At 49.8% G+C, this 104,985-nt stretch overlaps 2 protein-coding genes across 10 annotated transcripts; both read right to left on the minus strand.

Annotated features, from left to right (window-relative positions):
• Positions 1 to 846: 846 nt before the first annotated feature.
• ST14 (ST14 transmembrane serine protease matriptase) lies at positions 847 to 32,981 on the minus strand. 6 transcript variants are annotated; one of them, XM_072953722.1, is made up of 19 exons: positions 32,776 to 32,981; positions 13,285 to 13,444; positions 12,996 to 13,123; positions 12,678 to 12,748; positions 12,007 to 12,164; positions 11,761 to 11,796; positions 11,256 to 11,496; positions 10,286 to 10,425; positions 9,994 to 10,091; positions 9,266 to 9,375; positions 9,052 to 9,182; positions 7,721 to 7,825; positions 7,297 to 7,407; positions 7,101 to 7,214; positions 6,771 to 6,893; positions 5,855 to 6,041; positions 2,321 to 2,595; positions 1,580 to 1,716; positions 847 to 1,503 (listed from the first exon to the last, which is right to left on the minus strand). In XM_072953722.1, exons 1-19 carry the CDS (start codon positions 32,854 to 32,856, stop codon positions 1,342 to 1,344), a joined length of 2,568 nt encoding a protein of 855 aa, XP_072809823.1. In that variant the 5' UTR covers positions 32,857 to 32,981; the 3' UTR covers positions 847 to 1,341. The 6 variants fall into 6 exon arrangements, with proteins under 6 accessions (XP_072809823.1, XP_072809824.1, XP_072809827.1 ...); XM_072953723.1 differs by lacking the exon at positions 32,776 to 32,981 and adding an exon at positions 30,137 to 30,572; XM_072953726.1 differs by lacking the exon at positions 32,776 to 32,981 and adding an exon at positions 26,272 to 26,485.
• Positions 32,982 to 44,181: 11,200 nt separating this feature from the next.
• On the minus strand, positions 44,182 to 102,528 carry APLP2 (amyloid beta precursor like protein 2). 4 transcript variants are annotated; one of them, XM_072954119.1, is made up of 18 exons: positions 102,318 to 102,528; positions 73,497 to 73,670; positions 72,558 to 72,681; positions 65,496 to 65,608; positions 64,537 to 64,727; positions 63,965 to 64,185; positions 62,704 to 62,871; positions 59,586 to 59,716; positions 58,820 to 58,894; positions 57,456 to 57,614; positions 56,535 to 56,663; positions 53,692 to 53,791; positions 52,155 to 52,307; positions 50,654 to 50,689; positions 47,898 to 47,983; positions 47,138 to 47,212; positions 46,685 to 46,840; positions 44,182 to 45,609 (listed from the first exon to the last, which is right to left on the minus strand). In XM_072954119.1, exons 1-18 carry the CDS (start codon positions 102,420 to 102,422, stop codon positions 45,508 to 45,510), a joined length of 2,298 nt encoding a protein of 765 aa, XP_072810220.1. In that variant the 5' UTR covers positions 102,423 to 102,528; the 3' UTR covers positions 44,182 to 45,507. The 4 variants fall into 4 exon arrangements, with proteins under 4 accessions (XP_072810220.1, XP_072810222.1, XP_072810221.1 ...); XM_072954121.1 differs by lacking the exon at positions 62,704 to 62,871; XM_072954120.1 differs by lacking the exon at positions 50,654 to 50,689.
• Positions 102,529 to 104,985: the final 2,457 nt, after the last annotated feature.

Consider the following 104,985-nt stretch of genomic DNA (forward strand, 5'->3'; position numbering starts at 1 on the left):
GACAACACTTACTCCCTCCAGAGGCTAAAACACTCAGGCTAAAATGAAAGCAGCAGCTCACCTCCACCAGGAAGCCTGCCCGGACTGTCCCTTCGGTTTCCAAAATCATGGAAGGCAAAGGCCATTCACTTAACAAATACGCATCAGCATCTCTAGCAGCAAGGCCCGACTGGGGACACAGCTGGCGATAAGCGCAGACCACCCTGTCTTCCCTCTCAACACTGGCATCTGCTGTCTCTTCCCAGGTCTGCCCCCTCCACCCACCCCAGCCCCCACTCACGTGGACCCTTGGCATACAGGAGGCCTGCACGTGCCTTTTCAAGATCTCCCTAAGTCCTCCCCAGATCCTCCCACTGTCTCTGGGTCATTCCAAGCAAGGAGATAGAGAATATTCTAAATAAGTGAAAATTGAAGGAGGATGGCACCAGACGTGTGAGAAGCCTCAAGCAAGGCAGCGTCACTCCCCCAAGGCCGCAGCCCACACTGGACAGGCACGGACTGACGCACACCCCCTGTCCGAGTGGTTCAGACACACACACACACACACACACCACCCGTGTGATCATCTCCCCACCTGATGGAAAATCCTGGGACAAGCTCCTCCCCCGCCGGGTGCCCAGACTGGACAGGTGCCGCAGCCCCTCCCGCCCCTTCTCAGGGCACCAGGCCCTGGTGTCCGAAGCTTCAGGTAAGAGCAGGAACACAGCCCTTGCTGGCCCGGAGGAGGCCACAGAGCACTCTGGTTCCCATTCAGCCTGCCTCCAGGATCTGTGTGGAGAGGAATTTAAGCCCGGCTTCTTGTATCTGTGGCTAGAGGAACCCATCAACTCCAGTAAGAAAACAAAATTACCAAAATCAAAGTGTTTTACTCACAAATACACACACTGAACCCCTTTCTGGGAGCTGGTAAAACATTCAAATCTTGGACCCGTCTGACTTCCCTGGTCCTTCAGACCTGGGTTTCCTGAAAAGTGTGACCCTAGGAGCCCACAGGGCCCCACTTGCCCCACCCGAAGCGTCCCAGAGTCAAGACAGCAGCTCCGGGATCAGCGCAGAAGCAGCAAACCTTCGGGAAAGAGCCTTCGCCCAGCTTGGGGCCAAAGGGGAGACGCTGTGTCGTCAAACCTCCCAAACCTCTGTCGCCTGGGCACCGCCAGTGTCCTCCCCTCCGCTCCCCAACCTCACTTCCAGGCTGAGGAAGTGCGAGGACTCGAGGGGGTTCTCCATCTCCAGAGCCTGGGGGTTCAGTTCACAGTCTGGGTTCTGGGGGGCAAGCCGGGGGTGCAGAGAGCCATCCAGTCCTCAGCCCGCGCTGTGCACGCCGGCGGGTAGGCCTCGCGTCTACACCCCAGTCTGCTCTTTAATCCAGTCCCGAAACACGGGGAGCCTTGTGTACACTCCCGGCTTGTTCCTCTGCGCGCAGCCATCACCCCAGCTCACCACGCCGGCCTGGAACATCCGCCCATCGGCCTCGGCGCTGGACAGGGGGCCCCCGGAGTCGCCCTGTGGGGAGACGAGGCCTTCGGCATGGAGCCCCGCGGCGCGCCCCCTCCCGCCCCGCGCGCGCCCGCGGCCCCACCTGGCAGGCGTCCACGCCGCCACTGAGGTAGCCCACGCACATCATGCGCGCGGTGATCTGATGCGGCAGCAGGCGCTCGCACGTGGTCTGGTTGATGACGCGGATCTCGCCCTTCTGCAGGATGAGCGCCCCGGTGCCTGGGGGACACGGTGGCCGGCAGTCAGCGCCCAGGGGCCGAGCTGCGGGCGTGGGGAGGGTCCCCGGCGCGGCGCCCCGACGGGAGGGACGACGAGCAAACCCTGGAAATAGCTGGGATGCCTGTGGCCGGCACAGGGCCGAAAACAGAGGGCGCGTCTCGGGGTAGGACCCGTGCAGACCGACGGGGTGATCCGGGCGGCGACCCTCGGTCAGGGCACGAATCCAACACACACCCTGGGAAGGGTCTGAGAAAGGGAGCCGGCCACAAAGCCCCAAGCCCCAGGTGATCCCTCTTTCCCGCTGCACGAGCTCCACAGCTGATTCCGGGCATCACATTTATCGACCAGGGCCTTCAGGTGGAGGCAAGACAGGGGGCCGGGCTCCCACCGCCCACCCTGGCAGGGACGGCGGGACAGGCCCTTCCAAATCGCCGTCTCCCTGACAGGGTCCTCACGCGCAGGGAGCGCCCGCCGTGGGAAGGTGCTTTACTCTGCTTTTCACTGAAGAAGCAGGACCAGAGTGAAGCGACTGGCCGAGGTCGCGCAGGCTTTTCATCCAGGGCACCCCCCACCCCCACCCCCACGCCACAGCCGCCCTCCTCACCTCCCTCCTGCGTGTGGCCCCAGCCGGTGACCCAGATGGCCTTGCCGGCGGGGAAGGCATGCGTGGCGTCGGGCAGGCAGATGGGCCGCACGGTGGGGCTGTACTCGACTGGCCGCTCGAGCTGCAGCAGCGCGATGTCGTAGTCGAAGGTGAAGTCGTTGAAGTAGGGGTGGGAGATGATGCGCTGCAGCCGGAGCTCCTGCACCCCCGGGGCGCTACGCTGGCTCTGGTCGTGCAGGCCCAGGTAGGCGGTCCACATGCTGTGGTCTGAGTACCTGCAGGGGCGGGGAGGGGCGGGGAAGGGGCGGAGGAGGGAGGAGCTGAGACCCGCCCCCAGTCCCCGCCCCCAGGAATGGGGCAGGGTCGGGGCGGAATCCCGTACGCGGGCAGTGCAGCTCCCACCCCCTTACCTCTGCTTTCCTTTCTCAGTACATTCTTATTTTGTTACCAAAACGACCTCCTATCTTATTAACCTTTTCTTCCTCAGAAGGAGTAACACAGAAATCAACCCAAAGACTTCTAGGTTGAGCCAAGAGAGCGGAGCAGAGACTCACAGCTCACCCTCTCCTGCAAATACACCAAGGATTACATCTGCAAACCCACTGAATCGCACAGAACACTTATTGAACTCGCAGAGTGTCTCCCGCTTCGAAATACGGGAGGATTCTCACAAAATCCAAAGGAAAAAGAAAAAAATCGGTGCAGGACCAGCCCTGCAGGGAGGGGGCAGCACAGGAAGAAAGGCACTCTCATGCTGGGACGCCCCCTCTCCAGCTGGGAGGTCAGCAGGGAAAAGCAGAGCTTCCGAGGCTCCAAGCAGAAAGTAGCAACCACTTGACAGACAGAACTAAGGGAAACTGACACGGAGGGTCTCTGTGATCCCCAGCCCTAGACACAAGCCAGCAGGGACAAGCCAGGACTGGCTGCCGGAGATCGGTGAGGAGCCCAGGCCGAGAGCTGGGGCCCACTGCACAGAGGCAGCCCCAGGGGACTGGAGGGCGGTGTGGGCTCTGGCTAGGGGTGTGTGCGGAACAGAACAGCCTGGGACCCCCCATAAAAAAACACCACTTTGGTGGGGGCGGCGCGACGCAGACACGCCACAGCCACTTTGCCCACTAGGCTCCAATGTTGGTGTGGTCTCGCGAGAAGAGGGGACTGGCTCGGTCATAGCCATCACTGCTGCACGGAGGCAGGGCTGAAGACTGAATCTACACCCAGTGGCCCTGCAACTTCACAGGCGGAACTGAGATTTGTTTACAGCCCCAGACGGAGAGGGCGGATTTGCTCTTTCTGGACCCTCTGGGACGGACAGGCAGTGAATGGAGTCCTGATGCATGGTGGGGCCGGGGTACCGGACCATACCATACATACAATGGGTGTTAATGCATTAACTGGCAGAAGTACAACTGATGAGAAGGAAAAGGAAACAAAAAATAAAAAGACGAAACAAGGGAAAGAGAAGAAGCAGGGGAGGACACCGGGCAGATGCCCCAGGAAGTCCACGTACATGCACATCCTAGCGCCCCCTGATGGCAGGGCTAGAAACAGGGGGACTGCAGGAACCACGAGGACCCAAGTGCCCGGGTTTTGGTTTCTCCTCAGGGAAGGACTAGTTCTAGGGCCGGACCAGGAAAATTCAAGAAGAGCCTAGACCAGCTGGTAGTGCCAGAAAGCAAGGAAGTGGCTCAGAAAAACAGAAGCATGCGTGCAGGTCAAAGGGAGCCAGGAGCCAGCCTCGGAGAGCCCCCGGCGGTCAGCTGTGGAGCAATCTAGCAGCAAACGACACAGTTTTGGATTTTACAGCCTACAGCACAGACATACGCGCAAGTCCCCACACACACGAACAGATGATTAAATAAACGGGAGAGAGGAGACAATTCCAAATTTACTCAATGCCAAAGACCAGAGTAAGAGGGAAAACGTTTCAGAGTGGAGCGAGCTGGCCAACACCGTCTTAACCAGACGACAGAGATGAAATCACCAGCAACCAGCCAGGATGACATCATTTACCTGCCAATGTGACATGACTCTTCCAGACACTCACACCCCAGTCAAACCATGAGCGCAGCACCAGACACCCACATGGGGGCGCCCCACGGGTCCCGGCCTCCAGACTGCCGAGGCCACGATAAACACAAAGAAAAGACAGAACGCGTCACAGACCAGGGGAGACTGGGGAGACGGGACAACAGATGCAAAGGGCGGACCTGGACTGACTCCTGCAGCAGAAGGGAGGCGAGTGTACAATGGCGGCCCGGAGCCCAGGGGGAGCCTGGAGGCATTTGCAGGAAGGGACTGGGGGAGTTCCTCCTGCTGGCATGAACAAGGGAAACTGGGCGAGGGGACGGGAGTGTCATCCTCTCTTTGCAACTTGTCCGCATTCCAAAATAAAAGGTTATTTAAAATATTCTTAAGTAAGCTCCCATCACCCCAAAAAGAAAGCAAGTCCCTTTCACCCAGAGTGGCGTGGAGTGTGACCAAATGAGAAGAGGGACAACAGTCAGGCTGGACAAGGCTGTCCTTGGCCAGCCCAGCAAGGCCCGGGGACCAGTACTGACCCCACTCCCCCAGACCTGTGTCACCTCCAGCATGTGCACCTGTCTGACCAGACCCAACATCTGGCCTTAGGCCTACTCCGTGCTGAGGACCCTATCTCTCCTGAACGCCCGCAGCGGTCCTTCTCTCTCCTTTGCAAAGGGGTGAACGAGGCAGCCTGGGGCCCCTTCTCACAGCTGCCCACAGCAGAAGGGACAATGCCCAGCAGGAAGGCCCCAGACAACCCCCTGGAAGGTCCGCTACCCTCTGCCTCCTCTCCAGGAGCAAGCTGTCCCCTTGGACCCCTCCTGCAGCCAATGGACAGAGGGCCTGGGCAGGCTGGACCTACATCACCAAGAGCCCCAGCCCCAGATCGCCCACCTGCTCCTGCTCACCGTGGACCTGCCCACTCCATCCTGAGGCTCCAGCATGCCATCTTTAGTGACCTTCCCTGTGCGCCAGGCTCAAGTCTGCTGTGGACCCGAGGCTACAATGGACTGAAAACCTACTGTGTGCAGGTAGAGAGCTCAACGCTTCAAGCACGTCTCCCTTTTACTTCTCACAACTCTCAGGATAAGACTCAGAGAGCCACCATCACCAATGAGGAACCTGAGGCCAGGAAGCGGGTCACCTGGCGAGCCAGAGCTGGGACAGGAGTCCCTGTGGTGCAGAGACCAACAGCACAGGCTCTAGAATCCACACACCTGGGCTCGAGGCTGGCTCTGCCACTAGACAGCTGTACAACTTCGAGCAAATGTACTTACCTTCTGAGCCTCCATTTCTGTTTAACAGGGACGTAATCAGACCTGCCTGCCTGGGTTGTCAGGAGAGGCACTGAGATCCCGCCTGACAAGAAGGCACCCACCAAACACTCCTTTTCATTATTTCTGCCACCCCTCCAGTCCCTGCCCTGGCCCACTTGAGCACGGCTCGCAGGCACAGGGCCTTTCCACTCCAGGAAGCACAGAGGAGGCCTCCCTGCTCCCCGCTGAGGCCCACCTGAATCCTCGGTAGTCGACGAAGCAGTGGGCGGCCGACACCATCCAGTCGGGAGAGATGAGCGACGCCCCACACACGTGGCCCTGGCCCAGGGCGTGGAGGCTCACCTGCCAGGGCCACTCGCCTTCGTCCGCATTCTCGCCCCCGACGACCCGAGATTGTCTGGTGAAGGACCGCAACCCGCAGTCTAGGGGGCAGAGGCGGGAGTCAAGGGGGGGCCAGGCTCCACGAGAGCCCGTGTGGGCACCAGCACTGCTGGAGCAGCCGTGGCAGCCGCCTGGCCCCTCTCCCTGCCCCAAATTCAAACCCCTGACCTCCACCTCCCCACTCCTGCACAGGTGCTGTCAGGAGCCTCCAAACATCTGCTGGTTTGCTTAGATTTGGGTGTCATCTGCGTAAATTTGCTGGTCGAAAGATGAAGGACATGCTCCCAGAGAGGGGAGCAATGGGTGACGTGAACTCACAGAACAGCTGCAGCTCGGCTCACATTTAACCTGGGGCCAGTGCTTCTGAAATACACAAGGGGCTGCAGACTGAAGTACGAGTCGGGTGGGGACAAAACCCTGCCAAGGGCTCCAGGAACCGTGCCTTCTCTCCTCCAGGCAGGGTGGGGAAGCCAGGACTTGCCTCTATGGCCAGGTCTACAAACCAGGGTCAGCCCAGCACCGCAGCCAGGACTCCAGCCCTGCCACAGAGGCCTTGATGTGCTGGCTGCCCTGGACCTTGCTTCCAGGACCAGAGCAAGCCCATGGGGCAGTGCCTTGGTGCAAATCAGAAAAGTCATCCTTTGCTCCAGGCAGACACACCCTGTCACCAAGGCAGAGCTGGGTGGCTGAGGTGCTGGCATGATTTCTGCCTCTGTATGTGCCTTGCACAGTGGACAACCTACACAACCGTATGCAGCAGCCCTGCTCACCACAATTCTTCTCATCCGAGCCATCAGTACAGTCCTTCTTCCCGTCACACTCGGGGTTGCCCTTGCTGATACAGAGCCCGTTGAGGCAGCGGTAGGTCTGTTTGGTGCACGTGATAGTGCTCACTGCTCAAGACGGAGGACACAGCGGAAGGGAGGCAATTTCATTACAGCCCCAAACTGCAGATCCCTCCACCCCACACCCCTCTCAGGCCTGCCCACCCATCCACACCATGCCCTGTCTTCTTCCAGCCCTGCCAATGTGCTCCACCTCCCGGAAGATTTACTGAACTCTGGACCCCTGGGAGGAAAGTAGGCCAGGCCGGGCCTCACCTCTGTCGCAGGTGGCCTCATCGGACCCGTCGCCACAGTCATTCTTGCCATCGCAGCGATGGCTCTGCGGCAGACACTTCCCGTTGCCACACTTGAAGGTGTCAGCGGGACAGCCTGTGGAAGCAGGGAGACTCAGCGGAGGCCCGGCGCCCCAGCCCAGAAGAGCAGGGAGCCGGCCGCCCCCCAGGGCACTCACTGCACCCCTTCTCGTCACTGCCGTCCTCGCAGTCGTTCACGGAGTCACACACCCAGAAGAGGGGCTTGCAGAAGCTGTCCCCGCACGTGAACTGGTGGGTGGCGTTGCATTCTGGGGGGTAGGGGGGCAGCAGTTGCACACCGAGGCTCAGCAGGGATAGGGCCTCCCCGGGCATCACTCACTGCAGCTCCCCCAGAGCTGGGGCCACTGCATGCTCCTGGGGACCGCCTCCCACCTGGAGGGTGGGGCTGGCGCCCCTAGGGACCGGCTGTGGAGGCAGCTCCGCCTGCTCCACCAGGAGCCCCAGGGAAGGCGGACATGGGGGTGGGGGGCACCGCCTCCTCCCACCTCAGGCCGCCCTGCAGCGGGGTCCAGCCAGCACAGCGAGGGCGGGGGGACTCCCGGGCCTCGCAACCCCACTCACTGCAGTCACGCTCGTCGCTGTAGTCGGTGCAGTCGGCCCAGCCGTCGCAGCGCAGCTCCTTCGCGACACACCGCCCCGTGTTACACATGAACTTGCCCGGGCACGCTGCGGGGGGAGGGCAGGCCTGAAGTCCAAGGCCACCACCCCTGCCTCCCCAGCTGGCTCCCCGCCTCGCCCCGACCCCGGGAGCCAACCTCACAGCCACAGTGAGCACTAGGGAAAACTGCCCAGCCCAGCCCCCAGCACAGGGAGGGGCAAGGCTGCAGCCACGGTCTCCCAGGGGCTTCCCAGGGGTCTCCCAGGCCAGCCGAGCTGCGGCAAGTGGAGGGTCCTACAGCTGGCGGGGGTGGGCTGGCCAAGGTCCCCCCTGACCGCTAGTTACCAAACCCCGGGGAAGCCGGGGCAGAGTGGAGAGAGGCTGGCGGGTGTGCACTCTGGTCCACTGTCCTTGGCCACCATGTCCCCAAGCACTGGGCTCCCCATTAGCCACTCGGAGCAACAGCAGCTCGGCAGTGGATGACGTCCGTGCCCTACGCTCATGTCAAATTGCGTCACCAAATTTCCTTAATTCTAAGAGATCCTCCCCATTTCAGTGTTTCTGAGACTGGAATGCGTCTGACAGCTGATGTCATCAGGCAGATGACAAAACTGAGAAGCAGCCGTGGTCACTTTCTCTGCACAGGTGGCTTAGTCACTTATCAAAGGGGTTTGCTCATCCAATTACACTTTTGGTGGTGAGCCCTGCCATTGAATTTTAACTTAAATCTGGATGCCTGTGCACAGTTAAAGTGTCTTCCAAAAGGTTATTCTATGATGTGGGCTTGAAACAAAAATTCACTGTGGACAGACTAGAACTGATATCCACAGCAGACGGTGAGACGCAAAGCCGTCTTTACAGTACAGACCACAGGATTTTCAGCACTAGGAGACGTGAGTCTGAGAACTCATGCCCTAGTACATTATTCTAATATGTCTCAAAACCATCCTCTTAATCCTACAGGTGCTAAAAGGCCACAGAGACAAGCACAGATTCTCAAAGTTGTAGTGACGCTGAACCAAAGAGACAATGGCCCAAAGGAGCTCGAGGTCCTCAGCCCGAGGTGCCTGGCCCAGGGCTTGGTGTCTGCCAGTGTTCACTGCCAGCCCTTTTTCACAAGTGCATCTAAGGCAGCCCCTTCTCCCCTCAAAAAGCGACTAGAGTGATAGGCATCCTGCAATCCTGGGCAGCTTAGAATCCGAGAGCACGATGCCAGTAAGATGCGGGGCAGAGAGTGCATCCCCAGCCGAGCACCCCACAGGGCCAGGCTCCCCCGCAAAGGGCGTCCACTCACGGTCACTGGAGTCATAGGAGAGGTACTCGGCCAGGAAGCCCGTGTCGGTGTAGGACTGGTCGGAGTGGAAGTGGACAGTGATCTTGCTGCTCCTGCTGCTCACGACAAACTGGGACCTCTCTCCACAAAACCTGGGGGCGGCAGGCAGCGGTAGGAAGAGGATCCGCCCGGGGAGGGGGCTCAGGGCACACCTCCCCGACCCCCAGACACTCACCTCTCCCCATTGATCTCCACGTAGTCCTTGGAGCAGGAGCCCAGGGGGACGTTGGGCTCCAACAAGTAGAAGGCCTTGAAGCGCACCTTCACGTTCTGGTTGTTGGGCACCTGAAGAGAGAGACGCTGCTGGCCCTCTGCTCTGCCCTCTCCCTCCTGCACCCGCAGCGTCACGGGCGGCCTCGGGGGCCGGGGAGCAGCGGCGTGGGGCCCAGATGCCCGGTTCTTCCCTCCAGCCCACACGGGCAGTAAGGACACGGCCGGACGGATTCGGGCTCCGTGCACAGAAGACTTTCTGGGCTTCCCAGCAGTGAGACACACGGTTATATTTCTACAGGAGGCTGGAAGTTCTCCCAGCACTAGGGACCGGATGGCCTGAGGGGTAGTCCCATCTCCAGCCACCCAGCAAGTGCGTCCTCTGTGCCTCACACATTCTGATTCCATCCGGACAGCACCTCCGGAGGCCGGTGCCCGGAGCAGGTACAGCACTGAGAGGCGGTCCCTGCCCGAGGGCCCTCAGTCAGGCACTGACTGGGAGCTGGGATTTGAGTCTGAGTCTGCTGGTCACTGCAGATCAGCGCTGCCCAAACCTGCTCCGCCCGAGGCCTCTGATACCCGCACCTTAGGAGGCGCCGAAGGCACTCCTGGCCGTGTATTCTGCCCTCCTTCCTGCCACCCTGGACGGTCCCTCCCTGCCACCCCCTTCTCGCCACCATCCACAGCTCCTACCTCGATGTGCCAGGTGCAGTTGACGTTGGGCGGGTAGTGGCCTGGGTAGTAGGGGCTGCTAAACGTCCCCTGGGCTCCACGTAAGTAGCCTCCACAGCCTGAAAGGAAAGGCCCGAGAGAGCGCATGAGGATCAAGGATCCAAGCGGCCAAGGGGCCCCGCAGAGTCAGCTTGGCCTCCCTCGAGAGCACGCCTAGGCACCGGACGCTCTCCACGGCCGGGAGGGCCCTGAGCTCCAAACCCCTGGGCCGCCTGGAGGCTTGTCCCCTCCTGCCTTCTGGGCACCCCCTTACTGCTCATCCGGGGCAGCTGGAAGAACATGGCCTCGAAGCCGGGGTGCCGCCTCTCTGTGCTGGTCACCAGCGTGACGAGCAGGACGTTCTGGGAGGAGAGGAAGGTCAGGTTGTAGGAGGGAGGGTACGTGCCACACAGCCTGCAGGGGCAGAAGGGTGGTGTCATCAGAGCGGACAGGACCCCTCCCCAACCCTCGTCCCACCACACAGGGCCAAGGGTGGGGTCCAAAGCCCGTCCCCACACAGGCAACCAGCCATCTGAGTAAGGACCTACTCATAATACAGTTTTTGTTTAAAACAGCAAAAACTCAGAAACACTGAATGTCCAGCAGTTGAGGCCACACTAAATAAACTACGGCCCAAATACTAACAGTAACTACTGACTTGCGTAAGCACACGCCAGGCACCGCTCTGAGCGCTTCTGTATCTGTTAACGCCGGTATTCGTCACAACACCCTCATTTTACAGTCCTGAGCCTGCTACCCTGCCCGCCTTTCCTGCACAACCACAACAAAGGCCCTGCCCGGTCTTCCTCCAGCCTCCTCTGCCTCCTGACAGCCCGACTCTGCTGCTTCCGCGGGCAGCCCTGCACGGCCCTCCTCTCGGGAACTGTGAGTAACAGTCATTCCAACAGCAGCCCCTCCTGGTCTGTTGGCCTCACCATCCCTGAGTAACAGTAAAACCTTGATTTACAACAGCAGGAGGCACCTTCACTCTGGCTGGTAAAAGCACGCTCACCAGCATCTGGGGACCCGTGGGCCTCCGGCATCCTTGCCAAGGCTGACAAAGTCACCCTGAGCTGCTGCCCTGCAGCTCACACTGAGGACAACGCCACGGCTGCTCTCTGCTGCCTGGAAGCTGGCAGCAGCCTGAACCTCCAACATGCACTGCGGTTCATTCCAGAGGCCCCACCCAGCACAGGCAGCCGCCAGCCTCCCAGTGCCCACCTCCGCTGGCCCAGGACACTCACTGCACCACGGCCCGGGGCTCCACGGGGCTCAGGGTGTCATACACCGTGACCAGGTCACTGCCGTGTTCGTCGCAGGTGGAGACGTCGAAGCTGCGGAAGGTCAGGCTCAGTGCGGAGTCGGCATCCCCCCGCAGGGTCCACTGGCAGCGGGCATGAGACGGGTAGGGGCTGTTGGGGAAGCCAGGCGTGGAGAAGCGGATGGGCTCACTGCCGCGGGCGTGCAGGGCGAAGCTGCAGCTGTCTGTGTGGACAAGAGGGCGCGGGGCAGAGCTGGTGGGGGAGCAGCCCAAACGCCCACTGGGGGGCACCCAGATCTGGCCTCTGTGAGGTGTCCCAGGCTGCCCTGGACCCGGGAGAGACCGAGAAGAAGGCTTCTCATGGCCTGGGAGAGGCACAGGGACGTGCTGGCCGTCACTACCGTGTGACTTTTGGGGACCCCTTTGACTGAAGGGGCATCCGGCCACAGCCCTCCTCTTTCCCTCTGGGAGGAGGGCAGGATACTTACTGTCCTGGGCATTCTGTACTGTCCTGGGGTCGGTGGCTGAAAAAGAAGAGGGAAAATAAAACATTTACTGATCTGGTCTGTTTCCTTATTCCTGCTTTCTTATCCCCTTAAAGGGAGGTGCCCGGCCAGCAGGCCGTCTCCTCTTCCGGGCACTGGCTCTGGGAGTGCTGGCCCCCCCCCACAACAGTCCAGGGTTTGGTCCTGCTCCAGGCCGGGCAAATGCCCACACCACTGCCCCTGACTCACGGAAGGCCACCACCGAGGTCAGCACGAAGGAGCTGAGGGTGCGGGCGCGGGGCGGCAGGGTGACCACGCGCTCCTCCGCCATGGCACGCTCCACCTCCTCCACCAGGTTCTTGGGGACGCTGAACTCCGCCCAGTAGTAGGCGATGACACTGCCCTCGCTGGGGAGAGATGGGCCAGCCTGAGACGCCGGTGCCCACACCCTCCCAGATGCCAGGTGCAGACGGGGCAACTTGGCCCCCCAGGGGGGCTCACCAAGAGGCCATCCACTCCAAGGGTCCTGGATGCTCACCCACATGCTGACCCCTAAGCCAGGGACCTGGGCCCCTCCCTCTCTGCTCTCACAGCCTCACACCCAAACAGGCGTGCAGTGGGGCCACTTAGGCTCAGGGGTGAGGTTCTACCACTAGCCTGGGCTCACTGAGCGGTAGCTTCTCAGCCTGTTCCTGAACCCTGAAAGGGGCTGAGAACGCTACCGGCCACACGACATCCGTAAAGGCTAAATCAGACTAGCAAACGCAGAAGTACTTCCGAGATAAAGTCAGAACAAGGACTGTGGCACCCTGCCTCTCCACGCAGGACCTCGCAGCTTCATCACGCACAGGCTGCGAGGCCCTCAGCCCCACACACCACACCGCAGCGGTCCCCCTCCCCCCGGCCTCCCCGGCACCCACCTGAAGGCAGTCACGGCCGACTTCTTGTGATAGGGGCCCAGGACCGGGATCCCACTGTACAGCAGCTTCAGCTGAGGAAAGGAGAGGAGGTGACAGCGGGGAGGTGACGGCAGGCCCAAGAGCAGGAACGACCCCCAGCCCCCAGCCCAGGCCACTCCCTCCCTCCTGGGGCCTGGCACCTTCCCAGGCGCCTGGAAGCCCACATTACACACCAGCCCAGGGGTCTGGAAGCCAAGGGGAGCATCCTTTTCCTCTGGATGAGGAGGTGGGTGCCAGAGTGGACAGGGGGCCTGGGCTCCATCCCGGGACTGGACTCACCGCCTCCTTCACCTTCTTGGCCAGGTTTGCAAACTCTGTGGAGTTGGGGTTCTCATAAGCATCCAGAAAGTTCTCATTCGAGATCCTCAGGTAGCCATTGAAGACCTTCTGGACCCGCACGTTCTGGTCTGTGAGAGACCAGGGGAGGACGGCTGTCAGAGGAAGGGACACACCCACTCCCATCCCCACACCGTCCACAGCTGCCCTGAGCCCTCCCCTTCCCCCCCACAATCTGCACCCCCATCTCTCTCATCTCCCAGGTCGGCCCATGGAGGGAGGAGCTACTCACACTGGAAGTGCCAGACCAGCAGACCAGTCATGAGGGACAGCATGAGGATCCCAGCCAGCACGGCTGCCAGCACCACCCCGTGCCGCGGGCCGCCCTTCTCCACCATCCTGGTGTTGTTGGCCGGCAAGAACTCCACACCTTCCTCAAATCCGTTCATGTTCTGAACAGAGAGATCAATGCACTGCCGTTCAGTGCAGGAGCCCTCCCGCCTCAGCAGCAGCCCAGCCCCGCTCAGGAGCACATGTACAGCTGGAGAGGAAAGGCAGGAGGCACGAGCCTTCCCTGCCCTGCAACCCCATGTCCGGGCAGCACCAGGCACATGCTGATGAAGAATTGCAAGTTTAAATAAAAATGAAACGAACAGCCCATCTGAACCAGTCACTGGGGCTGTCCACCTGCCTGAACCATGCTAGCTGCAGGAGGCCGCCCAGGTGTGGGGAGAGCAGGCCCAGCCCAGGGCCGGGACTGGCCACTGTGGTGCCTCTGGGCAAGCTTCGCTGGACACCCCACCAATGCTCAGCCAGCCAAGAGTAAAGAGGCAGTGAACTGGGCAGCTCGGCCATGCCCCTGCAGGACAAGTCACTCTGCCGTAAGCCTAACGTGTCCCAGGCCAGGATCCCAAGGTGAGGTGACATGGCCAGGTATCCACTGGAATCCACACCCAAGAGCTTGAAAAGCAAACAAAACTTCCAACAAATGGGATGGCAGCTTCCCCAGCTCCTCCCCATTAAGGGGTATCCAGGAAGCAGGGGCATGAGTATGGATGGGGCAGGTGGGGTGCCTGCAGCACTCAATGACAGGTGGGTGAGCAAACTGTTAGGCCAGACAGCACATGATCCATCTGCCTGCCCTAAATCCTGGAGAGGAGCTGCGCCCTTTTAGAGTTAATGGCCTCACACCCACTCCAACAGGGTTTGCAGTAAAAGCAACAGCCCCACCCCCAAGTTCCACAGATGTGGCCATTTTTAAGTTTCCAGATGTGGTCCACCAGGTATTCACCTCATGACTCTAAATGATGGGCCTGAACTGACATTTCTTGAGTCGTCACATTCAAGCATTATCTACTCACTGCTATGAAAAAGTCTCCCCGCTCCAGCCACATTCAGATACTTGTATCTCTACCTTTAGTTTTCTAATTGGTCATATTTGTGACTTAGTCTAATATCGAACACAGAAATATATCCCATACTCAACCCTACCCTGGTAATCATATTGCAACGTATAAATGTATCACTTCAACACTACTGGGTCAATTACATCTCAAAAAGAAATAAAACTTTTAAAGGAAAAAACCTACCCCAGAGGCAACCACTTAAAATGCATTTGAGCTGCTTGCTCTGGAATTTGCCTCCATATTTCTAAATAATATGCCAATATAACTATCTCTTGGTTCATCGATCTAAGATATAATCCTATTACGAAAACGTGGACTTCAATGTCCTTCCTTCTCTGTCTCTCACCCATCCTCCCAGGAGTTACAGAGCTAAAGTTTTGAAAAAATTACATCCATACTTTATGTTTTCATTATTAGTCTTTGAAAATATTGTTCACTGTTGTATCCTTCCCACTACAACTAATTTGCTTTTCTTGCCACAAATATTCATTCGCTTGGGTTTCTTTTTAACATGCACCTGTCTTTCCACACGATCTAAGAGCTCTGTAGTGTTCTTCTGAGCCTCCAAGTGTAGCGTCCGTCAAATAACCTCTCCTTTCACTTCCCTTCTGAGGGACCCCTGCCAGACCTCCCCTAGCTGTCAACTGTAACTTCCTCCACCATCACCCCAGGAAGCTCCTTCATCTCCCTCTTGTGCTAAAACCCTTATTTTCTGGATCCCACACCTCCATCTCTCTTGACTTACTTCATTTTGGTGGAACACATACTTCAGGAGTTTCCAGAGAGGGGAATTTTTTTAGACTTCGTATGTTTCAGGAGGATCTTAATTCTGCACTCGCACCTGTTTGATGGTTTGGCTGGTTCGAGGACTATACGTTTTCGCTTAGAATTCTGAAGGCTCCACTGTTTCCCAGAGCTTCTAATTTTGCTTTGGAGAAATACGTTATTAGTACAAATCCATTATTTTTTATTCATGATTTATGGTCTTTCTCTGAGGAAATGCTTTGATTTGGGTCTTTAAATTTCACTACACTGAGCTTTCTGCCTGTCCTTGATTTTGGAAACTCGGATCTTTCAGTCTGGGAAACTTTCTTGCGCTATTTCTTAGATTATGTTCTCCCCTTCATTTTCTCCTTTCTCTTTCTTTAAGTTCTATTATACTGACCCTCTACTTTCCTTATCCTTTCTCTGCTTTATCCATCTTGTTTTTTAATCTTTCTCTTGAGGTTTTCATTTCTGCTATCAAAACTTTCACTTTCAAGAGTTCTTTCTTATTCTCTGAATTTTGGATGCAAAATCTTCTCATCCTTATGTTTCTATTGAGTAAGTTTACTGTGTTGAAGACTTTCCTCAAATGCCTGAGGATGTGAGGCTGTTTACTCGTATCTAGGAATGAGGTCCTAGTCCTCTGGAAGCTCTGGGCATGGCTGGCCACAGCGGCTTCACTTCAGGCCACAATTCAATGGCTAGCCAGATATTCTACCAGGCTCTCCTCACTGTTCTACGGGATAGTTTAGTTACTGCAGGAGTTCTAATCTCCTGGATGGGGTAATTTAAACCCAGTCACTAACATGGAAGAGAAAAGACCCGTGACTGTGTTCCCCTCACTTCATCTCTCCTGGCATCTGGTGTCAAGTCTGGAGAAATCAGTTTCCCGCCCTCGTGGGGGACTGGTGGGTGGGGGTATTTTTGTTTGGGATGGAGGTGGGGCTCTGGCGGTTTCTGACAATGCTCACATCCTTCTTCTATAATTCCTGAGCCTGGCAGAGGATGTGACCAGAGAAATACCAGAAGAGTATTTCTAAGCACTAAACAGCAGCATGTATCTTCAAAGTCAAAGGGGTCACTGAATGGTGAGAAAGACAAATGAAAAAGCACACATAACAAAAATCTATCGTGTGAAATTTCAGAACACCAGGGTGTAAGAGTACATCCTCTATGTGCCTATCTGGCTTTCCCCTCCCCCTCCACCTAATATTTTACATTTCTTCATCATTTGGCTCTATTCTGGGATCTTTTTAAACTTACTCTTATAAACCTTCTATGGAATTTTAAAAATAGCTTCACTGAAGAACTGACATAAATTGTGCATATTTAAAGTATACAATTTTTTGGCACACACACACACACACCACCATCACCACAATCAAGATAATGAACATATCTATCACCTTCAACAGTTTCCACCTGGTCCTCCCCTCCTTTCCTCCCTGATTCCCTTTCCCATCCCCAAGCAACCTCCTATCTGCTTCCCAGCAGTAAAGGTTAGTTTCCTTTCTCTAGAACTTTATATAAATAGAATTATACACCAGAAACCCTTTATTGCCTGGCTTCTTTTACTCAGCATAGCATCTGAGATTTACCCATGTCACTACGTTTATTATTCCTTTCCACTGTTGAGCAGTAGCCCACTGTACGGATAGACAGCAGTTTGTCTACCCAGCCACCAGTTAATGGATGCTTGGGTTGCTTCCAGTTTGGGGCAATCACACATAAAGCTGCTATGAACATTTCTGTTTGGGTCTTTGTATTGGTATATGCTTTCATTGCTGTTGGGTAAATACCTTGAGTAAATTAGCAAGTCTGTATGATAGCTGTAAGTTTAACTCTTTAAGAAACTGTCAAACTGTTGTCCAAAGTGACTGTGCCTTTGTACAGTTCCCATCAGCAGTGTGTCATGTCCACATCCTATCCAACACTTGATGTGGTCAGACTTCCTCATTTCAGCCGTTCTAACAGATGTGTGGTGGTCTCTCACTGAGGTTTTAAGTTGCTTTTCCCTAATGACTAAGGACGTTGAGCATCTTCTCATGTACTTAATTGCTATCTGTTTATCTTCTTTGGTGGTCTCTTCAAATCATTTGCCTAGTTTTTAAAGTTGGTTTGCTTAGTTTCCTGTTGTTGAGTTCAGAGAGTTCTTTACATATACTCTGGTTATAAGCCCTTTATCAGATAATATACTTTGCAAAGATTTTCTCCTAGTCTGTAGCTTGTATTTACATTCCCTTAACAGTGTCTTTTGAAGAAGAGAAGTTTTTCATTTTGATGAAGTCTCAGTTTGTCAAGTTTTTCTTTATGGATTCTGATTTTGTGGCTGTACCTGAAAAATCGTCTGACCCAAGGCAACAAGGATTTTCTGCTTTGTTTTCTTCCAATAGTTTTATAATTTTGGAGTCTATATTTGGGCTTATAATCCATTTTGAGTTTTTTTAATGATGTGAGGCACAAATCAAAGTCCTTTCTTTTTTTGTAGGGGGGGAGTAATTAGGTTTATTTATTTATTTTTAAAGAAGGTACTGAGGACTGAACCCAGGACCTCATGCATGCTAAGCATGCGCTCTACCACCTGAGCTATACCCTCCCCATGTATTCTCAGTGGCCACTCCAGATTAGATACTGGTTTTCTGCCTCCCTGTGGTCAGCTTCCAGAATTGAGAGAGTAAGTACTCTGGGAAATGAGAACACAAGCCCCTTGGCAAGGGGAAGGTGGCCGATGGCATGGATAGCAGACCCCAGGGCCACCCTAGACTGGCCACAGAGCAAGGCAGTCAGTGGTGGGACTGGTTCAAAGGCATTATGAATTCTGGGCTCCATGCAGCCCAGAAACGCTGTTTAATCAGTAACTAGACCAATTCCTTTTATAACCCTACTCTTGGCTCCATTTGCAGGATATTAGAGATCATCTTGCCTAACCCAGTCATTTCACTGATAAAGAAACTGAGTCTGAGAGAAAGGGAGTGATCTGTCCAAAGTCACAAAGGTACTAAGCCAGTAATGCAGCCAAGTGGGACAAGAGCCACGCCTTCCAACCCTGGCCGGGGTTTGACCGATGCACGCGGTTGTCAGCTCCCATCCACTCCAGCTTAATCGTGTACACAACCTTCTCTCTACATATAATCACCTCTCTACAGACCACAGAGCCAATGGAGGAGGGTGTATGCCAACGCCTCCCTCTGCCTCTCCTCTCTCGAGAAAGTAAACACATTTGCAGGTGCACGTACAAAACCCAAAGCTGTGAAGCAGGAGCTTGCTAACCACAAACAGAGGCCATGCAACTCTCAGGGCCTCTTCCGCCCGGGCAGCTTGAGTTAGATCCTGGCCAGAGTCTCCAGAAACACAGCGTGGCTCAAGGCCAGCTCAGACAAGAGAGCAAGGAGCGACTTCTTGGAGGACAGATGGGCCTCAGGGCTACATGCAGAGTGAAGCCCCTGGAGAGACAAAGGGGGAGAACCCAAGGGGAAGGTTGCAGGGGCCAGATCAGATCACCATCCCCACCCAGCTTCCTGGAGCAATAGAGGGGGTGCTGTCCAAAACTTCAGGAGGGGAGAAGACCATATTTCTGCTGTTGTAAGCACACTAGTGCAAATGATGTGTATCTTCCCCGAGTGGTCCAGCCCCAGTGGTTGGGCAAAAAAATCACTTCCAGAAGGTAAAAAGAAAAAGGTACATTTTATTTGATGCTACGGGAAAGATCCTCGTAGTCACCTTACTCCCATTAAGAAACTCGCCAGGGCTGAAAGCCCAATGCTAAGCAGACAAACTCAGTGTCCAAGTCAACCACTGAACCTCCCGTGGGAGAAGACCCTTCTTCGCCTGCTCCTCAAGAACACACTGATGACCTGGCACCTGCTGTGTGCTCATCAGGACCTGCTCTCCCCCGGCTCCAGGCACCAGTGGATCCGAAGCCGGAACGCACCACTGGCAGCTCAGTGTGGTCCTCAAAGGAGAAAAGCTACTGGTAAGTGTTCACATTCATAAATAACAGAAATAATACTAACGACCCAAAAATCCACACAAGACTCCAGTCAAAGCAGATGGGGAGAAAAGAAGTCTTCACGCTGGACTCTTTTTTTTTTTTTTTAAAGATTGTTCCTCATTTGGCCAAGTTTGGATGTGATCTGCCAGGAAGGCAGGAGGTGAACCTGAAGACTAAAGAGGTCGCCAGGAGCCCAGGAAGGGGCCGTAAGAGGCCCTCCCAGAACACCTGGTGATGTGCTTCTGGTGCTGAAGATCAAGGTCAAAGGGCAGAGGTGATGTCACTGGCAGGAGGACAGGGGTGGCTGGCTTCAGGTGCCACTGCCAACCCCCCAGCTGACTTGCAGCAGGCACGCTTCACTCACAGGTCTGGTGACGCCGTGTACCCACCACCAGATGGGACGGATTTCAATTCCATGATGTCACCCCCGCAGCCACAGTCATGAGAACCATAAAATATCCTTGAGATGGTTCAGGCAAGAAACAGTCTGAGCATCAGCAATGGCTTTCCAAGTGAGGACACATTCCTTGGCACCTTGAAGATGCCTTCATTCTCCAAGGGAAAGACAAAGCCAGGATTAACTCTCCTGGCTGCTCCCTGATGTCAGTTTGAGTTAGATCCTGGCCAGAGTCCCCAGAAACTCAGCATGGCTCAAGGCCACCAGAGACAACAGAGCAAGGAGTGAATTCCAAAACTTAACACAGCTTTCGCCATCCTGGGCGATGCTGAGCACAGTACAACGCGTGGCCCAGGGACACGAGGGATGAAACTGGAGAAAGGCCCCTGCTTCAAGTTGCTGGTTAGGAAGGGACTCTGTCTCCAGGCAGGAGGGGCCCTACTTAGATGGCTCTTTTCAGTTAATCAGCACCCACAAAAACACTCAGGCAGCTGTGAGGACTCCCAGCTCCCAAGGGCGGGGACTTCCTGCAGCCACTGCAGTCCCCGCCCAGCACAATGACCAGCACCGAGAGGACACCTGATTTGCTCATCCCAGGATGACCAAAGCGACAAAGGAAAAGGGAAGAGAAAGCCACATCAGAATCCACCCACTCACCAGGCTGGGCCAACTGATCCCACAAGAAGCCAGATTCTCAAGAAACAGGAGGCTCCGGTTCCCACTGACCGCACCACCCTAGCATTTCCCATGAAAAATAATGATTAAAAAATACAATAAAAGAAGCACAGTGCTTGCTCAGCACCCAGATTTCCAAGCCCCTCTCCCTGGAGATTCTGATGCAGCAGGGCAGGGGCAGGGTCTGGAAGTTTAACCGGTGTCCCAGGTCATTCGCAGGAACTTGACCGTGAGAGAACACTGCCGCCTGCCATTTCTAGGAGGCTGCCGGCCTGGCTCACCTGCTTCCCATCACTGTGAGAGGAGCCGGCGGGGTCATGTCAGTTTCAGTCAGCCTATTTTAAGCAACCACCTGGGATACAAGGTACATGTTGTAAGAGGCTGGACTTGCTTTCACGCCCAGGACCCTCCCACGATAGGTTATAAGCACCACCCAGAAGTCCCTGAGGCTGCCACCAGATTACTGCCGACATATGCTATCAGCCAAGATTGGTCAGCGGGTGGCAGGCTTCCTAAACCCTCTGCCTTTTTGTTACTCGACCCTCTCACCCTTGCCCTTCGACCCCGTCACTGTCCCCCACAAGAATTAGGAGCTGCTGGGAAACAGGTGAGCTGTGGGGCCCTACGGAGGATCCGGAATTACCTGCAGATCTGTGACCCCAAGGCCTCTAGGGGAACAGAAGCTGACCCAGAGCCAACAGCTCCCACTGCAGGAAATCAATCAAAACTCTGCACACCTGGTCAGAGCAGGCTGGAAAGTCCCAGGGGCCTGACTCAGCCGAGCGTGGGCATCGTCAGCACAGGACCCAGTGGTTCTCTGCCAGCCAGTGTCCGGCTCCTGCAGGTTTCATGCCCGTGTCCCCTCCCTACTCCCAGCCCTGCCCACAGCCCCGCCCACACCACCATGGGAATGGGACCACACATGCCTGCAACCAGACCCCTCGGACACAAGCCTCGTCTTTCTTTTATGAGAGTCAAGGGCAAGAACCCTGAGCCACTGGGGCAAGTATTTCTCCCTGAGCCTCAGTTTTCTCCTCTTAAAAGTGGGTTAATAACCTCTTACAGCCTCCTCCGTAGAGGTGTTGTAAAACATAATTAGCTGCTAACGACAGGCCTACCTACTGTTTCCCTTCGATTTTGCTTCCTCCACCCACTGTCCACCCATCTGCCCAAAGCCAGGCAGGCCCCATTCCTCCTTGGGGTCTGGCGGAGCAGGTGGAGTTCAAACATTAGAATGAAACAAACAGAAAGCCTTAACAGCCCACGTGTACAAAGCAGGCCTCCAAGAGCCAGGAAGGCCCGTGTCCACCGCCCTCTGGTCACGCTGCCCTGACAGGGGGCACTGGGAAGGCCTCCCGCTCCCTGCCCGGCCCGCTCCTCCCCTGCCTCCACTGGGGAGGCAGTGCCTGGCCTGGGGGGTGGGGTGTTGGGGGAGAAAGCCCAGAGGCGATTATCCCGCAAAGCCAGTGAGTCTGACAGACCACTTCCAGACTCCGAGTTTCTGTTTACACACAAGAGTTCCGGCCACTTCCAGAACATTTTTTTTAAAACTTTAAAATCTTACTTCAACTGCAATTTTTGCAGCACCTCAAAATGATAAACAATAAATGGACTGGTTGAAGGGGAAGTAGGACCAAGGGCTCTGGTCTGTGTTCCTGGAGACATTGTCCTAAAAGGTGAAAGAGTTTCAAACCACCGACTTAGACGGTGAGGAAGCCGAGGCCCCGGGCGGCCGTGGGGAAGGGGCCTGCACATGGACGGAAGCCACGGAGGCTCCAGGCTGCCACGACCACTCCCGAGGGGCCAGCATACTCACTGCCTCTGTGACTCTGCAAAGGCCAGGCCAAGCATAATCAGTATTTTTGTGCATCTCTGTGCCACGATGGGCACTTTTCAAATATCTCATCTCTAATTCTTACACTTTTAGAAGAGGAAATGGGTTAAAAGAGGGTAACTTATCTAAAACCCAGAAAGCTACAAAGCGGCAGGGCTGAATTTCAGACCCAGATTTGACTCCAAAGTCAGCATTCTCAGGACACTCTGTTTCTCAGGGGGAAAGCTGATCGCTCCCCACAGCTCTGCAGACGAGAAACTGAAGCTCGGAGGTGACCGGTCTTGGAGAACACTCAGCAAAACTATCTACCTCAAAACCGCTTCTTGGGCCCGAAAGACTGGCATGCTGTGCCCACCACTGCACGTGGACTTCCACCCCTTCAACACTGGGCTGGGGGTGCAAACCCCGTCCCAGCTGGAGGCTCCCAGACCTGTGAGGAAGAGGGAGGCTGGTCCCATCCTGCCACTCAGAAAGGTTTGGCTCCTCACCACCTACCAAGCACAGCCTGCCCCTGAGAACACAGACCAAGGCCAAGATCTTCCAGGAGACCTCCGAGGACCATCTCAGACCACAGGCTTTCTCCCCGGGACCTCCCCTGCCTTAGAGCTGCATGCCCCACTTGGCATCAGGTCCCCTCACTGCCACAGGGGGTGGACAGGTGGTCCTAGGGGGCCCTCCGGGTATTGTTTCTTCTCCAGCCCTCCTCCTACCCTTGACCTTGCCCAGAGTTAGCACTTTATCCTTTTTTTTTTTTTTTTTTTGATTGACTGAAGGACTTCTCTCTCCATAGCCAGACTCTTAAGTCGCCTACCCAAAGGAGATACCAGGCCCTAGGGAACTTTCCAGACTTGTGTCCACCCCTGGAAGGGGAGAGAATGCTCAGTCAACACCCAAAGGTCCTGCTGACAGCCCCCCTCCCCAAGCTCTCTAGTGTCAGCCGGCCCGGTTACCTGCTATTCCCAAGACACCTAAGTTTCGACTCTCCCAGTCTTCAGTTAAATGCTTCCCCCAGGACACAGCCTCTTGTAATTCCAACCAGAGAATTCCATCTCAGATGGGCTCCAAGATCACAGATGAGAGACTCCCCAGCCAGGCTCTTTGATCACCCTGTCCTTTTTGGCCAGAGATCCTCATCCTGGTCCAGCCACTCCCTCCTTTCTCCTGCCCCAGTCACCTGACTGGGAGCAGAAGCATCTGCCCACAGGGGCACAACCAGGCAGATTCCCCCAGAAACCAAGCAAGAAAGCTAAGAGGATGCCCCTTCGCCTCAGGAAAAGAAGGTGAAACTTCTTTCCATTCTTTTTCTTGACTTTTCACTGAGCCCACGTGCTGATTTCAAAGGCTACTGCTTTCTTAGTTAGTTACTGGCTTTTGTGTTGAGATCATTGTAAACTCAGGTGCAGTTGTAAGAAACAGTATCGAGAGCCCTCGTACACTTGGCCCAGTTTCCGCCAATGATAACATCCCGTAGGACTGTATTATAATGCCACGACACTGATGTGACCCACGGACCTCACTCAGAGTTCCCCTTTCACTTGTACCCACTTGTGTGTAAATATTAAATTTCACACAATTTTACTACTGGTGTCGGCTTCTGTATCTACCAACAGTCAAGATTCTGAACGATTCCAACTTAAGGATCCTTCCTGCTGCCCTTTAGCAACCATACCCACCTCCCTTCTGCCCCCCCACCCACCAGCCAGCTCTAAAATTGTCATTTCAAAAATGATAGCTATAATGGAAAAGAATCTGAAAATATATATACATGTAATATATATGTATAACTGAATGGCTTTGCTGTACACTTGAAACTAACATTGTAAACCAACCGCACTTCAGTAAAAAAGTAAGAATTAAAAAAGTAAAGTACTTGGAAATTTCAATTTAAAAAACTGCTGTATAAATGGACCATCCAGTGTAGAATCTTTGGGGATGGCTGGCTCTTCTCGCTCAGCAAAATTCCCCGGAGCATCAGTACAGCCACTGCATTCGCTCCTTTTCACTTCTGAGTAGTACTCCACGGCACCATTCAGCCTTTTTTAACAGCTGCCTTGGTAGTCTCTCCAGAAGTCAGGGGAAACACCCCAAGCGCACTGGCCTCCTGGAACTGACTACATTCAGAAACACCCCTTCCACCTCTTCAGTAGCTCCCAGGCCGGTTAATCAAGGTACAAATCTTGACACGACATTGTAAAATAACTGTAGCTCAATAAAAAAAAATGTTAAAAAAAAAAAATCAAGCTACAAATCTAGCTGTCTGGAAGAAAGGCCTAAATATGCAAACACAGGATGGCGCCCGGAGGCCCCGGTCCACAACTGCAGCCAGAATCCTGTGGAGGAAGTAGAAGGACAGGAGAGAGAACCGCGGAACCGCGTTCTGGGAATCAGATTCTTAGAGCACAAACAGTTCAGACGTCATCCCATCTCCCATCTTCCCAGGCCACCCTTGCTGGGGGACAGAGTATTTTCAGGAGTGCCCACATTACTAAGTTCTTCCTCCCCTGCCAGCAATCAGCATCACAACAGCCCTGCACATTAGCACCGCAATAGATCCAGCCTAATTCCTCCGGGTCAGAGCAGCTCCTGAAATCCTCCTCAGAGTCTGCTCTTTCTCTGGCTAAAATGCTCAACTCAGTGGTTCACAGTGTTTTCTAAACCTCTGGCTATCTCAGGCAACCATGAAGTAGCAATATTTCCATTAAGACAAGGAACCCAGAATTGAACAACATAATCCGAATGGGATCTGACCAGCGTTGCCCCGTAAGGGCTGTTCTTCAATTCCCTTTGTTTCCATTAATCGTCCAAAAATACAGTCAATTAGCAAACACAAATAATAAAAATATAGTAACACAGACTGACATATCCACTTGATGAGCATTGACACAGCAACCAAGAACGGTTTTTCAGGAAAAAAAGGACACTGTGAACTCATCTACAAGACCGAAACAGACTCGGACTTAGCAAACAATCTTACAGTTACCAGGAAAAGGGGGTGGGAAGGGAAAATATGGGAATTTGAGACTTACAAATGTTAGCCACCATATATAAAAATAGATTTTTTTAAAGATTCTGCTGTATAGTACAGGGAACTATGTCCAGTATCCTGTAATAACCTTTAATAAAAAATATGAAAACGAATGTATGTATGTATATTCATGACTGGGACGTTGTGCTGTACACCAGAAATTGACACATTGTAACTGATGGTACTTCAATTAAAAAAAAAAAAAAAGAATGGTTTTTCAAAGAGGTGGTGGTAACATGGAAAAAAATCTCTAAACTATAATGTTAAATGAAAAAAAAGTCAAAGTATCTGGGCACTTCCCACTCTTCTGAACTCAGCTCAGGCACCTCCTCTGCGAAGCTGCCAAGGAAAGTCTGTCCCCCACTGTTTTAGGTGACAGGTGACGTCCTCTGGTTTCCTATCCCCCAAGCCTCCATCCAAGTCACTCAGTGTCTCAAAGTCAACCACCTGCTCCTTAAGGATGAGGGAGAGGAGTGGGGGCTGTGTCTTGCTCCACAATTCTAGCATGGGTTAAGACACGTAATAAATGTGTGATGAATTAATTCATGACAACCATGTCCTCAGCTGTAGAACAGGAATGACGTTATGATTCCATTTTGGGGAGAATACACGTACACACACATATACATTAATATCCACATAAATATTAGTATACGCATGGAAGACTGTTGGAGACGAGAAACCAAACTATTCCAAGGTTTTATAACCTGGGGGAAAGAATTTCAGAGAAATTTCACTGTGTACATTTGTGTATTGCTCAACTTTAAAAAAAAAAAAGTCCTTTCCTAATTTGTTTTTTGACCCTAAATTTCTGAAGTTTAATTTTGGGGCAAACATGTTTAAATCTCTTCAAAATCAAATACATCTCTAGTCAACACTAACCTTGGCAGCTATTGAGAAGTCAGACTTCTCACATCAGTGAGGTACCCTTGAACAGTTTATTTAAATGTGGAGATTCCCAGGCTCTATTTGACCATAAGATCCTAACTTTCATAATCAGAAAAAAAAGCAGGTTTTTTTTAGAAAATATTAAAATGCCTCTCTAGGGTACTTTCCCCATTTTTAAAATTCTTTCTACTTATCTCAGTCAGCCAAATGCTCTTTAAAGATGTACATATTAGCCTTTTTAATCATAATTTTAAAAGGTACAACCAAATAAAAACTTCATGGGAAGGGGGATACTTACTCTGCATTTTAGGGAGCCACATTACATGCCTGGCTTTCAACTGGAAATTCAGGATCTGCTGTGGTGTCCCGCTTACTCCAGGGCCTCCCTTACTCCAGGACCTCCCGGGGCTCCTCAGGTCCCAGCCCTGGGAGGGTGGGGGTTTTGTGTCCACAGTCAGAGCGGTGCACGTCCTCCCAGTGCAGACGGACACAGTGCAGTTCTCGGCAACCTCTCATGCAGGCTGCCCTTCTTCTGACTCACAACTGTGTCATCCAAGGTATTCACCTTTCCCTCCCAGTAAGGTGTCATATACAAAGCTGATAAGCAAACAAAGACCTCATCAGAGCTGTTACTAAATAAGAAAGGATACAGGACTCAGGAGGGAGTCGGGGACAGCCCCAGGCCACCACCCAGAGTGACTTGGAGGCATGAGGGGACTCTCTTAGGCACAGCTGCTCAGACACAACCCCCGGACCTCACTCTCCTCCATCCCCCAGTCTTCCACCGCACCACCCAGCAGACAGGAGACGGATACACCTCCCAGAGCATCAGTACGTGAACAGCCACAAACTAGGTAAAACCTATGCGTGTGGCAAAGACTGGAAGAGTCCCCAAAAATGTAAACAACCTGATACGTTGGCTTGGGTAGGTGGCTTCTTTTTGATCATGTGTGTAACAAATAAAGCTACCATTTGTTCAAAGCCTTGTTGAAGCCCATTTCTAGCCAGTCTCCTGGTCTACCAGGTGAGTAACCTCATCAAACAAGAAACCAGACAAGCTTGGTGTGAGAGGTCTGGAGCGGACCTGTGCTGGCACCTGGTGTCAGTTCTCCACTTAAAGATGTGTTCTCACTAAACAAGCAACTCTCCAAGGAAGAAATGCAAATGATCAACAGCCACATGAAAAAATGCTCATATCACTAATTATCAGAGAAATGCAAATCAAAACTGCAATGAGGTATCACCTCACACCAGTCAGAATGGCCATCATTCAAAAGTCCACAAATGACAAATGCTGGAAAGGCTGTGGAGAAAAGGGAACCCTCCTACACTGCTGGTGGGAATGCAGTTTGGTGCAGCCACTGTGGAAAACAGTGTGGAGATTCCTCAACAGACTAAGAATAGATTTACCGTATGACCCAGAAATCCTGCTCCTGGGCATTTACCCAGAAGAAACCCTACTTCAAAATGACACCTGCACCCCAATGTTCATAGCAGCACTATTTACAATAGCCAAGACATGGAAACAGCCTAAAGGTCCATCAACAGATGACTGGATAAAGAAGATGTGGTATATTTATACAATGGAATACCATTCGGCCATAAAAAATGACAACATAACACCATTTGCAGCAACATGAATGTTCCCGGAGAATGTCATTCTAAGTGAAGTAAGACACAAAGAGAAAGAAAAATACCATACGAGATCGCTCGTATGTAGAATCTGAAAAAAAAAAGAACATAAATACAAAACAGAAACAGACTCACAGACATAGAATACAAACTCGTGGTTGCCAAGGGAGTGGGGGATGGGAAGGGACAGACTGGGATTTCAAAATGTAGAGTAGATAAACAAGATTATACTATATAGCACAGGGAAATATATACAAGCTCTTGTGGTAGCTCACAGTGAAAAAAAATGTGACGATGAATATAAGTATGTTCATGTAAAACTGAAAAATGGTGCTCTACACTGGAATTTGACACAACATTGGAAAATGACTATAACTCAAAAAAAAGTTTAAAAATAAATAAATAAAGATGTGTTCTCGGATTTTGCTGGGGGTGAGTTTCAACCTCCACGTCTTTGGAACACAGCTGTATATAATGGCTTTGCTGTTAAGACTCCAGGCTTTGAAGTCGCTCAGATCTAGGTTTGAACCTTTGCTCCACTTCTAACTGCCTTGGGGCTATTATGCAAACCCTTTGAGCCTCAGTCATCTCATCCATAAACTAGGCATTGCTCTCATACGGATGCTGTGAGAACACAGATGGTGAACAGAAGTGCACATATTTAGTGCCGGGGAGCAACGACTGTCATCAAATTCCTCACCTTTTCACCACCGTCACCACCAACTCGGAGAGACAAGGACCCAAGACTCTGACCCGTTTGTTAGCCAACTATCACAAGGATCTTAAGGTTTCTGTTGCTAATTCTGATGATACGAGATTCCAAGACAGAATTTTCAGTAGGGATCTGCTTCTAGAAAAGTTCTTAGCAAAGAAAAAGGGCAATTACTGCCCATGAGCTCTGAGCAAATTCCAAACACCCTTCTCACCCCCACCAGCCAGAGTGAGCATTTCCTGAGACGCTCAGAAGTTCCTATTTCCCACTCCTACAATCAAATGGTTATCGGAATTTTGCTAAGCCCCAGGCATCTCAGAAAAATCCTAAGAAGAGAAATCCAGTTTCTTACCCAAATCAAACCAAGTCTTACTCTTAGACGTAAATCCCTCCTAGAGCCCTCTGGGCGGAGAGCGCCACCCTGCACCGCAGCAGCCCAGGGAGAACACAGCACAGCCGCACTGCCTGGGTGCAAACCCCAACCCCACTGCTGTTTTGCGCTGCGCCCTTAGGCAAGTCACTCAGCCTCTCTGTGCTCCCCCTTCCCCGCCTGTAAAAAGGTCTAAGAGGTACAACACATGCTATATGCTCAGTAAGCACCAGCAACGACTATCAGAGCTCTGAACGCTCCCGTCGTATGTGCACAAGGCCAGAAGCCACATCTCTGGGACCTGGGTTCCTCAGGGGCTGGTCACACCCTCGCTCTTCTTCTAAGAACAGACTTCCTCTCTTAGGAGAGACATGAGCCAACCACCTGGGCAGAACCACTGCCAGAGAAGGAACTGATACCAGAGGAACTCCAGGACCACGGCGGCCACTGGCCACAGCTGACAGTGAGAGGCCAGGCAGGCGCGACGGGGCCCCACAGAGGAGCCGGCTCTGGGCAGACCCGCCCCAGGACAATCTGCAGGGGTCGCAGGAGACTTCGGCTTCCTACCTGAGCAGCTGTCAAGCTAGTGCTGCCTTCTCTCACCCTCAGTTTCCCGTCTCCTGAATGAGGGCCAGGAATGTCCAGGTCTCCCAGGACCAGCGGAGGGCAGGCTAGTTCCCATGCTTACCACCTCCCCTGCTCTCCTCTCACCCCTGCACACACCTTCCAGCACAGGGCCTGCCCCTTCCGGAGAGGCCAGCACATGCTCGGAGAACCGAGAAAGAAGGAAGTGTTTTGTTTCACGTGACGGGAGGAGAAAGGGATGAGCAGCCAGTTACAGTAGGTCTCAGCTCCCCCTTCCCTTTCACAGGAGGACCTTTCTCTAGAAGCCACGTAAAGGGAGGGAGATGAAACCTGGGACCACAGGAAGAGGGTCTCCGTCGCTGGGATGCTGATTCCCTGACACTCCTCGAAGTGATCGCGTGTGTTCAGCAGGCTGCGCGGTCAGCACAACCCCACCCCCACCCCCACCCCCACCCCCCCGCTTCTCAGCCTCTTCCCGAGCATCCTGCTGATACGACATCACCTTCCTGCTTGTCTCGAGGCTTTTCCAACTCAGAAACTGAAACACTGCGATTCGTAGACCACGCTGCAACTTACAAAGGGCTTTCATGTTAAGTAGCCCTTTCAATCTTCGCAACAAACCTGTAACACATATGTCATCCCCGTTTCACAGCCACAGACACTGAGGCTTAGAGGGACGAGGTAACACCGCTGAGATCACCCGGGAGGACAGTGGTGGCCCAGGTCTTGGCTCCACGTCGGACACTCCTGCCACCATGTCACAGATGGCCTCTGGCCACGAGTCACCCACCCTGGCCCGTCAAGCCTGGGTTAGGCGCCCACCCTAAGTGGCTCCCTTTGGCTTCTCCAGAACCCAGTACTTACCACACAGAATTTAATTCCCTGCATCCCACACGACTCTGGGCGTTCCCTGAAGGCAGGGACTGTGTGGGGTCTTTCTCGGGGCCGCTGCCCAGTAGCTGGCACATGCTCCGTCTGTGGTCACCTGATAGGTATTTGTCCTGAAGATGAGTGAATGTCTGACTGACTTACAAAGAGCTGGCACTCCCGACAGCCCCCACAGCATCTGATTTTGATCTCATCACACCCCATTTTGCAGGCCTGGCCTCCGCCTGCTGAAGGGTGCTGAGTCCTACCGGGGCAATACTGACTTAGGAAGGAGGCGGCTTCCGAGCCACCAGCAAGGGTTCCACGAGGGCCAAGACAATCAGTGAGCAGGCGTCCCCGCCCTTGTTCATAGGCATGACAACTGGCACCGGTGTGCTTGCTCTCATGCAGGCAGGGTGTGCACAGTCCCCAGAAACAAGGTGTCACCAGGGCTCCGGAGACAGTGGGGAACACAGAGGCAGCCACTTCTCACTTAGGAATAGGTGGAGGTAGGGCAGGGGCCAGAGTCATCAGCCTTGGGAAGGAGGCAGCCAGAAACAAGCACCATCAAACAGAGCCCCTCTCCATCCACGCAGGGAGGGAAGTGACCAGGAACAAGGAACGCAAAAGCAACAGTGCTTCTGTGGGGCCCAGCATGACCCAGCCAGAGCTGCCAGCTCAGCTGACGTGGCGGCTGCACCTCCTGGTCAGAAACTAAGTCAAGGCCGCCTCCGCAGACCCTGACGGCAGGCACTGCAAGGCGATCCAGGGAGTGAGAGTTCTGGGCATGCGTGGAGTGGAGGACTAGCTGAAGACTTCCTGGAGAAACAAAGTGAGCTTTGGGCGCCGCAGGCGACTTCCTTCAGGACACTGAGTCACATCTCATTTTTGCACACACCTCTCAGCATGGCTCTCAAGAGTGTAAGCTCCTTAAAGGAAACAATCATATCTTATTTGTCTTTGAGAGCCTCCCCTCCAACCGTGCCTAGCCCAGGACAAGGTAGGGAGTTGGTTCAATGGGGCTTGGCAAGAGAAAAGACAGAGTGATCCACGTAGGGAAATGGCAGACTCGGAGTGGAAGGAAGAGCCCAGTGGAGCGGAGAATGGATGAGTGTCATGGAAAGTGAGAAATGAACAGAGGCCACAGGGGAAAGTAAGCGAGGGCTTATGGGGGGCTGTGGAAGCTCAGAGGGGCTGTGGAGCACGGGTGGTGAGGTGTCTCCAGGAGACCCAGCTCTCCCAGTGTCAGCAGGAGAGAGTCTCAGAAAGGGAATTCAGGAGGAACCAAAGACTTGGAGGAGGGAAGAAAAACAGCCCTGAAATAACAAACACCAAAGAAAAAACCCTCTGCTGAGGAGGCAGGAGTCTAGAACCCCAACAGGCAATTATCAGTGATTCACAAACATGGCAATTACAGAGAGGAAAACAGAAGGTGTCCGCCCGGTGCATCTGCCTCCAGCAGGGCAGAGACCCAGCGGGAACACAGACCCAAGCCCCCAGGCTGCCGGGGAGCATGGGCTTCCAAACACCTACACAGCGGGTGGAAAAGTGGAGAAAACAAAAGTGCCCAGCCGGAACCTTGGCAGCCCCGAATCGGGTCTTCTGCAAGCTCCCTCAATCAGGATGCCACCTGGGGAAAGCAACTGATTTGAGAGACCATCAAAATCTGGCCTGACACAGGAGAGACGGCCGCAGCGCAGGGCAGGATCGCAGGAGAAAGTACGAGGCCGGCCATTGTTCGCAAAGCAGCAAAGCTCCTTCCCCAAATAGCGCCCGCCTCTCGGCACCCACTCAGTGCCAGCAACCTGGTGTGCACTGGTCTTCCAGCACACGTAGGGTCCCCGCTGGCAGAGAGGTGGTGGCCTGGCTGCTAGGCCTACCTGGCCACTGCCACCTAGGTGTGTCCGTCTACAAAGCAGCTAAGACCCACCTCCAGATCTCTACGTGAAGATTTAATGTCTTTAAGGTCTTTTAAGATCTCACTGTTCTTTCTGCCAAACAAGAGTTTCCTGCCTCAGTGTCTTCCAAAAGGCTCAAGACACAGGCTCCCACATCCTTTTCCGTAAAGTCACCTTCCCCAAGGGCTCCCTCCTCTCTTGGAGAAGCCCAGGCCGAGTCCACCCTGAGTCCTAAGCGTCATGCTCCATGGCCAGCGAAGCTCTGGTCTCCCAGTTGCCGTCGGCAAAGGTCCCCAAAATGCCTTCTGACCAGCAAGACAAAAGCAAATTCGCGCGGAGGCCAAGGACGCTCGGGCTCCAAAGCGCCCTGAAACTTTCCTTCCCCGGCCCAAGTCGCCCACTCCGAGCCGGCGCCGCTGCTTCCTTCCAGACGTGCACGCACAGCGCGGCGTTCGTGAGCGGCCCCAGACGAGCCCCTTCCAGGCGGCGAGAGGCCCGAGGGGCCGCGGGGCCGCCGGCCCCGGGCGGGCGCGGCAGGGCTGGAACCCAAGGTCCGGCCGGCGCCCGCCGAGCAGGAAATTCCACCTGTCGGGCCGGCGCCGCGGCCACAAACGCCGGCGGAGCGGCTCCCGCGGCCGAGGGACGCGCGGCGCTGCCCGGCCCCCGGCGCCCCGGCGCCCCGGCCCTCGCCCCCGGCCCCCCGCGCTCCCCGCCCCGACGCCGCCCGCGCTCGCCCACCTCAGGTCGCGAGCTGTACTTGAGTCCCGCGCCGAGACCCCCGGAGCCGCCTGAGCCCCTGTGCGCGCGGTCGCTCCTCATGGTCCCGCAGGCCGTGGGGCTCAGGCCATCGCCGCGGGGCTGGGGCCGGGGCGCGGGGCGGGCCTGGTTCCGGTCTCCGGCGCAGCGCGCCGGCCGCCGAGGCTCTGCCCGGCCCTTCCTGTCGCGCGCAGGTAGTTTCAGGGTGTGGCCTCCCCGCCGCCCCGCCCGCCGCGCCGCCGCACCTTCCCCCCCGCACCTCGCCCTCCCCCACCCCACCCACCTCCCCCCGCCCGCAGGGCTCCGGGGCCACCTCCCCCCATCGGGACCCGGGGAGCCAGGCCACCGCCTCAGGTGGTGTGGCAGCCGGGTGGCGACCTGCCTGGTGGTGGCCCTCAGCCCGCACTGTGCCCCGCACAAAACGGGCCCGCAGGAAGTTTGGAACAACAGCGAAACTTAATTCCCCCGCCCTGCTCCTAGCCTGGAAGTGGTCCTTTCCCTGGAGGACAGCTTCCCCCCACGCCGGCCATGGTTTCCTAACTCACTCCATCTTCCACCTCCGCCTCCCTGCCTTGCTCCACGTCTAGGCTGTTAGGACCCCTCCGAACCCAAGCAAAAACCAGGGCGGCCGCTTGGCGCGGCCTCCCCCTCCAGCCACTGCCCCGACTCTCCTTTCTGGCCAGTAGCTGCTCTTCACTGCTAGGAGGGCCTTGCTGCGGTCGTGTCCAGCTTTCCCAGAGCCGCTCAGTCCCGTGCCCCCTTCTCCTGCCCCAGCCTCCTTCACCCATTGGCAGCAACTGACTGATCCTAGTGCTCACCTGCCCACCTTCTCTGGATTCTGGTCCTACTTTCTGACCCCTAAATGTCAGGGTCCCCAAAGCTCTCTCTTCAACCTTCCCCCCTTTTCCTCTCCACTTTCTTGGCAACTCATCACATGGCTTCAAGTAGGTGTATCTGCCTTCCTAGCAGACATCGTGAAGGAGGCCGACTGCATTAACAACTGCTTGGGAACTTCTCCACTTGCGTTCTACTGGTGTTACCTAGTCAACAAATATTATTGAAAAAAAAACAAATATTATTGAGCACATTTATATGCTAAGCACTGTTCTAGGTGCTGGGACACAAGAGTCAACAAAATAAAACCCCCTGCTTTACAATCAGCAGGCCTAGAGCTTCCTTCCCAGACTCAGCCGTCTTGCACCGTTTCTCTGGTTGTAATATTGTCATCCATTCTCCTGGGCTCAAAACCTTGGAATCATCTTTGATTCCCTACCCCCTTACATCTCATAGCTAATTAGTTCCAAACCTGCAAGTCTCTCTCTTAAGTAGCTAATGTGTAGAGCCCTCTCTTTCCTCCCCATTCAGAAGACCCCACTTCAAGCCCTTGTCACCCTTTGCCTGGATTAGCGTAAAAAGCAAAAGTACCTCCTGTCTCTAGTTTATGGACCTAGATCTCTCCTACACACAGCAATCAGTCTACCCTTCCTAAACCACGGCTTCTTTAAAACCCTCAGTGTTTCCTGGATGGACTTCAACCTCCTTGCCTGGCTTTCATAGCGTGACCTGTCTTCCTCTACAAACTTGCCTCCCAGCCTTCTTATTAAGTCTCCTTCTCTGTAGCCAGACTGTCCCACATTTGCACCTTTCCTAATGCTTCCCATCTCCTGGGAAGACCTTCTCCTTCACACTCATTTCTGTGTACTGGGGCAAAGTCACCTGTGCAACACTAGTCATTAGAGTTTTTCACCAAGTGTTTCTAGCTCTCTGCCTTTTGGACACAGGCTCGGATTTGAAGTTAGGCATAGCCATATGGGTCGCTGTGGGCAAGGAAATGTAAAACATCAAATGATACACACCTCTTCCAAGTAGGAGCACAAGGAGACAATGCAGAATCCCCGTGCCCTCTTCCCCTGGCAAGGGGATCCTGGAAGAACATGTTGAGATAGGGTCTCCATCCCCCTGCGGCCCTAGGTGCTGCAATGAGCAGAGACTCCTGCTGTAAGCAGACAAACCCAAGAGCAGACAGCCAGAAGGATAAAGCCAGGTTCTCACACTCCTAAGGGGTAAATCCAGGTTCAAACCCAGATGTCAGCCCAAGGTCTGTGTCATTTGCCATGATGACCAGCTCGCATGCCTCCACCCTCATCTCTCTCCTTGCCCCAAAGCTGCCATCTCTTGCGTAAGTCCTCTTCCTGACCCGGACTCTGTCTGCTGGGGAAGTCAGGTTTGGGGCCCTGGGGCCCCCTCTGAAGGCCACTCCCTCCAGCTACCCCCAGAGCACTTGGGGCCGGAGCCACTTAGAGGGTGTACACGTGTGGACTACAGCACAAGCCAAAAGATACTGGCTTCACCTGGTGATGACATGAGAGGGAGTAGGGCCACGTCAGGTCGACTCAGCCCAAGGTTAAAATCCCCGAGCTCTGTTCCTGTTAGAGATGGTGAGAACCAGGGACAAACCCAGGTGACACAGATCATGCCAGGCTGGCGGGCAAACCCCACTCCGGCAAGGACCAGTCTGCAGACAGCTGGTGTGGGAGAGGTTTAGGGAGAGCAGAATGAACCAGTTAGAGGGCCGTCATCCGTGAATGTATCTTAATCTTCTAGAGCAAGCTATGTGTATCTGACACCTACTGGCACTTTCCTGTGGAAGGTAAACACGTGCTTTCTAAATACCAGTTTAGGAGCCACGAGGAAACTCTGCCCTCCCTCCACACGCCGCCCCGGCCTTGACAGCGATACTCCATCAGCCTGGCGTCTTTCCCACATCACCCCGCCCACTTGTGCTCCTTCTCCAGGCAAAATCCAAGTTCAGCCCGAATGTCACTTCTGTGGGACTTTCACAGGCACAGTTAACGTCTCCTTCCTCCCAGACTGACTCACCCTCAGCTGGAGCTTGCACCGCAGGGCGTTTTGATTTTCCTGGTCCACGTAAGAGCTCTCTGAACGGGGTGGCAGGGAAGAGGGAGGCCACAAAGCTGATGAGTGTGTCGGCGTATTAAGGAGCTCCAGCTTCTGCTTTTGGGTTTGTCTGCTAACAGTTTAGGAATAAAAGCACCAGCCTCATATCAGGGCTTTAATGTAAGAACGGGCAGTTACACGTCTTCCTCCGTCCCGTGTGACGTGCACTCAGTAAGCTGACAGGACACGGTGTCGGGAGCGGTCTCCGCCTGCATCGCTTCCTCTTGGTCTGGAGTCGCAGTAAACGCACGGCATCTGCATTGGGTTCAGATGGCGACACCAAGTGCCTTCTCCGTGCAGGGCACCCACAGCTCCGTGAGACAAAGGACGATGCTCTGGGAACCTGGGAGGCGATAGGAGACCCTCCTTTGTGGCAGAGCAGCGGGTTTAAGTGCTATGCTTGCCATCCCCTTTACGTTACTTCGGATCCGACCATCTCAGTAAATGGCTCCTAAATCCATTTAGTGAAACAGTTCTAAAGACATCACTGGCTTCTTTTTCCTCGTCCCACCTACCCACAAACAACAAACAAATCACGTCTGTCAGTTCTACCTCTGAAATACATTTAGACTCCGCCTACGCCTCTCTTTCGTACCATGTCTCCCTGTTCTAAGCCACCACATCTCCTGCCTGGACTACACATCACATCTTACTGGCCGCCTTGGTCCACTCCGGCCATCTGTTGTGATTACCACGCGGGATCCCTGGCGCTGCATCGCCCGCCTCACAAAACACAGAGCTCCTACGGCAAGGATCAGTATCCGCTAGTTTCCCAGCTCACACACAACACGTGTTTGTTAAATTATTTAAAAAAAACTAAATGAATAAGTGGAAATGTTTTCTGGTTTTCCATTAGCACTTAAAACTTTTTATTGTTAAATGCAACACAAATACAGAAAACAGCATGGAACATACAGCTTACTGAATTATTCTGACACATCACCTTGTCATCACCACTCAAACCTGCCAGCGCAGCCCACCACGGAGCCCTCCCCGTGCTTGTTCCCAAAACAACCCTACTTCCCCTGTGACTAGCCACGCTCTTGGCTTCTGCAGGGAAGGAAGGGTAAAAGCCTGAGTCTCTCCCTCCGTTTTGCAGTTTTCAGAGTAGTCAGTTCTCTAGCATTTGCCAAAGGGACCAATTGGTGTGCATTTACTTGTTTTTGTGTTATTAAGAATTCTTCTATTTAAACATACTTGAAGAGTTACCATGTGACCCAGTGATCCCACTCCTGGACATATATCCAGAGAAAACTCTAATTTGAAAAGATAATGCACGCCAATGTTCATAGCAGCACTATTTACAACAGCCAAGACATGGAAGCAAACTAAAATTTGTCCATTGACAAATGATTGGATAAAGAAGATGTTATGTATTTATAAATATCCTCAGCCATAAAAAGAATGAAATAATCCCATTTGCAGCAACATGGATGGACATAGAGTTTATCATAGTAAGTGAAGCAAATCAAAGACAAATATCATATGATATCACTCATATGTGGAATCTTAAAAAAAATGACACAAATGAACTTATTTACAAAACAGAAACAGACTCACAGATATAGAAAACAAATTTATGGTTACCAAAGGGGGAAGGGTGGGGAGGGATAAATTAGGAGCTTGGGATTTGCAGATACAAACCACGATTTTTAAAATAGACATACATTAAGTTTCTACTGTATAGCACAGGGAACTGCATTCAATATCTTGTAATAACCTATAGTGAAAAAGAATATGAAAAAGAAAATATTCATCTGTGTAACTGAATCGCTCTGCTGAGCACTAGGAACTAACACAACATTGTAAATCAAGTATACTACAATAAAAAAATAAACGTAGTTGTTATGTTTTGGTTCGTTGCCGTTTTTATGCTATTGATGTTCAAACTGTCCCCTCTTTGACCAGCAGGAATGTCTTCATTGGTTCTGACTCTTTTTTGACTCAGTCTTGCTCATGTTTGATCATTCTTTGCTTTCTGGTAAGAGCCACCTTGTGCTCCACCTGCCCACACGTGCCATCAGCCATTTCTTTAAGACATCCTAGTGTCTTCTGATGAGAAATGCCGTTTCGAGACAATCAACTGGACACAAGTAGTGTTCGTTACACTGAGTTGGTCATTGTGTCTGGGGCTTTTGGTGGACAAAGCTAGGAAGTTTTTTTAAAGAGATAAAATATCCAACAAATTCACACTCATATTTACTTCTGATTCCAATTTGGGACCACAGGGTAGCATCGTCTGTGATGTCTTGTCTCTGTATTTTTCTTTTCCCGCACGGAGAGTCCTTGTTCTCACGTCACTTTTTCTTTTTTAAAGCCCTACCCCCTTTATTAAATGAAGGCAACACTACAATTTTTCATTAGAGTTCAATGAGCTTGCCCTTAGTGGAGTTTTTGTTAACCTGCCAGCTCACAAGCAACAGAATGCTCCAGCTAATTTGGGTAAAAAAAAAACAACAAAAAAGAGGAAGTTATTAAAAGATTCTTAGGAAGCTCCTAGAATCTCTGGGAGGGCTAGAGAGACAAGAAGTGAGAAGGCACAGCCAGGAACAAGGCCAGCCTCACCAGCGGCTGCCTGTGGACGCCCCCGGCTCCCATCCCGGGGAGATACCACTGCAGCTCTGCCCCGGGCGAGACTGACCCTGGTGGCCAGGAGTGCTGCCCGGAAGCTGCGTGCCTCTGCTGTCACTACAACCAGACAGTGGGCTACATGCTCTTTGTCCTCTCTTGAGTAGGTCTCCTGAGAGTGCACCTCACTGGGGACCCTAGGAGACACCCCGCACGCTGGCTGAGAAGGCTAGTTCTGTTCTTGCTGTGCGTAGATAGGAGGCATGATACGGAAACCCTCCCAGCGTCGGAGGGCGGCTCCAAAGCCAGCCTGGCGTCTGAGGGCAGGGCGGATGCAGATGATCTGAGCTGGCGGTCTGGAGGGCCTCCTTGGAGCCTTCTGGATGTGCATTTGATTAGCCAGGCCTACGTACCTGCTGCCCTTTGGAGCATCGTTGAGAATTTCTGCCCTGTCCATATCATCAGCTCGTCTGAGCTCATCCCTTCTTCCATCTGATATTTGTAGCTACTCCCTGACCCGCGGACCCAAAGGGATCTACATGGGCTTTTTAAGAAAGCAAAGTACCTGATGCATTTCCTTATGTTCTGAGTCCATTGCTCATGCATCAGATTAAAGGAACTGACATTCTAATCAAATAATGTAAATAAACGTCTATGTGGCTTTAAAAGATTCTTCCAATGTATTCTTGTGACTATAAGCACAGAACAAGAAAATGACAACATTGACGTTTCTACTCCCAGTAGAAACGCTTCAACTGCCACGTTATCAGGTTAAAACAACTGTCATCTGATAAGAAGTTGGTAAAAAAAAAAAGTTATAAATTATCAGGACCATGGATTTACATCGCAAATCAATATTGGATATTTACAACGTCTGTTAATAATGACGTTCCTTACTCTACGTGTACATTGGGTCTGGAGGCATTAACAAGTATTATGAGGCCAACAGGATTAATGAGACTTAAAACTTACATGTCCAGTGTGTGGAGACAAGCCACTGTAATTTTTCCAGTGCTGGAAGTCATGCAACACTCACTTTCGTAATTTACATAATTTCATTAAGGGGTGATAAATATTCGGCTTGAAGTTCTTAATTAAAAGCCAAAGACGGAAAGCCGTAAAGCAGTGTAGAATCACTATGTCCTGCCGAAGTGGAAAGGACTGAAGTGATACAGAGAATTCTGCGACGTGGCAGCAGTATAATCCGTATTTCCACCAGCGAGGGCTGTGGGAAAACGGCCACTTTGAAGAAACGAGCAAAAAGTACTGTCAGAGTACGGGAGGCTTGGATGAAAGTCCAGGTGTTTCTATCAGAGCCCAGTTGATGCTATAATACTTGCATTTGCTTTAATCAGGACATACACAAATGCTATTTTTTTTGTTGTTGAGCAAATAGTAAAACCACTTCATGCTCATCAAGCACTTGCTGTGCACTGGGCAACGGTGTAGGTTTAGAATCGGTACCTGTCACTCACTCCTAACCCAACGTGGTGAGTACTATCACCACCCCCACGTTTTCAGGTGGAGGAACTAAGGCACAGGGCAGTTAGACATCTTCCTCAAGGTCATCAGCCAGGAGGCGGCCGGATTAGAAGAATCAGGCAGTTTGGCTTCAGGGTTCCCCCTTGGAACACTCTGGCTGCTTCTTAAACTTTATTTGTATTTTATGGGAAAGACAAGTTTGAAAAATCCGGGAAAACGTAATACTGATGGATTGGCTGCTTTGACTGGAGTAATGAAATACTTCCAGATAACATTTGATGCTGGAAATCATAAGTGCATGGATTGCCACAAAATGTCTCCAACCAAGTAGATATTTTGATAAGACTCAGGAACATTTAAATATGATAGATTGCTTGCAATATTTTAAAATAAGATTGGGAGTGACCAAGGAAACATTTTGTACCTCACAGAGAGATTCGTCTTGTGACAAAGTGTTTAGAGTTGTTGAACTTAATGATGTTATACTGTTTTTTGTTTTGTTTGTTAAGCTAAAAACATCTCCAATTTGCTTTTTCTAAGAAACTCATGCTATGGAGAACCTTGAAAACCAAGATTTGGAAAGATTTCCATTAGTAGATAATTCTACTGTCAACAGGGACCTGAAAGACCTATTTGTATACTTAAACTTGGAAATAGAATTGGTAGATAGGATTGGATTATTTTATTTTATTTTCAGGTACTGGGAGTTGAACCCAGGACCTCATGCATGCTAAGCATGTGCTCTACCACTGAGTTATCACCACCCCAGGATTGGAATTTGAGTTTTGTGCTGTTAACAGGCACAGTCAAGAATGACTTCTCCCACTTCCAGCCTGCTTTTGCGAGGCGTCTCTTCTGGCTTTGAAAAAAAAAAAACCAGGTTTATTGAGGTGTAATTGACATACAATAAACTGCACATATTAGAGGTGGACAATCTGATAAGTTTGACATACGTCAGACTTATACACCCCTGAAACCACCCCATAGTCAAGAACTCTTCGAGCTTTGATAGCCATGAAATACAGAATACGACAAAGAAACAAATGGGCCTTAGAACCAGACTTCCTAGTGGCTCCGTTTTGCGGGCTAGAACACGCAAAAGCAATTAAGGTATGGGGAAGTGTAACTCCACTCCTGAAGCTCAGGCGGGTGACAGGGGCATCCTTCCAGAGAGGGAGGACAGAGGAGAGAGACTTCACAGGGGGGAAACCGAGACACCTCAGCCAGCGTGTCAAGGCCAGGGTGAGCGGGGATACGGCGCGGCGGTGCGCGCCCGGACGTGGGCTGATGGGCGTGGCACCCGGCTGCAGTCTTCCTCCCCAGTAACACACAACCCCAGGGGCTTTTGCGAGAAAAACATCCAACCAGCCCCGCAGAGGGGGCATCCTACAGGAGGCCTGACCAGCACTCCTCAAAACTTTCAAAATCATCAAAAACAAGGAAATTCTGAGAAACTGCCTCAGTCGAGAGGAGCTTAAAGAGACAACTAAATATGTGATATCCTGGGACAGGAAAATGTCATCTGCAAAAACTAATGAAATCTGAATAAATTTTACTGGGCCCAAAAGGCTTTGTACCCTTATGAAATAAAATTTGGGGAAAAAAATTCCATCTTTTTGATGCTTTCAGAGTTACTATCTATGATAATCTATGTACATAATTTTAAAGTAACTCTCTGTGGGGGACACATATGAGAAAGCTTTTATTGATGGATGTTACTGCTCTCAGGAAAAAGAGACACGGACTCCATCCAGCCTTTTAAGTTCCGTCAGACGTGGGTCAACTTGGCCAGAGAGCTCTTCAAGATTCCTCAAGAAATCATGCCCCATGCTTTTCAAGGATTCTAGAAAAATATTTTTTCATTGGTTAGGTCTCTTGTGCCCCTTCCCTGGACGCCTGGGCCACCCGCACCTGCAATTGTCAAGGCCTCTAGACCTCATGCACACAGAGGACAGGGCAGACACCGTGTCCCCTTGTTCACGCTGGGTGACAAGGCAAGGTGCTGGTTCTCCATCTTACAAGGACCACTTCACCCTTTGTCCCAGAAAAGAGCTTACTGCACGCTCTACGCTTTGGCTGCGTGCTGAGTAGCATATGAGCTGGTGGCTGTGCCACCTGTGAAATGAGGGGGACGCCACAGGGCCTTCCGGCTCCTTCCTGCCACTTTGCCTGTCCCACCACTTCTAACGAGTAGTGTAAGACAGTGTGCTCCTTTCGAGGGGACCCCGGGACCTCCTCAAATCTTAGTGACTCATTGCATCCCAATCTGTCTCCTAAATCACAGCCATAGAAACCAGAGATTTCCAGGGCACCTGGCTCAGACCTCAGCTGACAGGTTCCGGTTTGTAACTGAGAGCAGACGGGGAAGTAGGAGGGCCTGGCACCAAAGTCCACTGGGAGCTGTCGGCACCTGAGGTGCCAGCAAGATGGGCAGGGCCACATTCCCCAGAGGGCAAGGCTGAGTCACCGACCAGAAACCAGGAGAGGGCAGGTTTCTCTCAGGACCTGGTGAGGGGACGGTGCCACCAGGGAGCAGAGAGGAGCTGGTCCAGGGGGAGCCGGCCGGGCAGTCCCGGTCTCACATGCATCTCCATGGGCGTTTCCTTTCGGAATTAAAAACCTTGCATCTCCACAGAGTTTCTATCCATCTAGATACACAGAGCTCTCCGTCAATCCAGGAGGAGGGTGCTACGTGAACCCAGCTGCCAGGACGCTCCAATCTACCTCAGCACCCTCCGCACTGACCCCATTCAGGGAATGAGTTGTACTTAAAAGAACCCACTGCTATGTCACCAGCCCACCGTCGACAGCAGCGTGGGTAGCAGACACCAGCCCTGAGCTGGCCTGTGGGATGGGTCCTGATTGGCAAGCACCAGCTTGTGCGTTGACTCCCAGGGCCTACTGTCTTCCAGGACTGACGGACACTGGACAAGGGGACAACAGTGACAGCCGGGCTTGGATCTCTGTTTCATCCCTCCCTAGTCGGAGGACCTCAGCTTGCTATAAAATAAAAACTGTGCTATAAAATGAAGACAATTAATTGAGGCACTGCACGCAGAGCAGCTGGCAGCTGGCAGACACTCACGTGAGGCTGGTCTGTTAGAATTGGAACCGAATCATGAGTGTAGATCCCCACTTTGACCTGGTATTACAGAGGGTCAGGTGAAAACACTCTTCAGGGCACTCTGGCAGAAACTGAGTTCAAAAAATAAAGTCTCGTCTTTTTCACGACCTTCCTGGCAGCAGGTTGTGAGGTCAGCGCGGGAGGGAGGGGCAGGTGGGGGAGTGTGATCGCTGAGAACCAGCTCGTCCAACTGGTTTGTCCCAAGGTGCTTTCTGGCCAGAGGCTTGTAAAATGCACTCCCTAATCCAGTATCGTATACACCGCACACGCACACAGGTGTACTTTTATACCCAGATACGCGTGTGTACACCATGGAATCTTAACTGCACCAAATATGTAGACTGGCGTTTCACTCAACTACGGTGAGGACTCTGACCTGAGCCCCTGAACTGACTCATACAGTAACTGGACGTTAAGAAGACTTGGGTCACCAGTGAAAACCACCCCAGGCACAAAGTGCTGAAAGCAGGTGTGGGGTAAACAAACCGCCTCCAGTGAGAACAGTGCCTCCTAGTGGCAGGTTATTTGAAAAACTCAGAAACTGCAAAGCTTCCTGACAATTCAGCCACAGGCTCCACTCAGTTTCCAGGATCAAGGAAAGTCTCATATTAATAAACATTAATTACATTTTGCTGCACCGAACTCTTGACTTTTTTATATTATTCCTTTTAGCTAATCATGTATTTTATTCCTACATTTGGTCAAATGAATGATCCCTACACATTTACAGGAATTTATAGGATATCAATAGCTCAAAAGGAAACAGGTCACATAGAAGAAATCCTTAAAAATCCTGATGCAGAAACTCAGGTGGATTTGTCATCACAAAAAGAAGAAATTTTACAAGAAATATTAAGATAAAGCAAGCTGCTCTAATGAATTTTAAAAAATACAAAGCAATCGCCCAGATTATAGACTAAAACTAAAGAAAAAGGAGCAATCAGGGAGGTCCAAAGTTTAATCAGAATTTTAGGAACCGTAAAATACAGTGGAGGAAATCATTAAAGAAACAATAAAAGACTATTCCTCTGAGATCAATGAAAGGCACCAGCCTTGAGGCTGAAGGCACTTTCCTCCTTCTATCTTAAAGTAAAAGCAGAATTCAAACCCAGGAGTCCAGCCTGCTTGAGTGGACCAGCTCCCGCCCCTGCCACAGCCGGTCACCCCCAGGTCAGGAAGCTGCCCGCCGTCCCGGGGCAGGAGGGTTAAAGTCATCGCCACGATTAACTCTAGGCCAATAAAACAAGGAGTCTTGGTGAAGTTAAAGTATTTATTGATGTGTTTAAACTGTACATTCTCCACAGATCAGATTAAGGAGTTTGTGGGTGAAGTTTCTCTGTGCATAGTGGGAAGAGACATGGACAGGGTAGAGGGGAGGAAGAAAAAAGACTGCCACAGGGAAATAGAAAAAAATACACCACAGGTTACCAGAACCTTCAGAATTTAAAAAAAAAAAAAAGAGGAAAAGCAGCAGCTGTGAGCATCGACATCAACTACACAAGCATCACAAAGACTCAAGTGGAGAAAACAAAACCTTCAGAGCTTTCCACGGGGTCTACAGATCACTGCATGTGCAACCCAGAACACCCACCTTCCAGGGGGAGGCAATCCCCCACGTTCTCCCCGGGCCGCCGGCCGCCTCCTACCGCATCGCCTCGGAGGACCACGGGGGGCTCGGGGTCAATGCCTTTGTGGGGGCGAAATGCCCTGCGAGGGAGGGGGCACCCCAGGACACGACTCGGGAGGGGAGTGAGCAGTGGGAAGCCACGGTGAGTCAACGGCAGACAGTGGCAGAAAATCACGTACAAACTACAGGCTACTTTCTGTGGGAGAACTGGGTTCAGGAGGAAGGCGGCAGGGGCCCTAACCTGCACACACCAGGCTGGCCGAAGGACGCTGGAACTCAAATGCTTGCCTTTGGCGCCTCCGTGGTGACAGGCCTTGTGCGGAGACACCAAGGTACCCGGCGGTGGGAGCACCGGACTTTCAAGGAACTGGCCCTTCACAGTGGCTCTGAGACGGGGTCCCGATGTACTTCAGTTACGGCTCCTAGCTCAGCTGGTTTCTCAGCAACTTTCTGAAGCTCATTTAAAAGGGAATACTGCCTCTTCTTCTTTTTTTTTTTTTAATAAAAACCAGGACAGGACAGTGAGCCTTAAAGAGCTGGTTTACACAATGCAGCTGGAACAAACGGCCTGCATACAGCATGTACAGTCTATCGCTGAGAATCAACATTTACCGTTTCTATAGCGAGTACGTGTGAGACAATACAATGGAAGTGGGATTCCTGATTAATTTAAAAAAAAAAAAAGGAAAACTACATCAGTCAAATATCTGCAATAGATCATTTTTTCACTTCATTTAAGGTTTATGTATCATATACTTATATTAACATTTGTTCACCCATTTGAAAGCATGGAACTCGTGATTCTACAGCAGCGCTTTACAGTCTCAGTGACCCAGGAGGTCCGAGTGAAGATGAAACCCTCTGGGAGTAACTGCTGCTCAGTAGTCGATCCAGGCGCCTGGAGCCCCGCCGCCCGCCGCGCCCCCACTCCAGCCGGGCGCAGCGCTCCTGCCGCTTAAATCTGCATCTGCTCCAGGTACTTGTAGGTTGGGTTTTCGTAACCATGGTTCTGCATCTTGTTCAGGTGACGCTCTTCTGGGGTGAGCATTGGGTCGACCTGGAAGAACAGAGATGGGGGTGGGGTGGGGGCGGGGTCACTGCATGACCCTAGGAGGACTTCCCAGGGCGTCAGGAGACCTGAGCTGCACGTGTGATTCCCCGGGGACCAAAGTCAGCCCAGAGCCCTGTTTCCACCAGGCGAACCAAACAAGAGCTGGTGAGGACCCCGGAGGAGGAGAGAGGAAAGAAGAGGGTCAGAGAGGCCAGGCTTCTGAAAGCTGGAGTCCTAAACGCCTGCTCCGAGTTGGATAGAACGGTGAGCTGAGTCTCTCAGCATCATAATGACAGCAAGGCTCAGCTCTGCTGCTCTGGTGCGGGGCGGCCTCAGTGAGCCACGCCTGTAACCTAAGGAGTGGTGCCAGACAACCAACCCCCCGGGGCTCCTCCAGCCTGGAATTCTGTAATGAGGTCAGCGTCCAGCAGGAGGTGAAACCTCGTAACTTAAGACACAGGCATCTGAACTAGTTTCCACAGCATAGGCTTTCCCTCCTCTCGAATCCAGACTCTCTGGGCGTTCCCACCACCCACCAACACAAGCGTAATAAAGCAGCTCTAATTACAAGTGCGCAGACAATGGAACAGAAACAGTCTGCTTTGCCTCTTTCTGAACTTCCTGTCGCTTTTTTCCCCACCAAAAAAGAAGAATATTATTCCTACTTCATATTTTAAAGACGCGGTTCACCCATGTGGCCATTGCTGCCTGAGCCGTCAAACACCTGCTTTGTTCCTTATAAAACAGATTAAAAACATTAAACTAACAATAAATAAACAGTATCAGCAGTCCTTCATTCGCAAACATCTAACACACCTGGAAAACGAAACGCTAAGGAAACACTCAGAACAGGTTTCACCCTCTGCAGCCCTTGCGACTTCCTCACACTCACAAAGCCCACATCAACGCGCCAAGTTGGCTGTGGCCCCCGGTCGAGGATCACCATCCTTCCGCGGGGCTCACTTCCAACAAGTGGCCTAATGACCCGGCGAGGATGCGAGGTCCCCAGCGAGACGTCTGAATCCTGAGAGCTGCTGGCGGCTCAGGGCAGAGCTCGCGCTGAGGGGCGCCCAGCGCTCACCTCCACGATGCCGTGGCTGATGGAGCCGTACTGCCGCTTCCTCAGCATCACCAGGCTGACGACGATGACCGTGGCGATGGCCACTGCGATGACCAGCAGGCCGATGAGGGCGCTGCTGCTCAGACCAAAGTCCTCCCGCAGTGGCCCCAGGGACTCCTGAAATGGAGCAGGTGGAGGTGAGAGAGACGGGCTGGGGAAGCCGTGAGCCCTCCATCGGGTCTCCCTCGCGGCCCGGTGACCGCCCAGATGCGCAGAGCCCTCCCTTCCCAATCTCCACGGAGATTCTAGTTTGAGCTTTCTTGTCCAGAAGTATGGAAAATGGGGTGATGAGGGACGTTTAGTAACTAAAGAGAGAAGGCACTGCTCCCAGTTTCCGCCTGAGCTGAGAAGACGGGACAGAACAGAACAGACTGATGTGGGACCTGAAAGCAGGTTCCAGACACAAACACATACCGGCTCCTCCTCGAGGCCCCCGACCCTCTCAGCATTGAAAATCATCTCCTTCACATCCAGGGTCTCGTCAATGACCTGAAACAGCAGGGAAATGTCACCAACTGGGTGGGGGGGGGACACTGAGCAGAAACATAACTGCTTCTCTTCTGCTGTTTACCCTTTGGTGGAGGGAAGCAGACACCTGATGGACACCCACTGACCCGTCAGTCCTGCCGCATTCACCAAAGTCCCCTCGCTGAACCCCTAAATGAAGGAGCAAGTGTGGGTGCCAGATAACTGCACAGCAGCTGCTCTTCCAAGGGCTGTCACCTGCATTTTCCCTTGGGTAACTGTCGTTGGGGTGTTTCAGGACAGATCACCAAGAAGCCCTGATTAAATACCAAACCCAGTTAAGGACGATCCAGAAGTGTAAGCGACAAAAATGCTACAGGAATCATTAACAGGAGGTATAAACCTCAGGCAGTGTGAGAACCAAGTCCAAGTCCATTCCTTTTTCAGTTATTAAATCTCTACTCACTTGACATGGCCTCTCATATTTTATTCATACCTTTAGGTGCAAATATATTTTCCAGCGCAGAGCAAGAGATGGGCTGCTGCTGAAAAATAATTCTCTGTTCCTTCTCACGCCCAGATGCTAAACGACACAGCACGTTTGTGGGAGTGTCGGAGCCCACCCGTCTGTAAGGCAGCTAGAACAAGGCCACTCGCTCCAGCTGTTCTCAAAGTTAACATGGCAGGGCAGCAGAGAGAGATGGCTCACCATGTTTTCATCCACTTTATTCTTACTGTTAATCACTTTCTCCTCGGCACCAATCAGTCCTCCGTCCTGCTCTCCCAGCGCAGACCCTGGGTGGAGAGAGCACAGCTGGGTTTCCCAGGATGGGCTGACCCCACGCCAACCTCACAGATGCGGGCCAGGGAGCCCTCACCGAACGCCTCCCCCCGCACTCGACAGGCTACTCGCACACGTTTCGAGGATGCAACTGTGCTCCCGAGGGATGAGCGACACGGGACCGATGGTATCGTGGAGGAGGAGAGAGTGCTCGCTGGTTTGCGTCCAACTTGGAAAATGGAACGCAAGCTTTCAGGAGAGACGCTTTTTGTAAGAGACATAGAAGCTGAATCCAAAGGCATGCCAGCCCGGGTGAACACGTAACCCCTGTGGCTGTTACTAAGCACCTACCACCCCTCAACCTGCCCCTTCAACAGCCGGGGCTCCCTCTGAACGGAAGCACGGCCACACCACACGGTTCGCCTTGAGCATCGTCTTTTATTCCACAGGCCACTCTTTCTGCCTGAAAGACCATCCCCAGCCTTAAACCCTTCCTTTTTGTCCTTCAAGCTGCAGATCCTCCAGGGACACATCCCAGGTTGCAGCACTTAAAGTCACCGTGATCCCTGATTTTCTCCTGCACCTCCCGCTAGGCCGTAACCCTCTCGGGGCCTAGATCACACATGGTCACCGCCTCGATGGTCATGAGAGAGGGAACAGGAAGGAAGCATTCCATACACAGTGAGAATTCCAACCCCAGGGTGGCAGGCACCCTGCCATGAACAGAGCAAGAACAGAAACACTGCTCTCGTCAAGGCCGGTATCACCTGAGCCCACGTCACCTGTGCTTGGCACTCCAAGGTACAACGCCCAGACGCAGCAGAAACCCAGGGAGAGGAGAAGTGAGGAACAATCCTTGTTATTTTTAGCTCCAGAGCACGTGGCTTCTAGCTCTCCCACGAGTTTCCTATTAATAATAATATATCTAGTCCTGTACAGACCCCTACGAGTCAATGAACCTTTTACAAACAGATCGATCTGACAGCATACTCGGCATTCTAAGGTGACCACCGGCAAGTGAGTAAGATTCCGGCAAGACAATGTGCATAGCATTGCTGTCCCCGAGAAGGGTGGTGACACGACACCCGGCAGAGCTGTCCAGCTCACAGCCAGACCCGCGCTGGACCCGAGTCACTGCGAACTGGGCTGCAGTCGCTGCACCTCCAGGTCAGCTCACGCTTAACTCGTGAGAAGGCAGCCAAAGACGACACAGCTTTGTTCCAAAGCTTTCATTTTAAGGAAGTTTCACAACTTGATTCCAGGGTAAAACCAGGGCTGGCTTTTGTAGTCTCAAAATATCAGTGAAACAGCAACACTGCATTTCAGCTATTTGAGAAAGAGGAATCTCTCTCAGTGGGAAGTTCATGACCGAGTCTAACAAATTCTAACTGTGCTCCTTCCCCCACCGCAGAGTTTACAGGTCACAAGGGCAGGATCCCATCTGAAAAATAATGTGGCACAGACCCAGCTAATTCAGTCCTACCACCAGTGCAGTCTGTCCCAAGGCTTGTTTGGTGCTACGACCCACGTGCTTCTTAAACACTGATCGAAACCACTTTGGTTTTACAGAACGCGTAAACAAGGAACTCAGGAGACCGAAAGTTAATGTTTAAACTATACCCACTAATGACAGTTAAACTGTAAGGGTGAAAGCCAGTTAAACTTTTAGAAAATTGTCTTTAAGCATATCCAAGATACGTTGTTCAGGGGAATGTCCACACAGTGACCCAGAGGCACATCCAAGGAGAATAAAACAAAGCAGGTACACGCGGGTGGTTCTGAAGAGTCAGCTGGTGCACACACACCACCGCCACCCCTCAGCCAGGGCCCAGCGCTGGCAGCACAAGCAGTCTGTGAACGTGGGACCTCGTTCGCGATGACCCCGGAGGCTGGGCCGCCCGTCCACCCGGGAGACGCTGCAGCCGACACCACGTTCTACCAAACAGAAACACTTCAGTCTTTGAAGACGGAGTTCAAACTGACTCCACCGCTTCTTAAACTCCTAACTTTAACTCAGAGCTTCTTCAAATGCCTCACCTAGAAAAGGGCTGAAACCCTACCCACACCTGTGCTCAGTGGGTTAAACGAGATGAAGAATGCAAGTGCTCAGCACATCCGGCCAACTTCATCTGAAACCTGGACTCGCTACGCAGGAGTTCCCTTGCCTCAACCTGCTTCATCCGTCAGCTTCTACTGAGTTTGGAGGAGCAGGGCTCCATCTCCAGGGACATGAGACAGCGGGCAAGAGACAGGTGGGCAGAGATGGAGGGAAGGGGCAGCTGAAAGGAAGGGGGAAGATGCAAAGTGGCAGCAGCAGAGGAAAAGGGGAGGGAAAATAAAACGACTCTCTGCCCCACGCTAAGCCTCTTTGTGTGTCTCCCGACAGTTCGCAACCAACCTGGTTAAACTGGACACATTTTTAAAAGTCTACCCAGGTTGAAAGGATTTATGAAAAATCGACTTTGGTTATCCTGTCTTCTCTGGACATCCAGAAGGACAGCTCAGCGTGGCCACCTGGTGAGCAGACCCACCGACGCTGGGAGCCGGGGCTGCCGTCCCTGCACCCACAGCCACGCCTGAAGGATGAGGTGGAAAAGCTCAGGAGATGGAATGAAACAGAATGTGAAACTTCCGGGGATGGGAAAGGAATGAAGGTCTTACAGGGAACATCTTTGACAACCAACCTTTTTTCATTGGGTGGAACAACTCCGGCTGGGTGTCTAGCGGGAAGGAAAACGACAGAAACAAACAGCATAAAAGAAGATTAAGGAAAAAAAAAGTTTCTCTCAAAATTCCTACCTTAGAATTTCTGTACAATGTGAACAAAAGCGCTCTCCCTTACAACCACGCCCGCGCCACACCCCGAAAGCACAAGGCGGGAAGATCTACAGCTAAGGGCTAGAGGGCAGGAGAGAGAAGCCGGTCGGTTTGGGTCTTTTGGGGGAACTTCTGTGAGATTCCAGAATTACTGAGCTTAGCCCCAAGTTACTTTTCTTAGAAAATAAGAAAAACACAAGTTAGTACGGACTGTGGTTTTCTGAGAAGGAGAAAAGGGCCGAGTTCACAGACGTCCGAGACGCCCCCACCGACAGCCCGTGGAGGCAGGTCTGTGAGCGCGGGTGTAGGGTGCGGCGGCACCACTCTGTTCGCCCGGCTCCTTCCTCGGATCCCAGTTTAGTATCAGAGAGTCAAATGGGCTGAGCCGGTACCTCTGACATAACAGAATTAGGGGCATTTCTGTGATGGTCTGGAGGCTAACCCGGATGCCCCCTGCCTGGGCCTCTGCTGCAGAGCCACCGTACCTGGTCAGGGTGGCACTGGACCTAGGACAGTAGGACCGTGTCGGCTTGGGTTCAAATCCTTACCCTCTACCTACAAGCTACATGATGCCAGGCAGACACTTAACCCCTTGAAACCCTGGAATCCCCAAACGGGGCCAACACTCCCAGGCCCTACCTTAGAGGATTATTTTGAGGATAAAAATATAAATGAGAGCGTCCACGCACAGCGCTAGCCAAGGCTGGTTGTATGGTATGGGAAGCACTCTGTAGCTGTAGTCACTATTTTTATCACCAGCAGCAGCAGCAAATAAATAGAAATGGATTCCACACCCTGATCTCGGTGCGCCAGAGTCGGCAGCTTGCTTTTTTCTGGCGCAGACCCACAGCTTTGAGAGGCGCCTTTAGACATCGAGAACCAGCAGGGGACAGAAGAGAGCAGCACGCCTCTTCTCACCGCTGGGGTCAGAGGGACAGCTTGTCACCAGCCTCAGACTCGAGCAAGTCACGTCGCCGCTGCAGCCTCCCCAAACCGCCAGGAAAAGACCACGGCCGCAGAGAACACGAAAGTGCTACCTAAGCGGCAGAGTGACCTCCACATGGAAGGAAAAGTGACTCCACACTGGAGGCAGTGGACAGGACCAGGAAAACTGGCAGGCTTTAAGCAACCCGTGTGCAACATGGCAGGCATTTTACTAACCTGCCGATGAGGCTGAAGGCCCCCACAGGCGCCCGCACGTAGCAGGTGCGCAGAGTGAACCTCGTCTCCCGTCCCTCCGTCCAACCTGCACCAGGAACATAGCCTCCCCAGCACAACCCTGGCCCCAAAATCTGACTTCAGTTTTCTAATTGCATTCTTCCTGCCAGGCCCCCAGTGCCAAGAAGGTGCGCTGTTTATCATACCCACCTTCATTCTCAGGTAAGGACGGGAAGGGATGGAGGGGATGGAATGGCGGGATCTCGTCACTCTCTTCCGAGCTCACCCGGACGTCCACGGGGGTCTCTGAGATGGAGGCGGTGAACTGGTCCATGTCTGCTCTCTGTTCCTGAAGCAGCTCATCTGACAAAGACAGATATGGCAGGAGCCCAGTTTTCAGAAGGGTCTGGCTTCTAGGCACGGGACCGACAGCCTGAACTGGGCTAGTTCGTGTCCTTATGGGTGGACCACGCGAGCTCCTACACTGTCCTCTTCTCCTTCCCTTCTACCCGAGGTGGCATCCCGACACTGTAGCACTGGGGACCCCAGGGCTCCGTCCTGGGTACTCCTCTACCAACACACTCTGGTCAAGTGGTCTCATCTGGTAGCACAGGTTTAAATACCATCCAAACACCCTGACTCCCAAACCTGCATCCTGCGCCTCCCGCCCCGACCTCTGCTCCTCCCACTGGTGGCCCACCTCACACCTCCGCTTAACGTCCAAGGGCAACTTCTGTTTTAACAAGTACAAAGAACACTCAACCTCAGTAAAATGCAGCACCACCCCCCACTCAGCCGCCCAGGACGGAAACCTGGGTGTCATCCGAGGCCATCTTTGCCTCAGCCCCCTCCCCCATCCACCCGTCAGCGCCCCCTCTGACATACATCCTCCCGACCACCCACACCCCCGTCTCCCCCGATCCCCCCTCTCTGCGCACAACTGTCCTCTGTCTCCTGGATTTGTGCAATTGCTTCCTGGGTGGTTTTCAGTTTTAATCAACTGGCTACACGGCAGTCAAGAGATTTTTTAAAAATTCACATTCTTTTTAACAGCGTAATCCAGATCTAGTCACTTGCTAGTTTAAAACTATCCAACAGCTTTCTGTTATCCTAGAACGCAATACAAACTCCTTGATTTTGCTAATGTCGCTTCAGTCGGCCTCTGAGGTGACTATCACTTCCTGCGCTCAGGGCCCCTCTGTGTGGCCTCTGCGTGGACGGCTCCTCCGCATCGTTCGGATCTCAGGCTTCCCTCCTGGGGCAGCCTCTCCCCGTCCCACACAGATCCCCACCCCACACCCGTTTTCCCATCTGTTCTCTCCTCCTATAGTGTGAGCTCCAGGAGGTCTGTCTACTGGAGCACATTTCCCTCTGGGACACACAGTAGACACGACAAACATTTGCTGAATAAATGAAGAAGAGAAAGACCAGAGGAGGGAGAGGAAGTGAGAACGTGTGCAAACACGTGCCCTGAAGCACATCAGCAGTTGAGGAGGAAAAGGTAACAGGAGACTTGCCCAGTCCCTTGGGACTTCACACCCTAGATTTTCCTTCCGGTAACCGGGTGAAGGTCAGTGAAACCCGAGGCTCTGCGGCTCCCAGCCAGGACCTGACCTTGAGTCCAGGAGCCCTGGCGCGCTAATGCCCGGCTTCACGGCCCTGCTCATCCGGTTTCCCTCTCCCACCGCCGCCGGCGAGCCTTAGACAGAAGTCCCGCCTGACCTCCCTGCAAACAGTGGACACTCACCAATTTCCTCTTGGATTTCTTGGGCCACGTAAGGTACTTTGTAGAGCAGAGAGAGGCTCTGGTTCCTCCTTTCTTCAATCACATGCAGATGTGTCATCACCTGTAAGCACAGGACGGGGGACACCTTGTCAGCGAGCAGCAGGGCCAGCCGGGACATCCACCTGCCTCTGCAAAGGGACATGTTCTCCACAGAGTCCAGCAGAGCCGCTGATCAGAGGGACAGTACAAACCCCTCGTATTTACTGACCACTCCAGTGCAAGAATGAGTGCAGTGCCTCTCGGGGACCTAAGGATTTATGCACAGAGAGTGCTCCCAGTTCAGGGAAAATGTCACAACTTTCACTGGCCAGTTATTGATCTGGTTCACATGAGGCACTTGCTAACTGTCCTGTAAAAGAAGAATCCAAATCTGTACCACGCCAGACACGCAAGCAGGTTTTTCCTGAGTGAAAGAAGAAAAGAGTTGGTCTTTTTTTTTTTTTTTTAAAACCACTGGTCAGACTAGGTGAGGTGAGGAGAGTGATCTGGGGGCAGGGCTTTTGCTCAGTGAAGTAACGGCCTAAAGTGATCATCACAGTGAGCATCAGAACTAGTTTATTCCTGTTTAATTAAATCAGCCACTCTTTCAACACTGCTGAGGATAAATGAACCTGATTTTAAGGAGTGATAAAGGAAGATTTATCTACCATCCTGTCTGCCAAAGCTCACTGCCTTTTCTGACTGCAGAAGTTCCAAGGTTGGTTGTCCCAGAAAAAAAAAAAAAAGCCATTAAAAGTGGTCATTGACTTTTAAGCTTTCCAGGGTGGAACTGAGGGGCGCTCTGGGCCACATCCACCCCAGTGCGCAGTAAGGAAGTGGCTGCAGGTCACACAAGCTACTCAGGAAGGCCGCCCTGCCTGGTCACACCTGCAGCCACCGGCCCCTTTCTGAAGAGGGCGCACTGAGCCCACGGATTAATCATGTGGGCTCGAAGCCATTAACATGAAGGGTCGAAATGAAAAAAAAGTTCAGGGGAAAGACCCTTTCATTGTAGATGGATGTCTCGCTGACCTTTACAAGGGAGGATGAAAGCAATTTAATTTTGCATTTGCCATTGTTTTAATCACGTAAAGTGATGGCAAAGCACCAGAGTGACTGCCTCAGAGAAAAAATGGAAATGCAATGGAAACCAAACCACGTACTCCCGAGACCCAGCACGTGCTGACCCGCCACACGTCAGGCGGATCACGGAGCCGGGAGAGGGCGGTCCCACACCCGGAGGACAAGCCCACCCGGCGGAGGGCCGGGCGCCAGGGTCCTCGGAGGGGCCCCGGGGCTGCCGCCCCACATCGCTCGTCCCCAGGTCGGACGCGCACACGTTGTAAGGGGCTGAGCACATCCAGGGTCTTCTACAACAGCACAGGGAACAGGCAAAAGGCTGATGTTACCCAGAAGCCGAGCTTCCCCAGAATTAAGGGCCTTGAACACCACACAGCAGAGATGTTCTAAGAAGCGCGGGTCCTGCCCCCCAGGTCACTCCAGTGGCACCTTGGCCCTGGCTCACATGTTAATTCAACACACTGATCGCACCTTCTACCTTCACCACACAAAACAGGCCTTTTCTATAAAATACTACACCACAGTGTAGATTTTCTACCAAAAAATTGAAGAAAATACTGCTTTTTTTTTTTTTTTCAACTGGGTAGACCTAAACAAATCTAACAGGTCAGGATGCAGGCTTCACCCCGAAGCTTCCTGCAAGCTACTCCGGCAAGGTCTGCTGGCCCTTCCTCCTCCTCTCCTACTCCATCAGCTCAGAACAGAGCCTCAGCTCCAGGCCCCCAACAGAGCCCTGGGGGTCTGCAGATCCATGCCCCACCCCCCACACCCTTCACACTCTAGAGGGGCCTCAGTCCTTTCATTCTCCAAACACCCAGCTGCCTTTGTGGACTCTGTACGTTTAAGGATGATTCTTCATCTACAGTTAACGTAATTAATCCTACATGACTGTGCGCGGTCAGATGCCGGAGCAGAGCCGGGCAGCAGACAGGACGGGAGGACCTCAGCAGCACCCCTCCCAGGGGTCTCTGGTGGGTCCCCCCACGATCACACCGCGCGAGCAACAGCAGGCAGGAGGGGTTGTGGGTCCCCAGCCTGTGCACACCGGGTCCCCACAACCAGCTCAGCACTGCGTTAAAAACAGGGTAGGAAACAGAGTAGGAGCAGTTACGTCGTCACACAGCTCTCTAGGAAAACTCGTAGGCCGAACTATTTCAAAGGAAGCCAGCAGTCTTGCGGGCAAGTTCACATTCTCTGAGTACAAGAGAGTAAAACAGGTTAATATGTGGACAATACAGAAACGAGAAAGTAGGTCCAGAAGCAAACCTCTGCAGACGACTGCAAAGGCCAGCTGGCCACAGCATGGGACAAACCAGGGACGTCAAAGCCTCTAAACAAAAACTGTACAAAACGAAAGAGACCAGTTTTTAAGATGTGCTTGATCAATCCACCTAGAAGGAGATTTCAAATACAAATTCTGGCGGTACCCTCCCTTAATCAGAAATAAACTGATACAGAAATGACTCAGAAACTGACTTACCTCTCCAATAGGATGCATTCCTGGACTTACAGAAACGGTGTAAGTAGAATGTATTTAACGTTAAAAAGTATGGAAAAGACATTTTTATAACAGTACCTTTGCAAAAACCAACTCTTGTACCTAGTATCTTTGGAAATCAAAACTCTTAGTTTCTAAGAACAAACAACAAGAAACACCACTGCCAGTGCTGTCCAGCCATCAGTCACAGCAGTCCCTTCCCACCAGACACGCTCTCCCGCGGCAGTTCCTGCGCTGCCCGGTGTACCTGGGACTTCATCTGGGCTGCCTTTTCTGGGTCAACAGCCAGCACGTGCTGGTAATGACGGATGGTGTGCAGACGGTCTTTGTTCTCAGCACGCACGTAGCGCCGCAAGGCTTGAAGGATGCGATGAGGCTGTAAGAGAAAACAGTTTTCATGTCCTGAGACTAGAGAACTGAAAAGAGGCGGGAAAACAAAGCTTAAAAACTCACTTAAGAACGGAAACCTCAACGAGGCACGAGAATGAACGCTGTACCTTTAAGAGCGTCTAGTTACCAAATAACCAGAAACGTCCTTTCTATGTGAAGTGCCAAAAGCCCACAGTTACACTGGCTCCTTAACCCCACATTTCAGAATCTCCAGCCCACTGTCTTCCTCCAGTCTGTCCTCTTTTGTGAGCTCAGCATCTGACACCTTAATTACAAGCCAGGCCGTCCCCGTGTCATCCAGAAAAGACTTCACCTGCTGAAGGTAAAGGTACAAACATCCTCCTTTTCAATACTTTCCATCCCCCCAAAGCAAGGCAAGTTAGAGTTAAGGGATAAAGCAGGGCACCACTAGCAGAAAAGGGCTTCAATATAAATTTACTCATAATCTTAGATTCAAAAGCCTCTGCCCACGGAAGGCGTGCTTTTTTATTCTTTGGAAGTGAGGTTACTATAAAAGTTCACCACTTGGGGAACTGCCAACCGACAGCCCGAGGTTCTGCTTTCTCAGCGTAAGCCGCGTCCACACAACAGGCGGCAGGGGGGCCTCAGGTGTGATGTGAGCTTACCTGGCAGACACTGGAACATAATAATCCATTTCACACGTGCGCACACACACACGCACGCGCACCCTCTTCCAGGCAGGCACACGAGGGATGTGATTCGCCCGCAGCTCGGAGCCGCCCACACCCGCCACTGGAGGGCCCGACCACGCACTCACCCGCGGAGGGTCGGACTGCAGGGCTGCCAGGTAGTTCTCCAGCGCCACCCGGCGGCGGTCGTTCAGCATGGCCTCCACCCGCGCCAGGTGGGTCTCCACCAGCTGCTGCTTCTCGCTGGCTGCTTCCTTCTCCAGAGCTTTCACCATGGCTTGGAAGTGCTAACCAAGAAAGCAGGAACCACATGTAACTCATGACACCAGCACGCGTCTGCGCCAACGACATGAGACCCACTGACGCACTTCTCCTGGCCCAGCGCCCCTGCACCAGCAGCAGACCCGCGTGGGGCAAGGCTGAGGTCCAAGTCCATCCAGCCGACTTGTCAGCACAGTCACAGGGGCGCCTACCCTCCCCACAGTCGAAAATAAGTGTAACTGACTTATGTCGACCGCCCGTGTACGTGGTTCTGCACCCGCAGACTCAACCAGCCACGGACCGTGTGGGACTCGTGCAGTACTCACACGTACTTCCTCATCTCATGCAGGCATGCAAATCTGGGCGTCAGAGGGGCTGAAATTCCCTGCACAGGAGCCTGGGCCCGGCGCCCGGAGAAGAGGAAGGCTGCCCTTCCCACATCACAGCCCGGCACCAAAGTCCAAACCCCAAAACCACAGACATGCTTTGACACACATTTCAGTCCTGAGGTAAGTGACACGAGCCACTCACACCAAGTCTACAGGGCAAGCTCCCTGCGAGGTGCTGGCCAGGTCTGAAGGCAGAGCTCGAGGCTGCCCAACTAAACTGGCTGCATGGAAATGAAATGTTTGTGAACTTTCTAGGTTATCAGGGGAAAAAAAAAGATGAAAGGTGATCCAACAAAGTATCAACATCACGAGAAGAGGGATCTCAGTCCAACACGAACTGATTTCAGAAGCAGCCAGTTTCATGAATCCCAGATCATCCTGTGAATTCCTACCACGCCCCCTAGTCCAGGGGGCGGCGGCTGCCCCGATTCCGAGCTCACACTCCGAACTGCTATGGGGGAGCTTAATGTTCTGCCTTTTGACTTTGCAGTAAATCTGCAAAAACAAGAACTCAGCACTGCTGAGAAACAAGGCACAGCCTAAGAAGGCAGATGACTGTGGACTTTTGTCAGGAAAACAGAACAAACACAGCCGAGCTAAGGACTCCCCCAGCACGAATGAGGTGTGCTCGGGTCCGGGCTCCGGTCCCTGCCACTGCAGGTGAGCAATTCTAGAGCAACCCCAGCTGGCAGGTGAATAAAAAAGCAGGCCAGTGAAAACTTCCTTATAACGTAAGCCCTCAGCTAAAAGGGGGTGTCAAGACTCTAACTTGCGGGGCGTCTGGCTCCGACCGTATTTCAAAGGGTCCGCCTGGGAGCCTGTCCCTGGAGGACATGTCTCACCTGAATGAGAGTCTGCCTCTCTGCTTTGGGGAGGTTCTTGGCTTGAAGTTCAGCCTCTTCCCATTCCTTCTTCACCTAGACCAAAGGTCAAAGCAGTTATAAGCAGAATCATCTCTGAAACAACTCCCCCAGATCTAAAAACACTGGCAGGTGCTGGACGTGATGTGGGAAAGTGCAGAAGGAAACGGCCCCTTCACCCCCGCTATGGTGCCCCAGGCCACGCCTGCCTCGGTCATGACCTTGGGCAGCCCAGCCCTTCTGAGCAAGTGCAGCACAAAGTGGGACCCTGGTGCTGGTGCTGCTCTAACACTTGTAACTCCTTTCATTAAAAGAAAGCATCCCTGAGATGCAGGACCTTCAGCAGGTAACAGGATCTAGCCAGAACGTATTAACACGATTTGCTTGCACCATTTTTATAGTTACCTGTTCTAATGACAAATGATACTGGCTTTCCACTCATAATATTGATATAAAGTGTCCCACTTAAAAATAAAAAAAAATTTAAGCAGTTGGTTAATGGCAAAGAAAAATGACAAGAACGTAATGTTTACAGGAAGCGCTGGGCAGTCTGGAGCAGATAAGCACTCGAGGGTAATTCCATTATCACGGAGATGGGCGGGTGGGTGAGGACAGTCCCGGCCAGAAGGCAGCCGGACTTATCCTCTCCCCGCACCTGTCCTGACACAGCCAGCTCGACCACCCGGGGCGGGGAGGGTTGGGGGGTGTCCCTAGCCGGACTCCGCGAAGGCAGGGGCGCCCGGCTTACCCTGTCCATGCGGTTGCGGTGCCGGATCTCCAGCTGCTCCTTGGCCTTCTGGAAGCGCGCATGCTCGTTGTCATCAGCCGAGGTCTCGAAATACACATCGACGTCGTTGGTTGGCAGGGGAGTTGGGGGAACTGAAATGAAAACACAAGACAGTTCTCTCTGGGGGTCGGGAACGACGCTGTGGCCACACTGGGCCCCCGGGAGGAAGCCCAGCCCGGCCTGCAGGATGGACTACTGTGTCCGGCACCCAGCTCGAGGGCAGGGTGCGCCTGTCTGCCGGGACCCACTCCACCAGCCCCCAGCGGGCCGTCCTCCTCACCTAACCTCGGCCACCGGGCCCGGCCAGCCCCCTGCCTCCGTCAGCACCAGTGAGGCGGCTACACGGGCCTTCGGGGCAGAAAAGACAACCACCTCTTCCACACCTTCCCTCAGTTCTTAATCCTTAACACCTAGAAAATCACTATTGTGCTGCTGTCACTGAGCCCGTCTGGCCAGAGACACATGCTCAGGTCTCCTCCTCGTTGTTGCTGTTTTTAGGCCACAACTCACCTCGGGGAGCTGATCCAGCTGAGAGTTCCCTGCACACAGACTGGAAAGAGGAAGCCAAGCCCCTCAGCCACAGCTGGTCGGTTCTCAGCTCCACCGGAGGGCCCCTACCCCCTCCCCCAACGGCAGGGACAGCATGTGTGACAAGGGCTTCTCACAAGTGTGAAGAGACTCTGGGCTTTTCAACTCAAGACACTCACTGGCCTTCCAGGCCGCCAGCCAGGGAACAAACCCATCAGAACCGACACCCCGCACTGTGGTCCAGCCTAAGTTCCTACTGGCCCCAGGCAGGCAACTCTCTCCGCACAAAGGAGCTTAACCTGCTCCAGGAAGGACGGGGATGACAAGGGTACTTCGTCACCCCCTTGGAAACCCTTATTACCCCAATTCACTCGGCATTTCCCAAGCCAGGGAGGAGTGACAGGTAACCTGCTTGCACAACTTGCTCTATCGGGACCCAATGTTAGAGCAAAGTGGAGAGCAAACGCCAGATTCAACAAATTCTAATTCAGAAACAAATTCACCCAATTCCCAGAATTGCATAACTTTGACACATGAGAACAACCGTGTAACTGATGAATGTAACCACGAGTCAGCCAGCCACTCCGCAGCCGTCCCGTCAGAGCACCTTCCACTCTCCTTTCATTTAGTTTTAGTTTTAAACCTAAAAGCTACAGCTAAAGTCTTGTCAAGAATATTTGGCCCCTACATGAAGTTTAAATAGGATCTCAACAGTCAATTTTCAGATTAGCTGAATCAGAATATACGGCTTCACAAACCACATTCCCCCGATACTCAGAAGTTCAGCTGGAAGCATTTCAAAGCACGTAAGTCCATCCGTGCCAACGATCACGTCGCCACCAGCAACGCACGTCTGCAGCTTAAAGGCTTATGGGCTGGAAAGAGTCTTTGGTTCGTATCCCCGGGCCAGATAAAGATAATACAGATGCAAGCTGCCTCCACCCCACTGGGAGCAAAAGGGCAAAGGGGCAGCAGGCCTGGAGGTCTGGTTCTGAAGCCATGATGGGCTCGGACCTGGAACCGCATTCCTCTGTGTGCCAACGACCGGCTCACGAAGCCGGCACGTTCACAGGCCTCAGTCCCCTTCAAAGAGGGACACAAACTTGACCCCTGGAACAGTGATGCTTCTAGGTTCCAAAGCACTCCCGCCACAGGCCCCACAAGTGCATGGACACACTGCTTCTCCGTGGCAGGTCTGCCTCGCATAGTAACAGGGAACTACTATTTCGCCAACTTCAAAACCATCCGTGCTCTAAAATCTACCGTTCTGTAGTGTCTCCCAGCACCATCTAGCTGGTCCTCTGGGTAAAAGACTGCCACCCCAACACCGGGCGAGGTCTTCAATGACCCTCATTCCTCAGGCTTTGACCCCAAACAACGTTTTGTTACTCCTATGTTTAGACAGTTTTACAAAGTAGGAAACATCACAGTAAGTTTTGTCTTTCCTGAGTAAAAACTTTGCTGTCACCTAAAGGCTCATAATTTTTTTCACTTTTCAATCATTTCAAATAAAAGTCATCTTTCCACAGAGCAGGAGCTGGAGTGGAAGCACTGAAAGTAAACTGTGCCACAGTAAGACTTTTTAAAAATTCTGGATGGGGGAAAAGAAAGAGGGAACATAAAGGTATTTGAATGAAAAACTGTCAGAAGCTACAGCCAGAAGCCTTTCGAGCAAACACCAGGAAACAGGCAGCAGTTCATTATTCTAATGAATTCCAGAATCAGAAGGAAGAAGGGAGCCTCGCCAGAGGGTTTCCCACATCCGGGTCAGGGCTGCGCCGTATGGAAAGGAGGGTCTTACACAGGAATACGAGTAACCGTGCAGAAAAGCAACCTGCTGATGTCTGAGCAAACCGACTCAACTGAGCATGGAATTTCCTTTGTGAACAAAGAAGCCATAAACGCAAACTCCTTTGCTCCCTAAAGCTCTCGTGATCCAGCCCTGCCAAGGCGCTGGAGAAACGGAGTCACCACCTCTTGGCTGCAGAAGGCTCTCCCTGGAGTGCGTGAAGCAGGACACTCCAACATCCCGGGCTCCTGAGGTGTCCTTATCGTCACCCCTTTGGAGAGCGGGTGTCCCCTTAGTCAGCATGCCTCAGGGGGATCGGCAACAGGGCAGTTCAAAGAGGCGAGTGACAGGCAAAGCCCGCACAGACCCCAGGCCCGCCTGCCCGCCCTACACACCGGTCAGCTGCAGACAGCGGAGGGCAGGCCGCCTACCCACCCAGCATGGAGGGGGCCGAGGCGGGAGGAGGAAAGACAGGACCCAGGCTCTCCCGCCGCGGCCGGAAGGGCGCGCCACCACCTCCTCCGCCACCATCACCTCCACCACCGCCAGGCCCATGGCGAGCACGGGACACAGGAAACCGAGCTGGCAGCTGCCGACAGGAAAGCAAAGCTGAGCTCTGGAAAGCACAGAGAGGAGAGGAGACGACCGACAGCAAACAGCGAGTGGGCAGGGAGCTCCACACAGACGCGGCCACGAGGACGGTGGGGAGGACAGCACGCTGGACGGGACGGGGCTGCGCACGGCCAGCGTGGCGGGACTTACTCATCGCTTTACACACAGCCATACAATAATCCTCAGACTCAAAATTGTTCCTGTTGCCTCCGCAGCCGCCATATATAAAGCGCACGCACTTCCCCTTGGAGAGGTCGAAGTACCACCGAGGCATCACGGCCCGGCAGGGCCCCGTCAGTGCCTCCTGGGAGCAGACAGCTGTGTGGAAATGGTCAGAACGTCAGCGGGGCAGAGGCAGCAGCTCCCACGGCTCAGAGCTACAGACCGGCAAGGGGAGGGACGGGGACGAGCAGGCGACACCGGACAGCGAAGGCCGAGACTGGCAGGACCGGGGTGCCTCGGTTAACGCAGGCGCCACTCAAGCCAGTCACTGTGAGGATGTGCTCGCCCTCCTCTCTGACGCGGTGCAGACCCTCAGCACCTGCCGCTGTGCGCGCTGCCTGGGGTCTAGAGCAGGGCCCGGGCTGACGTGGAGGAACCCCACCCCTCAACAGCGCTGTGAGCCCCACTCTTCTCATCTGTCAAGTGGGCGTGTTTGCTCGATTAGCCTGTCTTGGGGTGCCACGGGCAGAAAGAGACCCTGCGGGCACAGAGGCTGTTGCAGTGGTGAGAACCGCGGGAAACACCTGCAAAGGCCGCGTGTGTGTTTTGTGTTCTCCAAGGTGAAATCACAAACTTCGAGACTCATTACGTAACTTTCTCCTGGTTGAATCATAAATAATTCTTCAGATCTTAACTGGCTTCAAACACATAATCAGCAGGAGGCTGCACCTAAGCGGTCTAGGACTGTCTCAACTTTCTCCCCATGTGGCAAGATGAAAAACACTGCTGACCCAGACCCCCTACCAGCAGGTCATCAAACTCCACCCTCCCAGCTACAAGCCTCTTTCTGATGGACACGCAGGGCAGCCTACCGACTGGAACACGTTCAGGAAGAGAACCACGGAGGTGCTGTCCACTCTGGGAGGCGGGCGCTTCGGCACTGCCGCTGAGAGAACATTTCAGGCCGAGTGTGGAGGGCTCCTGCCCGAGAGCAGGCCACACTGTCTCTCAGCCTCCAGTTACGTTCCCACCAGGCAGTTCTGACTCATTTCAGCTCTCCCTGGACAGGTCAACCATTGGGCCCTGCAAGCCCCCAGAGCTGACCTCGCCTTCAGGGCACAGGAGTCGCCCATCCTGTGACTTACCCGTGAGGAAAGCAGTCTCTAAGTAAATTAAAGAACACTAATAAAAATTCTAGTAAATAACTACACATGGATGTTCAGGCCACGGCCCTAGGCGGGCTCATTACCTTTGATGTCGTGAGCAATCTCCTTCTCTGAGACGGTCCGGTCGCTGCCGGGCTCGGTTGGGCCCTCCTCGGCATAGTCGTCCCCTTTAAAGGTGTCGTAGTAGTAGTCTCGGTCTTCCACCACCTCCTCTCCTTCCTCCTCATCCTCGTCCTCGTCCTCGTCCTCCTCATCCACGGCTGCCTCTGTGAAGTCTTCCAAGTCGGCTTCGGTGGGAAACTCACTACAGGTCACAATAAAACAGGGAGGTTCATCCCAACTGCCACGCACCGAGCAGCGCAACCACTCCTGCCCGGTTGTGAAGCAGAAACCCAGAGGCAGGGAGCAAGCTCTGCTCACGGCCAACAGGGCCGCGAGGGCCCTCAGCCCGGCTAGTGCAGTAATGGGGGGCGTCAGGGGGCAGGGCTGCACTGACCCGCGGGGAAGAGGGCGCCCAGGACGACAGACAGACCGAGGCCCCGGCTCGCCTGCCCTCAGCCTCGGCCCAGCTCTGGCAGGACCAGGGGAGACAGACCCGCTTCACCAGAGCCAGGGCCCAGCAGCCAGAGCCATGGGCAGGCTCAGGGCGTCTTACCTTTTATAGATGTCGTAGTCTTCCTCATCCTCCTCCTCGTCATCGTCGTCCTCCTCCTCCTCCTTTGACACGGCGGTCTCCATCACCTTAGTCTGAGGGCAGCACACATACTCGGTGCCATGGAACTGGTCCACCCCACAGGGCAGCAGCATGCCGTAGCTGTACAAGGTCAGCCCCTGAGTCAGACAGGCCTGGGGACCCACAGACCAACGTCAGAACACAGCCCACAGCGGCTGTCCAGCCCCCCGGCCCCAGCTTCATCCGAAAGAAACTCAATCAGATCACAACGCGAGGCTTTCTCTCGAGGACACATATTCGTCAAAAAGTTGTGATGCTGCTGTTTGAAGATCTACAAATTTTGCTTAACTTGCAACGGGGAAACACCGTCTGGGCCAAAAGAACAACAGCCCGAAGTTGGAATGAGTGAAGGAAAAGGGAGTTTCCTCTTAGCAATTACCAACGCCGGTCAAGCGTGGTCCGTGGTAACGTACGTTCCTGGTCGGTGAGGAGCCCAGAATTACACCAAAGAAAGGCAACTGACTGGAAAACCAACCTAACTCAGAGGACAAGCGTAAGAAAGGGCAGTTCCCCCCACAGGAAGAATGAAATGGCATCTAATCCTGTCAGCAGACACGTCCAGACACGGACTTTCTGTAACCATCTCCACGCCGGCCTCAGGGTCCGGGGTGGCCTCCGTGGGGGCCCTGCCGACAGTGCCCCCACTTAGCCCTCTCAACGCCCCTGCCTTCGGGGCTGGACTGTCAGCACTGCACTCCCTCCAGAAAGTCTGCTCTGCTCCCAAGTGTGTTTCACTTAGGAGATGCAGGTAGCTGTAAACGTTGAAGAGTTACAGGGAAAAGAAAGAAAACTGATTTGAAATCAAGGTAAGGTTTGGAGGAAAACTCTGTTTTCTCTTCCAACACAAAAGCCAGCACCCGACTTGCCCCGCCCCCCTTTACCTCTTTGACCACCGTGTGCCAGTGCTGGTGGTTCTCACACACTTCCATCCGCTCCTTGTGGAAAAACTGGCACTTTTCTGGAACCAGCAGAACATCACTTACAAATTCACCCACTGGAAAAGAGAAGCTGTGTCAGAAGCAAGTCTGACCGTGACTCAAGGTGAAGACGCCCCTCGCTGCAGCCCGCCGTGACAGGCACGCGGCCACGTGCAGACGGGGCGGCCTCCAGGCAATACGCGCTGCGCCGCTCATCTGCAGACGCCGCGAGCACGGCCGTCCCAGCCACAACGCCCGGGCCTCCTCGCTCCCTCACGTCCGTGCAGGGCCTTGGCGCCCTGGCAGAGAAACGGGACGAGGGACCCCCCCCACCCGTGACCTCACACACATGCACAGCTGCTCCCTACCACCTCTGACTTCACATCAACACCGTTCCTGGCCTCTCACTTCCCTGTCTCTGCCCACGTCGGTTCTAATAACAAAACGCCCAGGAAATGAAGATGGGTGTTCCCCTAAAGGACAGTGACTCTTACCTAGGCCTCGGTGGACCCAGAGACACCCAGCTCCAAGACAAACCACACTGTAGTAACTGATGCAGGTACAAGCCACCAGTGGAGGGTTAATTACAAGGGGGGACAGGTGTCCTCGTAGTGGGACAGTCTGGCAGATGCTACCTCAACCAGGTGACCACTAAGGGACAGCTGACATAAGTGACATTCTAAGGACATGTCACCAACATGGTCTTCCTGCCAAACCATGTCATCTGAATCTAATCTGATAAAACAACATGACAATTTTAAGGGGGAGGGTATAGAGTGGTAGAGTGCATGTGTGGCCTGCACGAGGTCCTGGGTTCAATCCCCAGCACCTCTGTAAACAAACAAACCAAATACTTCCCCTCTCAAAAAAAATTTTTAATTAAAAAACTATGACAATTTCAAACTCAGAGATGCTGTGTTAAACAGACAGCCTAGACTCTGAAAAAATATCACTGTCATAAAAGACTGGAAAGGAAAACACGGAGGAACTGTCTAGGTTAGATACAACGTATGATCTTTTTTAAAAAGAAGCTGTAAAGCACGATAGTTGGACGCTGAGGAAAATCGTCCCCAGCAGTCACACAGGAGAATGCGCTTGCGCTGAAGGAAAGCAAGCTGAAAAATATTTAGGGTAAACTATCATGACATCCCAACTTACTTTCAACAACAACAACAGTGACAACGAGAAAGTGCATAAGACACACACACAGTGTGAGATGAGGCAGAACCGGGAAATCCAGGTGATGGGTCTAGAGGGTCCACTGCTGCTTTTTTTTTTAAACAGGTCTGAAAGTTTTCAAAACTAAAAAGCTAGGGGAAAAATACACAGAGTTGCTTAGAAAATAGAACCCTTCTTTCCTAGAAACATATGCTGAAGTAGTTACAGGGGAAAAAACTGGTAGCTATGATTTGTTCCCAAATAATCAGGGGTGGTTGGGAGCCGGCTGTAGACGAGGTAAGCGCGACCACGAACGGATGGGTGCTATGCAGCCGGGGAACGGGCCCACCAGGGTTAATGTCATTTTCTCTGTGTCTGGATATGTTTGTAACTCCGACAATAAAAAGCTACCAACATGGTCGCTGGGTGATCATCCAGAGACTCGGATTCAGTAGGTCTGAGGTGGGACTCAGTGATTTGCTCTGAACAAACATCGCGGGTGAGTCTGATGCACCGTCCACGTGCCCCACACAGGGCTGGGGAGCAGGACTGTGTGCTGAGCTCAAGAGAGACCAATAAGTAGGGGGGGAAAGAAGCAGAGGAAGGTGTAATCAGAAAGCAATCTGGCCAGAGAGAGGCCAGAGGGCCTGGACAAGGGGGAAGTGCCCGTGGACCCGCTCCCAGCTGCAGCCAGTCTCTGGGCTGGAGCAGTCAGTCCTGGGGGGTGTGCAGCAGGCGGGCGGGGGCGAGCTCCTGCCGCCACAAGCAGACACCCACATCAAAACAGCCTTCCACAGGGGGTGAGGTTTCACACCGCCATTAGCACAGGGACTTCGGGCCAAACTGCTCAATCTGACACTAACGCAGGAACCCCAAGGTGAGTTAGACACGGCGCTGCTCGCAAGGGCCCCGGAGGTAGAGACAAACGTCACCATCAACCAGGCTTACAATCAACGCTCAAGAAGCAAAGCCCAGGGTAAGCGAGGATTCGCCTCCAGCAGGAGAGGCACCCCTGACCTTCAATCTGCGTGGAAGTCACTTAAACTCTGACACCCAGCCACGAGCTCGCAGTTTACTGTGACTGCTCTGTGTCAGCTAGGCACTATTTACACCTGTTAATTTATGATAAAAAGCAACAAAAGAGTATACCCAAGAGGCAGAGTGTACAGGGCTCAACGCCAGGGCTTCATCTCAGCACCGTCACTACTAGCAGAGCGCTCTTAGGCAAGCTACTTAACCTTCTGTGCCTCAGTTTCCCTACCTTGCTGCTGCTGCGAGGCTGAATGATGTAATGTGGACAGCACGAGAAAAGCCTGGAGCAGAACCCGGTACACCGTAAGCACTGAGCACAATAAAAGTGTCAGCCCGGACTACTGATGTTAACGCTGTGCTGGTCCTGAGGAACGAGTTTTATACACGCTGCACAACCACAGTTACCAAAAGCGATCTGTACTTAGGCAACAGTTAATACGCTCTAGTTTGTAAAACCTCAGTTTTACATGCCCAGTTGCAACAACAGAGGAAAAGTTCAGACAGCAACTTCATGACTACATATACATTCTACAGAAACAACCACCAAACTGGGTTTTCAAAATACAGCGGAATACTACGAAGCAGGGTAAAAACGAGTTAATTAAATCTATGCATGTGACACGCCTTAGACAAACCCCAAAACGATGTAAAGTAAAAAGCAAGTTGTAAAAGCTCAAGTTCAGTATGATACCATGAATTCAGGTTTTAAAACAAAAAAAATTGTTTATAGATACACTTGCATGTAGCAAAAGCCTAAAATCTGCCTGAAAATGATACCTCCCGAGGGAGAGAAGGAGGGAAGGGATGTGAGGATGGGGCTTTGGGACATCTAATCCCTTTATTAAAAACAGAGCAAATGTGACAAAACAGGGAAGAACTGACATCAGGACAGTGAGTACATGAGTGACCATCGCATTACGTTTTCTCTTTTCAGTATGCTTGAGATATTTCAAAACAAAAATGTTTAAAATAAAGAAACTTCCAGGCCAGAAATGTAATAACTAACTCCACATAACCGTAAGACTAAACGCCACCAACCGTCAGCTATTCCATGCCTGAACTGATCTGTCTGACCTCTGAAAACCAAAAGAGAATTCACACCATCGACTGAAAATAAACTAAAAAATATAAATGAAAAGAACCTAACTGTGCTCTTTGATTCAACAATTCCAATTCAAAAAATATTTTTAGGAAGTAATTAAGAAAGTCAACAAGGATACTCATTACAGAGTTGCTAATATCAAAATCAAACAAACAAACAAAAAACAACCAATCTAAATGTTCACCAATAGGGAATTAGTTAAATAATGGTAGCTATATATAATTAAACTATGTGGGGTTGTAAGAAATACAGTTTATGTCTGTATATAACATGGAAAAAGTTTCATGATGGTTTAATAATTTTAAAAATTATTAAGCAAATAAACTGGAAATGATCGCTTTTGCTTCACCTCTCCCCAGCTTCTTTTATTAAAAAATGAACTCTTTTTTAACATGTAAATAAAAAGAGGAACACATTTCAATCCCAGCATCAGTGCAGTCATTCTCCTGTGACTTTTTGCCTTGGATACAAGGACTTAACAGAAGCTTCTAGGAAAAAACTGACCTACGCAGATCAGTCTCACTCTGTTTTACAGAAGATGATTGGGTCTCACTTTAAAAGTTTATCCAAGTTTGTAACAATCCTCCATGTAACCTGCTGGAGTACAATGGACAGTGTCCACAATTTCCAAAGTCACTGGGCAAATAGGAACCTATATTGTTTTGCTGGTCAATCAATATGCAAATTTAGCAAAATTTAGCCTGGAGGATTTCATTTAATCTGCATTCACGATTTATCTCCAATCTCTACTCACTCCCTGGGATTCTGTTTTTCTTTCATGCCACCTCCCCCAACCAGAGCCGTGGCAGCCATCAGGTCTCAGAGCCTTTTCAGAGTTGCTAAAATTCCTTTCAAAGCAACAATGACTGTTCACATATTTGGGGAAGTCCCCAACAATAACACACATGTGTATAAATAAACCCACTGCAAAGGGACTCTGCGGCTGCAAACAGGACAACCATGCCATTTTTGGGGCCACTGGAAGCTAAAACCAGCTGGGAAAAAGCCTTCTGTAATGAGAATAAACCAAGAAAATCAACCTGACCTCCCAGTGCACGTGAGGTCTGGGAGCCATCCCTAGCAGGTGTCTTGGTGGTAAACATCTGAGCAGTTAGAGCTGGAACAACGCTCAGGAGCAGGAACATACGGCTTGTACAGGGTCCACACTGGGACAGGGTGAACTGCTGATGGGCTGGCCAGAGCGCAAAGGTAGGCCACTTGCAGACGGACACCTGCAGTGGACAAGTCGGAACCAAGCTCACTCCAGGCCCCACCTCAAAGCCCTGAGAACAAGACCCTTCTTGGGAGTCTTCACATCACAGCAGCATTCCCCATCCAGATCTCCTTCCAGAAATAACCGAAAACAAAAACAGACTCACAAAGCGCCCTTCTTCTGGTGCAGGAGCCAGTCTATATATAAACGTCAGAGATGACTAAGTCCTTCCCCAAAAACGCCAGCAGCTCTGCTTCCTCACCAACTCTGTCCCACTTAGATCATCCTATCTATCTATCTATCTATCTATCTATCTATCTAGAGAAAACCTTATGGATAAACAGGTAATCAGTAATAACTTTCATTCTGAGGAGAGGGAAGGTTGAAGTGTAACTTCTCATCCCAAGATACTAAGTCGCAGTGCAGAGGGTCACGCTGGCGGGCAGCCAGCACACTCTCAGAAGAGGGCAGAACTCAGGGCCCTCTGTGCAAAGAAGGTATTGAATGGTTTACAGTCAGACTGTCACTTATGCATTTAGTTAATGACGATATTTCATCGTCTGGCTCTCTCGCACTGAAAAGTTCTAACTCTAGAATTTGGAAAATAACACTTTCGTTGTATACCAACCACAGCTGTGGTCCTGTCCTGTAATGAGCAGAGCATCCTAGTTCCAGGTCATCAGGACTGAGGGGCCAACGAAGACCACAGCTGGTCCCCCCCTGAGGTGCTCGCCGTGGAGCTGGAGAAACAGACCTTCGTGCAGTGAGAGAGGAACGCTGGCAGCAACAAAGAGGGGCTGAGAAACCTGGATCCTCAGACAGAAAACAAGACCGGGAGGAAAGGCTTCCTTTAGAGGAGGCCACAAACTTAGCAAAAACCCTAGTGCCTGACACCTCTGCGCTTGCTGGGCACCGCACAGCCCCTGAGCTGCGACTGACAGCACTGTCACCTCTGTTTCTTCCGCGGTGATCCGCTGTGATGCTGGCTTTCATCACAGGAACCACTAAGAAACAGCTCCACAAAGACATGAGGTCATCGAAAAGGAGTGAGACGGGCTGATGCTGGGACGGTGAACGCCTCCAGCTGGTAGTTCAACCATGGATCTAAGTCATGCTTAGGAGGTGAGAATCAGGCTGGCCTGAAAACCGACGGGTGTGGGGAGATAAAGGTCTCCCAGACCTCAAGCAGGTGGTGGAGCCAGCAAGTGACAAAGCAGACAGGAGGCGGAGACCAGGCCTTCAGGGACAACGATATAAAAGGAAGAAAGGATTGCTGGTACTACCTAGCTGATGCCTACAAATATTCACAAATGCTCTCTTGCTTCACCCAGTTTGAGAATTTTACAGAGAATGCAGGAAACCTCATACCTGGAGGCATAGCCAAATGGAAAAAAGAGCATCTTTAAAGCACATCACACAAAACTGCACAATCCTCACGCTCCTTCCTCACTGCATCATGCTCAGTTTTAAGCAAATGGTGTCAAGCCAACAGTGGTGCCCCCCTCCCACCCCTGCCGAATACTTTCTAAACAAAGTAATTGCTACCGACTTTAAACACTGTTATTCGGGTGCTGACGCTTTCTGTAACTTTGCTACATGTGAGAATGGGAAAAATAACATGTTCCATTTTAGGAAAGGTTTTAATGGAGGGAGGGAAGGGAACAGATTACATTAATGGCTAAAATTAAAGACACTTACAGAACTCCCCGGGCTGACCACGCTAATGCTCCGTCCATGCTAATCCTATCACATGATCATCTAAAATGGATTGTTTCGTCCTTTTAAGCTTCTAGGACCAAACCTGTTCCTGAATCGCCCAGGCTGCAGACGTGTGAGTGTCATTCAGACGCGTCCGTGATGACTGGTTAGGATGCACAAGCGTTTAAAGCAGCAACTCTACCTCTCGGTAATAAAATGTTAGTTTTACTCAAGTTAGCCCTGACTGTTAACAGCAACTACACTGAGTCATCAACACCCGTATGGGCCCTGAGCCTTCAGAAAGGCAGGCGGCACAGGGCCCAGGCGAGGCATCCCTGATTGTCTCCAGGCAGCAAAGAGTCACTTCTTCTGTGCCTGAAAACTACCTAACAGGTAGCTTGGTCTGGCTAACAATACGAGACTTCAGACACGGGTGAAGTAAGGGGAACCGCAGACCACCCCTAGGCTGCCTTGGGACCACTCCTCCCGGGACCGTGAACAGGAATTTCAGCTCTCAGCAGGAGCAAAGCTGGCCTGCTCTGAGGGCAGCGCTCTGATTACTCAGTGCCATGGAAAAGGCTCATCCTTGGAAGAGAGTGGATGCCCCCAACAGGAGGCAGTCACTGACCATCAAAGACAAGGCAACAGTCGGCTAGACTAGAAAGCAGTAAATATTCAAGCGAGGAAGTCCCCCAGCAAATTCCTGCAGCCCTTGGCTTCTTTACAGACTAAGATACTTCACTGTGAGTCGAGAGGAAATGAAACTGAAAGCTGGGGACCCCTGATCCTGAGACGTAACCTAGGATCGCCGAAGGTGGCTCACCCAGACACTTGAAAGGGATCACAATGTGACTCTGGCACTGCTTCTTATCCCTCCGGCACCAGTTGTCAACACTGACCGGCTGGTTCGCTTCCATCACATTCGTGATCTGTAGCTCTGGATACATCTGCCAGGGACAAGGAAACACACATAGTGAACCGGCTTCGTCCACAGTAGGTGATGTTCACTCATGGAGACGGATGTGCGCCTGCGCACTCAGCTCCCGTGCTCCCCTACGAATCTGAAGCTGCACTCCGCGGCCCGCTTCCAACGGAACGCGTCCAGTAAAAAGCTTGCTTTTGACAGGCAGATTTCAGACCAGTTCTCACCCATTCTCTTCTAAAAAGGACACACAAAAACAGCAGGCTTTCAGCCCCAAACAAGTCTGTTAGGTATCCACCCCACTTGCGGGAAGGGGTCAGGGGAACAGCTGAGGTCACAAACTCACACATTTAAGAGGCAGGTCTACGGAAGTGCCTGTTAATGAAATTATAGGGTAATAGTTCAACCCTGGCCCCGTAGGCTAGTTTCTCACATCCTTCTCTACGTCCAGCGTTGACCCCAAAGATGAGTTGAATCAGATCTGAGATAATCGCTTATGATACTGATGGCTTCTACCAACAAGAGCAAGACCCCGGCACACACGTGACCCTGGGCTTGCTCCCCACCTTCCCGCGACACGTGGGAAGCCATGAGAACCAGGCTGCACCTCCACGCCCTTGCCAGGCTTCTGGAGGAGTCCTTCTGGAAAGGACTGACTTCACAGCACTTCCAGGCCAAGCAGACACGCAGAAACAAAGCTGGGTGCCCCCGTCTTCACTGACTCAGTCTCAGGACAACACAGAAGAATGACAGAATATCTGTTTCTAAGGTAAACAGGTTCACACATGACCCAGAAAAAAAGAAAAAAAAGCATTTTTAATTTCCGGGCAGCACGCTTACCTCCTGGCAGTACTGGAGAACTTCTTCTTTTGTTCCGAAGCAGCTCTTCGTGCCGGTTGGGTCAGGTTCCCATCTCCCAGTCTGAATGTTCACGTGCATATTTAACTTCCCACAGAACATTGCGACCTGAGGCTCGGCGACAGCAAATCCTGTCCCAGCGTTGGCTGCAAGAGCCTGAGGAGAAAACCACGTTCCAGGGTCACTTCCAAAAGGCTGGCACACAGGCAGTCACCCAGCGGTTTGTGACAGTAGAGCTGATCTTTTCAAAATCTAAATTCTTTACTTCATAAACAAGTCCTTTTCCCAGGAGCTAATGCAGAATTAAAAATGACCTTTGGACACATATGATCAAAGAGAGAGAGGGGGGTGGGAAACCAAATCCCCACTCCCCCCCATGACACTTCTGACTTGGGAGCAGACAATCAACTGCGGTCCTAACACAGCACATCCACCTCCCGCTCCTCAATGCACAAAACCACGAGCACAGAACGCGCTGAAGTTCCAGCAACTTGACTCAATTTACTTGCACAACAGAATGTAACTGAGCAGCTACTATTATTTTGCACAGCAACGTGCTAAACGCTCAGGACACAAGCCCTCAGGGGGCTTACGGTCCAGACCAAGAGTCAATGCTCACACAAGAGTGTGATCCCATCCCCAGACGTCCTCAGGAGGACACAGAGCTCAAGGACATCAGAGGGGAACGTGGCGCAGGCTTGGGTGGTGCTGATCGGGAAGCTTGGTGAAGAGTGACCCTGGAGCAGCTCTGAGCACCCCGCGCGGGGAGAATGCAGACTGAGTCTGTGGAGGGTTAAGAGAAGGTGGGAGGCACGGGGGTCGAGACTGGACGGTCTGCAGACCAAGAAAGGATGGACCACCGAGGGCCCTATGCACAGAACTAGTATTTTCCAAGTGCAGCTCCGACACTCCCTCTGGTCGCCGGGGAGGGGCCGGGGAGCTGGAGTCGCCAAGCCCAAGAGAGAGGTAACAGAAGCTTGGGCGAAGGCAGCGTGGGGAGACGGCAAAGCAGGTGAGACCCAGTGACAATGGCTGGGGGGTGACCAAGAGGGAGACAGCAAGTCTGGCTTGTATGACCTGGCGTCATGCGTGGAATGAGGACACTAAAAGGGATTCCACAAACAACTGTCTCTCGTGTTAGGAAAAAAATCAACTGTTCGTAGCCATTACCAGGTCACAAATTACAGGTGGGAAATAACATCTCAGTGTTACGACAGTAAGGCTCCCGCAAAGTCTCACGCACTAGAAAAACCACAGGCATCCCTGGATCTAGAAATAAACCAACGCTGATGCTTACATCCACAATAGAGTTTTGTGGTGTCTCCTAAAGTCAAAGGCTTTCCAAACAAAAATTAAACATCTTGTGAAAACGTTAAAACTTGAGAGGTCAGGTCAGATTATACGGTCTATTTACGAGCTTTTGAAATAAAAAGAGCAAACAGCAGTAATACAGAATGGTTTTCCTGTTAGCAAGAAAAAGCACATTTGACTTTTAAAATAAATGGAAAACCGTGTGCTTTTCAGGGGGGTCCCATTTATCTGTGCTGACGGGCTGACCACACAGCCACGAGCGGTCCTTCCAACCAGGAGCCTACGTCTGACTCTGATATACATGCTGCTCTTTTTCCAGGACAAATCCACCAACCCACACGTTTTGCTCTGGAGATGAAAATTAGCCTGCTTTCCACCAGCATGAGAGAAGGAAGCATAAACACTTGCTGGAGAGCAGGGAGAACGATAATTTGGATCTAAAATGTTGCCAAGATCAATCAGGGTTGAAAAAAACCTCAATCAAGTGCAATGAGGAGAACAATTAGCAACTTTATTAACTACAATAGATTGTCCCCTTACCGTGACAAATCATCGTTTATTAAAGTAAAAGACAGATTCTGTGCTGTCAGTACAACTGCATATGAAGCTGCAGACGGCTGTGAAGTTCTGTCTTCCCCCAAGAAAGGAAGCCCTTAGAGACATGTGTGGAAAGGAACTTAAGGGCGGGTAGTGTGCTAATGGCGTTTAATTCAAACAGATCGTTAAAGGTCTAAGCACGCACAAGACAGACACATTCAATTCTCACACTGAGCTCGAGATGTGCGTGAAAATGCCTCTTATATGGACGGTTCCTCTCTGGGAGCCGGATCTAAGGACTGGGGCTAGAAACGTGGGTTATGATACGGAGGGAGACGGGCCCACAGGACATACACGGGTCCACACAGAGCCTAAGGCAAGGAAACCCCAGGAACACTGCGTTCTTGGCAAATTCTCTCCTTCCTCCTCCAAAAAGCTCAAGCGGAAATGAACCAAGAAAATCCAGGAAGATGAGAGAAATATGTAAGCAAGAACTTCCCAATCGACGGGTCAGGAGGAAAGTACTTCTTAAAGCCGCCGTAAATGAAGCGCCACAGTGCAGCGGGAAGGGCGCTGGACAACCTTCCCTCAGTCCTCTCTCTGGGCTTGTACGTTTCAGCGTTAAACAAGCAGGATTTCAGGGGTGGCACCTCATCTTTCAGGAGCACGGGGTGCGGGAGGGAGGCAGCTGCCTCTTCAATGAATACAGGTGAGAAACAGTGCCAGCCGGTTACCTGAGCCCCCTGCCCCCGGGCCACAGCCGTGGCGTGGCGCAGCCGCGCAGGCAGCCCTCGGTCACACGGAAGAGGGTGGCCCACGTGCGGCTGGCTACGCCCGCCAGCTGAAGGACCACGAGGGTGCCCGCTGCACGGGTCAGCCGCTGAGGGCAACTCGCCAGTGGTGAGCGCGTTTGACCTTCGTGCCGAGATGGTCAGCAGCACTTTCCCTGAAGAGGACGGAAGACACCCGAGGTTCAAGCAGCAGGAAGAGGCGGCGCCAAAGCCGCAGCGCCTCACGCTGGTTTCCACCGAGAGGGAGAAGGGAGTAACTGGAATGGGTCCAGACAGCTAACAGGCTGCAGTGATTCACTTTCGAGTTCAGAAAGATTAATCCTTGTGGTCATCAGAGGCTCTCAAGAAGGTATCATCTTAAGTATAAAAAGCCTCTGTGGACCATGCTGGGAACTAACTACCCAACCCCCCGCCCTGTACCTGGAGCAGAACAGGACCGGCTTTTTCTCTAACGTTTGTACTTCTTTCCTTGGAAAACGCGCTCCCTGAACGTGCTCTCCATTTTCTCAAGTGCACACTGAGCCTTGATCCATTACATCAACGTATAAATCAATCTGTTTCCAAATCCAACGTGTTACAAATGGGGCTCCACTGCCAAGTCAGCACTTCTGACATCCTGTCAACCTGGACTCCCCTACGGAAGAAAATTAATGCCCCACGCCTGGGCGCAGAGGCCAGCCCGATCCTTCACGCGGCAGCACTCTGAGGGCTCTGAAGAAACTGCATCAATCGCTTTCCTAGCCCAGTGCTTCCACGTTGCTTAATAATTCATTCTTAGTAAGAAATCTCATTCTATTAATTTGGCTCAGGGAAAAGTTTAGCTGTCCAAGGACAGAAATTCAACTTGGTAAAAAGTGCTTCTAGTAACTTGGTTGAAAACCTGAAACAGCTTAAAGCAATCAATAAGTATCAACAAACATAAATCTGGACCGAACTTCAACCGGGGCCTTTAATCATCACCTCAAGAGAAGCAGCTCCTGGGCCCACATAAGCGCCCCTCCCTTCACAAGTCCACTCCCTCCGAAGCAAGCATAGAAGCGGTCACTTCCTTCCTCACTAAAGCTACTGCCCCAGAATCCAGGGTCTGCGAGAGCCTCTGCCACGCAGGGAGCACCTTCCAAGGAGGAGGTTTTACCCTGTTACTGAGGGAGGACGGGAAGGTGCTCCCTGCTCCAGCTGCCCTGGGAAGCAGGTCAGCACAGTTCTGGTTCTGTCAGAGGACTGAATGTTGTGTGTCTGCTCACCACCTGCAAGGCAGTGATATCCACAGACAGACTCTTACTCAAAGACTCTCTTTTTTTAATGAAAAAGTCAGTAAAATGACAATCTATCATATGTCCACTCAGATTAGGGACAATCTAAGTCCATAAACCTGCATCTACGATTTACTTAACTGAACAAAATTTTAAAAATCCAGTTTCTACATATAAAAATAGATTTTAAAAAAGTTTCTACTGTATAGCACAGGGAACTACATTCAGTGTCTTGTGATAACCTTTAACGAAAAAAATATGAAAACGAATACATGTATGTATATGCATGACTGGGACACTGTGCTGTGCACCGGAAATTGACACATTGTAACTGACAGTACTTCAATTTTTAAAAAAATCCAGTTTCAAGGTGAGCTCCCTGATATATTAACTACAAAAGGGAGGACAAATTACTGCACAGTGGAGACACTGCTGTCAACCTCACCCGCAATGGTTTGTGTAAGAGGACGGACGAGGAAAGACTGGAGACTAAGGAGAAAAACGCAACTTGGGAGCCTCGACCGTATCCTGGAACAGGAAAAGGACGTGAGTCGGGAAACCGGAGCAACGTGTGGGCAAGAGCTGTGAGTCAGCCACGGTGCTGAACCAAGGCCAGCCTCCAGTCCTGGGGACTGTGCCGTGGGCATGTCAGCCGTTGACAGTGAGAGAAGAGCAGTAAGGGGGTAGGGGGACACTCGAGTATTTTTGCAACTTTTAAAAAACTCTAAAATTAGTTAAAAATAAAACGGCTTTGATTTTTTAAGTGATGTTCATGACTTGCTTGAGTATCAGCTGTGACTACAGTTTCACAATCTGTCAAAAAGAGAAGACACACACTCTCAGGTAGGGCAGCGAGTAAGTGTAATCAGAGCAGGCCCATTACCTGAAAAACATGCTATTTATTCTGAACACATCCTAATCTAGCCAAACCCCACATGCACATACATTAAATCTGATTTCTCTCCAATGCCAGGACTGTTACAATACTGTCCAGAGACTAATGAATGAGAAATTTCGTCCACTTCTGTTACTGTCCAAAGGGTGACTGCAGTTTGAGTCGTTAGTGTATCTTCATCAGCAGTAGAGTGAGGCTCTCAACTTAAAAAAAGCTCCACGCTTCAAACAATTCAACCCAGTACTTAATAAGACTACAGGATTCTTAAGCCTTTTCCAGTTTTAGCAGCAAACTGAGAAACTTGATCTTACAAGTGACAGTTTACATTACACCAGCTGAAAATCCTTGGCCGTTTTCTATGTTTAAACGTAATTCTAGTAAGAAACTGGTGAATTAGGGTTAGATGGAAAACTCCAAATGCAAATAAAAGGTCATTATTCTTCTGCAGACATACGCCAGCTGTTAGCCATAACTTTCCTAGGCGGCAATTTACACAAATAATCCCTGCTTTTATTAGAACTCCAAATATCAAAGTATAAATGAGGTATCATTTCTAAGACTGAAAAAGGTTTAGACCGTCTTCAAGGCTTTTTACAGGAACACGGTAATCTGTCTGTCTGGCTTACACTGATGAGGATCCAAGCACCAAGATTTAGGAGAGGTCTTTCTGTATGTGTCTCTGAGATCTTTTATAAAAGTTACTGAAAATACATAAAATGCTTTTTTTAAAAAAAAAAAAAAAAAGGCGAACACTGTTTACGGATCTAAAATCCTCAAGTGAACAGATGCTTTACTGGTGCCTGTGCTTCTTTCCAGCTGCCCACAATAAAACAGGAATTCTGTGAAACTGATTTCCTGGGGTATAGAGATCCCGGGGACATGGCTCGGCCAACCATTGTCCTCTGCTCACTCCACTGCCGCCATCGGGGGAAGCGCGTGACCCGCTGGCTTCACGCACCAGCTGGAGAGGCAGACAAACCGTGCCTGCGCCCCAGCCCCACTGTGAGCTCTGCCTTTGCTGGCAGTTGCCTCATCTCTCCGGGCTTCAGTCTCATCTACAGAATGAGGCCAAAGCAACCACACACCCAGTGTTGTTCTGAGGCTTAAATGAGTTTAGCTTAAAGAGGCTGAAACGGAGTTTGTCTATTTCACACGGAAGGAACGGTTCAACTTCGAGTGTTGGTGGCTGTCGCCGTCAGGCTCTGTATCTCTCTGCGAAACAGCGCTGCTAGCACACGACTGCTCCCAGGCCTGCTGCGGGATTAAATTAAGACACTGAGCACAGGCAGCGAGCACAACGCCCACTCAAACGTCAGCCTCGCTATCGCTGCCCGGCTCCCCGAGACTCAGTTTCCTCCGGCTGCGACTACGCAGAACCCGGGCGTGGCTCACGGCCGCGCCCGGAACGACGCACGCGAGAAGCCCACGCGCGGGCCGCCCGCACACTGCGCGTTTCACCTCGTGGGAATTCGGTCACCAAACGTTTCCACGAGTTTCGTACCGCCCTACCATTAAAAAAAAATCACCGGGGGCTGCTGGCTTCCTGGCTGCGGTCCAGCTTCCGGCTGGCAGGGAAGTGAGGTCAAGATGAATCTGCACTTACTGCTGAGACACCGCTGCGAGCTACAGGGCGCTGATGGACAGCGAGGTCCTGCGGCCCAGCACAGGGAACTATATTCAGTATCTGGTAGTAACTGATGGTGAAAAACACGAAAACGCACTGTGTTCCTGTACGACTGAAGCACTGTGCTGTACACCTGAAATCGGCACGTTGTACACTGACTATACGTCAATAAAAATAGAATAAAACATAAGTAAGTAAGGAGAGCACTATGTGAGGGGCTCCTCTCAAATCTGCTTTCTTGAGGGATGTTCCCTCGACTTACTAGCTAAGGAGCCTCACGGAAGTTCTCTCCTGACCCGTCTTCACTTTGAGTCAACATAAACGTGGCGTTACCCAAATGCTAGGTCTTACAATAAAGGACACCCACAATACGAGCTTTGGCTCACGCTAAGAAAAGTCCACTTTCCTAAAACTCCCGACGCATAAGAAACATGGCATGTAAACCAAGACAGCTTCTTCGCTGAACAAAAATCTGCATGATTCCAAAGCAAAGAGGTAAAGTCACGGTTTGAAGGGGTCAGAAAGTCAGGAGGCTGGACTATTAATACTAGTATTAGGTGAATCTCCATGGTTTCAACTTCGCCTCCCCCTCTCAACTCACCGGCCAGTGTTACTCCAGCAGTTACCTACCAAGAGGCTGCTAAATCAACAGCCTGGGCAGGACTGTGGGCAGGTACACAGATGTTTCCTAAACCTTAAAAGGGTGACACGATTTCAGGTAACAAATACCCACAAGTGCAAATGACTAGTCACTAAATATGCTCATTCTAAGTCATTCTGATTGATTCACAGGTGACAGAAATAATAGAAGCGATGGGGAGTTTTCAGTGGAATATCCTAGCACAAACCTGGCAGCATTCTCAGAAACTGTAAGCATACTTCCGGCTGACTTAATGCTCCATAATATTTTGTTTACTTAAAATGCATAAAGTCAGTCATTAAAAATTAGGTAATTTGGGAGCATATTTCAAGTACTGGAAATGTAGTAAGTTACACCTCTTTTAAAAATATTCTATTCTTCAGACAGACATTTCACGAAAATACTCAACCTACTGTTCACGAAAATAAATACTGGGGGAGGGTACAGCTCAAGTGGTAGAGCACATGCTTAGCATGCACGAGGTCCTAGGTTTAAGTCCCAGTACTTCCATTAAAAAACTAATTAAGTAAATAAACTTAATTACCTCCCCCACCAAAAAAATTTAAAAAGAAAAGAAATACTTAACTTAGTGATTTTACCAAAGTTAATTTGGGAAACTATCCAACACGTCAGCTTTGGCTGAAATGCTCTGACTTTGCGATGTCACACCCCCAACGTGAACAGCCAATGTGAGATCTGAACTGATTTCACTGCATCTCTTTTCCTTTAACACAGCGTCCAGGAGGAAGAAAGAAAAAAAAAAAAAAAGACAGATCCACACAGCTGAAAACATCCATGTTTTAATATTTAGAACAGTTTTTGCTGGTGTTTTGAAGCAGAGGTTCCCTAACACTCATGGGGGTAAGATTTTAACAGGTTTTCAGACCAGCAAGAAAGATCTGAGCGCGTGTGTGTGCACGTGATGTACAAATTGCCGACCTGCTGGCTGTCCTCTCGAGAAGTGACTGTCCTGAATTCTAAGGTTATCTCCTTTCTACCTCTTGGTTTAAGAAGTTTTTCACAAGACGACAGCAACAGTAAATGAATGCGTAGCCTGTTTTTTAAAAAATATTCCTTCCATAATATTAAGAATTGACAACCTTACATCTAAAATTTTTTCTTAGTTTTTTGGGGGGGTTTTATGAGGTTTATCTATTCATTTACTACTTCTGGTGGAGGTATTGGGGATTGAACCTAGAATTTTTTCTTAGTTTTTTGGGGGGGTTTTATGAGGTTTATCTATTCATTTACTACTTCTGGTGGAGGTATTGGGGATTGAACCTAGGACCTCGTGCATGCTAGGCATGCACTTTAATTTTTCTTAGTTTTACTATTCCATGAAAACCAAAGGATTAGCTCTTTATTCCCAAGGTTCTGCCGTGCTGAAAGGCAAGAAAGGGTAGAAACTCTTCTGTGAATAACTCATCTCTTTCTTTATTTGTAAACAGAAAATTAGAGTTTGCCAGGATGGCTTTCACAAGGCAGGGAGAGGACATGCAGATTTAAAAATACAAAAACGGCCATTTCCATACGCTAGTCTCCTTAACAGTCCACGGTGTTTTTAGCAGGTGCAAGCAATATTCATATACCAATCTTGGTGTAACAGGTCACTTTAACTTCTAATATCCATTAAAACAACTGCAAAAATAACACAAATGTGAAAGAGCTCCACCCTCTCCAAGTTCAAAGCAAGTCAGAAAGGCATCTTTCCTATGATTTATGTAGCATTTAAATGCAAAAGTAAATACAGACTGCATTATCAGCCCACACCAGATCTGCCTGCAGACAATTCTTCCTGTCTGGGACCCGTGCCCATGTGCATTATTGTAATCATCAGCAATTAAAAAAAATAAAGTAACACAGCTAGTACGCGCTGCTAGTCAGTATGTTTACTGCTTGCCGTCTCAGCCATTAATTAGCCTTCCTGGGTTCCAGCCACCTAACTGCTAAATAAACGCACAAAGGACAACAGGAAGAGCTACACACAAGTAAAGAATAAGCAAAAAGGATGTAAAGCCGTGTGAAAGCCCCCACAGGGCGAAGCACGGGGGGTGCTTTGTTCAACTGGTCAGGTGGGCCTCTGGGGAGCTGTGTCCCCTCTGCCCTCCCTGAGCCACTCTGCACAAACAGCATCCTGAATCATCTCAAGGCAGAACCCATCAGTCACTCTCGTGTTTCAAGAAATTTGAACTCTTGACGACCCCTGCCTCCTCCCCAGCGCCCTCCATCACCCAGCCTGGCACTGGGCACCACCCTCTGCCACGCAAGCCAGGTCTCTCCTGCCTCAAGGCTCTCACCTACAACTCCTGCCCCCACTCTTCCCTGAGCTGGCACATCTCACCTTACAAGACTCGGCTCAAATGTGCATCCTTTGGGGGCCCTTCCCGAGGACGGGGTTTTATTTCCCCCTCCAACAATCTGAAACCACCTGCTCATTCACCTGTGTGCCCATCTCCCTCCAACAGAATGCAGGTTCCTCCAGGGGAGGGGCCTCGCCAGGTTCTCTAACCCTGGTACCTGGAAACAGCACGGAGAACCTAGTACATAATCCCTTACAGCCAAGGAGGTGACTCTGTATCTAAAGCCTGTGCTCTTGGTTTGTTCCAAGACATTTAGTTAGACTTTTTTTTTTTTGACATTTAGTTAAACTAATAACAATTAGGAGATATCACTCAGCAGCAATTTCTAAATGATTAACACTTCATATAAGTACATCTATAATGAATGACAAGTTAAACGGAAAAAAAAGAAACTCTTGCAGTACAGCAAGATTCAATTTTCTAATTTTAACTTTTGCCACGTGAATCCATGCGCCCAGCCTGAAAAGCCACCCAACGCCAGGCTCCCAGCAGAGCAGCCCTCCCCGCCCTTTCCCCCCGCCAGGGCCTCCGCATCTCTCAACAGCACACCTCCCTTTCGTACCCTGTCAGCCCAGTATTATCAACTTCCCATTAAGAAAAGGACTGAACTCTTCCACCGCCCGACCTATGTTCATCCACCCTCCTCTGCTTGCTCCACTGGTCACATCAATATTCCTCTTTACATTACTTCTTTAATTGAAGTATAGCTGACTCACAATGTTGTGTTAGTTTTTGGTGCACAGCACAGTGATTCAGTTATACATATACATATTCTTTTTTCAGATTCTTTTCCACTATTGTTTCTTACAGGATACTGAATATAGTTCCCTGTGCTATATGGCAGGTCCTCGTTGTTTATCTGCTTTATAGATAGTAGTGTGTATCTGTTAATCCCAAACTCCTAATTTATCCCTCCTCCCCTTTCCCCTTTGGTAACCATAAATTTGTTTTCTGGGTTTTCAAGCATCTATTTTGATTATTTAAATCATGCCTGTTAAGAAAATACAATTCTGATGCTTTCTTCAGATTACCTCATTTGATCACTTACAGTTACATTACAGTCACCATGCTAGTCACTGGTGTTGTGGATTGAACTGTGTCTGTCTCCCTCTCCCAGTACATATGGTGAAGTCCTAACCCCTACGACCTCCAAATGTGGCCTTACTTAGAAATAAGATGGTTCCAGACATAATGAATTAAATGAGGTCATTCTGGAGGTGGGTGGGCTCCTAATCTCATATGACTGGCGCCCTTATGACAAGAGGGAGTGTGGAGAGACAGCACACAGGCCCAGGGAGAATGCCACACGAAGACCAGACGTGGGTGCCCACAGCCGAGGACTAATCAGAAGCCAAGAGAGACCTGGGCCAGATCTTGCCTCGGCACCTTCAGAGGGAGTGTGGCCCCACCCACACCTTGATCTTAAGCTTCTAGCCACCAGAACAGGGAGACAGTAAGTCTCTGCTGTTGAAGCCACTCAGTCCGTGGTACTTGCTACAGCCTGAATGAATACACTGCATGAACTGATCAGACTGAGTGTACGGACTCGGGGAGCTCACCGTCGGAACAGGATGCCGACACAGGGAAGCCAGGACCACAGTGTGCATGAGAGGCCACTAACGACCAGCCCTGCAGCCAGGCACCAGGCACGTGAGGGTTAATGTGGTTATTTGCTCTGTCTGGATATGTTTGTAACTCCTACAATAAAAAGCTAAAAATATAATCACTGTTACACCAGAAATTGATACAAAATTATAAACTGACTATACTTCAATAATTTTAAAAAAAAGTGGGAAACATAATCTCTGGGTTAGAGGTGAGGAGGCAGGACCAGCATGCAGTGATCTGAGATGCGCTACAGCGGGGCAGGCACAGGACTCGGCCTGGAGGAGGAGCAGCTGCAGGGAGTGGAGACCTGGCTCCAGAACCCCTTCTCCAGCGGCATGTGCTGGGGCTGTCTTCCAGCATGAGGATGGCCTCGCCAGGCGTACTTCAGAACGTGAGAAGGTCTAATCTGGCAAGATTAGGTGGAGACAAGGAGATCAGTTAGGGTGCCTCTGCACTCGTCCAGGTTACACATGAAATGACGGCATCTCAGATATACTGAGTTAAATAAAATATATTGTTAAAACTTACTTCACCTATTTTTTGCTTTAAAAAAAATAGTCAACTAGAAAACTTTACATTTCCTATGTGGCCTGCACTTCTTTCTACTGGACAGCATTGTGCTAAACGTTCAGCTAACACTGTGCTAGGGAAGGCGTGGCCTGGTGACTTTTTTATTCACCTGTGGAATTCCATTTAAATGCACTTTCCTTCCTTCCATTATGAAGGCTAGCAGGGCTTCTGGTAGGTACAAGAACGGGGTACTCGGCTGGCTCCAGGAGAACCACCCCCACCCCCAGCCGCCAAGAGTTAAATGGGTAAGAGCCACAAAGGTTCTCTGAAAAGGCCAGGCTCGTTCAAAAGTGACAGTGGTTACAAGCAAAATAATGAACAGGAGTTAGACAGGAAGAAGGACCTTGAGACATTTCTTCTTAAAGGGGATTTGGAGTGGGTTATGTAAGTGGGCTAAGCAGTGCCAAGAGCCAAAGTTCTCATTTTATCCAACGGAGGGTGGAGGAGGGGGTGGACAACGCCATGCCTCCGTTCCGCAACTCTTGAGATCCACAAATATTAAGAGAACTGTGATTTCTTTGACAGACAAAACAAAAACAAACAAAATAAAACCTTCTCCCAAGTTTCTAACAACCACAGAACAAAATCCAAAGGTCTTTCAAAGATTAAAAAAAAAAAAAAAGGCCAGAACAGACAGCATATGCATGACATGGTGTTCATATCACACAGGAATTGCTGACTCAATTATTTCTGAAAAGTCAATAAACATCTGTAAGGGCCTTGTAAAAGCAGGCTCCAGAGACAGACAGCACAAGGAAAGAGTCACAAGCTCTCACCTGCAGGGAGGCTCGGCTGGTAGGGGAGACCATGCAAACAGAATAATCCTAATAAAGAAGGGAAGATTCCCAAACTCTGTCATATGGGAGATGCCCAACTCACAGGCCGACTGGTCCCGACAGGGCAGCTAAAAGTTAAGCCACAATAAAAGGTACAATGATGGTACCTCTGTTTTCTATAGGTATAATATTATAAAGTGGTAGTCTATTCCTGAGCAAATATAGAGAGTAAAAAGAACGCAAATGTTTTCATTAACTTAAGTATCTTGATCATAAAAGTTACTTTGGACTGTTTCCACTGTGGAGCAAAGTAGCTGAGGCATCTTATATTCACATCTAGTAAAGTACAGAGAGAAGATGACCTCTCTTTTCCTTGAAAACTTCGCCGGAGCAAGCATGAGTATCTTTTGTCGCTCTAAGAATCTTATTATTTCCTTCAAGTTTACATGCCTGGATGACTCCCACTGCCAATTCACTAAATATGAAGGCCTCAATCATGTCCACCACGGAGGCAGGCATTTTCCCAAAAATGTCTGTCCAGCGCTCTCTCACTCCCAATTTCAGCTACCTTTTCCAGAAAACCCTGTGCTGTTTCCATACCAGTGCAGAAAGCCTTCCCCAAACACTTTCTTTAAAAAAATCCATTTTATCATTTTTTTCTCCTGGAGCAATTAAACCACCCTTCCCTTGTGCTAACAACTCCATTCTGTGACGATTTACAGAAACTGCCCAACCAAGCTTAATCAATTACTTCATGTAACAGCTTGCCATTTTAATTTAAGTTCAGACACCCCATAAAAGCAAATCAATAAAAGGCAGATTGAGAGCATAGCGACCGTCAGCAAATTCCAAACTATTATATTTTGAATGAAAAAAAAATAACCACCACTCTGCAAAATTATGTCATGCATTCCCAGACAGTTAAAAAACCCCAAATAGTCTCCATTCTTTAATATGTCATTACAACTCACAACCATATATATGTAAACATATACACACACATATATGTATGTGTGCATGTGTACACACACCCAAATTCAACAATTCTTAAAAATTCACCCTGTGAGAACTGATATGGATTGAGGACACCAACAAGCAAACCAGTTTACAAACAACCAGCTCTCCTAAAAGTAAAGAGCTTACACGTCCTTAGTCGTAGTTAGATCAGCCTCTCAACATCATCAACCCAAGCACCACAGGGAGAAAATGATTTCTGCCGTCATGCAGCATCCTTACCAAAAAAAAAAAAAGGTCTCCTGAGTATTTGAGCACCTAGGTAATTTTCACCAGACACGAGAGCACGTGCAGCACACACTGTCTACAGAAACCCCTCCATGTTTTCCTTCCAGCCTTACAGAGTCATCAGGACTACTGCACCTTGAAGCCTTCAAATCTGGTGACCTGAGCAGCTCCTTAGGCCCAATACTACCTGATAGCTTAGACCCAAGCCAAGGCTGGGCAGTCCACACGGGCGTTATCAGAATGACCCTCCTTCACCCGCGGTGGGAACAGTTCAGGAGCTCCATGGAAGAATTTCTGCCATTTCTAATGCCTGATGCCAGGATGAAACAAGTGTCCATATTAGGTTAAAATGAATTCTTTACCCTAGGAAAAAAGCTGGTTTCAAACATTTCCAAACGCATGTGAGACTAACAGTGACACACATCACAAAAGCCACATCTCGCTCTTAGTAATATTTAATGTGATAATATTTCAGCCTGGCCAACAATGAACTCTACCTATGCTGGTACAAAATGATGTCGCTGATGTCTGATATTTGCACAGGACACTCTCTCTGTGATCAATTCTTCATCTCTTTGCTTTCTTCCAAACATTTTCTCCCATAAAACTCCAAAATGTTCCAAATACAGATGTGGCACTGATGTGACATCCAAAAGATACTTATCTTCACAAATTACCAAATGAAAAAGATGCCGAAAGTGGTACAGTTATAACATTATCTTCTTAATGTTTACTGCAGCAAACATTGATGCCTTAAATCCACTGAGTCTATGGTCTGTTTTGTTTTCTACAGCTTTTTGGAGACAGACATAGATGCTGTTTGCCTAACATCAGATCGCCGTGGGGATATTTTAGTGAGGACCCACTCATCTGGCAGGGATTGGCACTAGACCTACAACCCACCATTCTGCGACAAGTTCCCTTCTTACTCACCACACACACACACACACACACACAAAACCACACGTAATGGCTCCGCTTGGCTGGGAGCTTACCGGCTTTGAGTCTGTGCTTTGCATCTAATCTTTTAAAATCAATGCTTAAAACATTTTAATCTGATTTTAATCTGTCTTGACTATTTCCGTTGTTTAAAAACAACACAAACCAACATTCAGTCTTAATGACTTGTATCAATTTGCAAGATTAATCTTTCAAAATAACAGCCCAGCAGGACATTTTATTAATGTAGATTCTGAGGAAGCTAATCAAGCCTCAAATAATCATTTTTCTTAGAGTCGCTATGAGAGAGAGAGAAGCTGCTGTAAGGAAAAACATTAGCATTAAGAGAGAAATCCTCTTCAAAGAGGGTGGGAGCCGGGCAGAGTGCAACCAGCCAATCAGCGAAGATTCTGCCGTGAAATGTGGCTTGCAGGTCACCTGACATCTGCTGTGAGTAATAGACAGTTACTGCAATAGGCAATTTCAAGCCAACTTTCTCCTCTTTTCAACAAAGGTTGAAAACTCTGGGCCTACAGATGAGAGGGGTCCCAGGAGCAGCTGGGGGTGTGAGACAAAAATGACGGCTCACACTCGACCTCCCGCAGGGAGACTAGAGTCTAACAACTAAAGGAGGCCTGCTGCGGCCAGATGTCCAATTTCTTCAAACACACATGTTATTTGGAAATGGTGATGCTTCAGTTGAATTTAAAATACAAAGAAGGCCAACAAAGTGAGAGCCAGATAAAACAGGAGTTAGGGTAGGTCCCATTCTGTCTTTAGGCTACAGGTGTTCCGTCTCTACTTGAGGTGAGGTGCTAGAGGCGTCACAGTCAGGAGGGATTAAAAAAGTACAGTTCATCAAACACTTAACATCCAGAAGTCACAGTATAAAACTAATCATATTGTCAATTATAATAAATTTGATTATAATAACTTAAAGACCTGTGGTATACGAGGATTGGAATACTTCATGTTGTTAAGGGGACAGTACTACTCAAAGAAATCTGCTAATTCAATGCTATCCCCATAAAAGTGTTTTTTGCAGGGGAAAAAAAATCCTAAAATGTATACAGAATTGGACAATCCTGAGAAAGAAAGTTGGAAGACTCACCCTTCCTGATTGCAAAACTTACTACAAAGCTAGTATTCAAAACAGTACAGAATGGGCATAAAACAAAAGACGGACAGAGAGCGCTCAGAAATAAACTACTGCATATACATTCAAACGACCTCCCACAAGGGCGCCAAGGCCGTTCAGTCAGGAAAGGAAGCTCTTCTCAATAAACACGGCTGGAAAAACTGGATACTTACCTGCAGAAGAATAAAGCTGGACTCTTATCTTCAACCACATACAAAAATTAACTCAAAATGGGTAAAACATCTAAACATAAGGACCAAAAAGATAAAACTCTTAGACGAAAACCTAAGGAAGAATCTTCACAACATTTGATTTGGCAATGATTTCTTAGATATGATACCAAAAACACAGTCAACAAAAGAAAAAATAGCTACATTGCACTTCCCCAAAATTTTAAAGAAACCGTTTTTTAAAGTACAGTATGCATATATATGCATATACACACATATATTCATTTTCATATTTTTTCACTAAATAAAAATTTTTATGTTTTAATCACACATCTGATAAGGGATTGATACCCAGAATTCATAAAGAACTCCTGTAACTCAGCAACAACTCCTATAACTCATCAAGAACCACTACAAAAACCCAGCTCAAAATGCATCAAAGGTTTGAACAGACATTTCTCCAAAGAAGACATGCAAATGGCCAACATGAAAAGGCTCTCAACATCACTAATCATTAGGGAAATGTAAATCAAAACCACAATGAGATGCTAGTTCACACCCACATTAAGATGGCTATTATCAAAAAAACAAAAACAAACAAACCAAGGAAACAAGTGTTGGCAAAGCCGTGGAGAAACTGGAAACCACAGCACTGATGGTGGGAACATAAAATGTTGCAGCCACTGTGGAAAACTGGCAATTCTCAAGAGGTTAAACATCAAAAAAAAAAGTTAAACATAGAATTATCATATGATCCAGCAATTCCACTTTCCGGGTCACACCCAAAAGAACTGAAAACACTAACTGTGTGGCTGACAATGTAAAGTATCTGGAAGTAAACCTCATAGTTTTAAAAGATAAGCCAGATTAAAATAACCTATTCTGAAAGACTGGAGAAGTGTTGGCTGCCACTTTTCCAGCCACTTAAAAAGGCTTCTTTCGTTTATCTCCTTGCCTTCAGCGGTGATGTTAGTGCTCTGCAGTGCCCTGCAGACAGCAGCTTAATAAACATGAGCTAACAATGTGACTATGAAGAACCTGAGATGAGCCAGTTACCACGGAAAGTCTTCAACTTAAGAACAAGTTATACCCAAAGGTTCTTTTAAATGTCAATTTGAGATACAAAAAAGAGGTATCTATTGCATATTGTTTGCATTAGGAAAAAATCAGAAATGTAAATACCCAATTATAAAGGGACGAATTAAACAAAAAGTAGAGTAAGAAACTCTTGTTTTATGTCTAATACATTCCTGGAAAGACCGGCAAGCTCAAAGACATGCACATTATTTGGGGGGATTCTGCCACGAAAAAGCAAATAATTAATATGAATCTCAGCTCCTTCTAGTATTTTAAGAAAAAAAACCCTTGAAAACTTAATTTCAGCATTTTTTAAACATTCCTTACTTTTCCTACATAATTGAGCCCACTGGGTGTTCACCTCAGTTCAAAGACTCTCAACCTAGAATAGAAAGCACCAAATAGGCACCAACTCCATCAAACCAGGTGCTTCTTGTCAATAAAATAAATGCTTTTTGTTTCCCATTTTTTTCACTCATTCTTACAAAATAAAGGCAAAATGCAATACAAAATATTCAAATTGTAGTTCCAATACTGCTGCAAAAGTACTCCAAAATTCACAGTACGGAAGGCAACTAAGAGTGGTGGATAGTGTACATTTAACAATGCAGGGAGTTTAAAAAGCCCCAAATTATGAAGTGTAATTCAATTAAAAGTGATGCTGTAAAACATTTAATGGCTTGAGAAGTTATTCAGCATGTCAAAAGGCAGGAAAACAGGTTATAAACATATAAGGGGGAATTCATTCTTTCAAAAAAGAAAGATATCCAGAATACACACTGGAAAAATTAAAGTTATTTACCTCAATGGCAAGTTACAGTTCATTTCTTTCTTTTTGTTTGCTTGTTTTAGCTTTACCTGTATTTTCTAAATTTTTCACAATGACCATAAATGTCTTCTTTAACAGAGGACACACACTAAAAGACACCGTAATAATCATTTGTAAAGAATCAATTTAGAATCTGACAGTCGTTTTTAATGAAAGATTATAAGAAGTAGGAAACATGCTCCTGAGATGACACACATTCAGGTCATAATGTACAATTACTGTCAACCTAAATTCCATGACCTGACCGTGGTTTGGTAGTAGAGAAAGATCGAGAAACAACCTCAGATGAGTTTTCACTTTACTTTCTGATTACTAAGAATTTTTACTGTAAATTTTTGCCTAAATGTAGACTTTCTCCATGAGCCTTTGGTGGGCCCATGCCGACCCGAGATACCCTTTCTCCGTGCCTCTGACCCAGGCCATCTGTTCCACCACTCGGCACAACCTGGAGAGCCAGTTCATCACTTACTGACACCTGACCTTGGTCAAGTGACTTTATCTGTACGTGTCCCAGTTCCGACACCTGAAAAACATCAAAACCTTAGTTCCTGTCTCAGAAGATAATTCAGTAAGTTTCAATAAGTATGTGCAAAATACTATAAATAGTAATTGTACCATAAATATGATTATCATCATTATTATTACTCCAACCACCACCAGAATCTGCCACTCCACTCCTGCTTGACTGCTCTTCTTCCCTAACTACTTGAAGTCACATAGGTTGTCTCCATAAACTCCCAGTAGATATCCAATTTCAAGGGAATTAATTTCCAGTTATGGCCATCTAAGTAATTCAGACCAAATCTTCTGATGAAGACAGCTAGAAAGCAACATGAAATATGTTTAAAAGCACTTAGTTAAAGGCAGTAAGGGATCTAAAAAGACGGTGAAGATTTCCCAGGTCAGTTTTCAGGGGAGGATGAGAGCCCAACGAGGTGAACACTGCTCTGGGGTTTTTACTCTGGGGATGCTGGAAGACCCTGAAGGGAGTGGCTGAGGTCTGCTTTTTGACAGCCTGGAAGGACTGAAGAGAAAGGGGCTGGAGTCCCGGGCGGGAAGGAGACGGGAAAGGAAATACACCTGTGGTTTGGAGTGGATACCCCAAAGCAGCCTGAAACCTAGAAGGGTGATCCAGACGTTCCGGCAGGACTTCACAGAGACTGAGACTCTGGACTGCCAGTTCTTCAAATTCCAGATAGGAGCAAATCAAACGTTCCCCGGAATGCAACATCAGCCTAGGATTCAAATTAATCTACAAGCATTTGTGTAAATACAACGTCTGGCACATAAACAAAAATAATTTGACAAACTAGGAGACAACGTAACATGAATAATCAACAGAAACAGACAATAGGAAAAGACCCACAGGGACCCCAGTTACAGGAATTACCAGACATAGACTAAGTACACATACCATGTTCAAAAATGCAAAATACAAAAAAATTGAGAATTTCAGCTGTTATCTCAAAACAACTTAAAAAATCAATTTTGAATTGTAAAACTGAAAACTACAATAACTGAAAATAAGAACTGAATGGACGGGACTTCACAGTAGATTAGCTATAGCTGAAGAACCCATTAGTAAGCAGAAAGATGGATCAGAAGAAAATCTATCAAATGAGGCATGTTAAAACATAAAGGACAGAATAGCAACATCTAAGATGTTAGTTTTTGGAGTCCCAGAGAAAAGGAGAGAACTAGGCAGAAGCAATATTTAAATACTTTTAATACTTAAGACAATGGTTGAGAATTTTCCAAAACTGATGAAAGACATCAAGCCACAGACTCCAGGAGCTCTAAGAGCAGAAGACAGCCTTCCATATCCTGAGACTGAAAATACTTGGGGGAACAATTCCAGAAACTTCCAAAAAGCAAAACTTGAATTTGTCGTGGGTCAACAACTATTTACATAGCATTTACACTGCATTAGGTATTATAAGTATCTAGAGATGACTGAAAGTACACAGGAGGCTATTCACAGGTTATGTGCAAATACTAGCTCATTTTATATAAAAGACTTGAATACCACAGATTTTGGTATAGGGAAGGTGTCCTGGAACCAACCCCCAAAGGATATCAAGGGACTATACGTTTTTTAAAAATCCACACCTAAGTGCATAGTAAAATAGCTGAAAATCAGTTTAAAGAAAAATATCTTGTAAGTAGTCAGAGATAAGGGACATATTATCTTCAAAGGAGTAACAATCTGACAGTTAATTCTGGTAAGCTATCGATAATATTCAACATCAGGATATTGATAACATTAAGTACCAGGAATAGAATAAAGAATAAAACCTTTAAAATGATGAAAGAAATATTTTCAATGAACTTGCAAGAATGTCACTGAAACAGATACTTGATGAAAGAATATGTCACCAGCCAAGCTTAAGAGAATTCTAAAATATATTTTGGAAAATAAAAAACTATCAGAAAAAGAATGTCAGATACAAGACGCATGAAGACTAACAAAGAGAGTATGTATGTAAATCTAAATCAGAGGCTCTCAATCTCATGATAAATTTGAATCACCAGAGGAGCTTCTAAGAAACACTAATGCTTGACACTCTCTCCTCCAAAGACCTTGATGTAATCTGTCTGAATGGGAGTGAGGGCAATCTGTGTCCTGTAAAAGTTAGATGATACTAGTGTGCCTCCAGAGCTGATAATCACTGACCTAAATTCATTTTCAAATTTTTATTATTTTTTTTATTGAGTTATAGTCAGTTTACAATGTTGTGTCAATTTCTGGGGTACAGCACAACGTTTTAATCATACATGAATATACATATATTCATTTTCATATTCTTTGTCACCATGAGCTACTATAAGATCTTGAATATATTTCCCTGTGCTATACGGTATAAATTTGTTTATTTTACATATATATATATATATATATACCTGTCAGTATCTATAAATCTCGAACTCCCAGTTGGTCCCTTCCTACCTACCCACCCCCAGCAACTATAAGTTTGTATTCTGTCTGTGGGTATGTTTCTGTTTTATATTTAAGTTCATTTGTCTGGGTTTTTTTTTGATCCAAATTCATTTGATTGTATAAAACATGGCTTGTGTGAGATCTTCTGGAGTTTAAATGAAATTAACATACATACCAACAATGGCAAAAATGTTAAGGGGGGTTAAATAGAGTTAGTGTTTTAATGCCCTTCTATTGTACAAGAAGAGGGTAAAAGTACCAACTAATGTAAGACACTGATAAGTGAAAGAGACTGAAATGTCTAAAGTAACCACTAAAGGGATAGCAAAAGATTATATAAATACGTTCCAAAGTAATGAGAGAGAAGTAAATAACCACTTTCAAAGGAGTTAAAGGGGATAAACACAGCAACCTAAGTGTCGATTAATAGGTGAACAAAGAAAATACACACACACAAATATACATACAGTAGAATATTATTCATCCATAAAAAAGGATATCCTAACATTTTCAACGACGACTCACCCACACTGAGTACTAATTAGCAACAAAGGTGGCACGGGAGAACAGGAGGGAACAGATGACCTTGACAATAATGGGTGCAAGCTGGACAGCCACAGGGAAAAGATAAAAATAAAAAGACCACTACTCCATACCTACACAACAATCAGTTCCAGGTAAACTGTAGCTCCCGATGTGACAGGCAAAACAAAAGGCTCCTAGCAGACAACGTAGGAGATGAACTACGTCCTCAGGGTGGGGAAATCTTCTCACATGGGACACAGAAAGCACCTACCATAAATTTTTTTAAAAACTGATAAAGTAGACATTAAAACTAAGAACTTCTAAAGCTGCACAGAGGACACACATAATATTTCAAGAACCTGAAACTTGGGAACATTCCAAAGGTTCGTCAACAAAACAATCTGTGGTTTCTTTTGCTCTGGAATACTATACAGCAAAGAACAAGGGACCCACAGCCACACACAACAGCACAAATGACCTTCAGCAATGTGTGGTGCAAGAGACCAGATGCTTAAGAACACATACTGAAGGATTCTCTTCATACAAAGCTGGAAAACAGGAAAAACTAAACTACAGTGTTTCGGTACGAATGCTTTGGTGGTAAAACTGTAAAGAAAAGCAAGACTTAACCACCATAAAAATCAGGGTGACGGTTACTGGGTGGTGGGGGATGGGAACTTTCCACTTCTTGACTTTGGCACTGGTTACCCAAGCACCTGTTTTAGAAAAATACACTGAGCTGTAAATTTTTTTCCTTTGTGTATTTAAATTTTAAAGGCTTAAAAACACTTTAGATGTGGGTCGGGAGGGCTGCAATGGGATCTTGTACGCTTGGCACCTTCGTGGGTGGGTACGGTGCTAAATCTTTACTTTCAGTTCAAATATCTCAGCATTCTTACTTTCTGAAATCATCTTAATGTGCTCAAATTCTGAACTGATAAGTAAATATTTATTACAACTCTAAGAGCTCGGGCAAGCTTCTTTGGAATCCAAAGAGATGAAAGGGTTCTCTCTCAGCATGAAAACATGAATGGAAATGCTGAATTCCCAACTCAAGACAAGAGTTACTTCCCAGAAAGGAAGGTTAATAGGGTGGGGGTAAGTTCACAGGAGGCCTTTCTATTATGTTTTATTTCTCTATCTATAATGTTTTAGTTCTTTAAAAAAAAAACCAAAGGCTAAAGCAAATATGCGAAGTGTTAAAATTTAACAAAGCTGGGTGGTGGAGATAAGTAAGGTTTTTATATATTTACTGTACTATGCTGGTAATGTTCACAATTAAGAGGAATCAAATAAAAGGTCCTACACACTTTACACTCTTACTGGATCATCTCTCCAGATAAAAACTGTGCTTCTGCCTGGGCAAGTCATCTATGTAGCCTTCCAGAGCCCACACACAAAAATCTGAAAACGCTTATGCTCCTCACCACCAACACCAAATCCCATGTTTTCTTCTTCTCTAGGCTAAATATATCTCCCTTATAAATTTTCCATATATTTCCCCATTCCAGCCATTCCATCCTGGATGGCGGTATCTCCTCAAATGAAGTGCCGAGATCCTAGTAAACTGTGTGAGAAGTTCCTCTGATGTCTCAATTTCATCAGCAAACTTTCAATTCAACAGATAATTTAGGGAAGAATAAATTAGTTCTTTCTTCCTAGCCAGCCCGCTGTATAACCTCCCAAGTGGAGAATGCCCTTGTGGCCAATGTTAGGTTGTTAGCTACCCAACATCCATAGCCCTCCTTTCCAACAGAACCCAACGTGTGGTCCAAGTCTATCACTGCATTACAATCCCCCTGCCCACGCCTGGTTTGGCTGGAAGCACCCAATATAAATCTGTCCAGTAAGACTCGAGGGGTCTCGTGCTGATGGGCTTTGAGAAGGCCCCGTGCGCCTCTGGATGTTGCATCAGAGAAGGTTGTGCTGCTTGCTGAGCCCACACTGCAGGTGCCCCACTGCAAACGCTTTTTTCTAGACCAAAATCTGACTCCGGTCATCCTGGTTACTGTTTCAGCCTCCTCCTAACAGTGTCTGTCAACTAGGCCAGTGACGGTGAATCTGGTGCCAGTAACCTTTCTCTTCCAAATAACCCCATACACTGATTTTGATAAGACTCCCCACAGGTGGTCACAGTTTCTTTTCTTAAAAGTTTTTTTTTCAGAATCCAAAGATGAACAAGCTTACTACTTTAAAAAAAAAAAAAGAGAGAGAGAGAGAGAGAGAGAAACAGGGAACTCGCATTTAAAAAAAAAAAAGCATTAGACATCTTTATAAAAATCCATGGAAAATGCAAAAAGGCAAAGTGCCCTGTAATTACATCCTTCAAAGATAACACAGTTCACTATATACTGATTCATGATACATTGCAGCATCTATGAAATTACTTTCATTTAAAGAAAATAGTCGTATCAGGTTTTTTGGTAGTGGAGAAGACAGGTAAATAGGAGTAAAAAGAAATATGCAACCTAAAGAGAAGTATTACGAAACACCCTGATGCAGAAAAAAGATCTATAGACTCAGATTAGGACAGAGTCTTACCCCAGCCCTGCTGCATGACCTCAAACCCTTGGCCACTCCTGACTCCCTTTTTAGGTGCATATAGGAATACGACTTCACCAGATTTTCATCAGGGACTTATATAATGCACCCAAATGAGTTATGCTGGCTTCTTTGCTTGCTGGAGTTTGTTTTTCTCTACTTGCACGAAGAATCACCTGGGGAGCTCGTGACAATGAGAATCCCAGAGGTACCCAGGGAGACTCTCTGGGGTGGGGCCGAGAAATTACATGCAAGTGCCCTGTGCAGAGGAAAAGGCACTCTGCATGTTTGCTTCATTACTCCACGGTTTAGTGTCTAACACAGAACCTCGTAACAGTGTTCAGCAAACACTAGGGGGACGAGTAACAAGTGAAAAGTCTTATTTTAAAGATAGATCATAGCTACCTTTAACAAGATCTCATTAAAAAAAGGCTGTGCGATGCTTATGGAAGAAAACTTCTCTGAGCAAAAAGTAGTTATTAGCTGTAGTCGATATAAAGGACTGTAACTCATTTCTATTTGAATGTACCTACATGGTTCACTTTCCATCTCAGGCCATAAATCAAGGTACACTAGACTAAATTTAATTAAGAGTCAAGGTAATCTAGTTTATCTCACTAAAAAACAACTCAGGAAAATTGGATTGTGGGCGATTTTGAATTTTCAAATGGCCTCCCTCCACAGACTCTGCAATTACTGTACAAAAATTTATCCCTACTTTTTATCACACAGAAAACTATTTTATTTCAGTAGTTCATTTTAGGACAATTTGAAATAATAACTGTTAGGTACCAGCTTCAATATGCAATATATTACTAACTACCATATATAAAACATAATCAACAAAGTTATACTGCAGAACACAGGGAGCTATATTCAATATCTAGTACTAATCTATAATGAAAAAGATTGTATGTACCTGTACCTATACCTGTGACGGAAACATTATGCTATACATCAGAAATTGACACATTGTAAACGGACTATACTTCAATTTAAAAAAAAAAAAAAGAGAGAAAACCATGCAATACATGTCACTTTTATACAATTATGCACCTGGTGCTCTAGAGGGACATGTGCCACCAGAACATTTAGAGTGAGATTTTGCTGCATAACATGATTTCAGACTATTTTCCATTTCTTATTGTTTATATGCACTTTTTTAACTTTTCAATGAACATGCACTATCTATACAATTTTTCTTCTACTATTTTAAAAAGAACGCAAAAGCCCAAGAAGTCAGTAAGGGTGAGTAATGTAATTAAAGAATCTTGAAAGGTTTTTAAGTTTTGATTTTGCAGGGTCAAAACAGTATCAGGTAAGTTACAAATATGATTTTTATATTTGGAAAAAATAACGTATTACTTTCACATATTATTGCCAATAACTCTAAAGCTCTTTAAATTAAAAAAATATGTCTTCAAATGCTATAAAGAACATTATTGGTTCAACTGGCAAAATGGAATACAGACAGTAGATTTGATCAAAGTATTGTATCAACATTAAATTTCCTCAAGCTGATAACTATACTAAGGTCACATAGGACAATGTCCTTGGTTCTTTGGAAATACACACTTAAGCTTTCAGGAATAAAGGAGCATGATGCATGCAACTTACTCTCAGAACTCAGCAAAAAATGCATAATAACAAAATGAATGATAAAGCACATGCTGAATAGGGGAAATGTTAACAACTGATGAATCTGGGTAAATAAAGGGTATAAAAAGTTGTACAATTTTTGCAGTTTTCCGTATGCATGAAATTACTTTCAAATAAAAATTTTAATGGGAAAAATTACATTAAAAAATTCAGAATTGTTCTTAAGACTATGCTGGACCAACTTCAAGCAAGACTTTATTGGGGGGAAAAATAGCAACATACTAAAAAATTGTGCCAATAAAAACATGCAGCACCAGCCTTAAGCAAAAAATTAAATTAGCACTGTCCAGCAGAAATATGAGTCATATACACTGTATTTTCTAGCAGACACATTAATTAGAAGAAACAAGTGAAACTAATTTTAATATATTTTGCTCAATGTGCAAAATATTACCATCAATGTAATCAATATAAAAATTATAAATGAGTTATTTTACAAGTTTTTTCACATTAAGTCTTCAAAATATGGCATGCATTTTACACTTAAGAGTATATCTCAATTCAGATGTTAAACTTTCACAGGAAATATCTGATATGCCATTTAGATGTCATACAACGTAGTTCAGGAAGTAGATTCACGTACCAAGTTGTTTCAAACATAGTCCAAAGTCTTCCAAAAACTGAATGGAGTTATTTGTTTTTAAATGTAAATTAATTAAAATTAAACAAAATGGAAAATTCATGTCTCCATCACAATAGCCACACTGCAAACTCAGTAGCCGGACAGGTAGCTATGCTGTGGGGCAGCCCAGCTTCAGAGGAATTGAGTGCTACAAAAGGAGGGCCTGATGGCTAAGATTCAACTCACCATATTCATCAAACTAGTTTTAACATAGATAATGATAAGTAAAGACGGAAGTTCCTACCAGAAGCATCGATATCCATCCAGGCCATAATCGGACATCCCTTCTACCATCACTCACATGCCGACTCACGGCTTCTTGATCCTCCACCTCTGCTGTCACACTTTGAGTTTCCTGAAAATCGGCTACCGAAGGGCCCACTTACTTTGAAACGTGACAGAATGAACTCGAGTTCTAGCTCTCAGAAGCCTCAGTGTCCACTGTACAGAGTGCAGAATTTCAGCACAAATACTGTCTGAGAATTCCCAGTGGGAGCATGCCCACAACAGAACTTGTCTCGGATTTAACAGAGGAAGTGACCCTGAGCACAGAGATTTTTTTTTCCTTTTAAACAGGTGTAAGAGATTAATTCAGTCAACACCAAGCAACATTCAAGATTCGCCAATCAATAATTCTGTGCCAAGCAATTTGATCAGGGATTTGGCCAGAATCCCTTTGGCTAATCTCAATAAGGTCTGTCCCAAAGACAATCCTGATTTAGGCCATTCTCATCTAAATTAAGGCTTAGGCAGGCTTCTGCCTGAAAGCAAATAAACAAAATAAAATTATATACATATGAATGAAATTCTGCCTGCTTGACATAAGGAAAAACAATTTGAAAGATAATTTAGTAACTGTAGGCAAAAATACAGTTCCAAATAGCAGAAGTTACATAAAATGGCATTCAAAAACCACTTTAGGGAAATACCAAATTTCCTACTTTCTGTCTAGCCAGACTTTTCAATTGAACTAGGATGTGGGTAATAAATTTAATCCACAAAACCTGATTCTGACATTGTTAATTTCTCTTTCTCTGCAGGAATACGAGTGTTACTATTCTGTTCAAACCTGAAAAGATGATGTTCTTTAAAATTGATGAACCCTTTTTTGTGAATTCACTAGTGCTTGAAATTACTCATACCCCCGGGAAGCGAGGTAAAATCGTGTGAACAATGGTTTTTGACACCCTGACCTAAGAGTTAAAACTACATTCCATACAAAATCCTTTTTTTCCTTCCCCTCCCAGCTCACTGGTTTAGCTTGCCTTCCTGCAGGAATCACAAATGTAAAGCTAACCAACCATCGTGTGGAAACTAAAATAACCCTAGTCTAAAAGAACGCGTATATAAACAGTAACTATTTCTACTTAAAACTTCCTTTTTTTCTCCCTAAAGGATCAAAGCTTTAAGCAGAATGAATACAAACGTTTTAAGCCGTTCCATCGGAGGCTTGTTCTTGATTAGATTTATTCTAGTCGTGGAAATGTTTAAACATTCCTCAGAAGAACATATTCTAACCTTGTGTTTTTATTAGAAACTTCTCGGTCAATGCCTATGTAATCAAATCCAGTATCACTTCTCTCTGAAATTAGCCAAATGCGCAGAAATCCGTCGTATTTTTTAAAACAGTGAAGAGGGGAAATAAACTGCACCAGAAATACTCATTTCAGTCCGACAGTTCAAGCACTATTTCGAGAGGGCAAGTAAAAAAGTCCCTCGTCTCCCTCAGGAATAGAAAGGTTTCCCTGAAGCGGCAGTGGCCAGGCCACGCGGCAGGACCCACGGACCCCAGCCACCGGCCTGTCCCCGCTGCCCGGACCCCAGCGAGTCCCCAGGAGCGCGGGCAACGCAACCACCTCGAGGTACAGCGATGTTCACGCGGTTATCAGGTGCAGAAAAACTATTAAATTTGGACACTAAAAAAGTACGGTTAAACAAGAGAGTTTTCACAACGTATTCACGGGCACCGTACCCACTCGCGGAAACCCACTACCAAAGGGAGCGACGGCAGAGAGGGCTCTCCCCTTGTTTATCAGACTCGGGCAAGCTGCTATATTTAACAATCCCTCCCGAAGGCCCGGTGCCAGAGCGGTGGATCTGGGAGGGAGGCCCGCAGGAAGCAGGAGGCACGCCCGCCGCGGGGTGCGGGAGCCAGCTCCGTGCAGCCCGAGAGGCGCTCGCCCCGGCACCGCGGCGCTTCCCCACGGCCCGGCCCACCACGCCAACAAAGGCCGCGTCCACCGCTTCCCGGTGGGAAGCCCCGGCACCGCGCGGAGAGCGCGCCGCCAGCTCCAGCCCGGGGTTGGGGTTTGCGGGGCGCCCCGGAGCGAGCCCAGCCGCACCGGGTCCGGGGCTGCGGGCCGCCGCGGGGCCGCGGGGCGCACGGCAAGAAGCTCGCGCGGTCCCGGGGGAGGCGGGTGGGCGTTCAGGAGCGGCGCGGGGTCCCCAGAGGATGTGGCGGCGCCGCGGGCGGGATGGGGGCTGGGGGTGGCTCAGACGGCCCGCCGCCCCCCGCAACCCCGATGCCTTTCATTTGGCCTCTGCGGCGGCGGACGCAGCCCGACCTCCAGCGCTAAGCACTGCGCCAAGCAGGGGCGGGCGGGGGAGGGCGCGCCAGACCCGCCGCAGCGCCGGACCACCCCCACCGCCCCGCGCGCCGCGCCCCCAGCCCGGCCCGGCCCCCGCGGCCCGCCAGCCGCAGGCCGCGCTCTGCCGGCGGGCGCAGGAGACTGGGCTCGGGCGCTTGCCCGGTCCCCACCTCAATGTAGCCAGCCAGCGCCGCGGCAGGCGCCGTGAGCCCGAGCAGCAGCAGAACCAGGAGTTTGCCCGTGGCCGCGGCGGCCGCGGTCCCGGTGGCCGCCATCCCTCGCCGGGTCGCTCTAGCGCTCGGCTCTCAAGCTCACACACACACACAGAGATTACAACGCTCTCCCCGCCGCGACCCAGAAGCATCTGAAGCCCGTTCGCCGCCGCCCCGGGGGTTTTACACCAACCGGAACTGACTTCACAAAACCACGCCCTCCATCTCCAGCCCCCAATACTCGCCCGCAGAGCGGCCCTAAGACACCGCCCCTTATTCAGCTCAGGCCCAATCAAGGGACGGAAGAGCCCGCCCCTCCCACCGCCCCAGCCGCGAGCCCCCTCCAGGCCCCGCCCCCGGCCGCTGGCGCCCCGCCCCCCGGGCCCTGCCGGCCCGGGTGCGCGGGGATGTGCGTGGGGTGTGCGTGGGGTGTGCGTGGTGCGTGCGTGGGTGCGTGGGCGGCCGCGGCTCGGCACTGGCGGGGGCGCGCCCCGGGCTGCATCGCCCTGCGCGGGTGTCTGCCCGCACTGCGCTGGTCTGTTCGCCTGCAGCCGCCTGATATGGGCACGCCCCGCTCCCCACCCCTGCGGGGTATTTTCCAGATTCCTTTGGGTAACGCCCTCTTTTCGGTTCTGAAAACGGTTTTATTAAAAACAGGAAAAAAAAACAGGATGAATTCTTCGGAGTCCAGGCCGGTTTATAGAAGGCCCTCTGGGCAGAGGAAGGGCTGCCGTGAAGCAGCTTCCCTCCGCTCCGACCCCCGCGCAGGGCGCGCCCCTTTCCAGCGCTGCCCTTTCCTCGCCGCTCCTGGCCGTGTTTCCACCCTGTTGACCCCTATTCCTTAGGCCTCATCCTTACTCTTCCTTCGCAGCGGCCACTCGAGCCAGGTATCGCTGCCTCCTGCCGGAGACCAGTGGTGCAAGGTCCACGTTGACCTCAAAGCCCAGGTCCCCTTCCTCATGTGTTTCAGGAAAAGATCATTTTTCTTTCTTCAGTGTACGATCACTAGCAAGAGACCTGCTTCTCTCTGCCTTCTTGCTCCATTACATTTCCACTTCAGCTGGGAAAGGTCCCGCTGCCCGGTTCACAGCTGGCACGGCCCCGCCAAGGCTGCAGCGCCCCTGGCTTTGTTTCCTTTCAGTAGCCGCGTGATTTATGAACCACCCTCCGCAGAGTGCTTGCTAGTTTCCAAGTAAGTAGAGAACAGGGTCTCTACCCCGGGAACAGACAGTAAGAGGGAAGAGACAGTGTCCACAGAGCACACAGAGAGCGGCCACCAGAAGAACGCTGGGTTTCCCAGCCCCACTGCGTTACATGCCGGTTCCTGCGGGGGAACAGGCTCCACCCCATTCCCCAAAGCCAGCCCGCACCTTTCCCCCATGCCTGCACTGTCCTCGGTCCAATATTTACAATTTGAAAACATTTTTGTCTTCCTCTACTCGCCTGAAGGTAAAATCTTCTGCTTCTGAATTCCCGGAATGTCGTTTTACATTGTGCGCTTGCTCCCCTGTTTATTTCTATAGCTCTCTTCTGCCACTGACCAGACATGAATTTGTCGTACTGCAGGGCCCTTCACCCTGGAGACCCCAGCATGTGTGTGTGCAGCGTCACTGAAACCAGTTCTGCTGAGTGTTGGTCCTAGTTCTGAAACTGTTGCTATGGACTGACTTGTGTCCTCCCCATCATACGTGTATGAAGTCCTGTCTCCCCAGTGGGATGGTATTTGGAGATGCAACCTTTAGGGAGTAATTAGGGTTAGATGAGTTCATGAGGATGGGGCCTTCAAGAGGGGATTAGTGCCCTGATAAGAAGAGACCAGAGAGCTTGGCTCCCATCCCATCCCCACCCGTGTGAGGAGACAACTCTCATCATCGGGAAACCAAGTTGGCCACCCACGCTCTTGGACTTCCCGGACTCCAGAACTGTAAGAAAGAAATTCCTGCTGTTTAAACCACCCAGTCTGGGATATTTCATTACGGCCGCCCAAGCTGACTAGTGCAGCTTCATAACCGTGGGCAAGCACTTCATCATTTGGACTGCCTTTCCTTCTCTGTCAAGTGTCAATATTAAAAACCTGTGTTATTTCACCAGTTTCTGTGACTCAGTGAAAAATGAATGTATAGTAGTGAAAAGCATGAAGTGCAAGTTTCTGGGAAGATATGTGTGGAAACGGTGCCAAGTGACCAGAAGTCCTAATTCTGTTGTAGAGCCTTGGATGAGTCCTGCAGACCCTCTGGAACCTGGTTCTGACCCACAAAGTCAGGGACTCAAACTCAGAGGCGTCTAAGTTTCTGTGAATCTAAATGCTAAGAGAAAAGCAAATGAAGTTCCTTCAGTTCAGCACAGTGGCCTCAGTATTCACACTCTGGGGACTGTGTTTTCAAGGCTGGGCTCTGACATCATGAGACAGGGCAGGGAAATATAGAAAAATGATTTAGGGTGTTTTCTGCCTAAAATTAATTAGGTCCTGAAAGAAGTTTATTTGCATTTTCAGTTCACTGAAGGATCATTAATAAGAAGTTCGTTGCCCTGTTCATCAATGTTCTTGACTTTAAACTGCTACCCTCTTTTTGTTAAGTGACACTCACAGGAACATGCCTCATCTTGGAATTCTCAAAGAATAATT

Source organism: Vicugna pacos, chromosome 33 (assembly GCF_048564905.1).
Source record: "Vicugna pacos chromosome 33, VicPac4, whole genome shotgun sequence".
Taxonomy (NCBI): domain Eukaryota; kingdom Metazoa; phylum Chordata; class Mammalia; order Artiodactyla; family Camelidae; genus Vicugna; species Vicugna pacos.

Bases quoted from the DNA above. Each gene is read 5' to 3' on its own strand.
- ST14 (XM_072953722.1), bottom strand. From the start codon at position 32,856: ATGAGGAGCGACCGCGCGCACAGGGGCTCAGGCGGCTCCGGGGGTCTC. The intron at 6,894-7,100 runs GTGAGGCCCGGC...CGTCTTGAGCAG, and splicing joins TGAGGCCACCTGCGACAGAG to TGAGCACTATCACGTGCACC. The intron at 6,042-6,770 runs GTGAGCAGGGCT...TCTGCCCCCTAG, and splicing joins CTCGGATGAGAAGAATTGTG to ACTGCGGGTTGCGGTCCTTC.
- APLP2 (XM_072954119.1), bottom strand. From the start codon at position 102,422: ATGGCGGCCACCGGGACCGCGGCCGCCGCGGCCACGGGCAAACTCCTG. The intron at 62,872-63,964 runs GTAATGAGCCCG...ATTTCCACACAG, and splicing joins GATTGCTCACGACATCAAAG to CTGTCTGCTCCCAGGAGGCA. The intron at 45,610-46,684 runs GTGAGCGCTGGG...CTGTTCTTCCAG, and splicing joins TCAGCCACGGCATCGTGGAG to GTCGACCCAATGCTCACCCC.